Source organism: Cyprinodon tularosa, unplaced genomic scaffold (genome assembly GCF_016077235.1).
Source record: "Cyprinodon tularosa strain WSP-4 unplaced genomic scaffold, ASM1607723v1 ctg158, whole genome shotgun sequence".
Taxonomy (NCBI): Eukaryota; Metazoa; Chordata; class Actinopteri; order Cyprinodontiformes; family Cyprinodontidae; genus Cyprinodon; species Cyprinodon tularosa.
The window spans coordinates 767,414-911,592 of NW_024038416.1; the positions used below are offsets into that span (position 1 = coordinate 767,414).

The 144,179-nt window shown below is 38.1% G+C and overlaps 3 protein-coding genes across 12 annotated transcripts in view; 1 reads left to right on the forward strand and 2 right to left on the reverse strand.

Moving 5' to 3' along the window:
• The window catches only part of slc15a1a (solute carrier family 15 member 1a), a 9,014-nt gene extending 6,212 nt beyond the window's left edge, over positions 1 to 2,802 (reverse strand). Inside the window, exons 1-6 of the mRNA XM_038280185.1 lie at positions 2,645 to 2,802; positions 2,494 to 2,534; positions 2,034 to 2,121; positions 1,574 to 1,715; positions 1,167 to 1,286; positions 978 to 1,077 (exon numbers count right to left, since the gene is read on the reverse strand). Of these exons, the coding sequence (XP_038136113.1) occupies positions 978 to 1,077; positions 1,167 to 1,286; positions 1,574 to 1,715; positions 2,034 to 2,121; positions 2,494 to 2,534; positions 2,645 to 2,651 (498 nt within the window). The 5' untranslated portion in view covers positions 2,652 to 2,802. The remainder of the gene's footprint in view (positions 1 to 977; positions 1,078 to 1,166; positions 1,287 to 1,573; positions 1,716 to 2,033; positions 2,122 to 2,493; positions 2,535 to 2,644) is intronic.
• Positions 2,803 to 6,767: 3,965 nt separating this feature from the next.
• LOC119780259 (dedicator of cytokinesis protein 9-like) lies at positions 6,768 to 114,581 on the reverse strand. Of its 10 annotated transcripts, none has more exons than XM_038280240.1 (55): positions 114,202 to 114,581; positions 74,886 to 75,002; positions 66,991 to 67,080; positions 62,336 to 62,418; positions 61,588 to 61,657; positions 59,232 to 59,327; positions 57,585 to 57,719; positions 52,961 to 53,135; positions 51,322 to 51,374; positions 49,341 to 49,415; positions 49,109 to 49,249; positions 47,264 to 47,476; positions 47,063 to 47,185; positions 46,793 to 46,875; positions 45,025 to 45,147; positions 44,729 to 44,808; positions 44,426 to 44,613; positions 42,251 to 42,316; positions 42,084 to 42,176; positions 41,870 to 41,993; positions 37,696 to 37,811; positions 37,431 to 37,517; positions 37,244 to 37,318; positions 35,442 to 35,557; positions 35,211 to 35,280; positions 34,996 to 35,121; positions 34,829 to 34,900; positions 34,128 to 34,274; positions 33,955 to 34,038; positions 33,731 to 33,842; positions 32,048 to 32,226; positions 31,840 to 31,956; positions 30,106 to 30,217; positions 29,760 to 29,890; positions 26,118 to 26,232; positions 25,949 to 26,015; positions 25,809 to 25,856; positions 23,016 to 23,152; positions 20,738 to 20,853; positions 20,520 to 20,657; positions 20,253 to 20,435; positions 19,918 to 20,031; positions 19,247 to 19,462; positions 18,990 to 19,047; positions 18,773 to 18,879; positions 16,798 to 16,920; positions 16,607 to 16,720; positions 16,012 to 16,017; positions 14,149 to 14,178; positions 13,508 to 13,654; positions 12,984 to 13,194; positions 11,601 to 11,791; positions 11,410 to 11,510; positions 11,196 to 11,334; positions 6,768 to 7,836 (listed from the first exon to the last, which is right to left on the reverse strand). In XM_038280240.1, the coding sequence occupies exons 1-55, from the start codon at positions 114,319 to 114,321 to the stop codon at positions 7,711 to 7,713; spliced, it is 6,279 nt and encodes a 2,092-aa protein (XP_038136168.1). In that variant the 5' UTR covers positions 114,322 to 114,581; the 3' UTR covers positions 6,768 to 7,710. The 10 variants fall into 10 exon arrangements, with proteins under 10 accessions (XP_038136168.1, XP_038136159.1, XP_038136166.1 ...); XM_038280231.1 differs by lacking the exon at positions 114,202 to 114,581 and adding an exon at positions 84,625 to 84,877; XM_038280238.1 differs by lacking the exons at positions 23,016 to 23,152; positions 114,202 to 114,581 and adding exons at positions 22,724 to 22,767; positions 79,320 to 79,573.
• Positions 114,582 to 126,362: 11,781 nt separating this feature from the next.
• The window catches only part of LOC119780264 (FERM, ARHGEF and pleckstrin domain-containing protein 1-like), a 70,190-nt gene continuing 52,373 nt past the window's right edge, over positions 126,363 to 144,179 (forward strand). The window contains exons 1-2 of the mRNA XM_038280245.1: positions 126,363 to 126,622; positions 131,747 to 131,952. Coding sequence (XP_038136173.1) covers positions 131,773 to 131,952 — 180 coding nt within the window. The 5' untranslated portion in view covers positions 126,363 to 126,622; positions 131,747 to 131,772. The remainder of the gene's footprint in view (positions 126,623 to 131,746; positions 131,953 to 144,179) is intronic.

Consider the following 144,179-nt stretch of genomic DNA (forward strand, 5'->3'; position numbering starts at 1 on the left):
TGCACATTAAAGGTATAGTGGAGGATTTGCACAAATATTCAAAAATACCTGACCTCTCACCTTTAAAAAAATGCACATGCACAACCCTCAGACCATTTGGTAAGTGGAAATGGGGATGAGCACGTAGGACGGCTTTACATAAACATTTCACCAGAATGATTGACAATTAGGAGGACCACTTATTTTAATGATCCACCCGGAAAAAGAACATTCTCCACTATACCTTTAATAAAAAGAAAAAACAAAAAAAGTATAAAAAGAGCTTGAAAAATGTTGTGGTATGCTAAGGTTGCTGAACTATAACCTTAAACCCCCCTCTTAAAGAAAGGAGAAATGCACTTCATATTTTGATATTCAAAGCAAAGTCTGCATTTATATATGGGGTCCTCTAGGAGGGGCTGACAAATGATAGGTTTGTTTTCACATCTGAACCACTCTTCCTTCATGTCAAATGTGGTCATAACCCTTTCCTAGCTAGGCCAGAACAAAATGCATGACTTTTTACTAATCCTGCAGCACACAGACACTGACCAACCAGGGTTTTTGGTTTACCGGCAGGTTCAATAGTGGCTTCACATATTTTAAACTTTTAATGCTTGCAGCAATACGTGCTGGATTGGATACATCTCCTTGGTTTGCAGCTAACTATAGTTAGATGAGGTACAGATGTTTTTAAAGTAAGCAAATTGATCTAACTTTTAGGTATTTGCAGCAAATGACGCCTTTAATCAGTGTGGATTTTCTTCTATTTAGTTTGCCAGGGTCAAAGCTGACATAGTAAGCTCGCATTGCAGCATGATTCACAGCCAAAAAGAGTGTGAAGGATGACAACGCATGCAGATAAAACATGGGTTGGCTTGGAGGAATCATGAGCAATAAAGTCATTAAGATACTGGATGTTTAATATGCAAGCTGAAGATGAAAATCAAGCATATGTGACCTTAGATTAGAGGCTAAACTAATTGCTTTGTTCCAACCTGTTGATCTCCAAACTGGTCTCCACCAAAGGCAGCCACACATGGTTTGATGCCACCAGTTCCAAGAGCAATGAGCATGAGACCCACCATGGACAGCACACTGTATGAGGAAAAAGAACAAGTGCAGGAGAGGGCCGGTGTACTGACTAGAAACAAATATTTATCCATGTAGAAAAATGTGGAACCTACACATGAAAGGTCAGATTGTCTGGTGTCCCGTCTCTGTTTTTATCAGTGATGTCATGGATAGCGCTGACAGCCATGGCCACCTGGCCAACCGCGTAAACAATCGACAGGTAGATGATAGTCCTGGGAGATAAAGCATGCAGAATAGCCTAGCAAGTAATGAAACTTTACATGTGAAAGCATTTTACTTCTGCAGGTAGTCCTCCTTGGATCAAGTCACTGAAGTATTTTGATTTTATTTTTATTGCACCAAAGGCTAATGAATGCTCAAGGATTTAATCCCTCATGTATCTAATACAGCAGTGTAAAAGGCTACTAAAACAAAGTTGTGGAAATAGAGGGCCAGAATTTTAAATCATAGAGAAAAAGAGGAAAAGTATTGTTATACCTCAGATTGAAAACAAACTTACCTAAACTTTCCAAGCCAGGAGTCAGCCACAATGGCCCCAAAAATAGGGGTCAGGTAGCAGAAAGCCACAAAGGTGTGATAGATGGAAATGGCCAAGTCATCATTCCATTGAAAAAAGTACTTAAAGTACAACACCAGCACAGCTGTGGAAAGGCAACAACAGCTTTTTCTGCTGCACCATGATCAATTTATGAATCATTTACTACTGTATCATATAATTACAGGTTCAAAAAAGAACCAACCTGAACTGAGAGAAAGCTGTAGCTTGATTGAAAAACAAAAAATATAACTATATAGTATACACACTACGTACAAACTTGGGTTAGACCTTTATTTAAATCACAATAAAACGACTCCCTCCCAACAACCAATTCTTTTTGTTATCTTGATGTAGTCTGCTTATTAGAGTTTTGTTTTTTTCTTCTTCGAAGGGTTAACGTGTTGCTTGCCAGAGAACTCACCTCGCATTCCATAATAGGAGAACCTCTCACAGAACTCATTAACTATAATGAAAAAGATGCTGATTGGGTAGCCGAACACTTCTTTACTCTATTCAGGAAGTAGAAAGAACAAAAGAAAATACACCTTCAAGATATAGACGGACCAATCAGCACAAAGTTACTTTTAGAGAATATTCAACATTAAATCAGACATGAAAATGAGCAAATCAGAATTGTATGATTTACTGTATTTTTATTGCATTTTAATTGATGCATAAGTGCATAAAAAAAGTTGAAATATTTAAATAATTCTTTACTTTTGTACCAAATGTAAAAGTAGAGAAATAATTAAAAATCCCCCACAGTGATAATCAAACTCTGGGGTAATAATCCAGCATTCAAATTAGGATTTAAAATGAATTTTAGTCTTAAAAATGATCTGTTTTAAAGCTCAGTTTAAAAATAAAATGAACTTCTTTACCTTTCCTCTTCCCTTTTTTTCTTTTTTGGGACTGTCTTTGTCTGAAGGCAAAATAATCTTCCTTAGCAACAAAACAACTTTAATTCGACTTTTTTATTAAAGCATCTACATATTCTTGTAAATCATACAGAATATTGCTCTATAATCTCACCGGTCATGATGTCTGATTGAGGCTGCTGCCTGCTTTCTCTTGGCCCTTGCTAATCCTTTGCAGGTTGTTCCAGGAGCACCTGATCCTGTATCTTTCACACCTCACAGGTGGGAGTTGAAATGCTTTATGTTATATTGCTTATCTCTAACCCTTCCGCTGTCTTTTCCATTGCTCTGTTGCTTTTACAACAGGGTGGGAACGTGAGATGCAGCTGATAGATGGCATGATCATTCCATTAGACTTTGCAAGACAGTACTCCAAAATGTGGAAAGCAGATTAATGCAATTTTCATTTCAAAATGGTAATATAACTACATAAAAATCTTTAATTAGTAATCCATAATTTTCTGTTTTTCAGGTTAAACCAAGATGTGACCCATTGCTTATAACCACTCTTCAAAATAGAAAAGTTCAAATAAACAGATAAGTTCAGAAATGCATAAATCAGGATATGACAACAAAACAAAGGCAGTTTTTATAAAGTGACCCTTTATAAACAAAGATGGATATTAAAAAACTAAGCAGGGTGAAACAGAAAGCTCACTGCAGGGGACTGTGGCATTTTTGGGTCCCCAGTCCTCCATAAACAACCATTCATTTTTACAAATTTTCCTTAAAAAGATGCAGAAGTCGAATAAGCTCTTTTGCCATCTGTTTCAACAATGCAAAAAAAAGCTGAAAAAATAAAGGACACATTTAACTTCTAATGCAAGGGAAAGCCCAAAGTCACTCCAGATTTTTTACTTTTAACAACATAATTCTTCTGACTGGTAGTACTGTATGTCATGATCTCGGTGCTAATAACTGGTCTGATTACTCATTTCATTCACCCGCCAATCTCTGCCCAGTTCTCATTACCGTTCATCGGATCCACCTGCTTCAGCCTCTTTTTAACCAGCCTTCACACCAGTCATCAGTGCCAGATTATTGGAGCCTTCAATGAGAATTTTCCAGTGTTCCTGAGTTTTTCGGATTGCCAGATGCTGACCCGTTCTTCTTCTGGACCTGTTAGTCTGCCTGTTCCTGTTCTGATCAGTTTGCCTGACCTGTATTCGGACTCCTGCTGGATTTCTGCCCGTCTGTGTATGGAACATGGAACTGTTTACCGACACTGTCCTGGAATTCCCTTCGGCACCTCTTCAGACCTCTGATCTCCTGGCTCTGACTCCCAAGCATTTCTTTGACTTCGCGCTCTGGATTATCCTGCCTTCCTTTGTCTGCTCTGTTGTTATCTGCTGCTTGTTCTCCTCCTGCAGAGATTCCTGCCTTAGACAAGGACACTGTTCTCTGCAGTTCCATCTTAAATAAACATTTCGTGAAACCTAACTGTCTCTTTGCCTCGAAAACTGGGTCCTTTTGTTTTCCGAGCATGACACTGTAACATTTTGGTATCTGTGGATGGAGCTAAAGATTAGTAGCCTGGGTGCCAGTCCGAACTTAGTCCCGCCCACAAGGTTTGAGTTCGGGGAAGTTCGGTCTGGCTCTGCTCCATAGTAGCGCGAGTATTAAAGCCCACTGTCAGGCGATCCAATCAAATTGTCAGGGCGGGCTTTATACGATGATGGACAGATGATCAAGAGTAACGTTATCAACCACGTGACCAAAGCGCGCTAGGGTGACAACAATAATGGCTGCCGCTGGAGAGTTTGGGTGAGTAGATTCTGCTATTAGGTCTATTCTAGAAGATATCGACAGCAAATTAATTTTAAAAGAGGAACAGAGAAACGCGATCAAGTCTCATCTTCTTATTCTAGGCGTGAAACTGCACGCTTTGATTTTTGTGGACAACAACTATGCCTCGCTTAAGATACGTCACGCACTCCGTTGCTCTTATTGGTTGTAGGTCTATCCAATTGAGTGCAGAGGCATTTTTTTTCCTGGTTCGTTCAAAACACGCCCCATGCTGGACAGAAGAAGAAGAAGGTTGAGTTGGTCAGCTGGAGTTTGATTCTTTAGCTAGTCGCCGAAGAAAACAGATGCCAAGTCCTGTAGCCTACTCAAACGGCGAAATAATTTGGGGGTCCTCGTCGGAAGAAGGAGACGATGACAATGACACTGATCCGAGTCAAAAGCCAGTTTGTGGGATCAAGACGGCGGCTCAAGTTGTAGAGGATGAGGAAGAGCTAGAAAGTGAATCGGATATGGATAGTTGGATGCCAGTTGGTAGTTACCGGAGAAATGGAAAATCCAAAAGTAGTGAAGCGGGCAGAAATTGTGAGAATTCAGGAATCAAAAGAAACCTTGAAGACGAAAGCACAGATGAAGGAAGCAAGGGTGTACGTAAAAAAATCATGAAAGAAGAGGTGAAGATAATATTAAAATTCAGAAAGGAAGATGAAAATATTATTCTGAGCCCAGTAACAGTCTCTAAGGAGCTAAAAAAGAAAGTGGGGGAAGTTGAAATGGCTAAAACTCTGAGAGATGGAAACTTGCTAATCGTCTGTAAATCAGAAGAGCACAAAAGGAAAGCAATGAGTGTTGAAAGCATTGGAAAGAAAAGAGTGGAGAGTAAAAGAGTGTTGGGTGAAAAGAAAGATTCCCGAGGAGTTATTTACGGAATTCCGGTTAATGAAGATCTGGAGAGATTAAAGCATAACATCCATAATGTTGAGGTCATTGATATAAAGAGATTGCAGAAAACAGTGAACAATGAGAGAGTTGACAGCTTGTCTGTGCTTCTGAAATTTTCTACTCCAGAAGTCCCAGAGAGAGTTAAAGTGGGTTTCATGTGCTATCCAGTCAGGCCTTATGTTCTTCCTCCACTTCGGTGTTACAAGTGTCAGAGATATGGTCACATTGCTGCAGTGTGCAGGGGCAAACAGAGATGTTTTAAATGTGGTGGGGAGCACAAAATACAAGAATGTGGTGAAAATACTCAGGTTAAATGCTGTAATTGTGGTGGAGAGCACAGGGCAACATATGGAGGGTGTGAAGTTAGGAAGAAAGCAGTTGAGGTTCAAAAAGTGAAATCAACAAACAATCTAAGTTATGCTGAGGCGTTAAAGAAGGTTCAGGAAAGGCAAAAGGAAACTGTGAGTAACATTCAAGAACTAAGGCGAGAACCAGAGCAGCATGCCAGGGTTTATAACCCTGTTGACTTTGACAAACTTGTTTTGTTTGTGGCTTATGTTATTAACTGCACGGACCAGGTTAAACATAAAAATGAGAAAATCAAAATCATTGTTAAAGGAGCTGAAAAATTCTTGGGGATGAGGAATATGTCGTTGGATAAAGTTATACAAAAACTTGAGGCAGATGGCAATAGACCAAAGTAAGAGTGATATAAAAATTGATATGAGTAAAATTGAAGTTAAAAGTTTTTAAAAGAAAGATCCGAGAAGATTGGCAAAAACAGTGGGAAGAAGATTTAAAGGAAGATTACTTTTTCGTTATTTATTGGCTACAGGTTTAGTGAAAAGAATTTAGGTTTTTTCCCCTTTTTTATTTTTTATTTTTTGAGCATGTCTGTCTTGATCCACACTCATTACTGGTTGGTGGCGGTAATGCACCTCTTAATTGTTTGCCAACCGCCATAAAACAAGAAGAAGAAGAACACGCCCCATAATCACAGCTCTATGGAGCAGTATCAGACTCATATTCTGACTAGAATTGAGTCGGACTACGTCAGGCTAAAAGATTAGGGTAATGGCAAATATTGTCTTACATTTGGACAGGACAGAAGGACTAAAAGCTTAATGTTCAACAGAGCTGACTGTGCTGAAATAACTAGATGTTTGCTCATAGATGTCCAGATTTAGTGGGGATAAGACTCTGTTCATGCCAAGTTCACTGAAAAAACAAGATGCTGTTTTTTCATCTTCATCTTTCATCTTTTTCATTAACTGTAGCTCCAACTTAAACCCAGCACTTTTATCAGATGAGACAAAAAAAAAGCTTTACAAGAAGATGAAACAGTAATACTGTAAGTTTGGTATAAAATAAAGGAATATAAAGTAAAGTACCTGAAGGTCCTCTACGAAGTGTGGTGGAGGATCCAGGATGCTGTGGGCCTGTTTCTCTTCCAATGGTGCTTTAAAGCTTGTTAGAGCATAGTGCATAATGAAAAGCAGGAGTTTTGGAAAGGGGAATACATTATAGTACTTTAATAAATGAAGACGTGTGTGTGCATGTGGAAAGAAATGAGTGCTTTTATTTAAAAGATAAGCATTAGGGGATATCTCTGTATAACAGCAGAATGGTGACTTGAGTTAAATATTATAAACAAAATGCTCAAATATACGACATTTTCTTAAACAATAAAAGAGAATCATAAAACAGTATCAGCTTCATATTTTCTCCACAGTAGGCATAGTGCCCCCCCGACCCACACCTCATCGCTTTGGCAAAAAGGTGAATATATATATATATTTTTACAGTGTTTGATCTCGACACAGCAAGATGCTTTGCAAGTATTGCACATAGTATTTTTTTATGTACAACAATAAAAAAACTTGGAATACACTGTGTTTGCAATGGCTTTTAAATACATACATAAAAACTGCTGTTCAAGATAGATTTAATGCTAACATGATAAAGACTTATACTTAAAAAAACTAACAAAAAAGCCTTTTCTGAAAATGTAACTTCATGTCCAGAGAGATGAGCATGGATGTTTGCAGCATAAATTTGAATAAAAAAAACAAACCATTGGCTTATAAAAGTGTAATACTGTACATAAAAACACTAAACACAATATAAAAACAACAATGGGCTGTTAGAAGGGCGTGATGACATGCATGTATTAAAAATCCCAAAAGGAAGTCTTTACGGAAAACAGTGCTTAGTCTTTTTGTAGAAACAGGCGACATTATAAATCTCATTAAAAAAAAAATATATAAAAAAAATGCCTATAATGCAGGATTAAAATTTCTGCTGCAAAGCTACTTGTCTTGTTGGGCTCTGCTTTTTATATGGCCATCCAGAGAGTCTCAAACCATGGCTGACTGAGTGGAGCAGAAAACAAAGCAGGAAAGGAGAGTTATAGGTGATCCCAGCATCTTCTCTGTAAGCTGACCCATCCAATCTGGTTTCAGTGGTGTACACACTAGTCTCACAACCAGAAGCCGCTCATATCACTGAGGCCGAGTGCGGGATGCCCTGGATGGTGACAGAGGTCGGCGTTCCACTGATGGCGTTAAAGATGTGAAGAGAGTCTGGGAGGACACTCTTCATTCCGTCTTCAACGGGAGTAATCTGTGAGGCGACAATCAAATCAAAAAGAAAAGCTCATGATGAAGGCCGATATGGGCAAACCTTAGATAAAGGAAGAGGGAATCACCGTGTTGTTTGGTAGCGATCCTGTGGAGTGTAATGAAAATTCCCTAATGGAGGCCATATGCATTATTTTTGTTGATCTAAGAAACCTGGACTCTCATTCAAAATATACACACTTTTATCATTTAGATGTTAATAATAAAAAGGAGACTATATTGCTTTTGTCAGCTAATCTTCTCTTTACTGCTCTTCTTGTGTCTGTTTTTCTTAGCCTTATTGTAGCCACACCTGGTCTGGCTTTCTGTTCAGTCCTAAAGATGATCCACTTGCCAATGAATTTCACTGATTAAGTCCGCCACCCTATTATTACAACTGGCCAAATTTTTACTCTGATTTACTGTATTTGCTCCCCTTCACTCTAAGCTTGATTCGTTTACAGGTTTTTTTTCTTGTCAAAGTTCAGTATTAATCTCTTCTAGTGCTGCAAATTAAATTCCTCTCTCCATGAGTAATGGTGACACAATCCAGCTACTCATATTGGGTTAAAATATTACACCTCAGAAGTGCAGTAGGCAGCATGATAATGGTTTGTTTTGGCGCTAAAGAATCTTTCATTTTTCCTTACATTTGTTTCATAGCTCATTATTATGAAACCTATTTTAAGAATTTTCAGCTATTTTTGTTCACAAAAAAAAATTCTGGGAAGCTGTTTCTATTACAACGTTTACCTGTTGCTGTTCTCAAGTGTGAGTCTTCCCCCTACCTAATGCAATGCAAAGTTTTCTGTTGTATTTGATCAGATTTAGTTAGAGTGACAGAGCAGCAGCAATCCCATAACAAGCTGAAAAGATTCAGTTCATTTACCTTTGCTCCCCAAGGCTGCACACTGTCAGGAAGAAGAACTCAGGCTGAGTTCTTCATTTATTTTCAAAGCAGACTGTAGTGCACGGGGTGAAATTGATTTACCTGCTCAGAAAGAAGGATGCTGGGACTAAAACCTTGTAATTATACCTTTTTTTTTTTGCTTCTTATTTGAAATAAGCATAGCAAGAATGAACAGATTGAGCTTGATCTTGAGCTGAGAGTGCCAACGGATTTGAGCCAAAAAGGGTACATCTGACCTGCTCCACAGGAACCTATTATTGTTCTTCAAGGGCCCAGAATGCCAAGATGAAAAATCCTGTTTGATCATTTGCTGTAAAATCTTTATTTTTTTTTTACTTAAAACAGTTGAATAATTCGCACAGCTTTAACTTTAAACTAGCCATCTTTTCACTGTTAAAGGAGAAGTCCGGTCATATTCAGAACTTAAACTTCTAAAAGCACTGTAAATGTTAAATTATTACATACTGCTCAATAAATGACAAGTGTTTTTAATCAAGAGTAATTTTCATTTGAATGTGCTTTACTGGAGACATCGATGTTTGTTAAAGAACACTACTGCCAACTACCGGTTTGTGATATCACAGTGCGGTATCGGCTGTTGAGCAAGTCCCAGTGCTGTATCTGGTGTTTGTCACAACACACTATTATCCAAGTCATCTTGAAAACATTCTTCCAAATGTTGGCTACATATTACGTGATTTTTCTCTGGCCAGAAGGTTGATGGCTAATCCTCCCTCTTCAAGTTGGCAATCCAACATCGAAACCGTCCGTGGAGGATCATGAATCGGAAAGGTGACGGAACAAATGTTTTTTCACTTTTATCCGATATATTACAACATCAAACTGCCATGCACGTGGGCATTGTCAGTTTAACTATAGCTCACACGAATTTCAATGGTGAAGTCCTCTCGAAATCTTAAATAATTGTTGTTGATTGCAAATGTGTCGAGTAGTTCCCATTGACTTTGCTTGCAAAAGGTGGAGAATGGCCTTCGACTAATCAAACAGTGACATCACTGCCGAAAAATGTCAGGAACGACACAAAATGGCGGTTCCCGGACTTGGTGATCTCAACAAAAATTATTGTTTTGATTATTTTTTTTTTTTTTTTACTGATTAACACTAAATTCATTAAATCACTGCAAACGTATTAGTTTTAGGTATAAATAATGATCCACTGATCATTCCTTGCTGACCAGACTTCTCCTTTAATCCTACACTGCAAGTCTGAGGTTTGTGACGTTTCACGGACAGTTTTAAAATTAAATAAAGGAGCAATTATGTAGTCATGGTGAAATTATTCTAATCCATTAACATGTTATCTAAACTGTAACTTTTTAGGAACAGTAGATTACAGGCTATGTTAAAAAAAACAACTGAATATATTAGTTAAAAAGTCAACTGTGTAATAACTCTGTAATAACAGCTACTGCTGCTCACACAGGATGCAGCATTTCCTCTCTGCTCATTGCTGTAGATAGGCACCAGCACCCCTCGCGACCCGAGTAGGAAAAAGCGTGTCAGAAAATGGATGGATGGACTTTTCTTGTACTTTCTCATATTACACTCCTTTCTAAATGTATTAAAATCAGCTTAACATGTTACAGAATTAAGCTACAACATTTGTATTGGTGCATTTAAGATAAAACAAATTTGAAGCACACATATTCAAATGCATATGTACACAAAAACACATACTGCATGCATCCAAACATTCTGGACACGCATGCAAGAACATACATTGCAAGCCAAAATAAAAGAAGCCAAATGGTAACTCTTGGTCTAGCTAGCTTAGAGAGCATTAGGAGATTGAGCAGGGTTTAAATTTGGACTCTTGGTAGAATATTCTGGCTCTTGTCTCACAGGTTTAGGATAGAAAGCCAGAAAAGAAAATTAGTACCTAATAAACTTTTCAGGGACGAAGAATAAGGTTAATAAAGAAACAGTTTATAATGAAAACAATTGCTCCTGACAGCTCAAATGTTAGAAAAGAAATAATGTAACTGCACAGCTAAAGTGCACCTCATGTTTATGAATATTCATGTCAGGCTGATTTCCCATTTACTGCAGACATGCAAAGATAAAGCAGTTTATGATCTGATAACTGAGTCTTTGGGTCAAGTGTTGAAACCTTAGTTTTGTATAACTGAATAAGAGTCATGACTTTTACCAGCTTAACCCTTTCAATTCCAATTGTGTTTGTCGAGCTAGACCAACAATTACCAACTCCATCAGTTGCATACTGTTGCCACTTGCATTACCATCATATCTGCTCATGTCAGCACAAAGAAAAAAATACAGAGAATGTTATCAGAGAGTGTTTTATCCCTCTATAAAACATTAGAAATAACCTCTGAGTGCTTTTCTTTTAACAAACCGTTTCAACGAGAGATTAAAGGTGTTACGTTATTACAACAACTCCAGTTGGAAAAAAAAAAAAAGCTGCAGCTTACCTGCTCGTGCATGATGATGGACAGCTCTCTGGTCAGGTCTCTGTAGTTTGCCTTCATCTCGTCGTGGTATTCTTGCTGGTCCTCTTTGATCAGTCGCTCATTAATGCCCAAACCGTGGCCACAGGCCTCCACAAAATGCCTGCTTACAAAAACATGGTAAGCATGTGTTGAGGAGGGATTATGTGCAGCCAGGTGCAAGACCTTCACATCTCACCTGAAGACCTCTTTCAGCTGCTTGACCTTGTTATCTGGATACTTCTTGGCACTAGAGTCGTCTAGAAAAGCTCGGGCGTATGCAAGTGGTCCCGCATTTACCTGTGGTAGAGGGTGTTATTTTTTTATTTTAGTATACTATTCTTTTTTGCAGGTGTTTATTTGTGTTGAGACAAGATCCAAAGTAGAAACCTGGACACTGATGCTGCCCTGCAGTTTGAGCTGCAGGCGGATCATGTCCACGTCGCTGGAGGAGCACAGCTGGTTGATCTCTGCTACTTTTTTGCTCATTTCGTCGATGGCCACCTCTATTGGGCTCAGATCGGTGTGGTGTTGGTACATCACAGCAATACGCTTCTTCACGTAGGGAAAACAGTGTGTTGCTGCAGGAGCCGAAAAACAGAGAAGTGAAAAGCTTGCAATATATTCAACACTTTTGTCACTTTTACGGTTCAGCATCCACCTGCATGTGGACTGCACATCAAATGAAAGCTCCCACATATTGCAGATAAGAAGATAAAACTGAACTTTTGTATCGTTTGAACCATAAAGCAATAATTGGGATTAGGAAATGTACATGTTAAACAGCTGACATGTCCAAAAGCTAATCAAGATCTTCTACTGATAAACAGGAACATTTTGCTGACTTATGCAAGGAGTGACCGACTGATGGGAAATCTGCTGTGTGTGTTAATGATAGATTTTGTGGCTCAGGAATAGGAAGGCTTTATTAGACTATGTTTTTCTTTAAGAAAATAATTATGTCAGGATAAATTGTGTTTAGTAATTCCAGATTTAGAAGTAGAAGGAGAAGGAATTTTAAATGTGTGGCATGCTGTTGGGTTCTGGCACTAAGGGCCTGATCTTCAGAAGGCTTATTTGCCTTAAAATGGGTGCAGACGTTGTTTGTAGCCAGAGAATAGAATTTTAATGTAGGTGCAAAGTGATTGCCGTTTGCAATTCAGCAGACATCGTGTGCAAACCCTTCTTTGAACCTTTGCCTTTATCAATAAGCAGATCATATTCTAATGACCAAACCACGCAAATTAATTGTGGTAGAATATGCAAATGTACAAAGCGATTTTCGGAATCACAAATGCAACCGTCGCTGCATTTTCAACACCTTTTTAGTGCCTCTAAAAGTCAGGTGCAAACTGACATACAAAGATATCTTTACACAATTAAACCAAATCACAAAAAAGGGTGAAAATGCTCATCTCTTTGCAACAGGGATTATTTTTCCTCCCTCGATTTAATAAAATATTACTCTGCACAAAGTGTACTTATTTTAGACAATAAGGTGCATTAAAAATATTATTTTGTATCATCATCAAACATTTTAAACACATATTTAGGCCACAATGTTCTTTTTTTCGTTTTCCAGGTATCATCTTCATTCCATCATGTGCTTCTTTGTTTTGGTCAGTCACTTAAAATCCCCAAAAAATACATTCTCTGATATAATTTCTTAAATTTTACTCTCTCAGAAGGTATCCATTAATGAATGAAATAGTTTTGTTTAACAAAGGAATAACAATTACAGCAATACTTGGATGTAAAAAAAAAGCAGTTTACTGGTAAGTATAGTCCTGCGTTTGCACTGCTCCTCCACGCCGCCTTGCTTTTTGCCAGAGATTGTAAAAGGCATCTCAAATACAAATCGGCGGATGTTGTGGCTCCTTTCAAACTCAGTCTTCCTGTCGGCCAGCTCTTTCTCGTCAAGGTACGGAGTCACATGGGTGACCTGGATATACGCGTACTTGGAGTCCAGGTCTTTTGGGTTGATCTGTAGAGGAAACAAAAATAATAATAACTAGTGCGACACTGATCAAACAGCCAACAATTAATGCTGGATTTCTTTTATTGAATGCATCAATAAATGCATCCGAAAGAAAAACACACTTTTTCTCTTGTAAAGGCATCAAGAAGCAGCAGGTTATGTGATGCATTTTTTTAAAATGTTTGGTGAAAAGAAAAATAAAAGAGGTGAAGAACTTGCTTTGTTGCATCAGCTGATACAATCCCGTAACTTTTTCATCTCCTGATAATTGGATCCCTGTTAGAAGTTAAAACTAGATCAATAATTTCCAGAATCTCACCCGCCCAGAGTCCTGAATCATCTTTACATTCTCCTGTCCAAACTTCTCAGAATACAGCTTCAGGAGCCTCTGGGAGATCTCAGACAGCGGTGTGAACTTCGGTTCTTTGTAGATGTACTCCTTACCATCTTCATCTTCAAAGAAGCCCTAAAAAAGATCAAATACCCCTAGAAGTCAGTTTCAATAAGCACAACATTAGAGTAACCCACTTAAAAAGATTGAAGCACATCAAACCAAATATAAATAGTGAATGGGAGGCATTCTGACACTGGTGGGGAGTCTTCCTAAATACACATCCTAGAGTCTAAGCTCCCAGAACAGCAACTAGAGAAAAACACTAGTGTTAGTTTATTGGTTTTATATCTAATATGGATGCTCAGACTACCAGCTATTTGATTTGTTATATATTTTGTCTACATAATCTAAAGTCCTGTAAAATGAGGGGTGAAGCCATGCGTTTACACAGCGAGAGCTAAACCCAGCGATTAGCCTTTTAAAAGGAATTTCCTACTCTGATTGGGACACAGGAGGAGTTAAGGGGCTTAAGCACCACACATTAAACCACACTGCAGACTGCATTAGTGAAAGAGCACAACACTGAAGCAGCCTTAAAACACACTGCAGCTGTCATATGAATTTACCTCAGCTTCTGAGTCAGTAAACTGGTACTGCTACAGGAGTGTAAATGACACAAAATATTAAAATCATTACAATTTATCTTAAACACATCATATGAGGTTGTCCTACTAGAATAACCCATCAGATTTATTATGTATTAGGGAACACAGGATGGAGTCAGACACAAGTAGAAAATACCACTAAAAGTTATCAATAGTCAGTAATAAAAGCTATCAAATCAAACATGGAGGAAAAGCAGACACACTGACATGAGTGCTTATGTGAATGAATGCCATGCAACACGTTCTGTGCCTACATAACCATCTCATTTAGTTAGCCTTTTTTCTGGTAAAAAGAGAATCTATTCAAGAATAATTCTAATATCATAGTTTCATTTTATTTTCTAAAGTTATTGTGGCACTAGCAGCCTTTTTTGACATTAGACAGGAGAGGAAAGGTTGGAGAGGGAGGTGTAAGACATACAGCAATGGTGGGATTTGAACCCAGGACTCAATCGATGGATCACGCACTCCATCCCTGCTATCCCCCACCGGCATTACTACATTTTTCTTTCTTTTTATAAGGAACAGAGCTAAATTTGAGCTTCAACTGCAATTTCTGCCAGGAAAATTGTATCATTATTGCAAAGTAATGCTGGGAAAAAGACACCAATATTCATTTTGGCCAGTTGGATTGATTCTAACTGCTTTGATTGCCTCCTTTATTCTGCAGAATAGGGGCTGTTATGCTTAAATAAACTTTAAGGGTTGGGAGCCTGACAGTGAAGAGTCAAACCCCAAATCGTTTTCTCTTTAAAGTTTTAAACTAAGCTACCATGGTTGTGTTTAGAGACTTTCAACACATACTACAGTGACATTTCTGAGAGTTTGAAATGTATTTTTTTTTGCCTTATTCATATTGAGAGCAAAGAAGAAATTACAAAATATGCAAAATTATTTTTAGTAAGTCCTGATGTTATTTTCCACTGTTAACTAAAATGGGCTTAAATGATTGTTAATATTAAATATATTTTAATAAAGTAAATAAAAGAATATTTTTAAAGTTTTACTTCTTATTATATCTAATTTATATTAAATAAAGGTTATTATTCATTTATTATTATTATTAAGTTCTTAACAAACCTCTTAGTAAAATATTTTATTTAGGGTTATTATTTAAGGGTTAGAATTATGCTAACACTGAGCCTGGTTCTGCTGGAGGTTTCTTCCTGTTAAAAGGGAGTTTTCCTCTCCACTGTCGCTACAAGCATGCTTAGTGTGAGGGATTGCCTTCGAATGAATAAGTCAATGTAATCAGCTGTTTTTCCTTAAATAGAAAACTTTTATTCAATCAGACTGTATGGTCTGGTTGAATTGTCTCTGTAAAGAGCATTGAGATGACATGTGTTCTGAATTGGCGGCATATAAATAAACTGAATTGAATTGAAATTAAATTTTAACCCAGTTATATATATTAGCTTGTTGATGAATGCATCAGAAATTGCTAAGAAAAGAAATGAGGATGCTCTGGTAGAGTCTTGACTGAATTTTTTTACCTTTTAATTGAATCCTTTGAACTTTTATAAAACTGCAAATATTAAAGCATATTTCAACTGAATAAGAAAGATACATTTATGCTGGGCTAAGGTTGAATCAGCTTCCAATCTCCCAAAAAATGTATTTTTATTTAGATTAACCTTTCGACAGAAAGAAACCAACAAGCAAACTGTAAAAATGATGTAAAGAAACAGAGCAGTAAATGAAAACTACACAGAAGAGTTTTATTTGAAGCATCAAGCAGTGTTCGACAAGTGCAAATGGATTAAAGCAGCACAAACAGGACAGACTCAGACTGTCTGACGAAAGAAGGACTCCTGTATGACTTACCGCTGCCTTCAAAGAGGACAGAAAAAGCAGAGAAGTTGGGTCAGTAAAGGCCTCCCTCACGCTTTAAAAAATATTCAGCATCATGCTGACTTGCGCTCTCTAGTGAGGTTTTAAAGGAAAGGTCCGGTCATATTCAGAATTCAAACTTCTGAAAGTACTTTAAATATGAAATTATTACATACTGTTCAATAAATGATAAATGTTTTTAATTAAGAGTAATTTTCATTTGAATGTGCTTGACAGGAAACATCCATGTTTGTCAAAGAACACTACTGCCACCTACTGGTTTGTGACGTCACAGTGTGGTATAGGCTGTTGAGCAAGTCCCAGTGCTGTATCTGGTATTTGTCACAATTATCCAAGTCATCTCGAAAAAAAATTCTGGCGGGTCCCCTACTTGGTGATCGAAGCGAAAATGATTGTTTTTATTTTTTACTGATTAATGCTAGGTATTAGTTTTAGGTATACGTAATGATCCATTGATTATTCCTTGCTGACCGGACTTTTCCTTTAATGATTTAAAGTCAGACTTCCATGCAATATTTTTGTTTTGTTTTGAACAGTACCCCACATGTTAATTAAAAATTGAACTTACCTGGCCAAAGAAAGCCACTCTGAAGTACGTCCCCAGCAGCCGCTTTCCTGTATGCATCACCTCCGTCACTTTGCTGTATGCTCGATGCAAAGTGTCATACAGGTGGGCTAGTTTCTGTACAAAGTCAAACAGCAGAGCTATAGAACATGCTGGAGGTCAGTTCAAATGAATAAGGAGAAAGGAAAGTATACCTCAAAGTCCCTGCGCTTCTCATAAATAGGTATAATGAGTTTATAGATGTCTGAGATGAGCTCATAGCGCTCTGCTTTCCACAGGCCGTCTGCACACTCCTCCAAAAGCTCCATTAAAACATCCTGAGTGGACAACAAATGGAGAAAATAATGCATGAAGGAGAGCTTGGGAAAACAACTCTACAGTATCCTTCCTTAAGAAATAGAATAGGAAAACATTTAACTGACACATTTACCTAAACATTTGGTTTTTAAGAAGAATATTCAGGCTTTGTCTGTCTCCTACTTTGGTAATTAGACAAACAAACCCTGAAATCTCCAGACTTGGAGTAGATAAACTAAAAGCAGGTGAGTTTATCTAACAGCTAAAAACTGAACAGGTTAGAAGATCCCTACAAAATGATAATATCATAAGGTTAAGGGGAAAAAATCTCAGAAACACTAAAATCTCAGAGGAAAATGTCCCCAAATTATTGTCTTAGATGCGAAAAAACATTTTGCGTGTTTTTAATGACATTTGTGGGTCATTGTTATTTTGGCAAACATACAGTTTTATCCCTGTTTGTTGTAGCTCTAACTAGTAGGATCAATACAACAGAAATGGCCACTCTGTTTTGAATGAGATTTATTAATACTTTAACAAATATGAAATTAGACTGAAAGATAAAAAAAATATATATATATATATATATTTAAAAAGAAGGGTTGTTAATTATTTTTTTCAGTAAACAAAACTAAGTATGACAACTGTAAAAAAGGAGTCATTAAAAATACCATTAATAAGATAGAAATAAGACTTAAATATTATGTCAATGTTATTAACAGAGACAGGTTTAAGTGTAGATTACAGGGTTTATACAGGGATGAGTAACTCTAATTGAATGCTTTTTAATGCTCTTAGAAATAATTTTAACGCCATCAAAAAGTACCCGTCGACAGGCGGCAGCCATGTCCCAAATTCCTCGTTTTCCAGCCATATTTGTTGAAATTTGCATTTTCCCCCATTTTATAGATTTTTCTCCAACTCGAGTTACTTTTCAGAAAATACGGCTTTATGATCAACCGGAAGCAGTTCTGTGCAAATATAGAACGATATAATATATCTGACGAAATTGTTTTTATATACTTTTTTTTTTAAACAAAGCATTTTAGCCACAATAATCACATTTAATTAATTTTAATGCCAAATAGGGCCTTAATTAAAAAAATAATAATTTAATGACTTTTAATGACCTGCAGAAACCCTGGATTACGTCTTTATTTAGGGTTTCCATCATGTTTCAGAAGATTTATTTATTTGGTTTTACATAAAAAGGCATCTATATTTGTGTTTAATGGAGATTAGAACCTTTATGGGACAAAAGTTAAAATTAAAATGAAGAAAGGGGAAATATTTTCTTGTGGTCTAGGATCTCATCTTAGCCTAAAATCGGCTGCTATTTGTGAATCAAACAGTGCAACTGTGGAGCAAACTTAAGTTTGATCCTGCTAATCATGACTAATCTGTGATTTAATGTGTTCCAACGACAGTTGAATTGACGTGTAAACTAGTGTTGCACCGATTTGTTGGTATTTGCGAGTACCAACAAATAGGGCACCGATACCATTTTGAGAGCCAAAAGTTTATTCAACTATTGTCACCCATTTCAGGTGGGCAATAAAAAGGTCTACTGGATTCTTTTTCCTGCTTCACAAAGGTAGTCAGCAGCTTTACAAGCCAGGATGGCAATTATGTTACATCCAAGTAGTATGCAGTTCTTCCTAAATACAGGCACACATCAATTTCAAACAGATGGTATCGGTATTGACCAATACTGCACAGCCAGGTATCGGGGAAAAAGAAAAAAAAAATGGCATCGGCGCAACACTACTGTAAAACAAATTTAACCGTCATTCGTTTGTGTAGGTAATTTAGACTTTTTTAAAACTTCCTCTCAGCTTTACAGTCCTGGTGGGGTAAGAGCAATAGGTTTACCTCATTAAAATGTACATCTTGCATCCCGACGTCCTCCATCATTGCTGCTTCTTCATCAATGTTTGGAGTTACAACTCGGAAAGCTGAACAGCCCTGCTTGAACATTCCTGCGTGAAATGGGATAATGCTTTGAGTAAAAGCTTTCTGATGACTAATAAAAAAAAAAAAAAAGATGAACTTGGAAATAAAAGGTTTCCATTAGAAAAGAGGGAAATACCTTTTCTCCGGAGGTATTCTGCTACCAGGGCTGCAACGTGAACATAACACATGGCCGCCTGGGAACAAAAAAAAAAAAAAAAAAGAATTACAATCAGAGTCACAAAAGCTAAATGACAACCATTTATCCAAAAAAGTCAGCAGTCTAAGAGCTAAGCACAAATCAACAAAAGAAATGCAAAAATATTGGTCTAATACATGCTAATTTATCCATTAAACTAAAATAATCAGACTAGAGTCTAACGTCTAACCCCTGACCTCTGACAGGTCTCCATTCTTCACATGGATTCGCGCCATGCTATCTAGCCAGGTCTTTCTCAGCTCAGGTGTGCTGGCGTACGACTTGGCGAGGCTGTACTGCAGGTCCACCAGCATTTCCGGATCTCTCTCATGCTCCTTCATCTGAGCGGTAGCCATCAAAACCGTCCTGATGCGTTTGGTAAGGTCCTTCACATCTGATGGAAAAGCTGTGTGCTGTTGATATGGATGGAGTTCAGCCAAATCAGTGTTTATAGACTGGTTTCAATCAACAAACTGCATCATAAAAACTGAGAAGCACTGCAGAATTGGCAGAGATAAATAGGTGGAGAAGTTTCAAACAAGGTCTGAAACTTCAAATTTCTCAGAAAGAGCTGTCTGAAGGAGTGTGGAATGACCACAAACCTTTCCAGTTACATAATAGTTAAGGTTTTTGGCCTCATCAGCACCTATGACACATGGTGGAGGCAGCATCATGGCATGGGGATGCTGAATACATGCACCACATTTACAGTATGCAGAAATTTAATTATTTACAATCTTGATCCACACATAATTTTCTTTCCACACTGCTATTTAAGATTGTGGTGTCAAAGCTGTAGGGTTATGAAGGACCTTTATATTGAACAATAAGAATTAATGCTATTTCTATTTGTTAGGAAGCTCCCCACCTTGATAGTTCTATCACTGTTGGCACAATTGTTGATAATTGACAGAGAGTGTTGGAAGCGGGTGCTTCCAATACCGATCACATCAGCTATCAGCTGACTGACAGCAATCACCACCTAAAGCAAAAAAGAAAAAACATGGTTTGGAGAGCAGAGCTTTACAGAACATAGAGTTATCCGAAAATATCACAGAAAACTAAACATTTCAACCTTTCCTTAGCTGGAGTAAAAAAAATGTAAATGCTGCTGTAAAAAACTTTATATTTGAGCCTGTTTTGCAAGCATTAAGGTCATGTTTATCACTCTGATAATTAATCTCTGCCGCAAAGCCATCTCACCTGCAGGTGTGTCCTGACAAAGGACTTGCGACCCGTGTAGTCAAAGTTGCTCTTCATGAGAAAATAGAGCAGGTGGGCCGCGTCGTTGCGTATAGAGCTCAGCTTGGAATTGCAGCATTTCAGCACCTCATAACAGAAGGCCGCACACATATCTGCCCGCCCTTCAAAAAACGTGCAAGGGAACTAAAGAAGGGATGAAATACCAGTTTAGTTCTTTGTTAAAATTGATATAATATCTTTGAACACTGCACCAAATGTTCTTCAGACCTTGTAGATAAAAGTGCGCAGTGACGTGAAGACCTGCCTCAGGGCTGTTTCCGACTGATTGATGCGCAGGAAGCAGAGATGGACTTCAAACACCTTCTTCATCAGAGGACTGTGACCGTGATCAGAGCATAGCTGCGTCTGTGAGGAAACAAGGTAATTCTGTAATTCTGATGAGCAGATAATTCATCTCGGCACCCAACAGGAGTTAGATCTGATACCTTGAAACTCATGATGAAGATGCTGAGAGTGTCCAGTACTGTTAAACACACTTCAGTGGCAATGTTGGCCTCCAGAATCGACTGATTCAACACATCAGCATCAGAGTGACTGTAGGCTGAAAGGATATCAGATAATGCTGTAGCTCTTTCATGCTCATCATGTAAAACACATCATGAAAAGCAATTAACATCACATGGAGTCATATCTCTATGTTAACGCAAAGCTGCTGCTAAAATGATGGAAGTATTATTCAATAATTTTAAACATCAAAAGTTTCATTCCAAGCTGAAGCTAAAAATAGTTTAGTCAGATTACTGGTGATAAATTAGTGAGAGCACCAACCTCTGTTGGTATTATATCCTATTGACTTGTGTTTCAGACATTAGTTCATGATTTTGATCATGTTATCAAAACATGGAGAAGCCAAGCTGCTTAAAAAACAGGAATTAGCTTTTTGTTGGCTTCAAACTCAAGCTCTTATAAAACCAAGGCATAGTTAAGGTGATATGCAGCAGGAACTCCAATAATGCCTGTTGATGCATATTCCACATAGGGCTGGGTGATATAAAGAAAATCTAATATATCGATATGTTTGGGCTATATTGCGATAAACGATATATATCACGATATGTTTAAATTACCTGAAAAAAAATGGACTGCATAAACTTGCACTGATATACTCATTCAAATTTTTGGTTTCAAATTTAAAACATTTTATTTTTACCAGCTCAAAGCTTTTAACAAATGATACTGCGACATTATGTCTTTTGGTGCCAGTTTTAGACCTTTAACAAGATCCCAGAAACCAAACAGGAAACAGCAAAAACATGCAATACTGAATAAAATGCAAAATAAAAAGGGGCTATTTTGCGCATAATAAAATAAATGCAGGAGGAAAAAAAGAAATTGACCTCAAATTACAAAAACAAAAGTTAAAAAAATTAGAGCATTATCAGAACATTTCAAAACTATTTGCACTGATCTTTACGTGCTGGGAATTTTAAAGAAGCACAAAAAGTAGTAAAATTGAGAACATTGCCAGGTTTAGAAAACGCCTGCAAACCTCTGAACAAGACTACATCACATCACAGGTAGTAGAGCATCTAAAGAACATTTAAATAACGTACGTCTTGAACGTCTTACAAATTACTGCCTTTTGTTCAACATCTTTGACGTGAAATCCTAACAACTGCCATATATTGCTTAACTTAAACACCTGCTGTCACCATATTTCCTTTGCAAATTGCTTTAGTTTGTGTGCGTGTCGCAAATAAAATAATCCAGTTTGGAGGATGAGTTCATGATGCATTAAAAGTATGTGGGAAAAATAAAACTCTTAGCGGAAAGGATGCAGACAGCTTAATGTCGTCATGCGAATTTGTACTCGATGGTGGAAATAGTCATTTTAACTTTCGTGCGTGGTAAAACTCTAGATACATTGAGTATATTCGATATATCGCCGACCCCTAGTACCACACATGCTTTGAATCACATTGGACGCAATTTGCTGCCATCTACTGACCAAGGTTTAGTCCAAATATGGCTAAATATGCTAATTTGCAAACTAAAAATCTAACTTAATAGAGTTGTATCCAAACTTTCTTAACCAGAGGGGCCTGACCCCAAAGAAGGTTTCTGTGCTACCCTTAAAAAGAGCTCCTCCCCTCTTTATTTGTTCATTAGAACGAAATGTAAGTAGGTAAAGGGTGAAATGGTACAAACTAAGCGTAAAAATTAGCAATTTTTTTTTTTTTTTGCTGATAACCAAGAAGTACTTTTTCAATCATTGCCCAGTTTGGAATGAAACTCTTCCCAATTTACATGGGTTTCTTTCCAAAATGAAATAAAGTCAAGAGCAGATGAACGTTGCAGACGATGAGATGACTTTGAGAGCTAATCTTAAAGTTAAAGTAGGCATGCTTTATTGCATTTTAAATCAAAACAAAATGGTCGACAAACATCCTCGCAACCTGTCACATTCTTACCATGTTCTACAGATATTCCAAGTAAACTTGAAATCTTTCTTACACTGAAAACACAAAGAAAGTTTATTAAAAGATGCCTTTTCATTAAAAAATAAGCACCTGGCTTTGCTCAAATTAACAAAAATCTGCCTCTACCCAGCTCTAATAGACTTTACGGATGTTATCCTGAAAAGATTTTCATCCGATTAGGTTTAAACAGAAGATGATGAGGAAGATGATGGGAAGTATGAGTGAAAGGGGGAGCTCAGACTACATGAGGTGAGAATGGTCCTGAATGGTTGATGGCACTTACTGTAATTAAAAGTGTATGAGTTATCCAAGCTGCTGAGCTGCTGTAAGCGGGCATGCATCATTCCCGCCCTGTTACGAGACACAGGCAAAGTCTGAGACTTCCGCTCATGTGCTACGTGTCCTGCCCCATCCTGGTTCCTGATGAGGAAACAGGATATATTAGACAGGGCTAGAGTTAGTGGACCAGCTCAAGATTATTTTTTCCTTTTTTCCCCCTTTACACATTTGAGAGGTTCCGGCAGTGCTCAAATATGCCAGGAAGCAGGTCTTATATTTTTAAGTCAAAATTGTAAACATTTGTGCATGTTTAACATTCAGCCTAGAGTGAAACTTGACACAGCTGCAGCATGAACACCGCAGGTTAAAGCTTAAGCCATGCATGAAAAAAAAATAAATAAATAAAAAGCATAAAGATAGTGAGATGGAAAACCAAAACTTTTACAGCACTGCAACATCTCTTTGAGAAAATTTCATGCACTCAATTTGAAAAAAGTTATTTCCACCTTTAGCCTTTAGCTTACCCAAAGCAGGAGAGGGCAGGAGCCGGCTTATTTATCAGTAAGTTAAACTTGCCAGCATTTGAGTGAATAGAGATAGAAACAGTAATGGGAGGTTAGAGAGAGTGGAGGCCTCTGGGAATGGAGGCCAAAGCTCCCAAATATGAAGAAAAGGAATTAATGGGTGTTAAGAAACATGTGAGCTTTTCACAAACATAATCATCACATTTTAATCCAATCTCTAACCTAGAAAATCAGATACAGCTTATATCATTTCATAATAGGCATGATTCTCTTATTTAATGACTTGTTAAAGCTATATTATCACTTTTGAATCATTATGCATGCACTATGGGAGGACTGTTCTGTACTGTTTCTCTATAGTGTGAAAATATGATCACGCTAAGAATCTTCATTCTATTATGAGAAATAAAATTGAAATAGATTCATTTTCTAAAAAAACACAAAACTAATTTCACTGCTGGAATTCTTAGTAGTGTTGGACTGATACCGATACCAGTATCGGGTGGGGCTCCAATTCAGCACTAAAACGGTGGTATTGGTATCGGTGAGTACCAACAAATAGGGCACCAATACCATTTTGAGAGCCAAAACTTTTTTTCAACTAATGTCACCCATTCCAGGTAGGCAATAAAAAGTATTCTCTGATCTTTGCATCTCCTCCAGAGTTAGTACAGGCTTCTGCCCGATACAAATGCATGCCATACTTTTTTGTTATATTTAAATTTTTTGTAAAAGTTTGAAGGATTCTGTATCTTTTTTTCCTGATTAGCAATTATAAAAAGCAAAAAAATAGGGCATTGAAAGCATAGTACAATCGTCCTACTGCCTCCTAGACTAACTCAATACCGATACCGATACAAGTATCGGGCGGGGCCCCGATCAAGCAATAAAATGGTGCTATCAGTATTGGCGAGTACCAACAAATAGGGCACCGATACCATTTTGAGAGCCAAAAGTTTATTCAACTATTGTCACCCATTCCAGGTAGGCAATAAAAAGTTCTCCTGGATTCACTTTGTATTAGTCTTTTTCCTGCTTCACAAAGGTAGGCAGCAGCTTGACAAAGCCATGATGGCAATTATTTTACATCCAAGTAGTATGTAGTTCTTCCTATATACAAACGCATGTGTTAAAGGAATGATTGTGCAGCTATTGTGTGCTGTTAATCAATATGTTTCAATGTTTTATTCAATTAGTTTCCTTATGGGCATGTTTTTAACTGTATCCTAATTTTCCCAGACAGTATCGGCATTGCTTTCGTCGCAATAACATGAAATCACGGCTCTAATATCTTATTAAATATCTTTATCATCACTGTATCAGAGTAAATAACATAACATTTTTTAGGATAATTACAATCTTTACTATTCCATTTCTGTAGTTGTAATTTAGCAGGCTGCATCTTTGCAGCCATCAATAAGATCCTAATGTATTTCTGTATTGATATTTCACTCATGGTGGAATTTGTGGATGTCATTTAAACTAGTACGTTTCCTGTCACTGACTTCACTTCGAAGCTTACTGATGTTAAGCAGGCTTTACCAATTAAGAAACTGTTCTGACCTTTGGGATCTTTGTGCAGTTAGAGCACCCAATTTAGTCCAAGGTTTAACTTCTTAAACAAACCACTATTCTCTGACAAAAGAGGATTTTCAGGAAAATAAAAGCCTGCTATAATCTAGAAGCTGCTTGAACACTGTTGGGACCAAGCAACCTTTAAAACTGCAGTTACCCTCCCTGACAAGGCAAGTACCCACTGGAGAAATATTCATAGTGAGAAGAGACTAATTCAGATACTTGGTCTACATATGAAGATTATATGTTTTAGATTTTCAATGAAACTAAGGAGCTCTACACCAAGGAAATGATCTAAAAATCCACAATCCAACAGATTTTAGTATACATAAAGCAGGCTTAGGAATCTGGACCAGCCCTGACAAACATGGCTGAAAACTTGTGGACTACGCTAACAGTTCAGTTCCATCACAGGAAACCAACCCATTTCAATTAGCTGTAACATTTTTCATTTATCCAGCCAGAATTCTGCTAGAACCTGTTTCCCTTCATACCTCTAAGTGGCATCTCTCCAAATATTAGTAGGAATGTGTTTTGAATGAATTAAAACTTGGGGCCCAGAATCACCGAAGCTCTTTCCAAAAACAAGCTCTTAATTAGTGCGGCTGACATTTTATTCTGTTTTTTTGTTGATGCACATAAATCATTTTCTGTAAGGGTGGCAGGAATGAAAAAGCCATAAAAGTCTGCAACATTACCTTGCAATATATCTTTTCCCCATATATCTGAACTGATGGAGGCATACTCTGAAGAAAGGGAGAAAGCAATCCATCATCACACACTTTTATTAGCATTTTTAACATAAACTTGGGTTAAAACCAATAAAAAAGCATCTCACTCTATTAAAATAAAGAAGTCCATCAGTTCAGCAGGTGAACTTTTGTTCCAGTATGTGAACAGAGCATCTGAAGTAGAGAAAAAAAAAATAGAGAGCTTGTTTGTTTATTCATTTAACAGCACAGGAGATTGTTTATTGCTTAAATCACAAAGTTATGTGGAGTGTTTACCTTCAGACATGCTTTTAAGAAGATGTAGGAAACACATGAGGAGGCTTTTGATCTCTGCCTGGTCCAGTTTATCGCATCTCACCAGGGAGCTTCCCAGGGCCGAGGCAGATTGGTTCTAAAGAGAAAACAAAAATATTGTTATATATCGACAGACAAATGAATCCTTTTCAAAGACATGGCAATTTCTCCTTTAAATCTAACAAGAAAAGCGGAAGGTTCTTCTGTATAGTTCCGTCTAAAATAGACCTCTGATCCATATTGGTTATATCGAGGAAGGAGCAGTTGGGGGAAATTAGTGAGTGGTCTGCACAGGTCCATTCTCCCCACTGTGTTCTAATCACACAACCCAATTATTTGTTGGATTGTATGTTAAAGTTGTTTCATTGTTAAGCTTGTGGCCTTTAAACAAGGCATAATCAGTGCAAGTTGTAATGTGCATTTCATTATTTTTTGAATAGAATCTGAACTAAATTTTTTCTTCTCTTTATGATATGTTTATCTTCCTAAACCACCTGGAATCCTTTTTAATATGCTGTGGAAAACACCAAAAAAAATATTTTCATGTTTTTAATTGGCATCAAGAAAGCCTTAAAATTAGGACATTTGACCATAGGTTGACTGAAAACAAAACAAAACCCATTACAATATGGAGAAAGAAAAACAAGAAAGTCTCTAGAATGCTTGTAATCATGTTAGTTAAGCTGGCTGAGGCTATTGCACATGCTTGAAACCTCTGGCTCAGTAATTCTTGACAGATTTTCTTTGGTTAAGCCTCATATTTGGTCCTAATCTGACAAAGGTGAAGTCCAGTCTAAGCAGGCAAAGTTGGGGAAATGAGACTGGAACGGTTTTGGACCATTAACCCAATTGAACTGAGCCACATCAGACTAATTTGGTTAATAAAAAAATGTCTGTTTCACCATTTCTTTTCAGTCATGAAATTAATCGCAACATTTGAATCTGATTTATAAAGTGAGTACTGTAAAAATACTGTAGGATATATGCCCTCACTGGCAGGGATAAAGCAGTCTGCAGAGATAGTCCTGTTTACCAAGATGTTGCATGCTTCTCTGGAAAATATGTCTTAAAATAAAAAGCATTTCTCCCAGTTAAGTTGGAAAGTAGAGAAAAAAAAAAACAGAACCACTGTAGTTAAATACAGCCGTACCACAGACACGATTGGGAAATAAGCCACATGTGTTCTATTGCCAGTGTTCAGTCTAGACTATAAAACTGAAGGTGGGTGACTTCATGGATGCCATGATGCAATTGCAGCAGTTTTTTAAAAAGGGTAATTTTAGGTCAGATAACATTTAGGTTTTAATGGTCCTCAAAAGTAAATGAGGCTTTCTGTTTTTCCATTTAGCATGCTTCTGGTCAGTATTTTGGCGCCCCCTACTGGTTTAATGAAGGGAACCATTTTGCTTAAATGTGATTTCTCCAACAAACACACAAAATAAGCAGAAAGCACAGACAAAACAAAAGTGCATTCTGTTTGCTGTAAGAAGCTCCATCTCAGTATAAGTTTCTATCAACCGTGAGATTTACACTTCCTGCAACACCTCTATGGCTTTCAGTACATTTACTTGGAAACCACTGAATAACCCGATTACAGTACCTTCCAAAATATATTCCTACCAACTCAACCCTCAGCTCAGTCTTGAGTCTTTTGTACCCTCTGAACAGATTTATTTAAAAGGCTGACCTGTCTTTAACTCAAACAACATTCCCATCAACATAACAAGAACTGAAGACAAGTATCCCCACATCCTTTTTTCCTGATTAGCAATTATCAAAAGCAAACAAATTTGGCTTGTGAAAGCATAGTAAAATCCTTATACTGCCTCCTAGACTAACTCAAATCAGCTCTCCAAGCAACCATGGCAGTTGACTAACAAAGCAGGCGAAAAATGGATGCTGAACTTCTCACTACTGTTCTGAGGGTTAATTTCATCTCTCAGGAGCTTCTGCAGCAGTGCTGTTGTTGTGGATATCATATTTATAGTCCCCACACTGCAGAAATTGGAATCTGTCCTTAAAGGTCAAGCAAACCCTTTTGCACAGGGACAGATAAAACATTTCAACAGTGTTGGGCACGTTACTTTGAAAAAGTAATTAGTTATAGTTACTTCTCCCAAAAAGTAACTGAGTTACTAACTGAGTTACTCCACAATAAAAGTAACTAGTTACTAATAAAAGTAACTATTGCGTTACTTTTGCGTTTCTCGCCCCGTAATCCTCACCACCCAGCACCCACCTTCTCGCCGTGTGTTTCCAATGCCAAAGACAAGAACCTGCAGAGAGTTTTGCATTTATTGCAACTCACCATAAATGACATCAGGGGGGAACGCGATGTGATGTTTTTTTTAACAGGGCATTCAGATCTGGTGAGAATATCAAATTAATAACTGGAGATGTCTAATTCTGAAATCCTGTGTGTTTGGGTTGTTATAGATACTGCAACATCTATCTATCCATCTATCTATCTAGATGTATACTCTGTGTGTGACATAATATATGGATCTCCATCCCTGCCACAAAGGCCATCAAATAATGTTTAAAATAAAAAATACAGTAGGATGAAAATGCAGAGTATCCATCCATCCATCCATCCATCCATCCATCCATCCATCCATCCATCCATCCATCCATCCATCCATCCATCCATCCATCCATCCATCCATCCATCCATCCATCCATCCATCCATCCATCCATCCATCCATCCAGATTTCTCCCCTTCTCCATATAGGCTATCATTTGATCGTTCATGCTCTCCATAGTTCTCCTGTGGCGCGAGCACAGGGCGACTGTTGCACGCCTTTAGCGAGCATGCGCGTTTCCTGGTGCTTGCGCGGTGAATCGTGCCGCCTGCACTGTGTGGAGATGCAGGGGAAACCATATCTGATGGGGAAACGCAGCTCGACGTAACACCGGTATTTCCATCTGGAAAACGCTGTTTTGCTGCTGGAGTCATCCTCACTCTCCATCTCTCTGTGTGTGCTGTACGTTAACACCCGCCAGCGGAAACACCCACCTACCCAACTGACAGACGGAATCTCACTATACATCAGCCATTCTCCCCTCTCTCATAACAAGGCGCGCACGAGTCCTATCATGAAAAAAGGTTCATTGTGTGACCTGAGTAACGCGCAGTAATGGGGTGTCTGCAATGGTAACTGCGTTATAGTTACAGTCAAAGTAATTAGTTCGATTACTCGTTACTAAAACAAGGTAACGCCGTTAGTAACGCCGTTACTTTCAACGCCGTTAGTCCCATCACTGCATTTCAATAAACCAAAAATGACCTGCCACTTATCTGACTAAGTACCCAGGTAAAACAACACTTGGATCTGAAGAGGCCATGGCGCCGCGCTATGACGTAGGAAAGACAGAGGACGCAGCCGGAGGATGCAGCCACTGGATTTGAACACAGCCACTGTGTCTCAGTCTCCACAGAGGGAAGCAGGTCACTGAAAAATTGTTTCCATACAAACCTCTGGACAGATAATAAAGGCAGGATGTTGAGCTTAGAGTTTAAGACTTCTGTTATAACCTGGGAAATCTATGGACCCGCAGTAAAGAAGAACAATGGAATGAGTACAGGATGCCACAGAGAGGTTACATTAGATCATATAGGCTACCTTGTCAAGAGAATTGGCTTTCTCATGGTTCCTCTCAGGCAGGCTGTTTGCTGAGTCAGTGCTGATGAGGGACCCGCGAGAGTCAGCATGGCGGACAGAGTTCACATTAGGGGTGGACGCATGAGGGGAAGCTGAAAACAAAGGGGGGGGGGGAAGAGAGATTTATGAGGATTCACAAAATAAGATTCTTAATTTTTTTTTTATCTCCAATCTTAGCAATATACTTTTTTTTTAGTTTCACTAACTTTCTGGATATTTGCATACTGAAACACTTAACTTCATTAATAGGTATTAGCTTAAGTCCCTTAAAATTGTTATATATATTTTATTTTCATTTCTAACTCACTGGTGCCTGAGATAGCTCCAAAAACATCTTTGTGCAAACTGGTATCCAGAAATGTGCTGGACCTAGGAGGCGTCATCAAGGCGTTGGTCAGGAGTGGATCCTCTCGTCCATTCTGGGTAAAAATTAGAAAAAAGAAATATAAAAATATATAAAAGGTATTAGCTGTCATTTTTTTTATGTTAAACCCAGAGGTTTTTTTTTGGGAGTGGGTCAGTGATTTGGGACCTAAAAAAAATAAAAAATAAAAATCGGAGGAACTGTATAACCCATTTAAAATGTTCATTATTATGTCATCTATCAAAAAGTTATAGACTTATTTTTTTTTTTTATAAGCAATTCTAAAGAAATGTGTTTATGTCAATTGGGAAATATGTTTCTACTCTGGAAGAGGTGCAAAAGACCCCATTCTGAAACACACCTAAAAACAAATCAGTGATAATTATTTTAAACGCTTGTAACAGATTTAAATCCTTTGGGGACGTCTATATATTTACAGCTGCCTGACTAACATGTATTTAGTCGTATAATTCAGTGAAGCATCACACTGACATTCTTGGTCAGGCAGCGCATAGACAGGACTGATAGAGCAACCCAGCACCTTCATTACCTGCTTATTTTTCTCTTTTATTCCTATAATTAGAACAATCATTCTTCTCTTCCTGCACTATTAAAGCTTAAAGGGGCCAACTATGATGCAGGCAAGGGCGTAGCTTTGATTTCAACTTTGGCAGGGACACTGTTGGTCTGATGTCATTAGTCTTATGCAAAAATATGTATGCTCATTTTTTTTAATGCTTGACGTCAAAATCAGGGTTTATTATGTTTAAAGAGAAAAGCAGCATTTCTTGCTATATTTATACAAATTGTATAAGCGCTACGCACACTAGATATTGTTTATCAATGACCGAAGCTTAACTGGCTCTGACGAATGAGGAATTAGGACTTTTTCCCCACTTTGAAAAGATTTGCATTTGAATTACCAGGGACTAAGACAGTAGGTAAATCTGTGCCTATTTAACAGAATATAAATATGTCTGCTATATGTGGATTTATACTTTCTTTTATTTTGAAGATATAGAATTGTGCATAGGTAAACAGAGGTTAAAACCCACTCTTATCTTTTAAATTTTCTCTTTGCATCATGAAACAAAGCGAAATAATAGATTCAAAGGACGCCAAATAAATGTATTGTACTTACATGAGCACTGGAAATAGAAGAGGAACTGACACTGAGCATTTAATATATTAACTTCACTCTAAAAGTTATACATCTAGGCTGTAGTTACTCTGTTTAACCCATTTCAAGTATTGTATTTAGGGCTGAAAAAATTAATTGTATTAATCGATTATTGAAATAATGTCAACAAATTTAGTAATTGATTAATCGTTAACTGGAGTATAGAGACTCTAAGAGATGTCTTTAGCTCACAGAGTGACACACTTAGAGCAGTAATTAATACCAAAATTGTAAAAAAATATATATATAAACCTTTAGCATTTTAGATAAAAGAATGTTTTCGTCTGTCAATATTCTCAATCCAGAACTCCTCTACTGCTGCAATAACGCTGAATTGTAGGTCGGTCCAAAATTTTGGTAGGGACATGTCCCTATGGTCCCTATGCAAACCTACGCCCATGGATGCAGGGCCGTGTTATAATTTAATGTTTGTTGTAGATGTGTTTTGGTTAGATGTGTGTCAGTACTCAAAAGAAGCCACTAGGTGGTGCTCTCACATTGTTGCAGTGGTTGATTGGGAATGGGGAGACTTCTTTCACATTAAGCCTGTTGACATTCTCCTGAAGAAGACCGAACAGTGGAAAGTACAAGGTGGCCAGTCTAGCCTGTTGGCTCTAAAGACAAAACAAAACAAATATTTAATAGGATCACCACACAGACGAGCCAGAATATAAGAGTTAGGTAAGATGAGTGCAACCAGCTTACTTTGGAGGAATAGCGATCATCAAAAGTGTGTTTAATCATCAGGCTCTTCAGGACCTGGATGGCGACCTGCCGGATCTCCCTGAACTCCTGCAGAGCTGCACTGACCTCCCGCAGCAGAAGCCCGACCAGGAAGTGGTTCCTACAGAAGTCCTCAGTCAAAGAGTATTCCATCTGTAGATCTATGGGGCAGAAAGTGGTCAGTGAGGAGGTTGTTAAAGATTGGAGCCAGCAGGAAACTGAGCTTACAGAGGCACATGAGGCTACGATCAATCCCAGACAGAGAGAGAACATTTGATTCGATGTAAATTTGATCAGAACCTTGCATCTAGAGAGCACCCTGGAAGAAAACTGATTCTCATTAAACAAAAGCAGACTGGAAGACGAGCGCTGATGATCAGATTCGACTTACCCACTGTGTTTCAGATCAACAGTGTTGAGAAAAAAAAAATGATTCAAATTCAGGACAGAGTTCATATGTGCCCAAACAACGCTGAAGATGATTGCAGCAATTTGTAATCAAACAGAAGTTCCCCTGCACTCTTTTTTTTTTTTTACTTCTGCCTCAGCCTTTTTTAAAACCGGCATTTCATTTATGCAAGTCTTAAAAAGTCACCAGAATCCTTCTTTGATGAATGATCACATTCTAAATCTGCTCATTTTGAGTCGACAACCACCTACCTACTTGAGTATCATCAGACTCCTCTGTATCATCTGAGGACAATACAGATAAATGAGGCAAACAAACAAGAAAGAGAAAGTCCTGTAAGAAATGCTGATGACAGATGTATTTCAAATAGTTTTCATTTTATTATTTACAGTGTACCTGTCCAGATTATTTTGCTTTATACGCCTCTTATCATTTAACAAGCAGAAACTTCAAGATACATCAGTTGAACAAGACAGGATTATAATAAGTAAAACACAATTGAAGGGGATGAACAAAAATAAAAAACTTGCCAGCTGTTTATTTAAATAAGGAAAAACTAATAGTTAAACCCCTGGGTGGATATTTCGTAGACAAGAGCCTCTGACTGCAATTACATGTGGTGCAAGTGTTCTATGGATTATCTCTGCCAGTTTTCCACATTTCCAGACATTTTCACCCAGTTTTCTTTGTAAAATAGTTAGTCTCAGTCTGACTGGATTAAGAGAATCCGGTTTAACTTTAGGTCTCCGCTTAAACTGGGCTGTTCAAAAATAAGGATTGATCTAGGTTATTTTCTTGCAGCTTTGGTTAGGCCTAGGATTGCCCTCTTACATATAGATGAACCAATGCTCCAGTCAACCTCCGATAAGTTTCTTTTCTCTCCAAGTTTTCTGTATTTATCTCTACTTACCTCCATGCCTTGCTGAGGGCGTGCTGTGTAAGCGATGATGTGCAGAGCTACCTTTATACAACACATAGGATTTGCTTAAAGTTGAAACAGCTCCAGTTTCAGACTTAAGAGGCCAAAGCAAATTTTTCCACATTTTCCTGCAGTAAAATGTTTTCTGGTAACTGATAAATTAATTTGCTGTGGTTTCCTTTTCACTATTTTTCACTCTTTTGCTTTAGTCACAGAAAATCCCAAAAGTTTATTGTTGAGGCATTTGGTTGTGGAGTGACAAAATATGGAAATAATAGTGCTGTAAAAACATTTAAAAGGCACCAGGCCTGAAAGTTGATTTGAACTCTTTTCTCACCTTGAAACCTCAGTATCCTCCCTTTTCCAAATGGCATGGGCAGGTTTAAGGGCACATAGTGTTCGTGATTGCACACAACGCGCAAAAACTCAAACTTGAACTCAAACAGCGTCTGAAAAAAATAAAAAAATAAAATCAGCTTAATGCAGAACAGCTACACAGAAACAGGACAGATCTTTGGCTACAGGTTGTTTCTGTGAAAGAGTTTATCTGTAATAAAACACCTTTGGGTCTCCAGGCATGAAGCAGTGGATGTAGTTGTTTATCTGCTTGAACACAAAACCTCGGTCCATCAGGTTGAAGCAGCGCTGCAAAATCAGACAAAAATAATTATGAAATTATTCCAACACAAGGAGGACACAGCGGACAAGAACAACATTTCTGTTCCTAAGTGGACCTTTATGAAGACGGCCAGGCTGTGGTTTGCATTGCGTGCAGCATCCAGGTTGTCTTTGTACTTCTGAGTGATGTGTGGCATAATCATGTTGACCAAGGTTTCCACAGTGTGGTGGAAAGATGCTGAAAAACGCTGATTCCTCGACAACTAGAGAGCACAAAAAATTGCTTTACTACTTACACAACATACAGTTTTAGTTACAATGATCATGTGAAATTGCAGCAATAATAAAAAACAAAAAAGTAATAAATGGAAGTGCATTCTCCCTCACTGTATGCATATGGACCCATGAGATATGTGGTGTAACAGAAAACCATTTCCTGCTTCTCTACTTTATTTTCCCACCTGGTTTAAAGCCAGTTAAACCATTATTTTGATTTGTTAAATAGTGAGGATTTTTATTGTTGGAGATTAAACTTATTTGACCAGTTAAACACCACACTATTATGAAAACTACCATCTTATAAGCTCTTAGACACGGTTTAATCCAAATCAATATAAGGTTATACTGTTCTTTATCAGAACTAGGTTCCCTGCATGTTTAGTTTTGTTCTGTTTTTTCTAATCATATATATTGTGCCTCTTCTCAAGGTAAAGTATAACAATTAAACTGCATTGCTGTAATGGTATATCACATAACATGCTGTTAATCTGCACTATAGGAAATGAATCATTGGCAAAAACAGCCGAGTGAAACTCACCCTCACTTTGCAGCTTTCAATCAAGTACTGAGCCATGGATTTGACTAATGCTTCAAAGAAATACCATGAATACTGTAGGAGGAGAAAAAAAACAGATCAGAAACATCACAGAAATTTAAAAACATCTCAACTCTTACTTTACGGAGGGGATATTAAGGGGCATCTACCTTTAGCAGCTTGTTACTGGTCAGGAAGTCGGTGGAAGGCTTCAGGATCACAGTCATGGCTTTGGCCAACTCCTCATGTACTGTTTGGGTTGTCAAGGATGTGTGTGGCTCAGTCCTAAATACAAACTGGATCAGACACATTCACAGACAAAATGTCAGTTCCTGTGGCGCATAAATGAGATCTAGTTTTTCTAAGACATCAGGTGGGATTTCACCTTCACATAAGAGCGAAGGTAGTGTTCCAAGCCTTCCTCGTGGCACTGCGCTACAACGTGAATCATGACTCTATAAGGCAAATAGGCAAAAGGGGAATTATATCATGAGTTTTTCCAACAATAACTTGCAAAAAAAGTGCTAAGTAGGTTAATAATACCTCTGTAATAATACCAACAGGATTATCAATAAGATGTATTGAAATTGAATAAAAACATTAAAGAGACACCTGCCTTGTAACATTTACTGCTACGTCCTCCTGTGTGGCACTAGTCAGGACTCTAAACAGCTGATTGAGGATAGTTGGCAGGAACTTTATCATCACATGACTCTCCATGGCATGCAAACTCTGCAGGTAAAAAGCAAAGGAATTGAATTACAACATGTACTGTACTACATGAATGCCTCAAAGATTTAACTATAAAGATATCTTGAGCAGACATGCACTGGAAACCCAGGCGGTGGTCAGGATCAGACCATTTTTAGCAGTTCATTACTGGTTATCACCAAAACTCTAATATCTGATTAGTTTTTAAAATGCTTAGCAACAACATGCTTCTCTGTGTGGATTTTTGCAACTGAAGAAAGAACTGTTTGCTATAAAAAAATCTAAAGAGAAAATAACAAATTTAAAGCAAAGTACCGCATATTTTTTAAATAAAATCGAGAAGTGTCTTTGTTCAATCTGGCTGTGAAAAAGCAAGAGAGAGCAAGACTTTCTGCAGATACCAGGAAGGAGGAAAGTATTACAACAGAGTTTAATTTTAAACACGAATAAACTAACATCTAGATTATTTTGAAGGTAATAAATCCACACCTAATGCCGTCTCAAGGTATTTAAAGGACAAACATATATCTTTATATCCATCAATTTATAGTCAAATGGGTACAATCATACATACAGACTGAAAGTTCTAATTTTGTTTCTAGTAAATCATATTCAGTCAATTGTAGTTTATAATGCAAATAATATGCTTACCATTTGCATTGGATCATTGACTTGACTGAAAAAGTCTTCTGAACAAACTCTATTAGTTAATTAAGAGATGCAAAGTAGTTCAGAATGTCACTATATATTTTTTGTAAATGGTTTAAAATGGTATGGTGTTGTTTACTAATGGCCAAAGATCCCTGATCATCACATCTCTATACCTGAGGAGCTGGATTTGATCAATAATAACCGAGGAAGTTAGTGAAACTGTGTTGATGACTCACACCTAAGCCTTGGAATAAAAGGTCAGAAATTGGTGCTTCTATCCCTGCCTGCAGGAAGCTAACATAAGCCTGCCAAGTCATTTGGAAAACTGCCACCAAATACAGCTGACCTGCTGATGGGGCCTCTGGCTATTGTTCATGTTTATAGTTTACATAAAAACCGAGGAAACGTACTGCACCAGATGCTGTTTTCCTGGTAAATGTTCATCTGGGATCAGCAAGCTGATCAGCATAGACTGATAGTCACTTATGAAAAAATAAAATCTAGAAGTCTACCTGGTTTTCAGTTTGTTAGTAGAGTCTACAATTTGCAAACTTCTGAAAGAGAAACCAGCCCACAGAATCACAGATCCTTAATGGTTACCAATAGGTAAGAAAAGTTTTTTTTTTTTTTTTTACACAAATTGGTTTTCACTCAAGCCACAACCACCTGCGGTGTGTGTTGCTAAAAATATATCTTTTTTTCCTCATCTGACTGAAGCCCATTAAAAAAATAAAATAAAAAACTGAAGTTGCCCAAAGAAAAGTGCAATAGACTGTGGGCTAGGGGTAATATGCGAATATTTACTGAAAAAACATAAGTATTTGGAAAATGCTGTGAGACTTTGGGGCTTGCAGACTTTGTTAATTTTAGTCACAATGGATATAAATTGTAAGGTAATAGGTACACAGGTAATAACGATTAATAATAATTACCTATCTATAGTGTGGACAGGCTTCTAAATAGAATCACAATCATCCCTGAACAGGAAACAGCTCATATGTTTGTCACTGTTTGGTTTTTAGAACCCAAGTATACACTTCATCAAATTTCAGTTACCTTCAGGTATTTGACCAGTTCTGCTGCTGATGAAATACTCTGACAGTGATGAAAGAAATTGTGTAAATGTTGATCCTGAAATACACAAAAAAAGCATAGTTAAAAAAATAAAAAATAAAAAATCGAAGGGTGATATTCAGTTGAAAAATAATTGATTTCACTTCTCTGAGGTTGGTATATGACAAACCTGAGTGTACACAGTGGACACTAGGTGTGTGGACACTTTAAATAAGGGCTTCCCTCCATCAACCCATTTGACCTCAGGACTCACATGCTGTGAAGGCAAGAATGGCAATGACAGATATATTATTGTCAAAGTTGAAACAATGACATTAATATGTAAATAATAGATTTAAGGGACAGGGGAAAAAATACACATGCAGAAAGTATTCTTTCTAGGTAGAAACCACAGTTAGGGGTGGCAGTGTTAAAGACTGTGAGGATTGCTCTACCTTGCTGGCGCCCTGACAGCTGAGATACCCAGCAGGGAGGTTGGCCGCCACAGGGATGTGATTTTCATTCATCATCACCCGGCCATCCTTTAACAAGGGGAGCCAGGCGAAACCCACTGAGGGAAAATATAGAGTAGAATATCATGAGCCTGATAGAGGTTGCCAGTAACAACAGCAACACTGACAGACTTAAAGGCTGAATCGCATTTCAGCCCTTTCCTCAACTAATCTGCAGACTGGATTTATGAGTAGAGAAAAGGGTCATACCAGCTGGTTGTTTCCTCTACAAATATAAACCGTCTTTTAATGGTATCCATAGCATTTGTACTTTTCCACTTTTAGTAAAAGTTCAGGGTTTAATATTTGAATATTAACCCTGGAGAACCCAAGAACCCTTTTTTTGTTTGGAAAATTTTGAAATACACATTAAATGACCAGTATAAGTCCACTGAACACCAAAATATCCACTTTTTCAAGTTTAACCCTTTATTGCCAAATTTAGGATTTGTGCCAAATTTGACCCTTCGGGCTTTAGACGTATCATTTCAAAGAATTACAATAACAAACACTGTCTATGTAAACTATTTTATATTTAGGGAAAAATCAAATAAACACACAGCTACACTTAAACATTTTTTTATGTCTTTTTTTTATGTTAGAACTGGATTTCAAATATACAAACACTTTGGCCAATGGAAACCAGAACACAAGGCCAAAATTACGACATCAACACCATGTGTCCTACCTTGTGAAAAAATCTGTTCTACTACACTAGACATTGTGGTAATCTTTGAAACAATTTCTTTTTTTGTTTATGCAGAGAGGAACTGCACATTTTTCACAGTGCATTTCAGTTTTGAGGTCCTTGCACACAGCACATCGACGGCGATGGTCCTCCTTGACAGGCCAATGGGCAGTTTGGTCGAAACGAACATCTGCACTCTGATAAACTCGAACAAATCTTGGTGGTGGGGAGGAGGTGCCAGGAGTCGTTGGCCTTCCCCGCCTTCTTGCTGTTCCAACTTCAACCAAGCCTTGAGCAACCAAACCCTGAAACTTGCGAAGTTTGAGCACTTTTGATCCAGTAATTCCTTTTGCCTCACAATCACGTTGGTAAAGAAGCCATGCATTGATCACTGCAACAGACATGAAATGCCAGAAAAGTATCATATACCAGCGACGGGTCCTGATGGAGAATTTACAGCGTGCAAGATGTGCATCCAGCGTGTCAACTCCTCCCATAGAAGCGTTGTACTCCTTGACGATGTTTGGCTGATCAATGTTGGTGTATTCTTTTTTGGACTTGTCCCAGCGCCGAGCTTTTCCCAAAGGCTCTGGTCCAGCATATGTTGACATCAAAGTTACAGTTTTCGTGTCTTGCCATTTCAAACAAACAGTGTTGGTGTTGGACTCGATTCGATAATCATAGGATCCACGGCCATTTTTAGACAGATCTTTGTCTGTCATCAGATTGCAACTCGGCATGCGATTTTTTCGCACAGTTCCTGTGTAGTAAATGCCCTTTGTCAATAAACTATCAATGAGAGGCATTGAAGTGAAGAAATTGTCTGCGAAAATCAGAAAATGTACTTTCTCTGGAAGTGATTCACATAGCTTCAACACAATGTCTCCACCAACTCCCAACCGACTCTTCCCTTTTTGTTCATTGCATCCACCTTTTCCCTGATATATGTCAAAGTCATGCAGGAGGCCAGTGACACAGCAGCGCGCCCACACTTTAAATCCCCATGGATGTGGCTTCCCTTTTATGTACTGCCTTATACCACCAAATTTCCCTTTGTAAGGCACCATCATCTCATCAATGGACTGTCTTTGGAGAGGTGTTATGGTCAGGCACTGTCTCTGAAATGAATCCAAAAATGGTCTTAGTTTCCAAAGTCTATCCTTTTTTTCTTCTTCACTGGCTGTTTCGTTGTCTACAAAGTGCATGACAGAAAGTAGCAGATTGAATCGGTTACGACTCATTACATCTGCCACAGGCCCATAACGAACTTCACTTTCCCAGTACTGACGTACTCCAGACATTTGAACTAATCCCATCCTGAAATACATTCCTAGAACTTGTTCTATCTCTTTTACTGAAGTGTCTACACATTTCCCATGCTTTTGAACACTGTATTGATTGGTATGCTCAACAATATTTTGCAACATATCACGGTTAACAAAGCGTTGAAAGTAAACCAGCGGCGTGTCTGTCATGGCATCCTGGGCATCCTGGTACGTCTCAACTTGTTCAACTTGAAAGTTCACATCAGGCAACTCAAAGTTTGTCTTTCTCCACCTGTAAGTTTTTGTGATACGTTTTGGCTCCATCTGTGGCTTAGCAGTCTTGGCAAATGCCACATCTTCATCACTTGAGGAGTCATTGTACGAGTCACTGTCTTGGGGAGATTCACCACCATCACTTTCATGTGGTTGAAACAATTCATCAGAATCGCTATTGCTGTCCAATTCAGGGCCAAAGTCACTATCATCAGCTAGAAGTTGCTCTAACACTTGTGCAACTGTAAACTTTTTTTGATGCTTTTGCTGTCCTTTAACGGGAGCAGTCATTCTCCCTGAAAAGATATAAGAATTTACCTTATTAGTCTCTGGCCCTGCACTACTAAGTTAACATTGTTATATTGTTATATATATTGTTATATTAACATTCATTATATTATATGAATGAATTTATTTGAAAACTTTAGCCAAATACTGGACTGAAATCGTTCTCCATCTGCAAAATCAGTCAAAGAACCAAAGGGTCAATTTTAACCCCACATTTTTTAACCCATACACCCAGAGGGTCATTTTTGGCACATCGTTTTTTAAGCTAGCACAGAGTTGTTAATTTATCTATAAAAAACATAAAATGTAGTTCTGGGCTTTCTTCAAGTTAACATTTAACAGAGTAACAAAAAATCAGCAATTCTACCAACCTTTAGTTTGCTGAAAAGTGAACTTTGTTTAGGTAGGTTTTTAGCTCAACAAAGCAGCATGTGGTCAGCCTTCTTGTCACCTCCATATTGGCTTATGTCAGGTCAATATTTATCCACTATGTGTCTCTATGCAGGGGTCAGAAGGGGCACTATGGGATTTTGGAGTCAAATTGAGAATTTTTTAAAATGTTTGTTCATTTTGGGCAGCATCAATTAACAGGGGTCAAATCTGACCCCGTGGGTTCTCCAGGGTTAAGGGAAATACAAATAAGTACTGAAATTGCTTGAAAATTGTCTCTATATGCTGGTCCAGGAGAAGCAAATCCTGCAGGTCACTAATTGATTCAATCTACAATCTACAACTCAGAGATGGGTTGTGAATAGCACTGGGCAATTAATTTTATTTGCAGTATAATTATAATTTTGTTAAACATAAATTTAAAATCCCAGAGGGACCCAGATTTGATGACATAACATTTAATCAGAGGAACAAACTGAGATTTCTCAATCCAGCCCTTCTGGTGGCAGCAATACTCTAGAAGAGGGTTTGCCAGCACAAAGAAAGGAAGAGTTGGAGCATGCACATAGATCCATGCATGCCAGTAGAAGAAAATTCCTTTACAACAGTAATAGGAAAGTCCAGCAACCTCTGGACTGCAAACAATTTATGTTTCATTCTAAAGTAGAATTAGATTTTAAGATATTATCTCAGGCTTAATTTATTTTTACTGAAAAATCATTACATTTCTACCATGTGAAAATGGTAATAGTATGACCAATATTATATATAAGGCAATCAAAACCCCTATTGGAACCTTGGGGGAGCTACAGAGATCCACTGTTCTGCTATTAGTGGTGCACTTCATATGGGCTTTTTAAAAAAAAAAGGTACGCTAATGATGAAAGATCCCTTCTGAACAGATCAAATATATCAAGGAAAGAACATTTGTGAGATGAGGTGATTAACTGAACATTTAGACCAGCATGTTAAACCCCAGATGTGGCAGAAAAACCATTATCTCCAGGGTGAAATATGGGAGTGGGTGTATCATGAAACCCTGCATGGTGGTACAGTGTTTGGTACCGTTTCCCTGCAGCAAGAAGGGTTTAGGCCCTTGCAGCATGGTCTTTGTACATGTTCACTTAGCATGTAAATGTATGCATGCACGATAGTCTAGTTTTTATTCTACTTATCAGTTGGGCAATAATTTGACATAAAATTTGTGCTTCACCTTGTGATTCAACCACGTCTTTCTTCTTGGTGCTGGCCTTGCTGTTGCTGTCACAGCTCACGTGGTAGAAGGTGAACAGCAGATGATGTTTCTCATGGAGCTGTGTTGGCAACTCGATTTTAAACTGATTCAAAAGAGAATGAGTTGAAAACGGTCATGTCGTTATCCTTTGGCTTTAATGTTAAATTAAATGTGTTTTCATGAGCTTTATTACTTCATCGTAGAATTCCGGGTTGTGCTGGTGATGTAATACTGAGGTAAAGGCATTTTTGGTAAACAAGGGTCCTCCAGGCCGCCCATAGATACACTATGAAAGGAAGAAAAGGAGGCTTTAGTTCATGCAAATTGCAAAAACTGTCTTCTAGAGATTCAGTGTAGTACCTTAAGAGAAACAGCATCTTCGTCGTCTGAGTCCCTGAACTCAATGCAGACGGCTATATTTCTAGCCTGAAGACAGAGACAGTTAGCCAGTTAGCAACACTGAGAGAGAAAAACTATCAACTCTAAATCCAAAGAAAAGATTTCATGAAAAAAAACAACCAGATGTTGGTAAAAAATCTGTGACTAAAACAACTAAAACTTTTACATATCAGCTCAGCTTCTTAGAGGAACGTAAAGCCTATAAGCCCATGTCGTCTGTGGGTATTGCCCTGTATTTCTTCTTAAACTGTCAATTGTTTTTATGATTTTTTTGAGTGTCTTTATCCTTGTTACAAGTATGTTTCATCTGTATGTATATATACAGTTGTGTTCGAAATAATAGCAGTGCCTCAACAGCAGCAAGAAAATCACTTGTTTTATTAACATTTCAAACTCTATACCCCAGATAAGTTTCTGGGGGGTAAAATAAAGGTATAGAAAACCAACAAACCCAACAGGACAGCCATGCATACTGTGGATTCTGTGAAATTGAATGATTAACTGAAAAGGGTGTGTTCAAAAAAATAGCAGTGGTGAGTTCAATTAGAGAGGGCATCAATTAGGGAGGGTATTCTGGGAAAAAAGGGTGTTAACAGGTGATCCGTATTTAAGGATCAAGACAACTGGCATGCTGGCTGTGCATTTGTCCTGAAAAAACAAGGAAAATGGGTCGTTCAAGACACTGTTCTGAAGATGAGCGTTTCCTAATAAAAAAATTGATTAAAGAAGGGAAAACATACAAAGAGGTGCAGAAAATCATTGGCTGTTCAGCTAAAATGATCTCAAATGCCCTGAAATGGGAGCAAAAAACTGAAAAACGAGGAAGAAAAAGAAAGACAACCCCTCGAATGGACAGAAGAATAGCCAAACTGGCGAAGACTCAGCCAATGATGGGATCCAAGAGGATCAAGCAAGACCTTCAGTTGACAGTGAGTACTGTGACAATCAGAAGACGTCTTACTGAGGTTAACCTTCCAGCAAGAAGCCCCCGCAAAGTCCCACTGCTGAGAAAAAGACATGTGCAGAAGCGTTTACAATTTGCCAAAGAGCACATTGACTGGCCTGAAAAGAAATGGCATAATATCTTGTGGACAGATGAAAGCAAGATTGTTCTTTTTGGGTCTAAGGGTCACAGGCAGTATGTCAGACGCCCTGCAAACACAGAATTCAAGCCACAGTACTCACTGAAGACCATTAAGCATGGTGGTGCAAGCATCATGATATGGGGATGTTTTTTATACTATGGTGTTGGTCCGATTCACCGCATACAAGGGATCATGGATCAGTTCCAGTACATCAGGATCCTGGAAGAGGTCATGCTGCCATATGCTGAGGAGGAAATGCCTTTGAGGTGGACCTTTCAACAGGATAATGATCCCAAACACACCAGCAAGCGAGCAAAAGCATGGTTCCAGATGAACAAGATTCAACTGATGGAGTGGCCAGCACAATCCCCGGACCTTAATCCCATTGAAAACTTGTGGGCTGACATAAAAAGTGCAGTGCATGAGGCAAAACCAAGAAACGCTGAGGAATTGTGGAATACAGTGCAATTATCCTGGGCTGCAATACCTGTGGAACGATGCCAGAAGTTGGTTGACTCCATGCACCACAGATGTGAAGCAGTCATCAGAAACCGTGGTTTTGCAACAAAATATTAGTTTAGGATACTCAGCTAGGTTCACTTATCAAGAATTTCTTTGTTTGTACAGTACATTTTTGAGTTTCCAAGGAAAGATGGCAACACTGCTATTCTTTTGAACATGCCATTTCTTACTTTATTTGAAATATTATTATTATTATTTAAGTTTTGATGACTTTGTGCAATTGTTTTGCTTTGGAATAGAATGTACTGTGTCCCCAATGTATCTGTGTTCATTAAAGTACAATTTCTTTGAAGAATTTTGACATTTACTCATTTTTCTAAAGGCACTGCTATTATTTCGAACACAACTGTATATATATTTCTTGTTACATGTACCGTGTGCTTCTCCTTGTACCTGCTGCCCCTATCATACAGGACTATGGATGAAAACTGAGCTGAATCCAAGTGTATTTACAGCTCCTGCAGTTCATCAATACATGCTGTCCCTTTCAAATAAATAAATAAATTAAGGAGCAGTGTGACGGTGCTACCTTTGCAAACGACTTCTGGCTGTCATATTTCAAGTGCTTTGGGTAGACATAGAGGTGATTGTTGTAGATGGTGAAAGGCTGAGAACATTTGGCGATGCACGGGACAAACTCCTCCACTTCGAAAAAGACGCTGCCCCTCTCACTGATGTCAAACTGCTTCACAGGAATGTAGGATGAGGTAACGCAATCTAGACGCAGGAGCATGACAAATAAGACAAGATGAATAGAGTGTAGGCAGTGGGGCATATTATGCTCTCAGGAAAAGCAGCTTTCATTTCTTCTGTTAGACCCTGAGGAGCTTACTCGTTAAGTCAGGGGCAACACTGTCAATGGTAACGTCGAGATTTCCAAGGATTACAGGCAGCTTGGCCATCTTCTCTGGTCTGAGAAAAGAAAAATAAGCTAAAGTTGAGGATTTGTTAGACTAAATATGAAGCAGACAGTTCGTCTAGAGAGGGTGCAGGAGTATGCTAGCAGAGGTGAGATTTTCCTAAGACAGAGCAATATTTTTTGCATGTGGAGATATTTTCCATCCAGCACATCTGCAAGATTACTTAGAGCTTCTAATAACAGAGCATGCTCAGAGAGACTTAACTCACTTTCTGAAATCTGCCAGCAGTTTAAGCATGTCGTCATTGGACAGCTTGTTGCTATCCTGTCTGAAAAGAGGTGAGAAGCGAGCACTTTTATCAAGTGTCCCGGATGCATCTTTAAACAAGGGTCTGAGAAAAGAAAAAAGAATACAGCACAGTCAGAAAATACAGCTCATCTCCTGCAAAAACCCAATACAGCTCATCTCCTGCAAAAACCCAATTCCTGTTCCTTATCTAATCCATTTCCATTTCTCAAATAAAAAGGAGTGATGTAATTGATCTATACAGTATGTTGATGCTTTGTGATTCTAAACATGCTATGATGCCTAAAAAGACAAACATATCACATGTTTGTTAACACAAAGAAACAAATGAGCACAAATCAATAAGACCAGAAGGGAAAAAAATCCCATTTTCATGTGAACAACACATACAATACATTGTCAAACTAGTTAGGAAAATATTACTGATAGAAACCCTGAAAACCAACCTGGTATTTAATATGAAACTCATTTCTAATCACCCAGGTGCTTATTATAATAAAGTGAGTATTATTGGTCATGTGCATCAGGTTACATGTTTGCAATCAAAGATCAATAGCTGGTAATTAGGATTCCTGTGTAATCAACATCTTCCTGCAAAAATAAATCTGTAATAAAATGTTTTACTCTTCCTTCCTCAAAGTCATAAACATTATTTAGAATTAAAAAGGGAAAAATGAACAACAACAAAAAAGATTAATCTGAAGAAAAGTATCCCTAGAGCATGATGCTGCCACCACCATGTGTTACAGTGTTATTTTGGTAATGTGTAATTTCCAAAATCTACCCTTTTAGGATTGGTCCAGAGGGAGATTTTATTTAGAAAAACTTTCTCTTTTTAGCAATGCGGCTACCGGATCTGGAACCCATGATGAATGGAGGGCTTTTTTTTTTTTTACAAGTTAAACACAACCAGAACTTGACACACACATCCACACCCGTGTTTTCAGGACATATGGGGACATTTCATTGACTTGCATTAATTTTATATGGCCAAACCCAAACCCTTACCCTAACAATTATGAACATATACCTAACCCTAACTCTAAGCCCAACTCACAGGACATGACTTTACCATATGGGGACCGGTTGAATGTCCCCATATGTACCTGTAAGTCCCCAAATATAGGATATTTTACAAAATACATCCACATTGTAGGTAAAACACACACACACACACACACACACACACACACACACACACACACACACACACACACACACACACACACACACACACACACACACACACACACACACAAAAAACATTCTGCAGCTTTTTCAGTGCTTCTGTTGGCTTCTTGTGAACCCAATTTCTGACCTTAGTACTTTATTTTTTTCAACAGTTTTACTCAATTTAGAAAAATCTAATTAACATTGACTGAACATTGGTCTTGACCCAAAAATGGGGCATCAACATAGCAATATTGCTGGATTATAGCTGTTTTTGCAGTATTTGTTTTTTTTTTCATTTTCTCTAACATTTGATTTTTTTGCAGCTGAATTTGATCTAGATATTTTCCTCATTTCAGTTTATTATGGTCATTCTGACGGAGGAATAACAAACTTTGAGATTCACTATATATTAAAGGAAAAAAATATGATAGTAAAGTTCACATTTCGAACTGCACAACTCTTACTGATCTGGATATTCTAGGTGAGGAACAGGGCTCTAAAGAAAAGATTTATCCTGAAAACTGTTGAAATCTAAAAGAAGAAGAAGAAGAATATACCTTGCTGCCCAGGCGAAGGGCATCCTGTACTGACCCAGTCGACTACACACCAGCTTGGCATTTTTCAAGACCTTCTGTGCCATCTAGTGGAAAACAGAAACACTGGAATACATGATGTACTGAGACAGAAACAGAACTGGGCATGTTGATGGTCTAAACCAGTAGCCTAGTTTTTAATCCTGTTCGTCAGTGACCACACAGGAATGATGGTGGATGCATGGGTTTAAAGGAACAGGAGAATTTATGTGGAGACCAGGGACGGCTTCTTACCTTAGTGGAGTCTGAACTCTTCATGTAGGGCTCGGCGCAGTGGTTGATTCCCCCCTGAAGCACTTTTTCAATGCGAGCCACCAGGAATATATCTGGATGAGGGCATGTCACAGAAAACACTCCCTAGAAAGCATCATTCAAAATGTCAGATGCACACAGGTCCTGTCAGTTCCAGTAGCCATATTTGAACTTCTTCCTGACCTGTTTGGGATACAGCAAAGCTGCTTCTGGAACGCCGTGGATCAAAGGTTGTCCATCGGATCGTGATTCGCCTCCTCCATTTACATACTGACTGGTGCTACTGGAAACCATACCCCTGACGGACTGGTGGTTTAAATCGACCTGGAAGTCAGAGGAGATTTTCTTGCCGTTCTGGATGTCGAACAGCGACATGGTGACATAGAAAGGCTCCACCTGCAAACAGAGACAGTCTGAGGTGATGATGATGTTCAATGAGAACTAACAGTTCTACACTAGCAGCCTTTCAAAATGGCCCTACCCAGTCAAATGCCAGCCGAATGGCAGCCCACTTCCCTGCAACTCCTAGCAGAATCCCCTCTAACTTCCAACCACTTGAGTGACACCCTCCTTCTCCTGGGAGGGCATATTTTTTTTACTCTACCCCACCCTCTAACTGAATTACAGGGAAAATGCCCTTCTCTTTAGATCTTAAATTCCACAAATCATGTCAGAAAGAATATTTAAGTACAAAGATTGATGTTTAAAAAGGAATTGTAGGGGACCAGCCAAGGGCCCATCAAGGAAACTGGGGAAAAATTTTAAAGGACTACTACTGTATAAAGTTAAAACTTTTTTTTTTTTTGCACATTTTGTTACTTAAGGCTTTAACAGCCTGGTCTACCAAACGGTTGATCATTTTCATAGGAAAATGCAGGCTGGAGTTGGACATGGGCGGTAAAGGGCTAATCACGTCAAATTATGATTTGTTTATGGGAATAAACATGTTTCATGGTGTTAACAGTTATGCTGATCTCGTTCTTTTTCCAGAAATTTGATTGGGCAGAGATCAGAGAGATTTTTAAAGCCTATAACTTGATTCCCTAACTCGACCCTGCCTGAAGCTTTTGTCACAACTTTCTCCATAATCTGTCTAAAGTGCCCTTGGTCTTTTATATAAGTGTTGTAACAAGGCAAAACAGAAAAAAAAAGTTTAAGGGGTTGTGAATGCCTGCATAAATAAAAACAACACACCCAGTCACTTAGTTTAACCAAAGCTGCAGACAACACCAGTAAAAAATACAGACTTCTAAACAACATTAATACTTTCTTCAAAAAAAGAGCTTTAAAGTGCTAATTTGAAATTTTTCTTGCATGGTTTAATTGAGTAGTGTAGAAATGTAGATCACATTAATCTGATGTCCATTTATTTGACAATCAAGTTTAGTAAATTAGACTTCAGCTTATAATTTAGTACCTGGCATCTGTTCCTTTTTCAGATAAAGTCAATTTGTAATGTTTTGCAAATGGTAGGGCCTTTTACAACAGAGATATTTTCCAATACCTGTTCAGCCAACTTGTTTTACAATTCTTTCATCTCCTTATTTATAAGTTTGATTTTAGTTTATTCACAGTCTAGTTCAATCGTATGAAACATGTTATGAACATATTTTAAAATGAATGTTTTAAAGCAGTTATATAGACTCTTTAAAAAAATACTACTGTACTAAAACTTATAGTAGCTCACTTAGTTTGGTGTTGTAGTGTTTGTTATGAAAATTATTTTTAGTGAGCCATGGCATCAAACCAGGCTAAGTTCTTGTTATGTAAAAGCTAGATACTGGATGAGTCTTTAATAACACATAAACATTTAACCCTGTTTGTGGAGGGAGAAGATGTCAAAAGTTTAATAGATTGTTGTTTCCAGGAGGGACAGCAGGACATCAGAGTTCATTTTAAAGGTTAATCGCCATTCCTGAGCAAACAGCCTGGTTGCTATCTCAACAGCAGTTCTTCATTAGTCAGAGTGCTGATGAAGCATATACTATATGCCCAGAGGTTGATCTTTAGGTAAAGATGAAGCCTTACGTTTGTGGTGGGCCCCTCCTCGTTCTCTGCTATGCAGCTTTGCAGGTTAAATGAGAGGTCGTTGCAGTTTACCAGAACCCGCTTGCCAAACTTCTCCTCAAACTGTTTAACATCCGGCTCTATTCCTGAGAAGTCCAGTCTCTGCAGACAGCGCATTGGAAGGTTGGATCTTTTGTGTTGAAATCACAGTTGTTCATGTGTGAACCTCGTTTAGGGGGTAGCGATGAGCTACCTGCGTGTCCGGATCCACTGTGAACAGCTTCAGTCTCGTTTCATTCTTCATTCTTGACTCTGCATCTCTCGTGCTCTATAATGAAGAAAAAAAAAAGAAAATGCTGCATGAACCGAAGCAAAAAAAGTCACAATTACACTAATAGCTGATTTCATATTTAGGACATTTTGCTCATATTAGCAGCCAGCTAGAAGTAAAGCTTCACATATAACAGATGACATGACGCTCAGTGGTCGGACAAAAGAGGTGCCAACATTCATTTCAGGTGCAATCTGTCACCTCTGTTCCACTTTTCACCCATTTCTACTAATAAAAACATATGTTCTTTCAATTATTAGTGCAATAACAGCATCAAACCTTTTCAATCTGCAGGACTTCGGTCTTCTTTACCAAAAAAGGTTTAAAACTCATCAACTGATCCAAAAATGCTCCTTTTTTGAAAATCTTTTTATCAAACCTCTTATGTGCCAATTTATGCCTTTATGTTCAGAAAAATCACCCAGTTTAAAAAGGTTAATGATGCCATGCAGTCTGTAGAGGTTCCCAGAGCTTTTAGAGGAGAACCAGACCTATTGAATTTTTTTAATCTATTATTTCTTTTAAGATATTTATTCTTTGTATCACTCCAGAAGCATGGGTGTTTTTTTTTTACAGAAATACTCTCAATTTAAGTCTAATACATACTCTGCTAAACCTGCATTCCGTCTGAACAGCATATGCTGTCAGATAAGCATAAGATTAGTTTTTATATAAGCTGAATGAATTCTGAGTCACAATATTTTTCTATGATGTTAAACATGAAAACAAAATTTAACCAGATTTTAATTCTCGAACACACATTTTTTACTCTTTAAGTAACTGCTTTTAAATTAATATTGACTAATATGGTTTTAGCTATAGAGGCTTCTTCTTTCAACATCCCGGAAACTTCAATCATGTCTGGCTGTTTCTACACCCAAGAAATAACAGTAGAATTAAAGCTGATTTTCTTTTTTAAAAGTTTAAATAAATGTGTTTTTGCTGGTCTGTATACTGCTACTAAAATTCAATGTGGGAATAATTCTCTGTTGGCATTTGCACGCATGCGTATTAGAACAATATATGCCAATCTGGGCGCATATGCTCTTCTGACAGAACAACAGTTCTTCCTTTCCAGGGCATTTCATACGTTACAGGAACCCTTCATAGATCCCTCGTATTGCAGAAATGTTCTGCCTAGAAACTGTGGGAAACCAGGGCTGAGCCTTAAGTCAGCATGTTTTTTTTGACAATCTAAACAGAATCTCTTTCTTGTTACATGTCTGAAAATCATTATAGAAATACTGTGGTAAAAGGGACCTTTGAAGACATCCCAATAGTTTTGCATCATAACTCTGTTGAATTTTAAAATATCCAGGCCAGAATGAATTTTCAGTTGCCTTTTATCAACTTATATAAGATAGCAAAGGTTTTGGATCATGATGAGCATTTATTTCGCTTTGGTCAGTTTTAGGTTTGTGATGAAAGGACAGGAAAGGCTTTTAGATAGCATCTACCTTAAACTGCACTACTGTGCACTTTGTTTAACAGAGATGGGCTTTTGGGTCATTAATCATACATAAGGAAAACTGGGAGCAATGAATAAAAAGTTACCAGTTAACAGAAACCTGGCTTGGCTTAAAAAAAGAAAGAAAAAAAAGACTTAAAAAAAGTTTTAGTAACATATATTTCCTAAGGAGTACCTCAGCAAACTCCCCAACTCAAATTTAAGATTTCATTTTTCAATATTTTTCAGATTAACATAAAGCCACTTTGGTAAAATATGAATTTAATTAAAGCTTTTTTACATATCTTTATGTTGAGTCTGAGTCAATGTTTAGGGTGCTATAGGTTTGTCAGACCTACAATCCTTCAACCAAAATTGAAAACATACTTTTGTGGCAAAGGAGTTCCTCCGCCTTTGTTTTTATTCTCCCCCAAAAAATACAAAAGTAGGACCTACCTGAAAGCTATCCAGGCTGCCAGAAGAACTGTCGGACTTTCCAAGATCATCATCTATAAGAAAATACAAAATCACAATGGACGCCGAAAAAAAGAAAAGATGACAAAACACATCCCCTATAATCGTTTCCTGACATGTTTAGGTTTGGTAAACAGCAATTCAGCTGTGGTCGGCTTTAGCTGGGATTGAAAGGGAGACACCAGAGTTCTTAGAAGAATATTTCAACAAAGCTCCCAGATATATTTCTACCTAAATGGCCCCACTCCCCTTTCTCTGATGCACAGCATAATTAATAAAAGCAGAGGAGTTAAAAAGATTAGTGGAGCATTTTACAGGGAGTCGGCTGCTTTCCCTCTCCTACAAAGCTGAGCCTCCTAAGAGGCGGGAGGTGAGTATTAAAAGCCTGGGTGGTCTGCTATTACATCTAAAACATCATTATACATTACAGAGGCCAGAGGGGAAGAGAGCAGATGTATTCCAGGACTTATGGAAGCTGCTCATAAAAAATCATTATCATTAAGCTTCCCTGAAAGAAATCTAATAATGGCAACAGTTGGACAACATAATTAGCTTCGCTACATAAAAATGAATAAATAACAACCCAGGAACTAAAGGCTGGTTAATACAAAGATAAAGACGTCAGGATCAACTTGGGTAAAGGGTTACGCAACACTGTGTGGGTCACACGGGGAGAATTCAAACGCAGACAAACGTCAAGCAATGTTGCCAAATTTTAAATCTGTGCAAAGCTTGAAGGTGTAAACATTATAAATGTGCTTAACACACCCCCTAAAAAGGTAATCATTTAAAATATTCCAAAAAATAAATAAAATATAGAGCAGATAGATAAAAAACGACCATAAAACCACATAGTTTATCAGCTTAAAGCCAGAAAAATGGTTTTAGGAGAGGAATTAAAACAGAAAATAGGGCAGCCTGGCTGATAGGTGGAGGTAAATCGTTCCATAGTTTTGGTGCGATGGTAGAAAAATCCTGGACACCTCTCTGACCGTCTTTTGAGCTACTACGATAGTAAAATCTGATCTACCAACCATAGGGAGTAAAAAGTCTGACAGATACTCTCAGGGAAGACCATCAAGGCATTTAATATGAAATAAAACTAAACTAATCCGGATACAGAATGAATTTCGGCTAAAGTAGGAGCAGTGTGCTCTCGGTTTTGCAAGCAGATGAAAGACGAGCAGCAGCATTAGGAGCAACTGTAGTCGGGCCACTTAGTTGCCTAAACCCTGCAGTAATTTAAACAGGTTGTAATAAAAGCATGAATTAAAATCTAAATTCTACTTTGCCAGCTGTCTCCGTTAGAGTTAGAGGTTTAATCTGCAGACTGGGGTTCAAATTTGTTCAATCTCGGACCCAAAGACTGCTGCAGATATGGAGGTGCTTCAAATCTCTTCATCTCACCTCAGATGTTAATGTATTCACTTTTTCTAAGAAACGGACTGAAACAGATTTTCTAAAAGTAAAACGCTCACATTATTCCCATATTTTTTTGACCACCGTGTTATCACACAAACTGGTTTTCATTCTTTAAACAATGACTGTTTTCATTTTAAATATTCGCCCTCGTCCCAAAGTTGGACAGAAAATTACACAAAGAAAAAAATAATACACACACCATCATGAATGTCTCCATTCCTCTTCTCCTGCATGGCGATTTCAAAGCTGCTGTGGAGGATTTTGTTAAGCATGTTGATCCAGTCCTCCATCTCTGCTTCACTTTCCGCAGCCAAAAGGTAGGTGCTCTTATCCTGCATCTTTAGCTCGAAAGCAAATCTCCGAACTTTGTTGTTCTGCAGAGAAGATGGAATGAAAACAAGGACAAGGTTCTCCTAAGTAATATTATCCAGCACAGATAACAGGGAACCTGAATTGCTGGGTAGGTGGAATGTTTTATTTCCAGTTCCAGTCCAAACATTAAACTACCACGCAGCCAGCAAAAGGCAGATGTTTAATTTTATGATTGAAACCATGGATTGGTTCTTTTCAATACCTCCATCCTCCTCACTGCTCCCTCTTTGCTGTTTAAGCTCACAGATAAATACATCTACGAAATGATCACACAGCAAGTTGGACCAAAAACTTCTCTATATAAATAAACAACAGTTGACTCTTGCTTTGAAAGGAATATAGGCCATAAAATCAAAAATAAGCTAAAGCTGAGGAACTAGGGAGCAGCAGAGACCTTCTACAGCTGCAGAAAACCAAAGAATACCTGCAGCCAAAATATGACCTCAATCAGCCACAAGAAGTGATGTCACTGACCCATTTTGAGCTTTTGCAGTTCTCCATTTCAGCCGATTGAGAACGAATTGGGATCAAAGCAGCTGCAGTTTGTTGGTAACAGTCTGCAGAGGTCTGATATTTATAATAGATTTAAATAAACTAAAGAGGAGTATGCAAAGGATTGTGGAAAGCTGATTCATTATTTTGCAGCTTGCAATTTGTTACTCTGTGTTTTTTTTCCCCTTCCCTTGCCTGAAAAGTCAAAACAACAGATTGGGAGGAACAGCCAATGTAAATAATGAGGGGCTGTTCTGGACAAAAATAAAACTAGGATGATAAGAAAAGGCTGAATCATAACCATCCCCGTAGGTTAAAAAAAGACTGAATTGACAAAAACACAAAACCACACAAATGATTCTGTCCAAGTCTGTGTTTTAAGAAGAAAAAAAGAGAATAAAACGTTCAGACAGATTGTATTGTGGAACTATTTAAATTTCTGAGCTCATAGTGAGTCTGAAGTAATCGTAAACCGCATTTTAGGACAGATCCAACGTGCTGTTGAGCAAACGCCTGCTTCCCTACCCTCCCAAAGTGCAGGAGCTGCTTGAACTACGGCATGAAGTCATCTCACGTGCTATTCCAGCTGCAACATAAACATCTGCAGGTCTACTTATAGAGCAAGTTATTAGGAAACGGCTTTGGGCCACTGCCTAATGACGTGCGATTTCACAGTTTACTTGGAAAAGAACACAAGAAAGTCTGAACCATGTCCAAAAGATTCAGTTCTAATAATCATTGCGTGATAAGACAGCATATTTAATGGGATTGAGAAATGGTGGAGTAAAATAAAACCATAATGACAAACATTTTATTCATTATGTCAGTGAAATACCCATCTTTTTTCAACAAGGTATGGCTTCTTTATCAAATAAACATGTTGCTCAATATACTTTACTCTTTAGAAAGAAAAATCTAGTTAAGATGTGTAATGTGTTTTTGCTTTCAGTAAACATGTCTGCGTCATGTCTGCTATCAGTGTTTAGGGTTAAAGTTATAGCCTAGGTGTCTTCAATAGAGATGGACTACAGTACTGTTCAAAAATCTAAATAAAAAATCTATATAATAATGAAAAACATGAAAAGATGCGATTCTCACAAAAACAAATACGGAGACAGCTATTCAATGTTAAAGAAAGTCTGTCATTTATGTAGTCTTCCCAAACTTATCAAAATGTAGCTTTGAACTTTTAAATTCTTAATTAAACTGTGCTAGTTCCCTCCGCATGTGAAAACGTGATGCCAGGACTTGCTTGTAATCTGTATCAGAGACTACTTAAAGGAATAGTACACCCAAAACATGATTAGCCTTCATTTTCTACTCACCCCCATGCTGAACAACACTCTGGAGTACTTTTTTGATATCTCAAATGTATCTGGAGATCTGGGAGGCTTCTTGCTGTCTGCTGACATTCAAATAATGGAGGTCTATGGTGCCCGAGGCAGAAAGGTCCATAAAAGTCCACAAAAAACGTGTCAATATTCCTCCATACTGCTCGTCCAATGTATTCCAAGTGTCCTGAGTGGGTAGCATCCAGAATTTACTTGAAACGAAGTCATTTAGAATGTTTTTAGAGCATAAACAGTAGTGTATAGGATTTCCTGAAAGCGCGATCATGCGCGATCACGAAGCTACGGAAGCCGGCAGACCAAACCAGCGCATTCAGCTCGGCAAAGAACTCATGCTCTTCCTCAACACTGAAGTCCTCAGACATTTTTCTTTCGTTGTTTCTTTCTTTGCACAGGTAAACAGCACATTTCTTCTTCTACGCTTGCATTATTGGCAGAGTATACGCTGAATGCGCACTTTCATCTGGCTTGGTCTGCCGGCTTCCGTAGCGTCGTGATTGCGCAGGTGCGCGCTTTCAGGAAATCCTATACACTACTGTTTATGCTCTAAAAACATTCTAAATGACTTTGTTTCGAGTAAATTCTGGATGCTACCCACTCAGGACACTTGGAATACATTGGACGAGCAGTATGGAGGAATATTGACACGTTTTTTGTGGACTTTTATGGACCTTTCTGTCTCGGGCAACATAGACCTACATTATTTGAATGTCAGCAGACAGCAAGAAGCCTCCCAGATCTCCAGATGCATTTGAGTTATCAAAAAAGTACTCCAGAGTGTTGTTCAGCATGGGGGTGAGTAGAAAATGAAGGCTAATCATGTTTTGGGTGTACTATTCCTTTAAAGTTCCTTTGATCTACCAGTAACTTTCCACTGGGCATAATCTGGATGCATGCAGACCTTTCCTCTTTGGGAAGCCCCTTTACAGTCAATACTAATCTCTGTCTGCAATGGAGACTTTGCTGCCCACAGGTTGTCAGGCCACCCTGCGCAGAGTCAAACTTTACTGGAGGTCATAATACAGTAGGCTACTAGAAGCATCAACATTCAAGTGTGGGTGTAATTATATTTGAACTCAGTGTGGTTGATCCATCTTTAGATGATCTAATTCCATGCTGATCCACATATAACACATAATGGTCTTTCACTCAGTGTTAAAGACTCCTGAGACAAGCTGCCACCACAACACTGAACCCCAGTGATTTCCCTACTGCCACTTTGTGCTTGCTGGCAATTGCCAGACCCCAATACACATCGCCCTGTACTAGATACACTGTAGGAGATAAATAAGGTTTTTGTGGTTTCTCCATTCCGTCGGTACGTATATGTGCTTTATGCACAAGTCTCAGCTCCACAGTGATTGCAGGGTGGAACTCTGGGAGTGGTACATACTGTATGTGTGCAAATTCAACTGCATCTAGTTTGTGTTTTGGGCCTGCAGCATGGCGTGGGGTGAGTCTCAGTGGGAAACTTTCTGTTGATCGCATCAAGCTCCTTATAAGTCAACACAATGCTTGATCCGTCCAAAAAGCTGCACTGTCTGATGTATCTTGGTTCCAGTAAAAACAAAAGCAAAGTAAGCACCATGTCCCCTCTTTCTTATGCTGTCAAACAGAATAATAAATGCTCTTTAAACTAGTGCAAACTGCTGGCAGCGAGTCATAAGTTGTAAATTCCCTTTGGCTTTGTGTATTGTGGCAATTTCGACTAGGATCTCTTAATCTGCCACAATATACAGAAAGGGGGGTCTCTCCAAGACCCAGCAGAAATCATTCAGGTTCTGGCTGATTTCTACAGCCCTCTCTCAGAGGGACGAGGATAGACTGAAGAGAAAAGAGGAAGTTGGAGGAATTTTAAACCTTTGAGCTCCTACTTATTTTTCTCTTTTTTACCTTTAATCTTCAGATCAGATTTTTAAACCTAAGTTGCTGATGGTTTAGAGATACTAAATATAAAAAAATATATAGTTTTTATTGACATAAGGAAAGGGGAGGATAAAGGCTTCATAAGTCAAACAGATAAAAGTTGAAGCTTATAATTACCACAGTCAAGCTTCCCTACTGTATATGATTTTATCTTAACCATCCAGCTGACCACCTGATAGGTGAAATTAGAATATTTCCATCAACTGTGATGATGGACTCCTGATATGGCACACATGGAGCGTTTTCCATCAAACAATCAGATGGAGCACGCAGCATTGATTGGGAGGCCAAAGGAAAGTGCTCGGAAGTGAGACCTCAGCATTCACCTTGCCTCAGTGGCTGAGCATCAGCAGAAAAACACAACCTATGGGAGGGAAGAGCTCAGGTTTCATGGAGATGCAGAGAATATTCTTCAGCAGTTGTCAACAGCTTCTCTGGACAGTTTTTATCTGCTGTAGTTTCCAATTTAAACTAACCAAGCCATATACTCAAGATTGCATTGTGGAAACTTCCAGAGCGGTTGCCTGTATTGTCAGGATTTTAAATCCCCCATAAGGAAGTAGGCTTCGTCACTAGCAAACACGGCGCCAACATGGATATCCTGTTTGTTAAAACATTCAAACGGTCAACCCTCAACAATCAGGGCCTCCGTGACAGAGATGACCTAAAGAATTCACAGTGTACCTGAACTACTCCCATGCAGGAATCCAGGAAAATGGTTCCTTTGGGCTCCTTGGAGATCTTTTCATCCTTGTAGAAGTTCAAATTATACGAACCATCCCCCAGCTGGGTAAGGTGGAAATACCTCCTCTTGAATGACTGTAATGATGAAAGGAAACAAAATTCAGATCGTGATTACTGGAGAAGCAGAAGTAGCATTTTGTTCATATGTAATGTCTGTACAATTGTGCTTGAACATGTACATACCCTTCCATTAAGATAGAAAAAAATCAGATGCCTGTGAAATGAATTTAACTGGCTAAAGTAATAATAAAATAAATACAAATAATAACAAAAATGGAAATCCTGACATTGATTTTGAATATACATTTTTCTGATTATTTCACCCTTCAGCAGAGAGTTAGAATAGGATCCTGAGGTTTTAACTTTGCATGTCATTTTTACCATTTTAACTTCATGTATGGATTTTTTTTATTTTCAGCTCCATTAAGCTAATAAGGGGAGTGGTGGCCTAGTGGTTACAGCATTGCACTTGGTTCCCAGAGATTCTGAGTTCAAGTCGCACACACTCCCACTGACTGCCACTCTGGGTCCCTGAGCAAGACCCTTAACCCCAGACTGCTCCATGGGTGCAGCCTACTGCTCTCCAAGGGGATGGGTTAAATGTAGCAAATTAATATATCCATTGTGGGACAATTAAGGGATTTACATAATTTATAGAACCAAATTTTCCTGCAAATATAGCTGCAAGTGAATAGCTGTGCACATCTATTCACCAGGTCTTTGCAAAATAGCTCTATCTCAGTCAGATCAAACGTTTATCTGCTTCACATTTAAAGTATGGGCACTAAAATTCACAGTAGGATTATGTTTCAGAGTGGAGATGATTTTTTTTTAGGGTGATGCATTTTGTTATCTTGCTCTCACACTCTAAACCTATTATATTTTTTGACAAAACAGGTCATATTTTGACCAGAGCTCCTTCCATATAATCGCCGTGTCCTCTATGTGACATCTGATACAAATCCACACTATGTTTGCCAATGTTTATTATACTCGTTTATAAAAAAAAAAGAAACCAGCAATCATTTAATTAATTAAAATCCCAAATTAAATGTGAAAAAGCTAAATCCTATAAAAACATAGACCGAAACCTACAAGCATGCAAACACTCTTTAGCTAAACTTACCACATAACCTAACCTGAAGGATTTTAGATTGCAGAGGTAAAGCTAGGAGATCATCAATACATGCAGGGATGGGACATGCAGAAACAGAGAGCTCCTGGCTATTATTCAGATGCAGGGACTCATCCCTGCGTGGCAACAATGCTGAACACTGTGACGCCTGTTTGCTTTCTCTTGATCCTCTAATTCCTTAAAATAGAGAACCTGTCAGGCACTATCATTATGTAAATAAATCCTGGATAAAACTGAATAGAACGAATCAGTGCAGTGATGAACTGTCATGTTAATCGCTGGCAAAATAATGACAGAAATAGTGAAAACATTCCATAATGATTAGAGGAAGAAAATCTACCCGAGAAACAAAAAAAGAATGCGGTGAAGTTCCCACATCTGGATAGTTTTACCCAACATTTTTTTTGTTTTGTTTCTAAAAAGTTGTTTAAAAGAATTGGTTGTTATCTCACCCTCATGGTGACACTGATGGCACTGTTCATGTTCCCTTTGTAGAGCCAGCCATGTTTGGAAAGGCCCCCCTTCTGGGATCCTAAGGAGGCCGTGTCCTACAAGAGATAAAGAAAAATTAGGACGGTTTAGAAATTCTGCATTTTAGAAAAGCAATACATTGAAATAAGACATAGATTTATTTAAGAGCTGGAGAAAGATTGAGGGTCAGACACATTAAAAATTACAGTCAATAATTGGTGGTCCTGGTTTGTCCGAAAGCTTTCATCTGATGCTTTGAAACAACACAGATCCTGGTGCTATGGAGAGCCCTTTGAGGCCAACCAGCATGCACAAGAACATAAAACATATACAGACCCTAAAACCAAATAAACCTCTTAATCCTAAGAAAAGATTCAAACAAATTATGGTCATTTCACTTTCCAACCCTGTCATGTTGTGAGATAAAATAAATGCAATTGCATATGACCGGAGAACAAAGATACTGTGAGCCGCTTCGCTTCCTTCATCTGCTAAAATAAACCAATTAGGAGAGCAATGACAGAAGATCTGCCCTGGTTTATATCAGCTCTGCTTCATCTGCTCTTAGAAACTCTTTGGTTTAAAGGGTTCCAGAACAGAAAAACATTTTTAACAATCTTTTAGAATGAGAAGAGATAATGATCTTTCAAGATGGTGTTTTGTCTGATCAGAAGTCAGTTATTTCTATTTTTTCTGTCTAGTAAAACAAAAGGGGATTTTTTAAAAGTGCCGTCTGTCTCCTTATGGTTTCAGTCTGGAGGAGTGAAGTGCGTTGAAAAGCAGCTGGGAAGGTTCACAATCCATTCATTCTCATCTGTGTCTACACAGTCGTCACAAGTCCAGACCAGTGAGGGAGAAAATCGACAGCCTTTAACCACAAAGACAGAGACAGAGGACAGTCGAGACATTAAGCCAAATTGAGGACACAGGAGTCTGGGAAAAAAAATGTATATATGGTGGATAAAAAAAAGTCTAAGCAACCCTTGTTAAAATGGCAGGATTTTGGGATGTAAAAAGAATTAGAATAAATCATTGCAGAACTTTATCCACTTTAATTTAACATACAATCCGTAAAAACAGTATAAAAAAAAAGGGAATAATATATACGACCTTAAAGGAATTAAACTGTACAGCTGACTGAAAAATAACCTTACATGCCACTTAGTTCCCTGTTGGAGGCACAGTTTAGGATTTTAGAGGAGGGTCACGTTATCATTGTAACACATTGTAATTAGTGTTTGACCTTGTAGCATTTCAGATAATGTTTCAACGACAGCTTTGGACATTCACTGCAAATTTTGACTGTTTTTGAAGGGATTCATCAGCCTTCTTGTTGCCGACTTATGAAAGCCCTTCCAAAAATAACAATAATACTCATTTTATCTTTGCAGGACCACACGTCCACTCTGTTACTAGTAAATGAGCTGAGGCTGAAGAGAGCAGAATGTTGGAGCTCTGAAATCTCCCATTGAAAATGTTTTTAAACTTATGTTTGCCCATTAGCAACATTAAAGAGAGGTTGGAATAACACAATCTAATCTGCACAGGAGGAATTTAATGGGGGTTCTTTTATGTGAAATTACAAACATTAATCACCTCTCTGGAAATTGGGTAGAGAAAAGAGGAAATTTTAACGTACAGTATAGTCTGAATTTTTGTGTCTTTGACATACTGACCCTAGCCTTTCAGAGTCTATAAAATTTTTTTTTTTTACTTTTTTAAGGTTGCCATTTGTGTATAACATAATGAACACAACAGCATCACAGCCAGTTGTTAAAATAGAAACATGTCAGATTCATATAAAACCAGCATAAAGACTGAAATACCCTACTTTCTTCCAAAGGTTCTGTTATGTTTAATGTTATACATTTTATTTTGTGGTTTTGTACTTTACATTATCACTATCATGTATCTTGGTTTAATCCCTGCATGTAAACTATGAACAGATTATATGTAAAAAGTTGGATATTTAGCTGCTTCCATTCATTGTTACATTTACAAGCTCCACTCAAATGAAATTCAGGAAAACTAAAGTAATCACATTGAGATTCTATATTAAATCTTCATCCTATGAGATCTATACACACTGATATCCCCATTTTCATCTCGGTCGGCCATTGCTTGATGCACTGATGCCAGTGTTCACTACTTTGTCTTTACTCTTTCACAGCTTCTAACTTGCAGCTGCCTCACGTTGAATATTTTAAGTACTTTTAAAAAATGTGTCTCCTCTGTAAAGAAAAAAAAAAAAAAAAAAAAAAAGGACTTCCCTGGAATACAAACCTTAGTATACCAAACAGGAAAAGTTGTAAAAAATAGTGTAATAGATAATCTAACCTCCTCTTTATCAACATCTTCATCCACTTCAAACACATGCACTGCCAGTTTGTCCGGCCGTGGCACTTTGCTGTAAAAAAAAAAAAGAAAGGAAATCTGACCATCAATTTTGGAAGTTTATAAAACATATTTCTGCACTCTTATTCTTTGATTTACTTTAATAAACAATGTGAAGTCTTCTCAAGAGTGTTGAGAGTTAAACATAGTAAAATGGAAATTCCAGGACTATAAAAGTGCAGCATTTACAGTAAGAGTTCAAGGAAACTGAGAAATGAAAAGGTGCCAAATCCAAATGCCAGACTTTTAACAGGCGATCCGTGTCAAGCAGCATTGTTTTAATTTCCCTCAGACTGAGTGAAGCAACAAAACATTTGGCAACAATTGCATTGGGTTGGACATCGTCAGCTAAACACAATAACAGTAAAACAGATATTCTTCAGGGAAGAGACTTCAGCTGATGACACAATCACTTGACAATGAGGGTGGTTTCCAAATTTTAAAAACGATGTGGTGCTCTGTTAAAAAAAAAAAAAGGAAATGCTCACTTCCACAGAAAGGAACATACGTGTGCTGCGTCTTTCCCTGTTATTAGGGCACGGCAACATTTTGCGGGAAACAAATAAGCTGACAGCTTTGGCCTCTGTGTTTTCAGAGTACATGTTAATACTCGCCTTTCATACCAATGTCCTTACACAGGATAAAGACACTCTACTCACGGAAGAGAGGACCATTTAAACTGCTGCCTTACTTTGGAAGCTGTCGAAAATCACCAGAGTAGTCCTCGTACTTGTAGTTGACAACATACCAGTCAGACTTGTAGGTCTTGATGCACTGCAGAGACAGAGAATTATTAGAAGAAAGCTCAGTGGGGATTAGGACCAGCGTACCCCATAAAAGATACAAAAGGCAGCTTTGTGGGAAGAAATCTGCTGTGCTTCACAATGCAATTTGTTGACTAATGTTCTCCATAAACCTTAAAAGAACAGCTGGATTTATTACACATATATCAACCCTGTCCACTATAAAGATTCCTAAATATACAGTTTATTTAGCACTACAGTAATTGAGCAAAAACAAATGGGGTTAAATATATCAACACCTTTCAGATAAAAAGAAATAGACAGTATTTACATTTTGTCTTTTAGAACTACCCCATTTTTCTTAATCCCATAAAGCCCCCAATAAAATACATTGAAAATACATTTTAAGGCTGTTTACTGAGAGGTGGTAAAACGTTTTGAAGAGGTGTGAATTGTTGGCAAAATTGCACCAGTGATAGCAGAAGCAATTTTACAACTTGGATGGAATATTTTGTTGGTTAACCTAATTTTAAGGGACATGTATTAATCCTGTAAGGAGGATTATTGCATGTCCCTATTTGAACTTAAGTCCTAGTTGTTAGAGGAGTGCGCTTGTGTTCTAAGAAGGTTGCAAGTACCCGGTTCGATCCCCACAGCCTCCGCTTTGGGTTCCTGAGCAAAACCCTTAACCCCACACTGCTCCCCTGGCGCCCCACAGTGGCAGCCCACTGCTCCCCAAGGGAATGAGTTAAATCCAGTGGTGAATTTTTATCCAGTGTCATATCAAAAAAGTTTAATTATAAAAGAACATGTAAATTAATCACAGTCAATGTTATCATTGCAATATTCAACAGATTTATCACCTTTATTTGTTTTGTGATACTATGGAGACTAGTAAATGAAGTAAATTTAATCTCGGAGAAACAGAAGTGCAAAGGATTCTCTAGGCGAATTAAATAGATAACATTCAGACATCGCTGAAGTTTACCAACAGAACTAAAGCAATAAAAAAAATAAGACTTCCAATGAGCATCTTAAGTACTACAAGAGATGCAACAATGTCTAGCAAAACCACGCACTTTGACATTGATTTTCTGACCACAGGTGATATGTGGCCTATTGATCTCCGACTGCAGTTTGGGAGGTGAAACCAAAGCAGATAAGAGATGTAAGAAGAAATAAGACCAAGCATCAAGAGTAAGGAATCTATTTTAAAAACAGATTCTCTAAAGGTCTTCAAGGTTCAACTTAAAGCTGAAAGGCATTTAATATACCTATATGATTTTTCATTTAGACCAACATAAATTATGAAATTGTACCTAATAATGTTAAAGAATAGTTGCTAACCTTAATGATCACTTTCATTTTCTTGAATCTGACTCAAAGGCCTTTACAACAAGTCTATCTTTATGGCCTTCCTTCAGAGGACAGTAAACTTCATCTTAGTTATTCATAACCAGCTTTGCCAAACTATTATAACCCTTTTCAATTTTTTACCAGTTGCAACAATAAGGAAGGTGTTATAGTATAAAGGGTCAAAATTTTGACAAGAATGTTTAGATTAGAGGTATTCAAATCATCCAATCGGCTTTAAATGCAGAATACAACAAGAATGGCTGATTGTCTGGAGATAAATACCCTTTTAAAAGGCTTTCTTCATCATGGGGTTTAAACCATTTTCAAATGATAATCAATCACATTTTTTAAAAAGTGCACTGAGGAAGCAGTGAATAAATGAACATGCAGATTTCGGACATAGCCAAATCTTGCTTATTCATAGAATTTTTACCAACTCTGGACCCAGGTAGCTGCAACTTAGAGATAATAAATAAAAGCAACACCTCCTTAAGCAAGTGTTTCGAACACCTAAAGAAAATAGCCTGGTTAAAAACATGCTGAATAGAAGGATCTATACAGACAATGTGGATTTTAACCGAAGGACCTCCATTGTCTGAGACAACTGTTTTTTAAAAATATATTTATGAAGCATTTATCCATGTCATAAAAAAAAAACATTCACTAGCTGCCGTGAAACTGAACATGGACAAGTGAACATGCATTATTGATAAAGGAAAGATCACAGACTTTAAACGACAATCCTCTCTGCTGCTGCTTCGTCATCACAAGATGCGACAAATGCTACTTCGTTTACTGGCTAAATAAAATTGTAAATGAGCTACTTAATTGGTGTACCTTTATAATTGTAGTACCCATGCTTGAATACCTTTAAAAAGAAGGTATATCTACTATGGATGCACGATATTGGGATTTTGGCCGATATCCGATATGCCGATATTTTAAAACTCATGTAGCCGATAACCGATATCGATACTGATGTTAAAGCTGGACAAAAATAAGTAGTCATTGAAAATAGCAGTTTTGTTATCCATTTCTGACACTTAAAACAATATACTCAAATATATTTTCATATGCTGATATCAAATAGATTTTTAAAAACGCGGTATTGATCTATTTTACTTTCAAAATCTCGTGAAATTTCATCGTTCTGTTACAAACTGTCGTGATATTTTGCAAATTCTTGTGAGATTTTGTTAGTAAAATAGATCGGTACCGCGTCAATATATCAACATATAAAAATATGGCAAAATTTCGTGAATTTTCGGGGGATTTCGTAGCATAACAATGACATATAGCAATATTTCATTAGTAAAAGAGATTGATATGGTGTTTTTAAATGGCAATATATCAGCATATGAAGATATTGTGATATTTTAATGTATCAATATTTTTTCCCTCGTCTTTAGAAGTTTTTAAGTCTGTAAAAAAGAAGTTTTTGAGGAAGAAGAAGAAGCAGTATTTCATTTTTTTTTTTAGACTTTAGAAACTCGAAAGCTGATCAAATATCCGGTTAAATATCGGTGGGGTGGCCGATGTCCGATATTCAGTTTTAAGGCCGATACCGATAGGGGGCCGATTATATCGTGCATCCCTAATATCTACTACAGATTAAGACTTTAGTTATGTTTTTATCTAACAGGATTTAGTAGCCCTGAAGTAATTTGCAAGGGATCTTTTTTTGTGTTATCTGACCTAAGATCCAATGCTCTAAAATTTGAAAGTAGAGTTGCTAAAATGATTCTAACTTAATGAAACCTTAACATGAACTTTTCCCTTGAAATTGCTTAAAAAAAAAATCTAAAGAACCTCAACCCAACATTCTTCAGAAAAGAAGTGCGTGGTGACTCCACCTCGATCTGACCGTGCCTCGGCAGGGAGTGGATCCCTATTTACTTGGAAAGTGGACATCTGTTCATTGTTAGAGCCAGTGATAGGAGCAGCTCAACAGTATCTGTTTAGCAGAAATACACAAGGTTTACAAGAAGGGCCCCTGCTGGGAGAGGAAACCTAACCTGAACAGGAGGCGGAGAAGAACCAGAGAAGCTCTTAATCACTGCAGCTGTCTGAGTGATATCACACAACACTCGCGCTGCGTCATGGTATCTTTATGACTTCAGAATCACTGATATGTGACCTGGAGGATGGACTGTCAGCAGGCAGCTGCTGTATGGCTCTGTAACACGGTAGACGCAGTGCAACTGACAGCATTGAGCCCAGGTCAAATATTAGCATGTTCAACGAAACACGTGGCATCCATGTTTTGTATAAAGTATTTGGTAAAGTCCTCCATAAAAACGCAAATATTTGAAGCAAAAAAGATTTTGATTTGTTAATCAAGAGATCCAATTAAATTTAGCCCTTCATGTTATTAAAAGAGATTCTACACACAAAAGAAAACACTTTTTTTTAAGAATATGGCAGCTTACCATGAATCATTGGTCGATCAATAACATCGATTACCTTTATATAAACTAAAAATAGAAGCATTAACTGATAGGAAAAGAATAATACAGTTACCAAACTGATGCTGGTGTTTGTCAAAAAGAGTGCTTAAATGTCCGTGGTTTTATTTATATGTTGATGAACTGAGAACCAGTTATACTGGAAGATTAAAAGGTCCTCAATGTATGGAGATGACCTGGTAATTTTATATCTTAATGGTTTACAGCAGCTTCTTATTGTAATATATGAATCAAACCTGGTTAAGAATACGATATAAAACACAACGCTATTAACAGTTAATATTTTAATATGTAGAACCTTAAAGGATAAATAGAAGCTTTAAACTACCCAACAACACTATTAAGGTCTGTAAGGGTTAAAATACTCCATTTTTTATTTTAATCAAACTGTTCAGTTGTGGTGGAAGATGTTTGCTGTAGGTTAAGCATGCAGCACACTGCTATGCCTCTCCAAGGCAATCCTATAGAAGATCTTGCATGTGGTAGTTAAAAGTTAAAATATGTAGCTGTCACGAATACATAGTTGTCACTGTCATAAAAGTTGTGACAATTCTGCATTATATCCAGATTGTGAGGAGTGATTCAGATGTGTGTTTCTGCAGTTGTTCAAATCCCTGTGAAGAAAGTTAATGTTCAACTTAATGGATCGTTGCACAGCAGAGCAAACAGTCTTATTCTAGCACTTCCAATCCTACTGGGAGTTTATTTCTATTTATTCTGTTTGCAGATAAAACTGGTTGACATCTCCTTTCATTGCCTTATATTGTCTGAAATCAGTTTACCTCTTGAACGAAAAGACTCTGAGCCTCCCTCTCTGCATCTTCAGGCACAGTGGGGTACAGGGTTCTTACTTGGCGCCTCAAAGTTGAGATCTGAGAGAAAACAAGAATAATAGAGTCATAATGGGAGAATTACAGCGGACAACCAAATTTAGCAAATACTGCAACACTGAAAGTGAAACAAAATGATCTGGATTCAAATATTGTCGTGGTTTTGGTATAAGTTCAACATCTGAGTAATAAAACAAATAAGAAGCAACAGAGACATGGTTGATGTCACTTATTAACTTTTTGTCCATGGCCACAGACACCTTATCTGATTGAAGTACAGTTTTCAGGATGAGTTGAGACTTTGAAAGAAGAGGCCCAACAGATGTTTTGACAAAATGGCCATATGATTTTACATTTAACAAAACATTAAATCCAAACATTTTATATTAAAAATCCCTAAACAGTGAATGCAACTTCCACTGCAAAAAGGAAACCTGAAATAAATGGAAATTACATCCTATTTGGAATGATGGAATGATATTCAATATAGCAAAAAAAGTAAGAGAAAAATATTACAATGCCTTCTTTGACTCCTACATACCGGTAAGTAAAAACCTCTAATTATCTGCATTTAAAGGTGATGGACAGGTCATTTAGAAATACACTATATTGCCAAAAGTATTTGCTCACCCATCCAAATAATTGGAATCAGGTGTTCCAATCACTTCCATGGCCACAGGTGTATAAATTCAAGCACCTAGGCATGCAGACTGTTTTTACAAACATTTGTGAAAGAATGGGTCGCTCTCAGGAGCTCAGTGAATTCCAGCGTGGAACTGTGATAGGATGCCACCTGTGCAACAAATCCAGTCGTGAAATTTCCTCGCTCCTAAATATTCCACAGTCAACTGTCAGCTGTATTATAAGAAAATGGAAGTGTTTGGGAACGACAGCAACTCAGCCACGAAGTGGTAGGCCACGTAAACTGACGGAGCGGGGTCAGCGGATGCTGACGCGCATAGTGCGAAGAGGTCGCCAACTTTCTGCAGAGTCAATCACTACAGACCTCCAAACTTCATGTGGCCTTCAGATTAGCTCAAGAACAGTGCGCAGAGAGCTTCATGGAATGGGTTTCCATGGTCGAGCAGCTGCATCCAAGCCATACATCACCAAGTGCAATGCAAAGCGTCGGATGCGGTGGTGTAAAGCACGCCGCCACTGGACTCTAGAGCAGTGGAGACGCGTTCTCTGGAGTGACGAATCGCGCTTCTCCATCTGGCAATCTGATGGACGGGTCTGGGTTTGGCGGTTGCCAGGAGAACGGTACTTGTCTGACTGCATTGTGCCAAGTGTAAAGTTTGGTGGAGGGGGGATTATGGTGTGGGGTTGTTTTTCAGGAGCTGGGCTTGGCCCCTTAGTTCCAGTGAAAGGAACTCTGAATGCTTCAGCATACCAAGACATTTTGGACAATTCCATGCTCCCAACTTTGTGGGAACAGTTTGGAGCTGGCCCCTTCCTCTTCCAACATGACTGTGCACCAGTGCACAAAGCAAGGTCCATAAAGACATGGATGACAGAGTCTGGTGTGGATGAACTTGACTGGCCTGCACAGAGTCCTGACCTCAACCCGATAGAACACCTTTGGGATGAATTAGAGCGGAGACTGAGAGCCAGGCCTTCTCGTCCAACATCAGTGTGCGACCTCACAAATGCGCTTCTGGAAGAATGGTCAAAAATTCCCATAAACACACTCCTAAACCTTGTGGACAGCCTTCCCAGAAGAGTTGAAGCTGTTCTAGCTGCAAAGGGTGGACCGACGTCATATTGAACCCTATGGATTAGGAACGGGATGTCACTTAAGCTCATATGTGAGTCAAGGCAGGTGAGCAAATACTTTTGGCAATATAGTGTATGTCGCTAGCTCTTATTAGTAAACCTTATAATCCCACTTCCTGCCTAATAGGAGGGTTTCCTGTGCAGAAGATTATAATCTTTACAATGTAGGAAGCAGAAATAAACAAGCATATAGGTAAGAGGTTAACAGGAAGCATTAAATGAGTTGCAAGTCTCAGTTTTCTGCGTCTGAGTGAGCACGGTAAATAGATGTGCCTCACCGACACAATAACACTTATTGTAAACATAAAAGCCTAATTGTCCTCTGCTGAAAATAAGATTTTGTACCCATGGTAAAAGTAGAAATGTTGCAACTCCAGATCAAGCCAACAGGTGGCAGTATGTTTTTCGATGTGCAACAATATTCGTAAACACATTAATCCAAAACAGGGGACAAAGTAAGCATTCTACGGTGAAATACTTTATTCGATTTAAAGCAGTTTGCACCACAAGTGAGTTATATACAATCTGCAATTGTCATTGTTTATTTATCTGTCCATGGTGGGTTCCAAACTAGTCAGCGCATGCATGCATATTGATTTCAAGCAATTTCAGCCATACTGCACATGAGCCCTGGTTTGCCCAAAGAAAAATATTTAATTTTTTCTGTTTGCATAACAACCTAGACTAGACGTTATAAAACCACTCTTGAAATTGGTTTTAGAAGAGTAGAAACAAACCTTAACTTGAACTAACACATACTTTTGAAATACTTATGTAAATAAAAAATAAATTAGGCTCTTTTTTTTTGCCTTATTACAGAAGCCGAGAGCAAAAAAAAACCTTCTCAATATTAATGTTTTAAACAGAGTAGAGTAATAAGTAATAATTTTAATATTGAAAAAAATATTCAATTTAAATTTCCCAACAAAAAGACATTCCACACAAGATAACTGTGCTTTACATATCATGAAAAATAATTAACAAAGGTAACAGAAAAACAGAAAAGGGATTAAAATGAAGAAGAAAATTACTTACAATAAATAAATTCCACATCGTGGAGTGTTATACAGAATCAGAATCAGAAATACTTTAATAATCCCAGAGGGAAATTACTTTTGTTACACGCTCTAGTTACAGTTTTACATGATATATATACACATCCAACTATACAATATAATAAAGATAAAAAATAAGAATAAAAAGAGATAAAATTTATATACACATATAGCTCTTCTGTATATATATCTGTACGTATATCTATGTATATGTAAAAACTAAATCCAAATAAAGTGAAAAGTCCAATTAAAGTGAATAAATCCAAGTAAAGTGATACGTGGCGTGCAAAAATAGTGCATAAATGTTCTAGTTCTATACAGGCCTAGAACTCATCATTTAGACCAAAGCTGTGAAAATTAAAAACCTTCCAGTTATAACATTTAAGGGGAATCGATCATGTGAATGCACTGTCAGTCTGCTGTAGATGAACAGCTTGCAAATGTAAAGGTTTTTTTAAGTTTTCCACTTGGTTGTTTTGTCTGTATGTTATTGCTAAATGTTGATGTAATTTTAATCTGAAAGATTGTGCAATCCACAGATGTAAAACAAATACTGTAATTCATTGCTGCAAAATTATCTAAACAGAGAAAAGTAGTGCAGTTTGTTGACATGAAGCCACTGGGGGAGCTAGGATGTGCAACAATATTCCACAAGAACAGCTTTTGTTACTGCCCAGCTGGCTTTTAGGGTGATACTAAAGAAGTTTTACCTTAATGATCTTTGCAAAGTGCCAACAGTCAGATGGCTCCTTAATTTGTTTTTCATTTCCAAAAATTCAAAAGCCTCCATTCAAAAGCTTAGACTTCCTTCTTTCAGGATCTGTAAAATAACTCAAAGCAGCCCCGAACAGACCTATCACAAATGTAAAAAAAAACAACAGTGCACAACAGAAGACCAACATAGACACGAGGATTGTACAAGCATTGTTGCATAAAAACAGCACTAGATGCTTGATCATATACAGTGGGGAACACAGTACTGAGCTAAAAAGGCTTTCTAAGGACTAAATCAGAAGAATAGCTCTATCAGGCAGTTTCTCTAAATTCATCAATGCTTTAATCAGGAAGCCAGAAGTTTCTCTACATGATTTCAGCAGTTTAATATCCTTCTTAAAACACAAAGTGATTACAGTCCTGCCAGAACAAGAGCCTAGGCCAGTAGAAACAGATGTTAACTTCAATCCCTGCATGTTTTTCTTTCCTCAGTCAGAATCACCTGTCAGACTGACGACACAGTGCTTGTCACACTGGCATGTTATCTCCCCAACAGAAGGCTGAGCAGACAAGCTCAAAGCTTTATTGCTCCTTTACACTCAACCATACTCTTATAACGCCACTATTGCAGTAACAAAAAATTGGTATCTAACCAATTCTTAAAGTGAGCTTAAATGAACAATTTATAGAAGGATAATTTATGGATGGTTTCATTAAAAACTAAATTTGCATCAGATTTGTAATGTTTATTTAGCCTTTGACAATGAACTAGGCAGACAATGTAGCAAATAAATAAACAGAGTATTCTGTATTTTATAAAAAAATGTTTAAATTATTGCAGTTGTAACATAGAATTTACACTGTTCATGACTTAGAGTGAAGAGCAGCATGACGTTGAACAGAAATCTGCATTTTGGACACTTCTAAACCAGATAAACAAATAATGTCCAATAAATAACCTGATATTTTTTTCTTGTTTTTGTTGGGAAGGTATAGCCTACAGTAAATAATGATCACTTCAAACTCTTACAGCTTCTTAACCTGAGGTATGTTTTGCAAAATGTTAGTCTTCCTGAAGAGTAACACAAAGACATTCTCTATAAAATCATGTGCGCAGCAGGAATCCAGAATGACCCGAGGACATACTGTACATCTCATTGTTGCTCTTAGGGAAGAACATCCATTTCCTGAGGTACAACAACTGGGCCAGAATTTCCATTTTGGATTTTCCATCTCATCTGCAGCAGCGTGGAACCTGTGAGAGTTGGAGTCGGGCATGGTGCGGCTCGAGATAACGTTTGCTCTCACACAACATAATGGACAGCATGAGCCAATTAAACAGATGGCCCCTGGCCCCGTAACACACTACAGCGCAGAGATATAAACAAAAGGAAAACTCCACCCAGTACTCACAACACCGTGCTCTCTGGGCTAACGAAAACAGTTCAAATGCACCACAAACGAATCAAGTTGTTAGGTCAACAATAGTTTTATAGTTCATAATATATTTTACTGGAAAAATATCATAAAGGAACACATCCTTTCTAGACACCTTTCCATATTACATTATTATACTTAGCAAGATCCTGATTGATAACAGTGCAGCAGAGCCGCAATGTAAACAAAAACCTTCTAATCTACACACATACAGTAAATTGTTACAGTTTAAACATACATTTTCATCAATAATACCTCAGAGCCAGATGTATTAGTCAATTTAGCCATGGAATGATATGGTGCTATATTGAAACGCTACGATATTTCTCATCAAAATTAGCTGTGTGTCATGAAACCTAATATTGCTGCTGTCAACATGTGATTTCATTTGTTGAAGTCAGGTCGAGCTGTTATTATGAGCCATGGACATGACTGTAATTGCTTTAAGGTTAACACCCTGGATCTATGGAGCTGATGTGTTAAGAGATTTGGCTAAACTGCTCATTACAAAAGCACCAAAGAAGCACTGACAGGTTTGAAAATCAGGCATCCTGGATACTAAGTAGGAAACCCCTCATTGCTGACAAACAAATAATAATAATAATTAGAGCTTTTTTAATCTTGCAATGGAGAAACAAACTTTCTGCATTTAACCCATCCCCTTGAGGAGCGATGGGCCGCCACTGTTTGTGCCCAGGGAACAGTGTGGGGGTTAAAGGTCTTGCTCAGGGACCAAGCCAAGACTTGACTGGAGGTAATCATCTATAGTTAAAAATTTTAATTACATACACTGAACAAATATAAGCTTGATTAAAACCACATTCAACCGATGTAAGATGTTTATCATACATATGAAAACACAAAAAGGACCATGCTTATTTAATCCTTTGGGATTAAATAAGCATACAACCACAAAGTATATATAATCTGTTTTCAGATATACACTATATTGCCAAAAGTATTTGCTCACCCATCCAAATTATTGGAATCAGGTGTTCCAATCACTTCCATGGCCACAGGTGTATAAATTCAAGCACCTAGGCATGCAGACTGTTTTTACAAACATTTGTGAAAGAATGGGTCGCTCTCAGGAGCTCAGTGAATCCCAGCGTGGAACTGTGATAGGATGCCACCTGTGCAACAAATCCAGTCGTGAAATTTCCTCGCTCCTAAATATTCCACAGTCAACTGTCAGCTGTATTATAAGAAAATGGAAGTGTTTGGGAACGACAGCAACTCAGCCACGAAGTGGTAGGCCACGTAAACTGACGGAGCGGGGTCAGCGGATGCTGACGCGCATAGTGCGAAGAGGTCGCCAACTTTCTGCAGAGTCAATCACTACAGACCTCCAAACTTCATGTGGCCTTCAGATTAGCTCAAGAACAGTGCGCAGAGAGCTTCATGGAATGGGTTTCCATGGTCGAGCAGCTGCATCCAAGCCATACATCACCAAGTGCAATGCAAAGCGTCGGATGCGGTGGTGTAAAGCACGCCGCCACTGGACTCTAGAGCAGTGGAGACGCGTTCTCTGGAGTGACGAATCGCGCTTCTCCATCTGGCAATCTGATGGACGGGTCTGGGTTTGGCGGTTGCCAGGAGAACGGTACTTGTCTGACTGCATTGTGCCAAGTGTAAAGTTTGGTGGAGGGGGGATTATGGTGTGGGGTTGTTTTTCAGGAGCTGGGCTTGGCCCCTTAGTTCCAGTGAAAGGAACTCTGAATGCTTCAGCATACCAAGACATTTTGGACAATTCCATGCTCCCAACTTTGTGGGAACAGTTTGGAGCTGGCCCCTTCCTCTTCCAACATGACTGTGCACCAGTGCACAAAGCAAGGTCCATAAAGACATGGATGACAGAGTCTGGTGTGGATGAACTTGACTGGCCTGCACAGAGTCCTGACCTCAACCCGATAGAACACCTTTGGGATGAATTAGAGCGGAGACTGAGAGCCAGGCCTTCTCGTCCAACATCAGTGTGCGACCTCACAAATGCGCTTCTGGAAGAATGGTCAAAAATTCCCATAAACACACTCCTAAACCTTGTGGACAGCCTTCCCAGAAGAGTTGAAGCTGTTCTAGCTGCAAAGGGTGGACCGACGTCATATTGAACCCTATGGATTAGGAACGGGATGTCACTTAAGCTCATATGTGAGTCAAGGCAGGTGAGCAAATACTTTTGGCAATATAGTGTATTTAGATCCTGAGTTGAAATGCTGCTTCTGATTTAAATTGTTCAACAGACAACTTCAAAGTACCTGCAACAAACTGGACCCCTATAGCCTCCACTTGAGCAGCAGAATGTACATGGATACCCAATTGATACGCAAAATGTTTCTATGGCATTAGAAACACCGCAATTTCCTGGTGGATGTAAGCAAACTGGAACTAAAATGTAGTAACTATATTTTTGCCTTAGTGCTGAAAAAGAATACAATGAGAATGTACATTTGGCCAAATACATGAGTTAATGGGTCTTCTTTGGAGGTCAAACTGGGGATGCCTTAGCTGCTATTTAATTCAGTTAAAATTTGAAATCTTAAAGCATATTTGTAACTATATCTGTTTTTTTTATACGAGATGAGATATTTTCTCAGCTACTGGATAAACTTTAATCAATTTTGTCTTAAAATATGCAAAACTTGGGTCTTTTAAACCTGGACTAAATTACAGTAGCAAAATGTATTCTTTAAATCATTATACGGCATTCATTCATGGTCCTCTTTTTTTCACTTGTTAAAGTTTTAGGTCCTGTTAAAATCTGAAATCTAAAAATTCTTTACATATAATTTTCCAACAATGTACCGCATTTTTTTTTTCTTTCTACCCAGAGTCAGCTCAGATGTAATAATCAAACATGAATCCCACCTCAAAGTCTTCCAGGGGGAACTGCAGCATGTCTCGGAGAACATCGCTGAGGATCTGTGTCTTTCTCTGCACCAGCACATTTTCATAATCCAGTGGCTCGATCACTTTGGGTTTAACCTGGAAAACACAATCAATGGAACACTTTGAAAACCTTCAGTAATGAGATGACAAAGATTAATGACCTACATTTGAGACCTCTAGCTGACATCAACAATGATTACACAAGTTATTAACCCACAATGTCCACATAACAGATTGAGGAGTATTTCATGTGTCACCTTGTGGTAACTGGATGCTGCTGAATATGACCATGTGTAAAAAATAAAACTGTTCAACAGTAAAAATATCTCAATAGCTTCAGAGCAGTTTCACATGAAGAAAGCCTCCAACAAGCTTCCCAACATGTGGCACAGTAGTAACAGAAAAATAAAAGGAAATTTTATGTTATTCAGTAGCCTTTTATTTAGAAAATTTAAAGAAATCTCCTTATCCATCCACCCATTTTCCTTATCCCTGCTGGGGTTCCAAGGTGTGCTGGGTTCTATCTTCAGCTGTCTACCACACACACGCACACCTACGGAGAATTTAGAGAATCCAGTTGACCCAACAGTCGTGTTTTTGGACTGTGGGAGGAACCCTGAGTACCCAATGAGAACCAGTGCATGCACAGGGAGATCATGCAAATTCCATCCAGAAAGACCCCGGCCCGGGCTGCAAGGCAGCAGCGCTACCCACTGGTCCACTATGCAGCCTCAAATCTCCTTATCAACCATCCGAATGAAATAAAAAAAAAGCATTTCAACCGAGCCTCTAAAATATCACTGAAGCAGAAATGTTTGCTGTTCATTGTGTGCAGGTTTAACTACTATTTCAGACATTTAATTCATCATACAAAAAAAACTTTTCTGAATTCCAGCTAATCATTTTTGAACAACAATAAAGTGTAATTATAACTCTATTAGCAATATTAATATATATACTCATTCTTTTCAGGAAGAAAAATAGAAATGTGTTCCCACCTTATATTGTCAAACTTCTCCCACTTCTAGTTAAAAATAATTTCATTATGAAGTGATGTCAATGTCTTATAAAGTTTATGTTATTAACATGTTATTAAAATCAGTCTTTATAAAACAGGTTTCAATTCTTAACAATAAACAATGTCCAAGCTGAGTTATACTGTAAATACAAAGAAAAGAATGACAACATGATGCTTTTATTTTGAAGAGCCAGAAGTGTCTTTTAAATTTAGAAGTTCTGTTTATTTTGTCCTGAAACGACCCAAAGTCATTTATTACACTTTTGAGACGGATATTATTACTGTAGAGCTTGAGCTAATATTAACAGATTATTATTAAGCACTAAGAGCTCAAGGTCCATAAACAGTAATACATCATCCTTTAGGTGAACTTTAGTAAGTGGCCTATTTTCTTAGTTGCATTCAATTCAATCCAAGTTTTGGCTAATTCATTCATCAGACAACATGAGATTAAGATTGTTCACAAGGCCTGAGGGTCTGAGTCAAGTCTAGAGTCTTTGTGGCCAAAGTGCAACTCGTCTTCCCTTCTCTTTCTTGTGGGATGGATGATTTATCTTCCAGACATGTCAGTCATGACTACAAATGTGCGGAAAAAAGCAACACCTACTGTGCAACTGGGAGAGGCTTGATGATCTCATAGAAACAATCACTAAAGCTCAGCTTCCACAACCACATTTGATGCAGTTATTTCCCACAAAACATATGAAGCTTCTCTGATTTTTGTGACAACTGTAGATCAGAAAATGTAGCCACACATTTAGCAGAGGGTTATAAATAAACAATAAATCTACAGATTTAAATAAAAAAAAATACTACATCAGACACTTGAAAGCTCTAAAATTCCAGAGGTGATTAGATAGACGATGAGCTTTCAACACTGGCGGCTGATTGGTTGGGATGATAAAACCTAAGAGCTCAAGGAGGCAGCAAAGTGAAAAATGAACAATGACACTTCAGCACACTTCAGGGCAGAGTGACAGCACGGATCACTCATCGCCTCCACATCTGGAACTGATAACCTCTTGCATGACCTCAGAGGAAGAGTCATGGATATCGACAGCATTGAAAAAAAGTGACAGAGCTGACAGAACAGGCACGGTCTGCAATCAGGAGGAACCAGAACAGCCACAATACCTCCGGGTCTCCTATACAAAGCAACTGTCTTTTTACCGTCCAGCATGGATCACGCACAATCTATTCAGATAGTGCAACACCTGAAAAAGTTGGTAGGAATGCAGCCCTAAAATGCACTGAGTTTCACATTGTTTCTCCTTTTAAGAAGGTTTTTTGCAGTTACGCAACAACATGGGGAGAAGGTGACCTGATGGATACTGAGATTTCTGCGTGTAAAACCGGTAACTCGTGTATCTAAAAGATAAGGTGTTGCCTGATCTGTGTCTCACCTATAAATCCCCCATAAGTCTACTGACACAATCAGACAAGGTGTTCTGGGTACAGCAGCTACACAATACCTTGCTTTCTAAACCAAGCAAATGTTTAGGAAAAAAGCCTGACTAATACCACAGAATCAGGGATTTTACTAACACCATATACAAGGTATTTTTATGGCAGGCCTATCTAAAAAGGAAAAGGAATGAAGTATCAACAAGTCTACACATTCCACACCCTGACACCAAGACAAACTATGAGAGCGATAAGCCACTGAACCTTAGTCTGCAGGACTTAAAAACCCAACACCAAGTGTCTCTAAAAGTGAAAGATTTGACACCGTAATAGTTACAATAACCTCTTCCTATCAGTGATTCATACCTGAAGCTGCTCTGTTTTGCTTTTTGTTTTGCTCATTCTGGGTTGAACCACAAATTCTTTTCTCAGTGGATCTAAGTGGTCAACTCAGCACTGAGTAAGACAATGGACATGCATTTGAAGGAGCTTTGTCATCTCTCAACCAAAAGACCTGACCATCATGAGTAGAATAGTTTCAACTTCCTGGCATTCATTTAAACAAACAGAGTATTTCGGGGGTAGATACCATATGGTTGCAGCAGAAAATACCCCCCAAAATGTTGCAGCTTTTGTGTTTCAACACATTGGAGTACAGAACAAAGTATTAAAGAAAAAGGTTTTCTAATGTTTTAACCAAAATCTTTGTGGTGTTTCACAGGGATTTGATGATAGCCGTAACACAAAGTAAGGCATTACCATGAAGTAAAAGGAAAGTAATATACTTCTGTGCACTTGTTTTTCATATGAAGTTAAAAGTAATTTTATTTTACCTATCCAATAATTAAAACATTTCTTTAAGCACTGTTAAATCCATCTCCCGAAAAAGAAACTACGGCACACCTGCAACCTGCAAATACATGGCTGTCCACCTGCCTATGCATGAAGGCAACAAACAAGGCATTATGCAAAGTAGCATCCAAGAGAGGCCCATGGTAACTCTGAAAGACCTGCAGAGGGAAATGTGCACTTTGCAAATCTTGCTTTTCTGGAAAAGTAGGGAGAGGGAAACTAATGTTGAAAGAAGCTAATGACAAGGCGAGGTTGCCACAAGCTATCTGGAGGGGGATATCAAACACTGGGCATCAGTGTTTGATATCCCCCTGAATACCCTACTTCTAGCAGGACAAAACCCCTAAAAGTGCAGCCTAAATCAGAATAGAAAAGTCTAGATCAGAGCACATTAATATGCTTTATTGACCTATTTAAATCCAGACTAAAAGCCAACTACAATTAGACAAATTGACTGTAACAGACATTCTTTATATGACTGAACAGTTTGACCAGAAATATGGAGAAAAAAAAAAAACATCAGGTGGTTTTCAAAATTTGCACTCTTAACTGGGTCAAGAAGATTAAAAAGGAGGGGGGAAAATATATCAAACTCTCCTCCATTTGCTCCCAACATCCAGCAGCTGTTTATCTGAAGCTCCTACTCCTCCCATCACTTACAGCCTGAAACAATGGTGCTGTGTAGTGCCTCTCCACTGGCCGATACAATCAGCCAAGAACTGCTCAAATGACTCTGCGGAGCCCAAATCACTGCACACCTTCATCTCTGGGAGGGAAATTATCACTGTCATCATCTTTGACTTTTGAGCCAAATAAAATCTTTTACAGCCCAATGCAATCTATAAAAATAAACACAGAGCTTCCTTCTATGCGGGTAGTAAAGTGTTGGTGAAAGTTCAGCATATCAGTGAGCTGGTGCTAGCGTTGCAAATTTTAAATGTGACTTGGCAACATTGTGGGTAATGAGAAAGATCGAAAGAATGAGATGCTCACATGACACCTGCCTTATAACTGTTGTTATATCTTACTAGCATTGCATATAGAGAAGAGTTAAGCTGATAAATTAAAGCAAATACTCAGTATACATGTGATATATATCTCTCTCTCTCTATATATATATATATATATGCATAACTTACCACCACCTGTGGCACTGAATCTACTTCCACTTCAGCAGGATTCTTGTATTGCTGTGGGCTCTCAATGACCAGCTCCTTCTTTGGAGCTTTACCAGTTTTTCCTTGCATTGTCAACAGCTCTGATGAGAAATTCCTGTCTTAAATACGCAAAAAAGCGTCTCTGTGAACATATCATTAAAGAAAACAAATCCCTTTTTGTGTCAAGAAAAAAAGTTTGTAGTTCCTCACAGACTGGAGCTCCAGCTCAGCTGAGAGAAGTCTGACTGGAGGCAGTGGACTCACACCCAGCCTGAGGAGACGGCCCCTCCTACACTCATGTGTGCAGCCAGAGGGAGTTAAACACCCTCTCACCCACATAGATATACATACATCTGTCCATAAACAGTTCACCTGCATTTTTACCGAAAAACAAAAGAAAATCCCCAAGTATTACAGCCTGATCATTCAGAGAGTGCCATCAGGAGAAACAAACCAGAAGAAAATGGGACTTTTAGGTTTATTATATCCCCAATCATAGAAATCAACAAATGAAATTTACAGCCTTTTAATACTAAGAACCAAGGGCTGTGGCATTATTAATCCCTTAACATTTTACCCTTGCTCTGCTTCCACTCGGTCATAATAAAAGAAGATAATAGGTCTGAAAGTGGGTCCACCTTCAGGTCCCATTGCTTGTTGATGCAACTGCTCAAGGGGCATTCCAACACAAGTAGCCCCCGTCTAGCCAAGTGAGTAGTGGGCCTGACTTACAGATTCCTCCAGTGGGCCACTGCAGGGGAGGATGTTATCTTTTCACGCCCAAGTTGAGCTTAAAGCAACGGTGGGGGCAAGCTGCTCCACCTTCCCACTGTTATATGCTCCAAAAAGGCCCCAAAGATTCTTTGATGAATAAAAAGGGTATACACTCAAAAGTGCAAACACTTCTTTTTAATAGGTACTAATGCTCTCTCACCATGATCTATCATTTAGTGAATGGAGATAATTTAGATCATTCTAGCTTAAGGGGAAGTTTTTTCTGATTTCATGTCACAGTGAGAAAAAATATATATTTTATTATGTTTATTCAAATATTTGGTTTCATCTGTAAGTGATTTGTTCTTTAATGGCAACTTGCTCTACCCTTTTGTCTGAGGAAAGGAACTGAAGGTAATAAATATAAGCGTAATCAAACTGATTTTCCAGTGCACTTCCTCTCATTCATACCAATTGTTGAGCTAATGAGAGACTAAGACGTCAGTTCGGACTTATGCAACTCATTGGCTTACTCAACAGGGTGTCTAATCCTTTAGGAGTTTTTTTTTGTGTGTTTTCCTGCAATGTGGAGTATTCCTTGGCTTTGGTTTCATTATAACTGGTTGGTTTTTGTGACAAAAACAGGGAGGAGATGCAGATAAATTGTAATCCATGAAGCCACATCATGTGCAATAACTGAATGAGTCTGTAACACACGTTTACCATCGTATTACCACAGTATATTTATTACAGTAAAGATATTACCGCATAACTGCAAGGATGTTTAAACCGTAGATATAAAATCGGCTAATTTTGAACTTCTTCTGGTTTATTTTTGTGCTTAATTAATTCGAAAAATTGAATAACAAAATGCTTAAACTTGTGTATTAGCAAGATATTATCCACAGGGATCAAACTGTGGGATGGGAGTATAGCTGACCTTTTGGGTTACATAACAGGACCTTAGAGCCAGAGCAAAACAGGGTGTAATGTGGAATGTAAGTAAACACACCATCCCACTGTACGCTGCCCCAAGACACACCATCCTCTAGCCTGTTTACAACTTCATCTTCCACACTTTACTGACTCATGAATAAAAAGTAGCTTTTAACTTATGATCCTTTACATTTATACTTTATGTAAACGTGAATTTTTGTGGGACTACGCCAGGTGTTATTGCAAGTAACTTGTGTATTTTATGAAATAATCTTGAATATTTCTGTTTACTATGCATGGAGCCAATCACTGCGACCAAGATTTGGAAAGTGTGCAGATTTACAACAACAAAAAGTTTCCACCATACCTTTTCTACAGTTAAATGTTGTCAGAGATTGAACCTTAGGGGGAAAAAAAGTTTTTCTCTGGTTCTGTGCTACTTATTGATGAAGAAAACTAACCAACACCAGAGTTAAGCAACTAACCTGAGCAGAAAGGCTGAGAGAAGCACATGTAATAGCTTGTTGTGCACATACTGTTACACCACAAAGATGATTCACTGTAAAAAAAAAAATAGGATGTTTGTACATTAAGCCCTTCTACTAAATTCAGCAGATGTTTTTTCTATATTATAAAAAGAAATGTGGTGTACCATAACTTTTATGCCGTGCATATTTGACAAATATGCAAACGTAATAAAATTGTTTAACAATGCACTGACAAAAGCTACAGCCAGCCCAAAACTTCTCCACTCTTCCTTTATGTAACATGACTTTTTACCGCTAATCTCCACAAGCATTTGGTCACCGAGATTCATATAATGCATGAGTATAAAACAGCAGTGAGAATTTCCTTCTCACTGGACAAAAATAATGTACACATTCAGACTGCAAATGCATGCCACATGACATTCAAGAGCCCACCAGATATCAAGGATGCAGATGCTGCAATTCTTATTATGACTACAATGACATGCATTGTGCAGCTATTTAGATGTAGTTATATTTCTTCGTTTCCAGCTTTTCTGTTAATTGACAAAGGTACTTGAATACCATGAGAGTCCTATTATCAAAAAGGCAATGTGAAACTAAAACCATGAAAGCAGCTCACACAATAATTTCAAATGTGTTTAAAAAATAGTCATAGTTATTTAAAGCCACAAGAAACTGAAAGCAAGATCTTTCACATAGTTTTTTTTTATGTATGCTAAAACACTGTGAAAGGTGTTAAATGATGAGAACATTACAGAGCGTCAAGAAACTATTTCAATTTTTTATGCACACCTGTTCTGAATAGTATAATAACATTGGGAATATGAGGGTGAAGTTCAGCCTTCCGATGTGTCAGGACTTGTTATAATACTCTTGCCATGACATCACTTGTCTGTTTTATACTTATTTAAGTCCTGGCGGAATTTAGGGAATAAAATTTCAATCCTATATGAGTTTCCCAGTCAGATAAAATGATTAGATATTAGTGTAATTTTCAAAACATCTGACATACTTGGGTGAGATAAGAGAAATTTATTTTAGGTTTGGCGTCAGATAAAAAAATGTCATTATTGTGTCATTGCTGTAATACTTACAAGCAGTTATGCAGTGACAGCATGTCGGGTAAAAATTTAGCTTTAAAGCTCTGGAAGTTTTTCAATAAGGCAGTAAAACGAAACTATAAATAGGCACCCTGGGTGAAGTAGAACTCTAAAAGGTTGCATTCTGAATAGTGGGACACATAGTGTTGGTGGAGTATGTAATATACAAAAATGTTCTTGCACAGTCTACAGTATTTGGAAAAAAACACAAAGAAGCCTGAATTTAAAATTTGATTTTAATTTTCAAATTATCTGGATTTCTTAATCAGACCAAATTCATACCAGTTTAGACAAAACATCCACCAATGTGCTCGTCTCTATTTTAAATGAAAGATTGAAGATAATCTATTTGAGTCGGGAAAGGGGGTTTTCTTTAAAGTACATCTCTGCCCAGACAAGGATCTTGCTTAACACCAAGATTCCCCTTAATTATTATATGCAGGCAGTGAAAAACTAAAAAATGCCACACGTTCAGAGATATCATGGAAGCTGGATATTTACAAAGAGATATGAACTCCGACTGTAATACAATATAAACAGGAAACTCTAGTGGAGGGCAAACAGCATCTAATCTGTAATCTGTAAATGTTTTCTGCTTGATGTCATGCAAACCTAGCCTGTAATCTTATCGCCTCACCAAGAATCATGTAAACTTGTTCTCATTTGGCATCTCATATTTTAAAGTACATTCCTCATGAGTACATTATAGTTCTTCAATTAAAAATACAGTCATTACGGGTAGATTATGTTTATGAGAAAGATCTCATAGCTTCTGAAGTAATGTCTATGCTCCATATTACAGCATCCAGAGACAGAACAACTGGGTTTAAAAAAAGAATTGACAATACAAGTTTTTATTCTGATAAATGCAAAGAGAGAACAAATATTTTTCCGCAATATTATCTATGATTTAGTCAAGTAATAGTTGTTTTCTAAATTTCTTTTGATGTTGCTTGCAGCAGATTCTCAGCACACATTCAGCTATCGACGCCAAAGGCTGTAAATACTGATAGAGGATTAACTCCTGCTTTCTGGACGATAAGATCCTCGCTGGTCCAAAGGAAGCCATCGTGTCCTTGACCCAATTCCCTGCCATCATCCAGGCTACTGACATTCAGCACTCTACATTCAATCCGATGAGGACCCGATGAGAACAAGACATCGCCACGCACGCAAACACGCACTATCATTTTAAGTCAACACAAACAAGAGGGGAAAGACAAGCTGGTACGGAGCAGCAGAAGCCCCGCCGCCAAGCCTGCCGGCTTCAGGATGAAGAGCAGTGATTGATTTCCAGCAGACACAGAGCTTACTGTCCCCCCCCTCTCAACCTCTCTACTTCTATCCCAGCCTTCAAGTGGCTTTAACTCATGCAGCGCTTAACAGGAGGCAACGCTCAACCATCTTACTGCCCTACTTTTCACACACTTCACTACTGAATGCTTACTCACATGGAAACCAGAATGTTGCAGCCATAACTCTGCAAAATGTGATAGCATAAGTGCTTGGAAATATGCAATCTTATAAGCATTTTCTGCTTTTGCTTCAGCATAGATAGCAAAAAAAAAAAAAAAACACTGAACTCAGCATTGGTGTACTTTTTACTCCCATCCAGGGTTTTGTTCTGTAAAACCCTAAAATATGTTGCTTCATCATAAATGTTGTCTTGTTGTACTTATGTCCACAAAACCTTGCTGTATCAATTAAGTATATGATACTATTTTATGAAAAAAGCTAAATGCTTTTAATGAGTTGCTTTCAAATCATGAACTCAAATTGTCTTTTTTTTCAGTACTACTTTGTTGACTTAAGCAGCAGACATTTTATGATAGTCGTTTTCAAATGTTTTTTTTGTTTGTTTTTCACCTTTTTCATTTAATTCAACAGTTCTAATACATTGGATGGGATTTTTCTGGAAAAAAAAATGCTTCTACTTCAACCATACGTCAACATATGTGTGATATTTTAATTTAAGTCATTTTATTTATGCATTAAAAACTGAGTTTTGATAGTTAAGAAATGCAACTATTTCCAGTGAAGACACACCTTTAGTATTCTAGGTGTTGGTATGATGCGCGACTCTCTCCGACTCAGCGCCCTCTCAGCCTCAGATGGCCCTGGAGGCTCAGCAGCTTCCTTGCAGATGTAGCCGCTGCAGTTCCTTTCCAAGACAGTTCGTAGCCCGTCAAAAACGACAGCGCTGGTGGTGCACCCCATTCCTCCACATCCAAGTTGGCATCATTCAGGAGAGCCCGCTGGTGAGCCAGTTTCCCTCATCTCCCCCTGCTGCACGCTGGTCCATGATGCAGAGTTTTGCTTTTGTTTTTATAAAGGAGGGAAGCCAGTTTCCGGGCAGATGAGTCCAAAAGGATTAAAATTTATGCACTCAGAAAACGGAGGAGTCCCTTTAGGCTGTAATTGTGAGCTGCCCCAGTGTGTGCATGAAGGAATACCTCAGTCAGCAGATGAGATACAGAGAGTGAGTGAGGCAGAGCACAGAGAGTGAGGGATGATGGGGGGAGAGAAGGATGCTGTGAGAGCTCCAATGCTGCACAGTCTAATGCTGAGCTCCGCCGCAGTGTGTGTGCGTGCATCTGTCTCACTCAGTGAGACGCTTCCTTGCTCACTACTGTATTTTACATTTCTTTCCTCTTCTTTAATATTTGTAATTTAGAGCTGATGTATTCATTCCATATTTTCCATATAAAGCTCGAATAATTTGAGTAAAGTGTGAGTAATTGTTAGATATACGATTTAGACCGTATTGCAATGGTTCATATCCAGAGGGAACGTCTGATCCACGGTCAGGCAAACAGCAATATGGCTGAATGCTTATTTAGTTCAAGCTGGGGGAGAAACGCAGTGCAACAAAAAAAGAATCATAATGAATCACATACATTTATAATGCTTCATTCTGCAACCAACATTTTAAAAGCATACATTTTTTTATTAGATCAGACAAAAAAATAAGTACAAAACTAAGGGCTCTGAAACTAAGTTCTGGTAGATATCCAGCTCAATCTTAACAGAAATCTGTGTTTCCAAAACAAGACCAGGACATGGGAGGATTTTAAGCTTGCAGGCCAAGACATCAAACAGGGGGTTATTTTTTTTTTTGCAAAGGATTAGCTGCACTTGATCAAAACTGCCTGTTCTGCCAAGCACACAGATATAAGGAGTGGAACAGCAAAACAGAATCATGAGGTTTTGGAAAACCCCAAGATATAATTCACTTGTAAGAACGACCTTTCAGTGAAAAGCCTGTGGACTGTTAATGAGGAATCCAAAAAAATGTTAATCCGCGAAGCTGAAGGAAGCTGGTCAGAGTTAAAAAGAGACATTTCAGATGTGCCACTGAGTGCTTCAGCAGTAACAGCAAGGCTTAAAAAATGACAGAAAGTTTCTTTATTATTTCTATTTCTTTTTTCTGTCCACTATCTGAACTTGCCATTTAAATGTTAGCTTTCATTTCAGTGCAAAAAAAAATTGCTAACAATGCTACCAATGCTAATCAGTCCAAAATGTGTTCAGCTTCTCCAATTTAACTGAGCTTTAAAGTGCAATGTCTCTTAAATCCTTACTTCCCACATTAAAGATTTATAATCTACAATTACATGCTACAGTGAAATTATCTAGAAATTGCATGCTACAATTACAGTAAGCATTACTACCTGACCAAAAATTGTTATTTGCAAAGAAATTGGTGACTTCAAAGAACATCAGCTATTGATTTTTCATTTTATTTCTTATTTGATTTTATTTCTGACAGTCATATTTCTTTCCCAGATGTTTTTCTCAATTTCTTTCTTTTTTTTTGTTCTTTTTCATAATCTATAACCATCTGTGTGTCTGTATTGCCCATTTTCCTTGCTGCGGAATATTATGTTAAAAGCTGTGTGATGCAACTTGTCTGTTGCACATATATGCTCATTAAAAATCAACCACTACTCAAAACAAATTATGAAGTAATTTGTGCATCCTCCACCCTCTTACAAGCCTGAAGCAAAGTTATAGTAGCAAACATTTGGTAGACCTCCTGTGAGACATAAGGTGCTAATTTTGTTAAAAGCTTGTCCCCAAAAAATATATCACAGTTGAGCTGGATATCTAATTCTGTATACAGCATTGATAAATATATAGAGAGGAGAAAGAGATTTCTTGCCAGCTTTTCAGAGTGTGCTTCAGAACGTGTTCTCATATAACTCCAAATCTATCTGTAACAGTCAGTTTGCCAAAATGCATTCAAATATTAATCAAAATAAACTACAAATTACCTTTAGTATTATTTATTTTTTTTTTTAACAACCTTTTGCCTTCAAAATTCACAAAAAAAACCCCAAAAGAAATACATTTTCAACACCACTGTAAATTAATTAGAAATGCCTAGGATACGTAGGAGTTCATTAAATATCAAATTACTATTTTTAAAAAATGGATATTACAAGTAAGTGGGGACTTTATTATTTTAATGCAACATATCTTCCGTCTTTATGGAAATGTAAGGTAGACAAAGTAGTTTAATGGTAGTAAAAGTATTACAGGAAAAAGCATATAATTCTAAAATGTATATCTGCTTACAATTTAAAACCATAAACTGGATCAGGACATATTTTCTATTAAGTTATTCTATAAAAGGGTTTGCGCTTCTAATGATCTAGCCAAGCAGAAAGTAGCTCATGACATCCTGGAAATGGGGTCATGTTCATCATGGTTTGTTTTTCCCCCGACTTTTCCTTCCTTCTTCTGCACACAGACCCTCAATCATCTCCTAACAGAAAGCAACAACTGTCCCAAAAGAAATGAAAAGAAAGGGATTTTCAGCAACAAAACAATTCAAATATTTTACTATTATATATTTTTTTTTTATTAAAATATCTGTGATATTAACACATACATGCAATTTCATCCAAACAAATCATGATTCACAGCGAGTCCTCATCTGGAGAGAGCACTGGGAGCGCATGATGTTGTGCTAAATGTGAGCATGATTCCCCTCATGCTGCTGCTGTGTTAATATTTCAGCACTGCTTGACACAGTGAACTACATATGAAAGCAGGAGGCTGCGAACTGCAGAGGAGAGCTGCTGAGTCTGTGAATGAACAAGCATTCAGCAAAACTCACAGGGGGAAATGAGGGACCTTGATTGTTTAAAGAAAACACATCTTTGATTTAAGCTCATCCCTTCTTTCAAAGTGCAAATCCAGCCTCTTTCCTCTTGTCATTTTAAAACTGATTTGAAGGGTTTACATAGAACAACAAGAAGTAATCTGCTATGAAGCTGAAAAGTCGTAAATCTCCCTTTTGGAAACTGCATAGGCAAACAGAGATTTTTCTTGTTTAATTTAAAAACGATGTACAAAGAAATGAGTCCAAACTACTTGCTAGTGCTGAGCAACATCATGGGTATGAGAAAGACATTTTGTCTGACCACAAGTAAACGTTTAAAGTGACACAGCTGGCAATCATAAATAATCCCGCTCAGGGGCACAGAATTAACATATGCTTGTAAGAACGTGCCTGCAACAATATGTGAGCGTTCAGTGTCTTCATGGGATACTCCCATTCCATTTTCTGCAAAAATAAAACAAAAGCATTCAAATACAAGCCATCATTTTGTTGTTTTCTAGAGGAATAAACTGGGTTACACCCCCATCAAAAAAAAAAAAACAAAATGGTAACATCAGGTTCCATGATTATGGGCTCGTTATGAAGTATTTTCAAGGCCATTTGACTGCTCTTACTTTCACATAGTTATCTAGCCTAACCCATCTCCTGAAACCATGGTAAGATTGAAAGGGATCAAAGGAAGCGATTCTAGCACAACTTCACCATATTTCACAGAGGGTCAAAGATCTGGTGAAATGAAGATTGTAGCAATGCTTAAATCACCAGGAAACTTTGTTAACTGACAAACACGTTCAGGCCAGTTGACTTTATTAAGTCCAATATAGGAATTGTGACTTTTAAAACAACTGCCATCATGCCAAGGTCTGGCTGTACAACCAAGTCAATCTCAAAAGCAGACCGTAAAGTGCTACAAAAAAAAAAAAGTCTCCAACTACTCTAAATATATCATTAAACCTACTGACGGCTTTTGCTACAGTTTAAATGAAAATGTAAGCGGACAATCAAAGAAAGACTGTTCAAGTTAAATTGTCACATGGTGTGTACAATAAGGGAAGTTTTGGGGGTGCTTTGCCACAGCAGGGCTTAACATGGCCAGCAAAGAAACAGTGTATCAGAGAACAAAGGACAAAAATGTGAGACCATCCATCCATCTTCTGACACGCTTTATCCCAAGTGGGGTCATGAGGGGTGCTGGTGCCTATCTCCAGCTGTCTACAGGCGAGAGGCGGGGTACACCCTGGACATGTCGCCAGTCCATTGCAGGGCAACACAGAGACAGACAGGACATACAACCATTCACACACACACCTAAGGAGAATTTAGAGAGGCCACTTAACCTGAAACCAGGCTCACACCGACTCCGGTCTTACCGTTGCGGTGCGGTGGGTGCGGCGCCGCAGTGATTCCAAGTCATTAAAAAGACGTAAACCTCTCTCACCGGCTGCTGAGCTGTCCGGCTGCGGTTACCGAGACACTCCGGCGCTGCAGAAAATTCCGCAAGAAAGCTATCCTTGCGGCGTGCCGGAGCCCTCCGCAACAAGCTCTCGCAAAAATCCTTTATTTGGGCCGTGTTATCGCGTGAAGTTACGTGAACTCAAGTGAACTTCTGTTAAATCTCCTGACCTGTTGCCGGAGCCGCAGAGCCGCACCGCACCGTAGTCAAAAGGGCGGTGTGAGAGGGGGTGTGCGGGAGTTGCGGTCTCCGTCGGCTCGGTAACCGCACCGGAGCCAGTGTGAGCAAGGGGTAACAGTCATGTTTTTGGACTGTGGGAGGAATACCTGGAGTACCTGGAGAGAACCCACGCATGCTCAAGGAGAACAAGCAAACTCCATGCAGAAAGACCCAGGGCCGGGGAATCGAACCTGAAACCTTCTTGCTACAAGGCAGCAGTACTACCCACTGTGCCACTGAGCAGCCCACAAAAATAAAAATAAAAACGTGAAACCATTTTAAAAAAACAAAACCAAAACCCATTCTAGCCAAGACAAAACTCTATAAAAATAAAACATAAAACCGATAAGAAGCAGATTGCTCCAGTTATTTAATTTAAGGGAAGTTAAAGTAGATATCAGGTTATGGGATATCTAAAATGTAGAATTTTCGTAATGTTACGGATCATACAGAGAACCTGATGAGCCAACCAAAGATTGGCGCTGCCATTAGACAGTTTATAAATAGCAGGGGATATGATCGACTTAACAAGAGATGTAGACTGAAAAGGCTGGTGGCAGACTTCAAAAGGTGGATGATGGCTAAACAGGCTGGTGGTAGGCTGGAGAGGCTGGGGATTGGCTTAAAAAGGCAAATGATGTCTGAACAGGTTGAACAGATTGGTGGTAGGCTAAACAGGTTGGTGGTAGGCTAAACAGATTGGTGGTAGGCTAAACAGGGTAGTGGAGGGCTAAAGAGGTTGGTGGTAGGCTGAAACAGGTTGGTGGTAGTCTGAACAGGTTGGTGGAGGGCTGAACAGGCTGGTGGAGGGCTGAACAGGCTGGTGGTAGGCTGAACAGACTGGGGATTGACTTGAAAAGACGGATGATATTTCAACAGGCTGGTGGCAGTTAATGAGTTGGTCACAGGAAGAGAAAGTCCAGGTCATGATCAGAGTTAGAAGCAAATGAGGACCCCACGAGGGCAAGATGAGTACAATCTGCTCCCTTTATTTATCAGAAGCAGAGCAGAGAGTGGCAACCTGCCAGCCCAAAAACAACCACAAATGAGGCAGGCTGTTTGATGTAATATAGTAATTTAATTAGTTAAACCAGACTAAATTTTAGATGTTTATTGAAATAATTCAGATATAAATAAAAAGGATAAGACAATATTAAGTCATCATTTTTCCACAGGACTGTATTTTGCAGTAATTTACTTTTTTAATAGAGAGGCACATTTTTAGTGATTGTTCAAAGGACAGAGATGAACAATTTCCCAAAATGGATGTTACTGTAATGGACTGGCGACCTGTCCAGGGTGTACCCCGCCTCTCGCCCATTGACTGCTGAAGATAGTCACCAGCACCCCTCGTGACCCCACTCGGGACAAGCGTGTAAGAAAATGGATGGATGGATGGATGTTACTGTAACATTAAAATGCTAACTGCAGGTGTTGTGTGAACAGTCAACATGCCTTTGGTTGTCATCTTGGGTTTTACAATAACCAAATATTTAATTTTGTCATTTGTAAATCACTCAGCTTTAGTATAAATTTCTTATTTTTTTTCTCTAGCACTTGTGTAAAGCAGCTCTATTCAGCCGAGTGTGACACACGCTGCCTGACTGTAATCAATACTCAACCTGATTGAATACCCTTAAGTGCACTTTCACACTTGGTGGACATCTTTGCTGTTCATATTTAGTGGCTTAAACTTTCTGCAAGTGCTTGGACTGTAATTTATTATGTAATTTTAAATGAGAAACTTTCCAATTGCAGAGTAACAATTTAGGAGTAGAACTGATGCAAAAAGTACACATACTTAAATGGTGAGGTGGGCAAGCTCTACTGTGCTAAATTACAGGCAGAGTTTTCCACAAAGCTAGATTTTAAATCCCTGTATAGGAAGGTCTGAAAGAAACAGATTACAGACTTTTCTTCTGACTTAATGGACAAATCATCATATACAATTTCAGCTTTCAAGTCATATATGAAGTGAAGGGTTTTGCACCCAGCATTATCTCTTTTATGCAACATGTGGCTACAATATTAAAACAGTGAATTACTGATCTGCACAATATTAAAAGGAAATATTTATATATATTGAAACACTATATTTACTGTAATCAAACTCAAATAAGACAAGCATATATTTTTGTGCAAAATGTTTGCACGAGCGATGTTTTTCATCTTTGTTAAGAGATTCAGTATTATTTGGGGTGTTTTTGAAGTTTTATTCAAATCCAACTTATTGTAAACAGACTAGCCCCTATTTCTCTCCTCTAGTTGAACCTTAATGGTGGTCACATCTGCACCATGTTGGAGTCTCAAATGGCCAGTAGGAACTAAAACAACTATTTTAGGCTGTGTATAGCAGCAAAGCACTGGGTGGAGCAGAGAGAGAGATCAAAGCTGCTAAAAGGAGTCAAGTTGAGCTTCCTGTTTCACACTAAGGAGTGGACACAAAAAAGACAGAAATATCCCTGTCTGTCTCCAAGTAGGCAAAGGGGAGTTTAGATTGAGCTGCCATCTCATCTAAAGAGCCTCTTTAGAGTGAAGGTCAAGTCTACAGCCGGTCCTGTTCTCACGCAGTTTCTAAAGGGAGATATTTGTGTTTTTGCTTTTCTGTCCAGAGAGAGAGAACCCTTAGAGGTGGACTGCAGAAACATCACCCACAAAACCAGCAGGATGGTTGATCAAAGAGAGAAGGTTACCAGCTGGAACCCTCTAGGGAATGCTAAAGGGAAGTGGCTGTTTCCTGCTGATGTGCGAGTCAATCATGTCATTACAAAGCCCCCTCTCTCTGCCCACTATCATAAAAAAATAAAAAATATCAGGAAAATATTGTGGAAACTAAAACAGGCCTTATCTAAATTCAGAATCAAAGGTAAAACAAGTTCAGTTTTATCTGTGAAGCTTCAAACCAGGGGTAATATTAACCCATTTGGGCTTTCACAAAGACATTTAGGAGGAAAAACTCACATCAGCTCCCAGAGTTTTTTTGTTGTGGGTACAGCCCTGCAGCTACACATGTGGGTGGGCTGCAAAGATAGGCTTGGAATGTCAACAAAACCAAGACATCCCGCATGTTTTACATGGAAAGTAAAGGGCCATGAAAAGTATTAACCTACTTATTAGAGCAAAACTCTTTATTTATCTTGTTTCCCTCTAATTGTTTCTCCTTAATCATCGAGCAAATCAGAACATTACAATAAAAAAAAATTAATATATATAGTACAATGTTTACACAGTAATTCCATTTATCAAGGGGGTCAGACCTATATATTGGGGGGGAAAAAAAACACTTAAACAGAACCTTTCTCATAGCATGAAATAGACTACAAGATGCCCAAAATCAACACAACTTTCCCAAATCAGTATGGAAAGGCTTACAAATGTACAGCTAAGACTCAGTGGCTCCAACGAACCACAAGTATCCAAACAAAAGGAACTTAAACAAAGATGAACCATTCTAGGAGTGACAGCACCACCAAAGTAACTAAGAATGTACCGACCAATCATCCAGGAGGTTACTTGTTAAACCTTGCAAAAATTCACTTGCTCGAGGTAAGGTAACGTAATTGGGTTCAACAATATGACAGAAGCTGGGCAAAACTGTGATGCTGAAGAGGAACATGTTAAAATGTATGCCCATTTCCATCTGTTATTAGCCTAAGAGCAGGCTAATAACGGTTGGGATGGTCTGAGGATGCTTTGATGCTTCAGGAACTAGATGACTTGGCTTCACTGATTAAATCTAAATTATTATCAATCAATTAGATCAAATAAATCATTAATTCCTCTTTTTTCTTTAGTATGCCATCAGTGACTTTAACCTTAAGTGCACTTGTTATGATGCATAACAATTTACCAAAGCAAACCTACAAGTCCCCATCTGAATGACGTTCAGATGGGTGCAGGTGCCTAATCAATGCCCAGACTTACAACTTACTGTATGAAGATGGTGCAAGTGACCTTAAACAAGCCATTAATGCCTGAAAACACATAAATAAGGCTACATGGAGAACAAGTTTCCAAAGGAGACAATGCATGAAATCTATTTCTTGTTATCATAAACAAGAAATAAACCAGAGAATTCTGCAACAGAGGAAACCCTTACTTCTCCTGTATACAGGGTACTGTATATTTTATAGCTTCTAATATAAATCAAGCAGCATGACACCTAATATTAACTGTTACTTCTAGTAATAATTCAAGACTGTTTACTTTTACCGCTACTAGGAAAAATTCCAAGTTCACACACAGGTTGCTCCTACCCTTCCCAAAACAAACACAACACAGCCACATCCCCTTCCTTTCAAGATAGTTTATTTATCCCCGGAGAAGAAAATGGCCAATCTTCCTGAGTGGCAGCTCTTCCTTTACTTTGTAGTGGAGCTACCAGGCGTGGAATGAGCACACGCTGCAACTAACACACACACACACACACACACACACACACACACACACACACACACACACACACACACACACACACACACACACACACACACACACACACACACACACACACACACACACACACACACACACTAAAATGTTTAAATATACCCAACGGTGCCAAACAGCTTGGAAAGCTTAAAAACAAACGGATGCATGTTGGCTGGATTTATTGTTTAATATATGGTTCCGATCCAGCAGAGCGGCTTTTCAGATTTTACTGCAAGGAATCAGAAATCAAAACATACAATAATCACATCATAAATCAGTGCATCCAAAATATGAATATGTAAATCTGCAATAATCCTTACAAGAGTCTTTTTTTACAACCAGGAAGTGTCTGATTGAATATAAAAATTTGTGCACTGAGACAAACACAGTTAGAGAACCTAGAAAAGACAAAGACTTAGGTAAAAGATGGAAAAACCTCTAAGCATCGGCATCGTGTTACTGCCACCCACAGGCAAAATATGTTATTACAAAACAAATGATTTCTACAACTTCATTTTTAAACTATGTTGTAAAATAGACTGCACATGTTTGGACATACAGACGGACACCCACCCACACACACACACACACACACACACACACACCCACCCTGGGACCAGAAATCAAAAGTTATCGTTACATCTGCCCAAAGTGCAGGATTCATGAGGATGCAGCAGCTAAACGACAAAATACATTTTTGGATTAACCTAATCTTGTCTCTGTGCGGACTGGCCCTTAATGACTACTTTGTTGTGACCATATTTGTAAAAAGATTTGAGGTGGGGGCTGTAATTTTGCTCAGGCTCTAACATGCAGGGTGGAAACAGAGCTTACTGCAGCTTAAACAAGCCTCCACTGGCCTGGCATGAGGCCATCACAGGGAGGAAAAGCTGCACTCTGTCACACCTGCTGATCCAGCACTGAGCCTTATGTTGCCTGGAGATGCAACAAAATTCCTGGTGTTACTGACTTCAGAATTCAACCTAAAAAAGAATTGGTTATTAAACTAAATACAATGAACTGCATGTGTTCTCATGGGTTGAATATTCTGCATAAAAGACCCAGATTACAGATTAATTTGCAGCTTTATATTGCCCTTCACAAAACATCCTCATTATAAACACATGCAAATAAACATTAAATATCCGTCTTTCTATGTGTTAAAGACTTCAGGATGTTGACCAGTCTTCATGCTTGGGGTAATGTGAGAGTTTGTTAAGGATCGGCTAATCTCTGATGGCTCTTTGTTTGTAATCAGTGAAAATCCTCTTGACCCCTGCCTCGGTAAGTGCTGGTCACAATCAGGGGAAGTGTACAGTATGGAAGAGGAGATTGGGGATGTCCGTGCACCTGAACCACTTCAGATGTGATGTATATAGCTGCTGCACAAAATCATAAAGCATTGAAGGCCTCATTGGCAAATCAGTAAATAACACATGGTGGAAAACTTTCTAAGCTTAATCACAAGATAAATAAAAAAAAATCAAAGTCAGATATTAGTGATGTAACAATCCAATCAATCCACATCGATAAAATGACTAACAATTCAATCCCATTAATACAAACCCAGGACATTAATCCACATAGTCATCTTTGAGAAACACCTTTATTTGAAATTAATAAGACACAAGACTGCAGTCCATAAGTCACCAACCATTAATATTATTATTATTACTAGTAGTATTATTATTATTGCTTTTAATATGTTTTTAAGATTTGATGCCTGTAAAAACTTTAAAAAATGTCCAAAAAATTATTTGTGAGTTTATATCAATGAAAATAGCTTATATTCCATTATTTCAATAGAAAACTGGTGAACTGAACAGAAATTGTACTGTTACAGGCTATGTAATATGAGCATTCAGCGTATTATTATCCAAACAAATCAATATAATAATGTATCCTGATAAAGCTTATTGACACCCCTATTCATTTGTTACATGTTAAGATGCCCATTATCGCTTTGATTCTCTCAGTAGTGCTCAGTCCAATCATGGCTGCAGGGCACAACAGGCTGTCTGTTTTTTCTGTGGCGCTTGACTAAAGCTATACCCCAGAAGCCCACACCCTTCCTGAGAAAGCATACTGTGGGAAATGGGATTGTTCTTGGAAAGTTTGACAAAGATTTTCGACCAAATGTTTTGTCTCGGAGCCTGAATTTGTGGAACATTCACAGCAAATCAGACAGAGATCTCAGTTTCTACAGCAGATTATTTAATTTTGTGAAGCTTAGCTTGCCCTTTGAACCAATTTAAGGAGTGGAGCTGCTACTATAGCCACTAAGACGGATTTGACATTTTTTAAAGGATTAGGCCATTCACTGAAAGCGTGAAAACTGATAAAAGCTGCAAGACATTGTTAGCTAAATGACTCTTTAAGCTGAAAGCCGCTTGGTTATAATAAAAAACAATTGATTTTATAGGCAGAATTCAGCAATGGTTTTAACATAACACTCTGCTATTGAAAGATGGAGTAAAAAAGGCTGTGCAGGCTTACACCAAGTCAGGGACACTGAGCCGTTTATCTACACGCCACCCAATCCTGCACATTCAGATTACCGCTTCTAGGGCTACTTTGTTTTCCCTCATTGCAAACAAGTGTGATTGGAGCCTCCAGCTGTACATCCCAGTGGATGATCCTCCATAAACACAGCACAGCAGACACTGTGGAAACACACGGCCAACATGCTGCACAACCCCACTTCCTGATGCAAAGCCCATGAAAATAAACACTGGGCAAAAAACACACACCCAGCTGTTTTCTTTCTCTGTATGCCAAATATGGAGCTTGGACAGAAAACTTAAGCAGATGATACAATGATGCTACAATGATAGCAAGTGTTCACTATTTACTACTTCCACAACAACAGATCAAACTTATTGGGAAAAATATACAAGCAGAATTCACAGATTTTTGAGGCACCACCTTAAGCAAAAAAAGAAAACAAAAGCCGAAAAAACAACAACAACCCTTGTTAATTAGATATCAATCCTCATCTTCAGACTATATAAACTCAGACTAAACTAAACTACTCTTTAAAAGGTATAGATTCAAGAGGTTTTGCTTCCACTTTTAGACCTCTTCGCCTTTTTGGACACATGAAATTACCTTATATTGATCTTTCATGGGAAAACTGTGTTAATCTGAAATGTCTTGTAGGGTTTAGAACTTATTTGTATAATGTAAGTTTTGATGTGCACTTTGGTTTTCTCCTCTGCCTCCCTTCTCTCAAGTACCTCAAGGCTATAATCTTGAACTAGTTGAACTATTTTAACTCTATTATTCTTGAAAAGATTGTTTGGATACAGCCAGACAGCCAGAAAAGCCTGGGAACCATAATAGAGCCTTGAGGTGCTCCCTTTTTTTGTTAAGAATGTAAAAGCGCCATATTTTCTTTCAAGCCAAATTATTCTCCGGTTCTCTATTTTCAGGAAACATTATGTATCTGCATATGTTTAAGTTAAATCAAAACAACTCACTTTCTCAAACTGACACATCCTGCTAAGCTTGGAAAACCAAGAGAAGGTTAAAGAGGCTTTACCACCGATTCATTATGAAAACTTACAATAAACAAATTTAATTTAAAAAGTTCCTCAATCAATCAAGAGAGTATATGATGATGATGATCATCAATATTTTCAATGAAACAATTCATGGGATTAATCGTGATTAATCTGTTAGTGAAATAATCGTCAACTAATTCGATTAATTGTTAACTGGAGCCTTTAGCTGACAGTGTCCCAATTTAAGCAGCAATTATGCCAAAATAAAAAAAAATCTAAAAATTTTAAAATTTTGCATTTAAAATTAAAAAATATTTTTTATCTGTCAATATTCTCTATCCAGAAGTTCTCAAGTAGAAAAATTTTTGTTTCACCTGGTTTAATTTCGCAAAAAGTTTTCTTTAAGGAATCCTTCTCCATCTGTTTATTAATGAATTAATCAAAAATATTATCAACAGATTAATCCATTTGCAAAATAATTGTTAGTTGGATCCCTAATTATTGTTACACATTTAAAAAGGTTTTATGTTTTTACATTTGTGATGTCTTGAAACATATCCCTTTACCATTTTTCAGAACAGAATAGAATAAAGAAATTCATACCCCACCTCTCAACCTATAATTGCCTGAGATACGACGCACCGATCATAATTCTGAGAACAAGCAGGTACACTGTAAAAAATAGATTGATGGATGAAAAAAGGGTCAGTTTTTCCTTTTCTACTAATAAATAGGAAGCAATTTTCTCATTTAGCAGCTTGTTAAAATTGTGTATCTGAAGTCCTGACAGAGTGCAGCAATAATAATGTGATTAATGTGATTTAGCAAACTGAATCAAGCAAATAAAAGAACAACAAAAAGGATGTTTACCCTTACTTTGATGCTTAATATGTGAAGATGAAATGATAAAAACTGTGTTAAACATTTAAGAAGCTGATCTACATCATCATTTCCCCTGTTCCTCCAGTCTTTAGAAGCTTGGTTCATATGAAAATCAGAAGGTAAGATGCAAAACCTGCCAGGAAAGTTCCCCTGTGCCTTCTCCACTCCCTTGAAAATAAAAATAAACAATAACACATTCTTCTCCTTTCCCCTTGCCAACATTTTGTTAGAGAGTAAAGAATTTCAGCTATGTAACCAGGCTGCTAAGAAAATCCACCACCAACTAGCTGCAAACACTGAGCACAAAGTATTAACTGAAAGTTAGGGCTCATTTTAACAAAACTGCCAGCAGGCAGAAAGAAGAAATAAATCAGTGGTGAAACGTGAACTTCACAAGATCACTAAACAGCCCACCGCCACTTTTGGGTGGAGTCACATAAGTAGCAGGTACTGTCAAAGATATCCAAGGGGAAGATAACCTTATCAGTAGCAGCTTCTGCTTTCATGTTTACAACAGAAGAACACAAATGGTAATTCCCCACATAGTTCTCTGAAACATCCAGCTCCACCTATAAATAAATGCATCATAACCAAAGGAAAACATTCTATTTTTTATCTTTTCAAGATGTAAAAAGTACATTTGTAAATAAATATGTGCAATTAACATGTTTTATGAATCTAAAACGTGGATAAATTTGAATAAGTCTCGCCCCTCTCTGTAAAAACACAACTAACAGCTGATATGGTTGTGCTGCATGGAATGAATGAAAGGTCATTGACATGGTGAAGCAATGTTAGCATGGCAAGATGAGAGACATAATGCGGATTAACCCTGTGAGTTAGAAGCTTGCTTGACACGTAATCTAAACAAGTCAAAGACAAAGCAAGTGATCCAAAACAGGTGAAAGAAGAAACCAACAATTAAGTTTTTTCCCATAATTATAGGTAATTATATTCTTAGGTTTGTCAGGAGGAGGATTACTGGCTTTGCATGATGACAATGAATCAAATGGTGCTGTGTAAATAAAGCTTCAACTGCTTTGAGGTCTTCAGTATAGTTAGAAGGGTTGCAGCATCAAACTATACCAATCAGGTACATTTAAGGATTTTTTTTTTCTTCTTTGCAACAAAATGATGTTCGCAAATTATGCTTGAGATGCCACAAAACCAAAACATGAACTTTTTTGCACAGCTCTGTTGCTTCATAAAAGGTAAATAGATGACTGCATTGTTTCATCATAATCCAAAGTGTGTTTTGGCTCTAAAAAAAGAAAACATCCGTTGCTGTGCAGCCAAGAAAAAAAAAAAAGAGAACTCTGTATAAAAAGATAAGTAGATGTTATGATTACTTCTCTATGCCAGTAGATGGAACGTTTTAGAAGTGTTGTACATTTTCATACTTCGTCACCTTTTTGTATTTCTTCTATTGCGTCATAGGTCACATTAATTGTTTGAATATATTAGAAATATTATGCCTTATGACTTTCAGACACCATACATTAGAAGTATTGTAAAGAAATTCACATAAGCCCGTCAAAAAAAACTAAAAAATCCTATCCATAACATATAATTATGTAAAAATGTTAATTTCTCACTACCAGTGTTAGGCACGTTACTTTGAAAAAGTAATTAGTTATAGTTACTAGTTACTTCTCCCAAAAAGAAACTGAGTTACTAACTGAGTTAGTCCACAATAAAAGTAACTAGTTACTAGTAAAAGTAACTATTGCATTACTTTTTGGGACCGGTCAGATAGCGTTTCCCCCTTCTTTACATGAGGGGAACGCTATCTGATGCGGTGTAAATATCATCATGCTGCATTACCTCTACTCATGGGTGTGAAGTTTTTTAACAGTGTGTTCAGTGGTGTCGGCAATGGTAACTGCGTTATAGTTACAGTCAAAGTAATTAGTTAGATTACTCGTTACTAAAAAAAGGTTACTTTCAACGTTACTCTGATCACTGCCCACTACTCTTTGCAGATAGTCTTTGTGCCCTGATGAAAATTCAAATGTGGCTGAAAACTGAATGCTTTACGATGCTGAAACAGGTAGATAATTGGGCCCAATTTAGGATTAATTTGACAACAAGTTTCCAAAAAAAGACAGACATTTGTAGTTTTAATTTTGATACATGCATTTCATACCCTTCTTTTTTTTAATCATCTCCTCTGAGACATGTGTGTCAGTTTTGCTGTTTTTTACTGTAAAGCACTTTGGTCCCTGGGGAATATTAAAGTGCTTTATAAATATAGTTGGAATAGATTGGAACAAGTTGACCCTGAGCATGGAGTAAAAAAAAATGCCCAGACTGATAGAAAAGAAAAACCTAATATACTCTATCCTATAGAATTTGCTTTCTTCCTCCCAATATACTCAATCTAAATAAGCTACAAAATATCTTCATAAATTACAGGACTTCTTTCACAAAATCAGCTCACTGTTTCACGTTTAGATACAAACAATATGTGATTTTCACATACTGTTGCAAAATAAATAAAAAAAACAGACTGACAGCAGCTTCACAGAGTTTAATTGATCAAATAGTTCTGGGGGGAACCAATTGAACTGTGTTGATTCGAAGTTACCAGTTATTTTGAATTAAAACAACATTGACAATTACTTCCAAAAAGAAAATATTTGTGTGCAACCAATGTCCACTAGTGAAATAAGTAGATCCAAAAAGGTTTATTTTCCAGTGGGGGCATAACTGTGGTACAAGAGTAAAAATGTAAGCCTCCTTGTTAACTGACAACAAGTATCTTGTAAAAATATAATAGAAATATCTTGTATTGTCCCACTGTGGGGAAAGGGAAGAGAACACTGGATTAATTAGTTGTATTAGTTCAAATTTAAAAATGTCATTTTTTCTAATAGGAATGCCCTGTGTAAAGCGTTTCACTGTGTTTTTGAATGAATCATTCATAGATGGACTTGCTGCTGTGCTTTCAATAACTGTCCTAAAGTTGTCCCAAAGTGAATTTGAGCTTAAAGAAAAACAATGGCCTTAAGTCTGCTTCAGGATCTTCTGCTAGGGAGCAGAGTTGATGATTCCTTTGATTATGGTAATTCGCCCTGGTCCTAAACAGCAAAAGCAACCAAGACGATCAAACTACAACATACTTCTAACTGTATACAGCACTGTAGTTAAAGCTATTCTAAAAGAGCAGGGATCTTCACGAAACTCATTCAGTACTCATTAAAATAACAACTTCCATTGGTTGAACAATAATGAGAAGGTTAAGAGAGCTGTCCAACATCCTACCCTCAAATCTCTTCCGTCTTAGTGAGACCCTGTTCCCACAATTATATGTTAGAACCTATATATAGAAAGCAAAAGCCCCTTTTAAAAAATACTTAGGATCTCTTTCTGGACATATTCATGTCAAATAGCATGGATGTGACGTTGGCACTTTGCAGTCAGTGCTTTTCAGAGCTTAATCTGATTATCTTAATCTGTAGGCTGGTGCACGTGAACATGCAGGGCAACAATTTTGCCCTTGTGGCTTTCGGCTTGACTTGTTTCTCCTTCTGGCTAGGCCTCTCATAAACTTAATGCATCACTGATGGCCAGCATAGCGGCTTCCACCTACATTGGATATATTTCCCTCCATTCATTCAGTCTTGTGTGGGCTGATCCATGTTAAGTAGTGCTTGTAATGCTACAATTCATATGACTGTCAGCATTAACAGCAGGCTATGGCTTTAACTCCCTCACAACATTCTGGTAAAAATAAGGTTTAAATAATGTGTCCTAGAATTAGCTCTGAAATAAACTCTGATTCAAAAGAAAGATAACAGACACTGGTTTACAAAAAGATTCATAATGGAAAAGTTACACAACAGTGGGAAATGCAAGCTGCAGTCGTTCCATTCAGTCAAATGTAGGTTCCTTATTAGATTAGACCAAATGATGCCAGAGCTTTATCAGTTTATACAGGCTGGGAAACTGGATTAACACCATAATGATCAGAGGGGAAAAAAACAGGTCCAAAGGACTGGGGACTCAGAATGTTTTCATCATTTGCAATAAAGTGCATGTCCTGCCTGATAAACCACTAAGGTTCAGTTATCTAAAAATGTAAGCAATAATATGCAGCTATCACAGAGCTGCAGCAGAATGTGGGTTTCCACACTAAGAAGTCAAAGGAAGTTAGAGAAGATAAAGCTATAAATACACAAATCACTTTTCACAGAGGGAAAACTAAAACTGTAAAGGAGCATTACAGCTTTTATCATGGGTGGTTCGACAAAGAGAGAGACTGCAGGAGAAGAATACTTAATAGATCAGAGACACATTAAGGGGTAGCCATCTTAACCACAGTGCATAACCATTTATCGGGGATCTTTTATGTAGTACAAATCTAAATTAGGGGGTCTGGGAGGCCTTTCATAAATCATTGTCTCATTTGATTCGGACAACTATTGCCAATTTTTTGATAGTCTATGCAGAAAAAGAGATAAAAGCTGATTGATCTTCCTACCTGGGGTAAACCACTTCCCAAAAAGTGTGTTTCTGATCAAAAAGTTTCATGTATAGGTAAATGAATAGAATAGAAATTCCCTTTATTGTCCCACAATGGGTAAATTCTGGAATTACAGCAGCAAAAAGATTATAGAAAACATTGGTCACACAAATGTGGACCTTAGAAAAATGTATAAGAATAACATAATAGTGAAAAGTTAAAAGATAAACAATAAAATACTGTACTGTAAGGTGTTTTAACAATATAACACTGTGCACCTGGAGAATAAATAACCAATATACAGCATTTTTACATTAATGGATATTTGAAAATAGCAGCAACATCAGATATGTGCAAAATGACAGCAGCATGTTATTTAACTGATTAAAATAGAAACTGCAAAATCACCATGAAGGTAACAACCTACTGAGGTTGTTGGGAAGAGTGGTGGTTATAGAGTCTTACAGCTGCTGGGAGGAAGGATCTGTGATAACGCTCCCTGGTGCATTTAGGGAGCAGCAGTCTGTCACAGAAGGAGCTCTCCAGTTCTGCAACAGCTTCATGCATGAGGTGAAAGACATTATCCAACAGCGATGTTAATTTAGTTAGGATCCTTCTGTTTCCCACCTCCTGCACTGACTGTAAATAGCTAAAATATCATAGTTTAGCGAAACATAGCTATATTATTATATAGTGTTACATTGGTGACTCTGGTCAAAAATGTCATACATGTACTTAGTAAGATCACTGTAGATGCTTCCTACTCCCAAATCATTTGTAGATCACCAGAGGTGCATCTTCTGAATCTTATTCAATGATCTATTCAATAGATCAATTTATCAAAATTTAGTCTGGGTTGCCCCTGCTGCTTAGGGACAGGTGTTTCCTCCTTGTGGAACTTGCCCAGGAGATACAGTATCTTTCACGCATTATCAAGACATGAAGATACTTTATTGCATTCACCTAAGCAAAGTCTTAAAGGGACTTCAACTTAAAGAAATCGATTTAATCTCAGCTCATACTTAAAACACATCTATATATAAACATTGTAATACCGGTCCTACATTCTTAAAGAAATGTAAAGACTCAAATACATGTCTGTTCTTTTATAGAGCTGTGATAAAACATTTATTTAGCATGCATGAGACATTTAAAGTTGTGAGCTCTTTTTTAAAATTTTTATTTAGGCCTAAACAATAAGGCTATAGATCGTTAACATGTGTAAATGTATATAGAGGTGCTTTTAGAAGCATACAATGAAATAAAGGGTCCTGAAATGACCATAAATCTATTTGTTATATTCTTTTATTTAGTTTATGTAGTACTATGTTTATCGTTTTAGTGTAGTCCACTGTGGTAGCCAGTAACTTCCTGAAAAAAAAGTTAGTATCTGTTTTTGTCATCCCCTAAGGAGAATATAGGAACATTTCAAACAAATTCTGATCAGGATTTCATGCATCAGGGGGTTAGAGCTGCTCCCTTAGAGTGTGAATGCCAGTCCATCCCACCTACAGCTAATTCACAATATTGTGGCTTTATTGCTCACTGGTACTGAAACCCATTGGCTTCTCACTGGATGATTGTGTTAATCGTGTTTCTAAATGTGGAACCCTCCTCATATATTACTACAGTAAAATAACATTTCTTTGTATCCCATAGAACTCTCAGGTACATTTTTTCTACATGTCATAACATAAAAAGTATAAAAAGAAATTATGGACATTTTGATGCTTCTATTTTCTATTTTTTGTTTTTGATCATTATTTCTATTACGTATGACCTTTGAATGAGGCATCAAGCAAAAAAAGGCTTTTTAAAGGGGCATTAAAGAGAACATGGAAACTTATAAAGTAAGGAGGGGTTGATACGACCTGACGAGGTGACAAAAAAAAACATCCCTGAGGTCTCTCATACACGTGCTAAAAGGAAAAAACCCACAGATCCCACTTCTCTGCAGAGCCCCGCTCTCTGTTATGGTAACCTCTTCTGTTCTCCAAAACAGCTCCGCGCTATTAGGCAGAACAGCAACAGACACAGTGGGAGGTTTATAACTCGGGCCCTGTCCAACACTTATGTTTGGTCCCAATAAAGGAACGGTAAAATGTCTATCTAGGAAAAGACAGGCCTCTGACCCCACACCCATCAGAAGATGAGGAACAGGAAGTTAGTGGTACTTCCTGCACCACTAGAATTAAAAGACAGTAAAAATCCAGCGTTGTAATGGTAACAACTATATGTCCTGCCTGGTGGAAAAAAAGGGCTATTCATTTTTTGTATAAAAAAAAAAAATAAGAATCAAGCGTATTACAGATTACACAGATACTTACAAAGGTTAAAAGATTCCTTCTTTACAAAATTCCTGTCAAAGGATGTTAAAATAATCTCATAAGTGGACTAAAACTCATATCCTGGCTTTCATTCCTGTCTCATATGAAAAAATAGACACCAAACTCGACATTTATTTAAACTACAGGTGGTCGTTATCCAGGGCATACAATCAGTTTTCCTTTACTCTGGAACAGAATCTGTCTGTCTGGCTGCTATGATCACTGGAATTGGCTTTGCTGCCGCAGAACAAACTGTGCCCTCTGCGGTTCAGACAAAGGAGATTCTTGAGGTTTTTCATATCATATCATATCATAACCCCATATTAAATTGACCATTAATACCAAGGTTTCTAGACATGGTTTTAACAGATTTAAACTGAAACCAGCGGACAAAGTAGCGTGCCCAAATCATACCATTTTCACCATTTTAGCTTTGTTGAAAGTATTACAAACAGACAGGTGCCAAAGATTTATTTACTCATTAGCATGCGTGCAGCAAACTAAAAAAGGCAATTTCTGTAGAAAGTGCAGAATGAAAGAACTGCAACAGTCAAGTAAAAAGAAGAAACTGTAGGGGATAAATTATAATGACCAAAAATGATGGTGTTTTTCTTTTTTGATGAAATATTTTTCAACTGCAAAAAAAATGAGCAGAGAGTCAAGTTAATTTAAAGGTAACCGATTAAAACTTAAAATGCTTCATAAGAGCATCTCTAATCTATCACATTTATTTAGTTGTGGAAACAAAATGAATAACGCTTGTAATCAAGTAGTTTATAATGCTATAATACAGCTTTCTTAGTTCTAACTACACTTTTAAATGGAGAGAATACGGGGGTCGATGGTGACAATGTCAGCTACAGAAGGGTTGGGTTTAAAGCTAAATCAGGTTAAATGTGTGCATGAAGGTCAATGTGTCGCTGTGTTACAGCAAAGCTTATTCACACAGAACAAACACTGAAAGTTCAGCTGAGTTTTGTGAAATCTATTATCAGATCTTCATGGGTGCATTGGCTACTAACGTAGTCTCATGTATTATTAACCAATCTGCACTCCTGTCTAAGCCCCCCATTGAGTACCTTCTAAAAAGGACAGCAACAAATGCAGCTTAAGCACACTTTCTCCTAGACACACTCAGTGCTTTACAAACAGGCAGACAAAGCTGGGAATAAGCAGGGATGTGAAGCTGCTTAGGTCTCACACACTCGGGTATAATCTTCTGATGGACCAGTCCTGTGGCCTACAGTATGCAACAACCAGAGTCTGCTCTAAAACACATTAAACAGGAGGGAGATCTCCTTTTATATTTTAATTGACAATTATATATAACTAGTATTTTCTATTTTTGTACAGACTGAACTGCCTAACATCAAGTTTCTACATTGCTACGTAACACAAAAGGAACAAATGGCTTACGAGATTTATAGGATACGACCAAAACCCCAAAAGAGTAAACAGTTCTGGGATGTTTGGGGGAATTTCATATCTTAGGAACGTTTAAACATTTAAAAAGGAATACAAAGAAAAAAACAAAAAAATCAAGCCTACAGATGGTTACAATTAAAAGGAAGGAATATGGTATAACTTAATCAATTAAACAACCAGCGTGTGGACAAAAAATTTTAAGTGTTCAGTTTGACTGGCTACACAACTTATTCAAATAAGTGGACAAAAGGAAACAAAAGTATGAGATAAGTCAAGAAATTTCAAATGAGGGTCACTTGTCTTTTAATCAACACAGCTTTAAAAATAAAGTCAGATGAAGGATGAGATGATTTTACAGCAAAACCTAGAAAGCCAGAAGGAATTACAGAAAAAAATGGGTTTAACAGTTTTAATTCAAGAGCTTTCCAACTCTCTTCATCTTAAGGGCCTTAGACACAGAGGCTGGTGAAAGAGTTAGCATTATCAGCTGCAGTAAACAAAAATACAAATGACAAAAAAGATTACGGATCAAATATCTGCCATTGTTTTAGGTTGTATATAATTTCTTGTCTAGAAACTAGGGAATTATTTAATGACTCCTCTGCCTCATGATCCTGTTAGGATGGATGAATGAGTTTTATTTTGTAATAAGTAGAAAGATTTCTCCTTAATGAATTATCAATAATCCATTGTACTTTTATGTTCAAAGGTGAGTTTAACCTATAAAAGTTGTTTTTTTCTTTTTCAAAACAATTCAATCCAATTGTACTCAACCTCTAACATGATTATGGAAGAGAATAATGAAATAAAAAATCCCCCAAACTTATTAGCAATGAATGAACAGTATAAATTAAGTGAACAATGGCATTAATCAAAAGAAGTGCTACTCTTTTTGCATCCCAGGACTTAGGTGGTGCAAAAATACAAATATTAACAGAAAACTTTGTTGAGACAGGAACAGAGTACAGATAATTGCTTTCTTATATAACAGGGACAAAAATAGAAGAAATGAGCCAGAGCTTTTTAGGCATCATTATTGGAACTCTATTTTTAAACTTAATGCATTTTAATATGACTCATCTGTAAGTTTTAGTAAGTATACAAGACGAAAAATCCGCAAACCTCCCATAATAATAAAAAAAATAATATTTCCAATGCTTTGCTTGGGTTTTTTTTTTTTAACCATGAATTAGACCTCATTTAAAAAAACATGAACAACAATCAAGCTGTCTCCTATGCTTTCAGAGAATATAAAAGTTATGCAAGTTGTAAGGACTAACAGCTAATTGCATCACTCTCACCCATAATGACACCCATGTGGTGTAAAGCTCCCTCTGCTCAGCCAAAGAGCAGTAAAACTGGGGGATTAGGGTATTACTATTAGCCAGGGAGGCAGTTGGAACTATTGATGACTATTACGTAAAAGCCTCTCTGGTTGTTTCATTCACTTCACGCATGAAACAACTTTTTTAAACTGGTCATGATACATATCAGTCAATGGTAATAGAGATGCTTTATAAGCTGCTGCAGAAATAATTTTGTATAGTCATCACTGGACGCTCATCTCTTTAAAGTGACCAAAGTACCACTATGATGAAAAAACAAACAACAAACTGACTCCAACCTGATAGGAGCCATAATTGTGCTAATAGAGCGCTTAGCATGATGGTCGGTTTAGAAGTAGAGGGAAGGTGCAGCTGAGTGCTCTAGTCTGTTTCACGTCTATCACCTCTCCACTCCTGACAATAAACAATAAGGTTCTGACCCGTATGTGTCTTCACAATAATGAACAAACTGTTAGGATTAGGGCCAAATGCACTGCTGCTAGGAGACAACCAGATCTGAAAGATATTTTGTCTATGTTAAAGTTTGCGCAACATGTTTCAAGCTGAAACATCATGGCAGCCTAAAGCCGAACAAACACAATCGCTCCTTTATGAGCATAAAACAGATCTTTCCAGTCTTGCTGTGGCATTCACAAGTTTCATGAAGGAATACATTACAAGCTGTGTGGAAGCAGCTTTGTGTGAAGTTGCATTCTTTGTCAAGCTAAGAAGTTGCAGCAAATACTCAAACTCTATGACAAATTCACCACAAGAAAATACATTTACCAGAATGGGGCTTTTAATTCAGACACCATATATCATTTATTTTGCTTTGGAAAAATACTCATACACTTAGAAATGATGCACATTTTTTTTAAGTTAGAATCATTGTTCTAGGCCAGGCCTCAGAGGTCAAAGCCATGACATTTTTTAAAAGTGTTCTCATGTTCTGTCGGTTCTATTTAAATATAACAGATTTCTTACATATTTCACAGACAATATCCTCACCTAGCATAAGCCAGATTAATACATGTTTTCGTATTTAATTTGGAATTCTACAGAGTATCCATCTGGAAAGCCTCATGTAGAAAGTGTTTGAAAACTGAGGGACGTTTAGCACAATTCTTCAAGCTGATAGAGTACGTGCCTCCCATGTCGGGTTTTTAGCCAATCATAGCAGCAGTAGCAGCAGAGACATATCACATTCGAGATTTGTTTCAAAAACGTAACTGATAAATCAAACTCTTACCAAATCCGGCTGGGAGGACTGCACAAACATCTCTCCACCTACAAAGATTAAAGTTTAATCCCTTTTCTCATTTTTAAAAAGAAATACTGTAGAGGGTATTCCAACTACTTCAGACTTCTGCCTCTGGCTGATGCTTTGACTTCATACACGTCACTGCATTTAATTGATGCAAAACATTTATGTATCGAGCGCTAACAAATCCTTTTCTGGCAAAATGTATATTTGGGAGTTTGTGAATTCACAAATCTTGTGACAATTCATCTTGCTTTCAAGGTAACTGCTTTTAAAGCCTGCTTAGACTGTTTGTGCCCCTTTATTTAGATCCACCACAATTCACTAAATAAAAAAGTAAACAAACGGTATCATAAACACCAAGGGACACAGCAGTCAGGTCAGGGCGAAAGCTGCAGAGAAGTTCAACCATCATTGGTTAGATTATGAAATGGGGCTGAGTAATGCATTTTTATCAATATGTCCCAATGTCAATAGCAATAGAAAGTAAACGTTTCTTCATAATTCCACTGAAACACCACTGATCCAGAACAACATGGTATTCTTGGGAATATAGGCAGAGGGAAGGATTTAGCCTTTCAACCTCTTATAATCATCTAAGCAAGGCTAGAGCTGACCTGTCTTTAAATGACTAAAGGTTACATTTTAATAGGGTAAAGGTTACAATTTAAATTCAGGATTTTTCCCTCTAGTTCTAATTTCAAATAGGTAAAAAAAAAATGATAAACAATTAACAATATCGACTGATAAAAGAAGCTTTTATTGTGATATTTTTTTTTAGCATTATTGCACAGCACTATCATGAAATAATATCTAAAATGTTTGAATATCAAAACATCCTCCACAAATGGAAAAGGATTTAACATTTGAAAACCTACAAAGACATGTCTGTCCAACTAAACTGAAATGATGGTGAAGGAGACCATTAAATAAAGGAACAACCAACAGACTCCTGACAACTGTAAAGGAGCTGCAGGGATCCAAAGCAAAAATAATTACACATCTGCTCTATAAAGGCGGCCTTTACAGCAGAATGATGAGAAGAAAGCCAGAAGAAATTCATTCTGCAACACCAGGAGGTAAGAATGCAAAAACATGGTAATTTAACAAAAACATGTAACATTCTTTCTTACATGTGAGATGCTATGTTTGCCAACAATCTATCATTTGGCATCACTCTAAACAAATAATCACCAATATGAAATATGTCTGCAGCTGCATCGTCCTGAGGGACAGGAAAGCTTGTCAGAACTGAAGGGATGGTGGGCAGAGCTAAATACAGGTAAATCCTGAAAATAAACACCCTGTCAGAATCAGCAAAAGCCTTAAAGGAGAAGTTCGGTTTTTTACACTTTAAGCCCATTTTCTGTAGTGTCCAGGATGAAATCGAATGATCAACACCAAAAGTTTGACAATTGCTCCTGTCTCTGCTATTTGGCTCATGCAGAATCACCCCCTGGCTGCTTTAGAATGGCTTTCATAGAGCATGTCCGATAATGTCCTTAAAACAACCTTAAACGTTCTTTTTTTAAAATATGCTACTCACCGTGTCGTCAGCGCTGTTCAATGACGTTCCAAAAAAAGTTTCGTGAAGAAAAAACGTTCCTGTAGTGTTTTATTTAGCATTTTGTAAATCCCATTGAGTTCTGTAGGAATAGTCAATATTCCGCTGCCACCGGAAACGGAAATGGGGCCTGTTTACACAGTTGTAGTCTTTTCGCTTCACTCTGTGTACTCCGACGTCGAGAATCAATAATCCACCTTTCGTATTCCATTTTCAGAGTTTTTTAAAGTGTTTAACAGAGACGTTAGCACCTCGAAATCGGAGTACACAGAGTGAAGCGAAAAGACTACAACTGTGTAAACAGGCCCCATTTCCGTTTCCGGTGGCAGGGGAATATTGACTATTCCAACAGAACTCAATGGGATTTAAAAAATGCTAAATAAAACACTACAGGAACGTTTTTTCTTTACGAAACTTTTTTTGGAACGTCATTGAACAGCGCTGACGACCCGGTGAGTAGCATATTTTAAAAAAAGAACGTTTAAGGTTGTTTTAAGGACATTATCGGACATGCTCTATGCAAGCCATTCTAAAGCAGCCAGGGGGTCATTCTAAATGAGCCAAAAAGCAGAGACAGGAGCAATTGTCAAACTTTTGGTGTCGATCATTCGATTTCATCCTGGACACTACAGAAAATGGGCTTAAAGTGTAAAAAACCGAACTTCTCCTTTAAGGCTTGACTGAAGGTTCACCTTACAGAGGCATAGAGCCAGAGCTGCAATAAAACAGTTTAGATCAAAGCATATTTTTGTGCCAGAATCATAAAGATCTAAATCCTATTAGGAATCTGCAGCAAGACTAAAAATACTATGTCTACAGATGCTCTTCATCCACTCTGATGGAGACTGGGCTACTCTGCAAAAAAAGGAATATGCTGAAACTGTCTAATGTAAAATGTGATTCTAGTAAGTATTGCAGTTGGATTTAAATTAACCTTCAGGTTTCTATTTTCCAAAACTTTTAAAAAAATGCATGCAACATTTTCCATCCAGTTTGCAATTATGAGCTCATTTCGGTCCTTACATAAAGTTCTAATCAAATATTTCTCAATTGTAGCATGAAAAATCTTATGTGGTCTGACGACTTTCTTAGAATAAATAAGTAGTGGCCCACTTTCAAGTATCTCCTTGTGCGGTTATTCTTACTATAATAAAAACTCATGTGTTTCTGCTCACACAGCCACGTCTCTACAAGTTGCTCCAGGCCTCCTAAGGCATTTAGATTTCCCAACATGCATTCTTGCATCTAGCATCAATCTCCTCCCTTAGGCTTCCCTGGCTGCGCACCAGAGTGAGAATGAATAAATAATATGAAGGTGTGGTTGGATGTCTGGGATCCTGACTCAGGATTCCATTTCCCTGACAAGAGAGCTTGGACGGTGTCTGTTTCGAGTTGCCTGGCAACTTTTTCCAGGAAGGCAGGAACAATCAGGTACAAAGGAGCACTGACCACCCCTTGCACACACTCGGATACAACAAAAGGGGTCAACTCCATTCTTCCTCCGGGTAAAAATGAAACCCTAACGGAGGAGGTGTGCCGCTGGTTGCCCAGATGTTGCAAGTCAGAATGACAGTTAAATTGCTCATTTATCAGCAGTACTCAGTAACATTATACAAGACACTGAAGCCTAAGGGCTATATCTGTGAACAGGTATTATTCATCTCAGAGCATCCAAGTAAAAAGGGGTGCCCCCCCTGACATCATGGTTTCAGATATGCACTTATTCTATAGCAGAGATTTAGATAAGATGCAAATTTATGTAAGCTGTTAAAAACTGCACAAACAGCCAGCAAAAGGCTCAGTTAACCTCTTGAATTTGAAACATATTTGCTGACAATGAAAATATGATATTTAAATAAAATGACAAACAGAAATGTCCCACTGTTTATTTACAAATTCCTTTTACTTTTAGCACAGTCAATTAAAGTGATTGGGCGGAGCTAAAACTGTTCCAGGCAGTCTGTTCTGAAACCAGCTTCCAAATCAGTATACAGTGTTTAACATACAGGAGCTTGTACTCAGGCTGGATGGAAACTAATGCATTTAACCTTAGATGAAAAGTCCAATGAATCCAAAGTATATCAGCTAAAGCAGTAAAATGGCAAGATAGGTGACAATGGATTTCAAGGGAATTCAATGCAACTTTCACTGGTGTTAGACATAAAAGCATGACATAGTAAACAAATATATTTTTGTTTGTTTGTTTCAGGTGAGTTAGATCTTCTATCAGACAAAGTAAATAATAGAATGATTGCTCCACTGATCAGCAGTGCTGTTACCAAGATTTGCACAAGCTGTCTCTCCCACTGGCTGTTGATTGCCAATATTAATACCATGTGTTAATGTGATAGAGCCAAAGCCTATCATATCCGCCTGCTGCAAAGAAGCTTTCAACCCCAAATGTTCCTTACTTTACAGCAATTGTTCAAAAATATTTGAGAAAAGTGGATCCCATGGAATTTAAATAGTGTCAGCCTTAAACTCTTTTGCCGGGGTTGTGCATTAATTTGTGTGGAGTCACGTTTAAGTCACTTTGTTGCCTTCAATTCCAAGATTTTCTACAAAGTGTCTTGACCACACTGATTCACAGCACATATTTCACCCAAAATGAGGCAAAGTTCACTAAATAGTGTAGGAAAACCTGTATCCGTTTCATTCAGAAATGTGATGGACCCTGTAAGCATTTCATTTTTATTTTTTTATGGTGCTTTGAAGCACAGGAGATACTACCATCCATCCATCCATTTTCTAGCACGCTTATCCCAAGTGGGGTCACGAGGGGTGCTGGTGCCTATCTCCAGCAGTCAATGGGCGAGAGGCGGGGTCCACCCTGGACAGCATTGCCAGTCCATCGCAGGGCAACACAGAGACAAACAGGACAAACAACCATTCACACACACACTCACACCTAAGGGGACTGTAGAGAAGCCAATTAACCTAACAGTCATGTTTTTGGACTGTGGGAGGAAGCTGGAGTACCCAAAGAGAACCAACACATGCTCAGGGAGAACATACAAACTCCATGCAGAAAGACCCTGGGCCGGGAATCGAACCAGAACATTCGTGCTGCAAGGCAGCAGTGCTACCCACTGCATCCCTGAGCAGCCCTATATATTAATAATATACTGAAAAATACATATAATTACAAAAGGAAACAACCTTTTAGCTTTGATCCACTATAATAATATAATAATTTATTAAATGTTTATATATTTTATGTCTTTATTTCATTTATTAATTTCAATATGTAATATATTTATAATTATTTAAAGCCTTTTCACTTATTTGTGCTTTAAACTTTCTAAAATACAACAAGCAGCTTGGATTCCTTCAGAATTGTGAGTCACCAAACCTTTTGCTTCATTTTAGTTTTTTTTTTTTTTATCCCTTTCTCTGGCTCAGTAATTGTCACTTATCCCCTCCAAATCAAGCTCTGCAGCTCCCTGCTGTGTTCAGGTCTGGTTCACTTACTCTGTAGCATTTTTCCATGACAGCTCTTTGGTAACTCCCACCCAGCTGATCTAAGCCGACCGCTTGGTTTTGTTAAATCTGTGCGTAAAAGTCAGATCCGCAGATTCACAGCCTACACTTTATCCAAGCACCATGAGAAGGAGGGAGGGGGGTGAAGGTGTGTACTTACGACCAGCACAGACGTCCTCACCACCTCGGAGACACTCTGCCTGAGTTCAGCCGCGGTGCCTGGTTTACTCAGACCCCGTGTAAATTTCCTGGTCTCCGGGTGCGCTGGGGTGGCCATCATTACGCACCGCTTAACACCAACAACCCATCCAATCCACGCGTGACGATCATCGACGTTCAAAGGAAAGCCATCCTCGGTTTATCCGGGTCGATCCCCTCCTCCTACTCTCAGCTACAAGCGCGCACCAGCAGTTTAAAGTTGGCTCATACTGATGTGGAGTTCCCGCCCTCTGAATCAGTTTACCTCATAAACAAACCCAAAGTTTCCCATAGTTTGCTCCTTCAGCTCTGCCTTCCGCTGCCAATAGGCTTTCATTGGCCGTCCTGCGTGCTGCTCCTTACCATGCAGCACTCCGCCCCTCCACCGGGTTAAAATGCCTGCCCACTGCTGGATGGGAAAGGGGCTGTCAGTCCTGGACTTTGGACTGCAGGCTGCAACAGGTGAACGTTTGAATAGTCGGGTCAATATTTTCTTTATCACGAAAAAGTCAAGAGCAAAACAATCTGTTTGCATTCAGACATTCATATTAACAGTGTGATACACTGCTGTAGGAACATATAGAAGAGGATTAGGGCCACTGGAAAAAAATAAAAAAGGTAAACAGATTTTGTTTTTGTTTTTTTTAGTTTAATATGGGGAAAAAAGTCAAAATTCTGGGATAAAATCCTCATAAAAATTCAGTGAGATCTATAGAAGAGGATTAGGGCCACTGGGAAAAAAATAAAAAAAGTTAACTGATTTTTCAATTTTATTTCAGTATGAGATAAATTCAAAATTTTGACTTTTTTCTCAGAATTCTGACTTTAATCTTAAAATTCTGCCTGAATTTTGACAGCTAACAAATCATGTTAGCATCAAGCCGTAGCCATGTCTGTTTTAGAAACTATACCAGCTCTCTTGTTTTAATCACCTTCTGCTCTTCTATTAATGAAATCACCGGGGATCCCTCAAGCACGTAAAAAGTTGCTTAATTCTGTCATTTTCCACAATTGTGTTACTGGCCCTCCCAAACAACTTACACCTTTGTCAGAGAAGCTGGGTGCTCCCACATCTCTTCCTTCATGGTGCCCATCTACATTAAGATCCAAAATTCCAAGAAAAAAGTTAGAATTCCGAGATTAAAGTCAGAATTCTGACAAAAAAAGTCAGAATTCTCAAAATTAAAGTCAGAATTGTGAAAAAAACAAAAACAACATAATTCTGAGTTTTTTCTCATTTTATACTGAAATAAAACGTAAAAATCAGTTAACTTTTTTCCCCAGTGGCCCTAATCCTCTTCCGTAGAGATCAACTTAAAGTATCAAAAAATACAGAATTGCACAATGATGCCTTTCCAAAAACAAAACTCTTCATGACTTTGATGGAGGCAAAGACTTGTACAATGCTGTTTTAACTACCGGTAATAGGAAAATTAAAGTACAATAGCCACCCTTCGACCCATAGAGGGTCAAACTAAAACATTTTAAGCCAGCTGCTGCAAATTTAAACTGGTTTTTAAAAAATGCACTGACTCATAAATACAGGACCATTAACACCCAGTGTATACAGTTTATTTAAAAAAAAAAAGTTAATTTGAGACTAAGTTACTAAAAAAAAAAAAAAATTCCAGGTTATAACCTCCCAGGGAGTCAGAATTATCAGTTGTTTAGGAACCCCACACTGCTTCGTTTACATTCATTTTTCACAGCTATGGCTTACTGGTAATTGAAAACCAAAATGTATTTTCTAAGAAATGTTTAATATTTAATATGACAAGTGTAAAATTTGGAGTTGAGAATCCACAGAAAAGTATATTTTCATATGGCAAGCAGTTCTTGGTAGGCCTTACTTGTAGCCCATGTCCTCCATACAATGAGTCTTTGTGTGGACGCTCTTAAACCTCTGACTCCATTCAGAGCCATCATCCAGTAAGTCCCCTCCCAAACAGCTGAATGGATTTTGCTTCACAATCTAAGATGTGAAAACCCTGTTGTTTGCACTTGTTTGTGCTGCCTTCATCCCTGCCACTCCGCTTTTCATGAATATGTTTGGCAACAGCAGCCAGCTTTCAGAGCATGCTTACACAGCATTGACCTTTTTGGACTTGTAAAGTGTCAGTCACCTACTGCTGGACAAATGTCAAGAAAGCAGCCATTCAAATTACTGTGTAGGCTACAAAATAGCATTTCTTTGGCCTAATAGGTATATGTTTTGTTAATTTTACATAGGAAGGATATGGGCAGAGTTGCAACAGGATTTTCAGGATCTACAAACTGTCAGGATCTAAGTTTGTTCGAGTGTCCATCACCAGACCGGATCTGCAAATTATCAAAAAACTCAGCTGCCAAAAACTAACCATACTTTTAAGAAGTAGCTGACTGCCAAAATAACAGACAGTTGCTAAACTGACTGATCTGAACAGCCAACATAAAAAAGTGTGAAGCCAAAGTAAAAACCTACCGACACTAAAAACACTAAGCTTTAGCTATGGAAACAAGAAGAAGAAAGAAACCAGCAACTCATCATTCAGTTTTGTTTTTTTTAAGTACTGAACATGAAGAGATTTGGAAGTTCACAAAAAAAATCTGAACTTTGCAAAAAAGGAAAGAATCCTCTTTAGAGATGGCTTCAAAGTCAACAGGGAGGCTCTTGCAACATCGTCGCTAGAGACGGAGTACACATGAGCAGCCCTGTAGAAACATCTATAGTAGAGTTGTTGAATGCTTGGCAGCACAAATGAACCAGCTGCTGACAGATGGGAACCACCCTAAATGGCTAACTGAAGGGTGCACAATCCTGATCCTGAAGGATCCCTCAAAGGGTTCAGTCCCATCCAACTGTCGGCCAATAACCTGCCTCTCCACAATGTGGAAGCTACATCCCAATGCCACACACTTGGATCATTGAATGCTTGGAGCCATACAACATCAACATTTTGCTCTACATAACTGCAGGGTGTCAGATGCTGGTGGGGAAAGATTACATGGAGCGCCATAACCAAGTGGCTGGAATAGTGTACAGGAACATCTGTGCAGAGTATGGGCTGGAAACCCCAAGGTTAAAGTGGGAAGCACCTCCAAAGGTGGTAGAGAATGACCAAGACAAGTCCTGTGGGACTCCCAGATACAGACGGGCCAAATGGTAATGGAAAACCAACCAGACATTGTGGTTGACAAAGCAATACCAAGTGACGGCAACATAAGGATAAAGGAACATGAGAAACTAGAGAACAACCAGGGGCTCAGAGAAGAGCTGGAGAAAACCTGGAAGGTCAAGGCATCAGCGGTGCCCCCGGTCATTGGGGCACTCGGCGCAGTAGCCCCCAAACTGATAAACAGCATTGCTCTTCCACTTTCCATATGAACTACCACCGGCAAAACTCCACATCTCTCATGCTGTGGTTCACTGTTACCCCAGTGGGCTCCCTACGATCTCCCTCTCCGGTTCCTTAGCTCCAAAGGGGGAACAGCTGGCCCCATCGATCCAGTTTTGGTTCTCTTTCTGCTGACATTCTCACTCTGATTTCCCACTGCTCTTGTCTGAGCTCCAAAGCACCGTCTCACCTTCCGTCTTTTCTCCGGAAGAATCTGGTGAACCCAGGGACTCCAACACCAACGGCTTTGTTGTGTTTTCAAAAGTAAAAAAAAAAAAAACTGTGAGTCGCTCCATAGAATTATATCTGAGAAATTATCCCTGTCCCTTTGCCAGCAAGTTGGCATCTGAAATCCCTTGTTTATAAGAGCTGGATTCCTTCCCCTACCCCTTGTTTTATCCACTCTCCCTACCTGCATAGAGGAATTGGGACAACACTGCCCTGACAGGAATGCATTAGGGGTAGGGTTAATAAGCAAGGCTAGGGGGTGTATTGGGATTGGCCCTAAATACAATGAGAGGCATAGATTAGGAATAATTATGCTACATTTGATTATTTTGCGATGGCAGTAACAGGTAATCATTCACACAGGAAAATTAGATGACATGTCACATGAACTTACAATATTTATTCAGAGATTACTTAAATAGTGTTAACCTGTAATATATTTAGCTAAACTATTTATACAACCTGAGCTTCTCAGTCTTGGAACCCAACATTTTTCTGATAGACCAGCATTGCCCCCTGCTGTTTGCAGATTGTCACTTTTCAAACCCAACTTGTAGAATGAACACCAGTCTTTTAGGATTTCAGTGTGGTGTTTTAATGCCCAATAATGTCCATTTAAAATTTAAATGTACAAAAATCAAGCGGAATCTTATGGCAACATTTATAATTGTCTGCTTTTTAAAGCAAACCTGTGGGGCTATCAGCTAGCTCTTGGACATCTATTCCCAGAACTATATCGGCAAAACAGGACACACACACACTACACACAAAAAGAAATGTTCTCACTAACTGTCTGCAGAGAAAAGTTACTTTTTACCCTGGGAGGAATGCTTGTCTCTGAAACCTTATGAAGTATCTGGTTTTTCTGGGTGCTGTTTTCTTGTAAATTTTAATGTGTATCCAGTATTTTTAGACGCATCTAGCTCCTTCTGTTTTAATGTTTTAAGACACTTTTAATGCAATGGGGACCATATTGTTAAAGTTTCTCAGGTTGCTAAAGTAGTGGCACACGTATACCACAGGTTCCTCAGTGGAATTAGGTGTCTATATAATCTCATTGGTCAATGTAACTTTACTGGAGAACTCCTCTTCCATCAACATGTCTTACTCAACGTCCTCAGGACAGATTTCCGGTTTAACCCGTAGAACGATTGCAAATTCCATTGAAATCATACTGATCAAACTCACACTGATGGTTTCCTCTGGAATTTCAGTTTTCACAACAATCCTATGTCTCATTTATTTTGAAAGATGTGATTTTGTCCTTATACACTTCATATGTTCATGCTATTGTATTATATCATTCAAATTTAAATTAGAAATCAATCACCAATTATACAAAAATCAGAGCAATGTTAAACTTTATTAATTATTTTATAAGTTTTAAAATATTGTTTGTATTTGATATTTAGCTAATTAAAATGCATCTTGATTTTATTAAACTACAAAATACAAGTTCCTCAGTTAAAGGGGCTTAAAGTGATTATTGTTCAATTTTAATGTGAAGCTAGTGCTAAGATCCATTAGGTCCCGCGAAATATATGTTCGTAGGATAAACACAATTAAATGTTGCGCTCCTTTGTTCCTGAAAGTGAGGTTTAACAGTCTTTACAGGTCATTGCTTCCCTTTTTCTTTCATTTAAATTATCAATTTTTTCAAAAATAATGCAGCCACAGGAACATCAAGAGTGGTGTAGAAAAAATAAGGTATAAAATATATGTTAGTCAGAGTTTTGAAGGTTCCAAAATGTATTAAAATATTTACCTGTAGCAAAAATGCCAATTACAACACAGAAGGATTCTATACCAGTAGGAACAGCAGTTGAAGTCACTTGAAACAGAGCTTAGGTGTATTAATGCTATCCATGTCTTAAATGTAAACTTAAAAAAAAAAAATTATGTACACTGAAAAAATAATGCTACCACTTTTGGCATTTACTAAATCACATTTAGTTACTTTAACACAACTGTTTTATGTCCTACCCTGCTAACATGAAACAATTGTGTTAAATTAACTAAATAAGAAACGGTTGCATTATTTTTTTTTTTCAGTGTACTAATCCTTTTTGTACCTACAGATTTTGCTTTAGTTGGATACCTAAGGTGACGACGGACATTTATGCTTTTAAGTGTAGTCTTTCTCTGTTGAGTAAATGTGGCTGTACAAAATGTCCAAAATCTAGAGCTATTTTAATGGTGTTTCTGAGCTGATCTGCAGGAAATTTTGCCTTGAGGAGGGACAACTCTTGCAACCTCCTCAACCCCCCCACCCTTCAAAAGAGTTGCTGCTGAGATAATAGCTGCTTGTTGAAAGCATTAATGAAGTAGGGCTAGCAAGGGCTGCTTTGTGCTGGTGTATCACAAACACAATATACATTGAAATTTGAGCTTGTAGTGTATGAAAACTCCATCATCCATCCGTTCCTCTGTTTGTCCATCCATCCATCAACCCCCCTATGCACTCTATGTTTTAAAGATTTATCGTACAGGGGTCAGTTATGTTATTTAACCCCCTTTGGGAGAAATATGGATTAATTAACTCTCACTTCTTCAGATACGTGCAGACCAGACACTTTGTAAGAACCCACCTTTGCAATTTTTAAAGTGAAGCACAAGATAATTCAGATCAGTGCAGAGATTGTGCAGAGAATGCACAATTTAAAGCAGTTGAATCTCCAGGTCTTACAAAAACTTAGACAAGTTTTTTTTTCCAGAAACACCAGCAGTGTTTTGAAAAACCATAATTTCACGACCATAAGGCGCACCGTACTAAAAGGCGCAGTCTCAGTTATGTGTGCCTTTTCTGTATTTAACACACACATAAGGCGCACCGGACTATAGGGTGCGTTTTTTTATATACAGGTACATGTCCTCTCAGGTGGATTTTCCAACTTAAAAACATTAAAACTACTTTATTCCCACTGATCACAGCAAATAAAGCTGCAAGGTGTATTTATTACAAAGTATTATTCAAACCTGGGAGCTGGCCATGAGAGACACATTGCTGATGACACAGGGCTGTGATTACTCCTCTGCAGAGATAGCAAAGTACTCACTTTCCGTACTTGAGTAAAAGTACAGATCCTTGTGTTAAAAAATACTCTGGTAAAAGTGGAAGTACTGATTAAACTTCTTTACTCAAGTAAAAGTAACAAAGTACAGGCTTGTAAATTTACTTAAAGTATAAAAGTAAAAGTAGAAACCACTTTTTTCATGCCGTTGCCTACATTTTAAATGGATGTCTGCCAATAGGACTAGATCTCCGTTGTGTTCATTTTCAATCATCGTCCATACTACTGTGCTAACGCCACGGCCACTAAGCTGCAATGATTTTCCGCGAATGAATACCGCCGAATCTGTCGATTCATCTTGTAGTGGTGCGTCAAATGCAACGTAGATTCCCATCCAATTAGACTGAATTTGGTATTGTTGACGTGAAAAATAATAACGGTAACTCCATTGAAATGATTCAAAACTAAAGTAACGAGCCAATTTTTTAAAATGTAAGGAGTAGAAAGTACAGATATTTGTGTAAAATGTAAGGAGTAGAAGTAAAAAGTCGCCATAAAAATAAGTAGTAAAGTAAAAATATCAGAAAAATCTACTTTAGTACAGTAACAAAGTATTTGTACTTCGTTACTTCCCATCCCTGCTCCTCTGATACATGCTCTGTTCGAAAACCTAGGACAACCTAAGACCGGATTCGAAGGCCGATTACGTCATAGCGCGGCGCCGAGGTCTGGTCGGATTCCAAGAGTCCTCATTATGTGGCCTTACAATGCGTCCTTTTTGCCTGATTTGAAGGACGGGTCTGATGTATCCTCTGTATTCTTGGATATCCCAGGATTCATTGCGAGACCAAGCAAGCCGTGATCAGAGGAAAGATTACTTGGCGCCGACCAGTGGTGAAAATTGGAAGTTCAGTTTAATATAATACAAGTAATTTAATAGTTCCGACTGAGATTAATAAAAAATAGTTGTTTTAATGGTTATAGAGCCAGATATGTGCCGGTAATGTTTGGTTTATCTAAAGGTTTTAATCTGTTACTGTGTAAATGGGTTTGGCTGTAATTTAAGGACAGATTCTAATATATTTGCAGGGGGGGGCTATACATCTGATAGGATTTTTATCTTTTTATTGCTGTTTTGCACAATATGCTTAACTTCATATTTTTTGTTGTTGAATATTAGAGATTTTGCAGATATATTTTTTATAAATACATTGTTTAGATGTACTTATATCTTTCTACCCCTTTAATAGAATAGAATAGAAAATCCTTTTATTGTCCCACAATTGGCAAATTTACAGCAGCAGAAAGATTATTGAAAATGGTCACAAATGGGGACCTTAGAAAAATGTATAAGAATAACAATAGGGAAGAGTTAAAATATAAACAATAAAATACTAGAAAGTGTTTCAACAATACAAAACTGGGGAATAAATAACCAATATGCAGCTATGGACATTTTTACAGTAATGGATATTTGAAAATAGCAGCAACATCAGAGATGTGCAGAATGACAGCAGCAGGTTATTTAACTGACTAAGGTTTCTATCATTACATTTGATTTTATTTGTTCCTGCTCCCGGTGGTTGGAAATCTTTATTCCACTCTGGATTCTTGTGAGTGTAGTCTTTGTTCACTTCACAATAACAAAGAAATAAACAGTTTTGAAAACTTCTGTATTCATTCTTTTCCTGCTTTGTGTGTCAACGTTTACGGCTGCTAAGCAACAGAGCAACGGCGGTAAAACCCGCTGAAGGGTAGACCTGGTCGAATTCACAGCCAAAACTCTTCCGTTCTCCTTATTTTCAAGGACTTCGAAGGATCCAGTCTAGGTAGACCGCGTCCTTGGAGGACACGTCCTAGGTTTTCGAACAGAGCCACAGTTTATTGACGCATAAATAAACTTGAAACCTGCCGACAGAATATATTCGCTTTTATTATCCTGCGGTTTAGATTATTTAGATGAAAAACACCTGCCAGCCACCGCGGTGAACCGCGAGGAGGCGACCCTAGGCTGCTGTTGAAGGAATTCCTGCTGTCGGCGCACCGCTGGTATGTGGGGGTCTGGGCGCCTCCGACAGAAATAGTATAGGCAGGATAATAATCTGGATGAACTGACTGCAATGATTAAGTTTTCAGGTGGACTTTCTCACTTAAAAAGATTTAGATGAAAAAACAGCTGCCACGGTGAACCCGGAGGCGCCGCGGCCCAGAGACTGCTGTTGAATTAAGTTTTCAGGTAGAAAAATAGAGCGGGAGCAAAACTGAGTATGATTGTGCTTTATTCATGTATTTATTACAAAGTATTAATCGAACCCATCAAAGTCATCATCCTCTGTTTCTGAATTAAACAGCAGCGCTAAATCAGACATGCCAGGCACTTCCCCCTTCTTCTTCGCTGTCAGAGTCACTTTCCGTGCCGGGCGGCTCCTCGGAAATTATGCCGGCTTTTGCGAAAGCTCGAACAACAGTGCCAGCAAACACGTTAGTCCAAGCATCTACAATCCATCCGCAAACGGTGGCGTAACTTGCCCGGCGCTGCCTTCCACTTTTTCTGTCCATTTGCGTGGCAGCCAAGCACAACAGTAAACGACGCCTTTTCATACCCCGTTGTGTGTATCGCTACAGTACTGGTCCCCTTCGTCTCCACCGTGTGATTCACTGGGATGTCGAAAGTAAGCGGCACCTCGTCCATGTTGGTGATGTGGCCTGGCTGGATGACTTTGTCAGCGATGTGTTGGCTGCAGAAGGAGTGGAAGCTCGCCAGCTTTTCATTATAATCCACCGGACGTCGCTGAGCAACTGTAGTCCTGGTCCGGATGGAAAAATTGCACCGTTTCATAAAACGGAAGCACCACGATGGACCTCCTTGAAAATTTTCAATTTTCATTTCTTCCGCCAGCTTTACTGCTTTTAGTCGAACAGTGACCGTTGAAACGCTGGCCCCACTCGTTCTTTGCTCCACGATCCACCGCTCGAGTCTTTCTTCCAACCCGGGCCACCTCGCCTTATGTCCGCGGAAACTCAGCTGCGTCTTCTTCACCTGTCGGAGTTCGTTTTCCAGCTTCCTCCACTTGCGAACCATCGATTCATTTATATTGAATTCTCTCGCAGCTGCTCGATTTCCATGTTCCTCTGCGTAGCTGATAGCCTGCAGTTTAAACTGGGCTTCATAGGCGTGTCTCTTTGCCATTTCCAGGGTTGTTAAGACAACAATGTTCTGCATAAAGCACATACCTGTTCTTTTATATACAAGCCACGCCCACACTTCCCCCTTTAACGTTCTCATATACTCATGGTGGTCTCAACAACGTCCGCAGATAGGGCGCACCGCACCATAGGGCCCACCCCACATTTTGAGGGGGAAAAAAAAGACGTTTATATGCGCCTTATAGTCGTGAAAATACGGTAATCAGGCAGATTTGCTATATAACTGTTATGTGTTTGTCAAAGCTGCAGGAATTTTAGAGTGCACTAATTTCCTTTTCTCAAACGTTTGTAAAACCAGACTCGGACTGGATGTGCTTCCTGGTTACACTCGGTGTCTCAGAACAACCAGTTACTAAGAAAAGTAAGCTTCTTTTGTACCTTAGACTTCTCTGTACAAAGAAGCTGATATTGTTGCTCTGGAAAAAGAAGGACATTCTAACTGGCATGGATGCTAACCTGCTTCTAGAGAGGATTTGGTATATCTTCAATTAGATCTTTCTGAATGAAGAGATACCCTACTTCATAGAACCACTGTGAGGTTGTGGTTAGGGGGGGAGGCAGAGATGGTATTTACTTTTTTTTTTAAATAACACCCTTATATTGGCTTTGATTTTGCAGTGTATAGAAAAAAAGGTCATTCTTCCATCTACAGTTTTGTACTAATATAGTGAGGCCTTTCAATTAAAAACAATATTTGAAGGAGGGTAATGGATGGATCTGCTCAAGGAAGACAGTCTAAAGTTCTCCCATGATGCTATTTCTTGTAAGCCCTGGACTGCTGATAGACCTGCGGATTGAATTGTTGATAACGAAAAGCCAGCTGCTGCAAGGAGGGGAAATGCAATTACAAAAACAGGAAGAACAAGAGATTCAGCAAGAAGATGCAAAACAAGAACAAGGACAACAAATGCTAAACAACCGAAACACACCCTAAACATAAAAATAACATTGATAAACGAGACAAAGCTTTTATGGACATGCGAAATGAAAACAGACTTGTCAGCTAACTTGCAGTATAAAGAGCCATCATCGAACAAGCTAAACCTGCAGAAAGAGATGCAAATTATCCCTGAGTGTTTTGCCCTTACATGTCTGCTTACCTGGCCACAACCTGTTCATGAGTGTAGGGTTAACAGCTACACAGACACTGAGACAAATACATATATATATCAAACTATATATTCTCAGTGGCAGCTTTATACAGTATATAGTGATAAGAGTTGATGGCAGATTATACATAGAATTTGTTGGATTGCATTCTAAAGGTAAGCTCAACATGTATTTCTTTTTTCCAAAATTGCATCTTTTATAATCTAAATCAGAATTCAGATCAAGTTTATTGCCAAGTAGGTTTGACTTGGTTTTGATTGTGCAGACAAAAAAAAAAAAAAAAAAAAAAAAAAAATATATATATATATATATATATATATATATAGTTAATTACACAAAATCAGAACGAATATTAATATAATATACTCATCTAAGATATTTTGGTTTGTCTTGCCTAATAAAGATGGGATATAATGATGCAAACATGTGTTTTGATTAGTGTTAGAAACATGTCTAGTGTTATGAGTGATATATTTCTTTCTTGATTTTACCTGTTTTTCCTTCTCAGACGCTGTGCAGGGTCAAAATTATTTAAATTAATGGAGCTGGAAATATATGCTTCAAAAACTATATGTTTATTATTGTTGTTTAAGCTATTTGTACATAAATAAATTAAGTAATAATATTTGGTTCCGCTCAATTTATGTATATACTGTAGTGCCCATTCTCCAGCACGTGTGAACAGTTAAATCAGATCATAAAATAGGAATGATAAAAAGTAGCGTATTGCAACTAGTCATTGACTTTGACAAGACTTTGCAGGGACGCTCCTCCTGGATGAGCATGTCAACAATGATATTCACATTATGTCAAATTGCATTCTACATGCAATTAGGAATTAATACATTATGCAATCAAATAAATTACTTTCACTTACATTAAGGCTCCTCTGATAGATTTCTAATACTGAATTCTAAGATTAAAGTCAGAATTCTAAGAAAAAAGTCAGAATTCTGAGATTAAAGTCAGAATTCTAAGAAAAAAGTCATAATTCTGAGATTAAAGACAGAATTCTGACTTTTTCCCCCATATTAAGCTGAAATAATATTTAAAAATCAGTTAACTTTTTCAGTTAATTTGAGATGGATCTGCGTCTGACGCTTGCTATATCAGCAGAGTCCATCAGATGGTGCTGTTGCTCCTTCTCTGCTCCTCAGAGTTCCTGGCGCTTGTCAGAAGGTGGAGGTGCTGCGCCCCCTTCATTGTCTAAGCAGGAACCAAGAGGAGAAGATCCTGCTTGCCTGTGTAATCCCTTCTCTCCGCGGCTCACGCGCTCAGCCGGCCGTCATGGCGACCGCAGGGAGGCTCTACTGCGGGGTGAACCGCGTCTAGAAACTCCCCTGGGATTCTGATATTCTTCCCTTGTGCCCGGACGTAGATGTAACACCTTCATCTGAGCTGCGGGAATACTTTGGCTTGGACAAGCCTGTATTACCAGAGAGGAGGAGAAGGGGTAAGGACCATGCAGCGCAAGTCTTCCCGTCACTGTTGCTCTGTTTAAAGGAAGTAATTGAACTTGTTTGGGAGTATCTTTTCCCTCATCCACTGGTCTTTTTAAAAGGACTGTCCTCTCTGTCCTGCGGTGTGGATTGCATTGCAATATTCCTCTGTAGATGCAGCAATCGCTTATAGGGTTCCTCTCCATGATTTGACTGGTGACATTTAAATGATCAATACCCCATCAGGAAGTGTGCAAATGTGATCTGCCTGCTTAGTTTCCACAGTCTATCCAGGTGAGTGTATTAATGTCACATGTGCTGTAGCTGCTGTTAATAATACCCTGGGGATTACTGCAGCCTCTGCTCTGTTAACCCACATTACAGTCAGGGTGTCAAGTCTGTGAGAGGTGAGTCAGAGGAGTCTCTCTTATCTTTTTTTTTTTTTTTTTTTTTCAAGAAATTGCATCATGCATTTGTCCAGCTGGCTTAAAATCCTTTTGCCCAATTTCCACACAGTGCCATTATTATTATTAAGGGAACTTCAACAGATCCAGCCACACCCACATATTAGGATCTGTTGCAGAGCACAAGAGGAAATTGAGCCTTTTTTTGTGGTTTTTGTTATGCAGCTTCTTTCAGGTGGAGAAGTGGCTTTATCAAGCTGCAGCCTCTGGCCATTCAGCTGTCACTAAAGGTTTCCAGCTGTGCACTGGAGGGGCCCCTTGCACATAGTGGAGCCACTGTTATAAAACCCAGCTCAGCATTACACCTATGTGGGGAATTTTTAGCTAACTTGTTGAAATGCAGGGAGGTTTCCCCTGTCTCTCTCCTATCATACACTGAGTGACTTGTGTCTTAGTGCCAGTTGCACAAGTGGTGGCTATTCAGTGTGTTTGTTTGGACCTGAGTTATTGGCACTGAGACTGAACACAGAACTCCTGACCAGTTGATTTGTGAGCGTCTTTGAGAGGGGCTGCATGTGTTGGCTAAAGTAATCACTGTCTGCTCTTGGCCTGGCCTCTATTTCACATTTACTTTCTAGGGAAGGTCTGTGCTCATGTGCCATGGTTGTGCAGGTCACCCAATATGTAGAGACAAACTCAAAGCCTCTGCCTAAAATCAAGACAATAGCTATCGGGTTCAGGTGTAACAAATGAGCAAGTTTAGATTAAAGTATGTTTTCTTTCCTAAATAATTTCCAAAATGGCTTTCAGAGCTTGCTCATTGCAGACTTCACTGGAAAACGGCAATGTTTGCTAACACTGGTCTGTGATGACTGAACAAAACAGGTGCAAACGATACAACATTCTCCAATGAAACGGATTTTCTATTCTACCCATTTGAACTCCTTAACTGAAACAATAGTTTTTAGGAATATTTTTAATGATCTCATTTTATATTCAGGACATTTTAACATCACAGAAAAGAGAAAATTTTCCATAATTAGTGAGAATACAAATGGAAACAGGTCAGTGACACTACCAAGACTTGGACCAAAAACTACTCAACTCAAAAGCTCCATCCGTGGCATAGTCTGCCGAACCCACAGTGAAACAAGATGGTGGCAGCACCATTCATTTTCTAAAATTGTGCCATTCAATCCCCAAATATGTTTGTGTTGAAAACCATTCCTTATAAAAAGCTTGACTGAATATAAATATGCATCTAAATGAACTAAGAATGTCTTCAGTGGAAGAAATAGTCTTTGAATGATTTAGCCAATGATCAAAAATCTGAATGACCCAAAGGTCACTTTATGGTACAAAATGCTGATAGAGTCCTAACAAGATCTAATATTAGTTTGAATGTGCTTCTTATTCACCTTTTCATTTTTTATCCACCCATGTCAGATGTTTGTCTTTCCAAGTTGAATTGTACAGGATTTATAGCAAATTTAGGACCACAGAATGAAACACCTATTAAAGGGTTGTTTATAGTTTTTGACCCCTAAATTAGCAACACGTGGTATGAGAAATGGAGAGCTTCTAAATTTATGTACCTATCAAATGTAGGAAATGCAGAAAATATTGTATCTGGTAGGGAAAAATTGGTAAAGGTTGCTTAAGTTATAGTGCCTACAACAGCTATCCATTGAGGTAGTCAAACTAGCCCAAAAACCTACATTGTAACATTTTACTACTAAAAATAAAACTACTATATTATTAATTACATTAATAATAAAGCTACTACAGAATCTGTCGCAATCTTTTAAAAACACCTGTTTTAAGCTAGTATTCACAAACTAACTTCTTTTTGTACCTCTGGTAATACCATCATCCCCAAATTGGTACCAATTTTAAGTTCTGCATTCATGGTGCTTTTTAAAGTTAAGTGTTTTGTGAAATCTTGCAAAGGAGGGAATCCTTTAACACCAATCTCTTTTATTGTTATTGTACACTGAAAAAATGGAGAAATGAAAATGCGCACAAATGACAATGGACAAAGGTGGGTAGAATACCTAAAAATATTACTGAAGAAAGAGTAGCACTACTTCAATATTTTTCGCTGAAGTAAATGTAAAAAAGTATTTGGTAAAAGGGCTACTTGAGTACTGAGTAAAACAATGCACACAGACAGACTTTATGTGCAAAATTTGGTATTTTACAGACTCAAGTGCATAAAAAGTACAAATAAATTTCATGAATATAAAATAACAAATGCATGTGGAAGAAAACCTTTCATCAAATAATATTTTTTCTACATAAAACTTAGAAAACCAATCCTTATAATGAGAACTGTATATGTTTTAGGACAGGGTTAAGAAATTCCACTGATAATATCTTCCGTTTACTGTATGTTTACCTTATCTAGGAATCATTCAAGTTACTCACACAGGACAGAATAGTCAGAGATTTTACTCAAGTAGGATAAGTGATGCTTACCAATAGTGTAAACTCAATAAATGTAACTAAGTAAATATAACTAATTATTACCCAGCTCTGGTAATGGATACAAAATTTCCCCTATAAGTAGTACTGACAGGCTATCTATAACTGGACAGAACTTAGTATTTCACTATCTGCCACTATTCCCATGGCTGGTTTTCTTCACATACTCTTTTTCCATAACCCGCAGCAGTCGCTCACCTCTGCAACGGCTGAACAGCTGCCCACTATTCGCTGTGCTTCGTTTGTCTCACTTGGTGAGGTTTCAGGATGACATTAGGCTACTGGAATGTCAGATGAAATAATGTTTCTGAGCCATGCATGGATTTGGCTCTGGATGAATGCATGATTCTTGCATCTCATTTGTCATCTCAGGACAAAAGTGGAGTTTATCATTGACTATTTTCAGAGTTAGTTTAGAATCCTTTCGTGTTTAACCCATCTCCCATAAGGAGAATGAGCAGCTTGAGGGGAGCAATCCAGGAGTCAGGACACAAGCTCTGCACTCAACACTCCCCCAAAATGAATTCCTTTAAAGGGACATGGGGGAGTGTTGGCCTTGAGGGTTAGCTCTGAGAAGGTTGCAAGCAGGTCGGACTGGTAATCTGTGATACCGGGCATTTTTCTGGTGGGCCGGTCCTGAATTCAGAGTGCGAGGGCCAGCCCTCCTTAAATAATAGCGGCCCCAACACTTACTCTCCAGCCGAAGCACCTACCTTTGACAGTAAATTACTCAAGAAGCTAAAGAAGTAATACTATGTTAACTACCATCTAAAGGCTAACGTTTCCCATCTTCATGCATTGTTGCCAGGTTGGGATGTTTCTCAATCTGGCAGTTTAGGATGGTCGTCTATGGGTAAAAAAATTTTTTCTTTAGATTTATGGCCTAAAAGATCAATAGACATTGTTTCAAATTTGGCGAAATTTCGTATATCCCAGCGGTTTATGAAAATTTTTTGGGCTGGAAAATGTGAGTCAGTGACATCTGGCAAAGCTGCTGATGTGGTGTGTGTGGACGTTATGCAGCAGCAGTCACTGTGGCGTCCGTATTAATAACCAAAACTAGTAAAATCGCATTGTAGAAGTCTTGGTGATGGTTGTCGTGTGATGCTTGAAGATAGATCGGTTAATCCACAATGTGTGTTTGTATTGTGTTTCACATTAGGATGCACGCGTGGGCCGGTGTAGGTGGAAAAATGCCAGGGCCAAAAATCGTTCCCAGTCCGAGCCTGGTTGAAAGTAGCCGGTTCTATTCCCACAGCCTCTTCTCTGGGTTCCTGAGCAAAGACCCTTAACCCCACACTGCTCCCTGGGTGCCGCACAATGGCAGCCCACTGCTCCCCAAGGGGATGGGTTAAATGCAGAGAGTTCATTTCGTTGTCCTGTTCTTATGATGGTGTATAAAACGCTGGGAGAAAAAAAATGAAAAAGCAGCTAGCTAAGGGGAGTGGTTATTATGAAAAACATTGTGTTTAAAGCAGTCAGTTGGCTGTTTCCGCTGAACCTCCCTTTAGCTCCAAAATGTGTTCAAGCTGAAGGTTTTTCACCCTTTTCTTTGAGTTGGTGGATTGGGTTGTGGGTTTACAGGCCAAAGATGGAAACTCTGACATCGTTTTCCAGATACGTCTGGTGAATTCCTTGGCATTTTTAGGTCAGATGGTTTAATTGTCCCTCCAGTAAGATCTAGGAAGGCACTAAGCCATTCCCATAAAGGGAGATTTTGATCTGAAATTACTCGAGGTCCAAACAACAGAATAATTGATCGTTTTGACATCTGCTTTTGACATACATTACGTATCTGCTCTTATTACTCTACATCCACTGCTCTCTTAGTTCCCCATTCCCAGCTACATATTTAGATGTTTGACATGTCACCATTGAGACCTGATAAAACTGGCATGTCTGATTTTGGCCGTGTCTTGCTCCTATGGTTTTCCTAATCGATTTGACGTTGAACAGACCCTTTTGGTATTACCCTCTTGCTCTGTGATTCATTTGTCAGATTAAATTAAGATTGATTAATGCTTTGAAATGAGAAAATGCTGGAATAACTTTTTTTCATGCTGTAAATGAGACTCCCACAGGCAACGATTAGGAGCCATTAGTGCTGAGTGTAAATATAGCATGTAGCAGGAAGGTTTCCTCTGGTTGATAATGATTCCTTCTTTTAATTAGAACCTACGCTATTAATACTGTGAACAACAGAGGGTTTGAGTGCTAGCTGACTGCCTCTGTTTTTCTGCTTTAACACAGGTTTTCAGTGAATATCCTAGAGCGCCATGGCAGAGCCAGATCAAGAGACCATCTCCTCTGGAGCAGGTCAGCGTCTTGGAGCCCCCGAGACTCTTGGCATCAGCACTTTGGACCCCGGCCACAGGCCCCCGGCGATGCCCCCTGGAAGACGTGTCACTGTCAGGGTCCGTATGTTGGATGACACAGAAGAGCTTTTCGACGTCTCGGTGAGTTGCTTTTTTTTCTCCTTCCTAATGGCAGCGCTATTACAGGAATCAGACTTCTCGTTACTGCAGTGTTTCCATTTTCATCTTGGCTGCAGCAGACTGGTAACAGGTTGGCATGGCAACTGAAAGTTGCATGCATGAATAAAGGGATCCTTTCAGAGTAATGTCAGATCTCTGGTTTATTATGGTCTAGTTTGCTGCTTTCCAATCATCCAACCGGTTTTAGTTTTGTCTTTTTTTCTGTCCTGACAGTCTTTGGGAAAAATAATGGTTTAGTTTTTACTACACAAGGGTGTGAGACATTTGCTATATAATGTCATGTTGTCTTAGCCATCAAGTGAAAACAGACAGGTGCATGTGAAAAACAGGAATGTTTCTTTTGCAGTAAAAAAAAAGCCACTGTTTTCATTCTATTCAGTCAGTCAGGATTTAAAGGATTTACTCGTCTCACTGTGGTTTAAATATAGACACAATGGAATAAGCTTGTTGCACTGAATAAGTAAAAGTCAAATACAAATTAGATACTTTTGGAGAACGAATGCTTTCTTCAGACTGGTAATACCTTACATGGAAATGTGTTTAATTATGTTACCTGAACGGGGAGACATAAAACAACCCGGATCCATTATTCACCACAGTTTGGAGATAAATGGTTGAACTGTAAGTGCTTTAAGTAATTCTCTACTCAAGATTAATCCACAACTAAGAATTTTTTACTGCTCTTTGTGTAAAATGTTCTACTTGGTACAAAGCACAGCTTACAGGGCAGAGATGGACATTGGTTTAAGCCAGTTAGTGAAAATTGAGAATAAAGTAAATGTGATTTTTATCAACTGCTGGTTACAGTATCTGCAGCTGTGTGAGGAAATGCTGACATTTAAAACTATGTACTGTCCTTATTTGATTATTTATTGTTGAGAAACTAAATGGTGCTGTCTTTGTGCTCTGATGAGGGTCTTTCTGAGCAAAGGAGGAAAAAAAATCTTCTCACTCAGAAGCAAAATGATAAAAGCTAAAATTTCTGTTTAGTTGGATTATCTTACATTTTTAATCTGTAAAAAGCGACATCCTGACATTTAAAGCAGAGCCACTTCGAATTTTGGCTTTAGTAAATAAGAGTAGATCTGCACCATATTTAGAAACGGGGTCTAGTATTACCTGCAGCTGACTCTTTGTCATTTAGGGCCGGATTTATCAAGATCCAATTTTGCGTGCAGTAATTTGCGCTCGCAAACTGGAATTTTGCACGAGGGGCTGAACCATGGTTTGCGGGTGATTTAACAAGAGCGATTGCGTAGGCCTAACTGGTGGCAGGTGCAAAACTGTTGGAGACGCCCTATTTAAATGATGGTTTTGCGCGTTTGGTGGTTTGCGGCATGACGAGTTTGGACAGCAGAAAGCGCAAAAGGAAATTCGACCCCATGGAAATGGAAGTGTTGGTGGATGAAGCCAACAAACATTTAAGTGAGCTACAGCAAAAAATTGTGACTGTCACACAGAGGAACGATATATGTGAACAAATCTGTAATAAAGAAAACGCTGTTGGTGAACTTGCGAACAGTGGATGAAGTATAAAGAAGATACCAGGATATTAGAAGGCGAACCAAAGAAAAACTGGCATATAACAAAACATCTGCGAACAAAACAGGACGGGGCACAGTAGATGAGATGCCTCTGACCAGCATTGAGGAACAAGTACAGCTGACGCTCTGTGAGGAGCAAATCACTGGAATTGCAGCTCCAAAATGGCAATGCTGGATATACGATATGTTTTGATGATCGTTTCCTCGTTCATTCCAAAAATATTCACACGGAGTGAAAAAATGCGTTCTCTGCGTCTCCTTGCTTCATTTCCATGTCTCCTTGCGACAATAACCGCTGCCATGTGTGCGCAATTACGCATACAGACCATTTGCACCTTCTTTTGAAACGTGTTAAATATAGAGTCAGATAGCGTTAGCAAAATTGCTTTCAGGTTTGATAAATCACTTTGCGAGTGCTAAATTAATATATTTACATGTTCTCCTCCCACAAGACGCACTTTTGCGTGTAAACGCCCCATATTGCATATTCATTGCAGAAAAAGTACTAAATGGATAAGAGGCGCTATTTAGCACATTTTAAAGACCAAATCCTTTTAGCACGCTGTTGATAGATCAGTTTGTACATTTTTTAGCGTGCGCAGTGAAATAGCTCACGTTTTAATACACGCAAACCTTTGATAGATCCGGCCCTTTGTGCCTTGCTAACTAACATATGTGTCAGATATGGACATGTACTACAGCAAGACTCAATCTAACTGGCTGAATATCTTGGCCATAAGGAGTGTGAATCCATGACAGTTTGAAATAAACAAAGAGCATTAAAACAGAAGAGTTGTTTTTTTGTTTTTTTAAATAAACGCTGCACATTCAGATTTCTGCACAAAATTAATGCTTGTATGATCATTTATTTCTATTGACCTCATTTAGCAATCTGAAGGACGGATTTGTCTATGAGATATCCTGCTCTTTTATATGAGTATTTTATTTAGTAGTTATTTTTTATCTGTAAAGATTGGTGAGGAGGTAAAGATTGCTACTTTTTGTAGATTTATGTGTTCAGTTGTGCAAAATAAAAGGATGGAGGTTTTGGTATTTGGATTTGATGGTGGAAGTAATAAAATACATGTGCTCTAGTCTCATCCCTGGAAATGATTAACAGGTGGCTCAGTTTCACCCAGCATTCTTGCATGCTATGGAAGGCTGCTTTCAGATCTTGATCAGAAAGCTGCTCTGTGTGCCTTGGTGCTGCTGATGAGGAGTTAGAGACTTGGCCATACAGCTGCTGGCCTTCAGGTGCTTTCCCTGCATACATTTCCTGTATGCTTTACTAGAAACCTATTTGGATCCAAAACTAGGACTCTAAATATGAAATCCTTTTTAAAGGCTTTCGTCTGCACAGAGAAGTTGGATCTTTAAAGATGCTTTGATCTGGATGCAACATCTGGAATCTTTCAGCTATCAAATGTTTAAACAGGTTCTGTCACATTTCCTTTCTTACAAACACCTTGCTAATGATATACCTTTAAAGTGACATCTCATTCTGCAATGAGGTAAAGCAGGTTAGGACAGCATCATAAATCTATTCCTGTCCACTTTCAGTGGTTTAAATTAGTATGCAACCAAAGTATTGCAAGAAAAAAAATACAATTTAAACTTTTCTTTTTTGTGTGTGTGTCCTAGAATACATCTTTTTATTGCCAAAGTAAACTCTCACACTGAATGTGAACATGATTTTAAAAATTAAGTAGGCTTATTTTGCAGGAGAAGAAAAATCCTGAATGTTAAATGTTAATTGTCGTTTTCACTATAGCGCTGGATCGTCATCTAGTGGTTCGTCTGTTGTCAGTATTTTATTTTTACTAGACTACACTTGCTGCTTCCATGTGTGTATGTGGGAAACAGTTTCTGTGCTGATTGGGCTATAAACGTAAAATGGTACTGCTGAAAGATGAAATGGTATCATATTTTTCATATAATGCCACTTTGTTACAAAAAAAAAAAGAAAAAGGAAAAGTTCACTATTCGTTGCACCCAAACAAGCCTCCAATTGGCTTCAAAGAGAAAAAATCCCCCAGCATCCCAGATTGACCATAAACCTTACAGTGGGCATAGGAACCACTTTTCTTTGCACTTTTTCAATAAAAAGAAAACGTCAATGATTGAGTGATCTAACCAAAGCACATTGATCCATTAAAGCCTCAATGGCATTCCAGCACTGATTTTGGAGTGTGAGAGAGTATGCTATATCAAAATTGTTTCAATCTAATTAAAGGCTTTTTATACAGGATTCTTTGCCAGGGTTTTCAGTAATACGTGTATCTAATACTGTAAATTCAGAACACTTTATTCTAAAAACAGATGGATTTTTCTGCAGCTTTGAAAAAAAGTTTTACAGTCAAGTATTTTTATGTGACCATAGACAATGTTGCACCAGTAGAGCAAGGTATGCATTCTGTTGCCATTTCAGTAAGTAGCCTTTAAAAAGACACAGAGGGACTGTTGTCATGCAGATGAGTTGCGGTGATGGTGAATTTAAAAACTCAGGTTGGAGCGAAACCAGCTAAAGATGTGGCTCAGGAGAGGGTCACAAAAGAGCCCTGCTAACAGAATGCTTTATTCACGCTCAGTTTAACACACATTATGCCCTCCATCTCGAGCCGACACTCCAGATAACAATCTCATTGGGTTTACTAGGGTTTTTTTTCCCCTGGAGGTGAAGGTGGAGTGTATTTTCTGCAGACCATGGTTTAAGGTTGATAAATCAGAAAAGAAGCAGTTTTTCCAAACCGTTTTCTTCCACTCAAGTTTAATTCAAAACTACAGGTTTATTTTACATACATACATAGAGTACCTACTCACTGTAAAATATCCTCCTTAGTATCTCTGAAGAGTTTTGGTTGAACTTTTAGTTTTAGAAGCAAATGACTCTTAAAGATACAAAATACATAAATTAGTCTGTGCCAACTGTGAGCTCATTTAGACATTTATATTTTATTTTCACAGATGAACATGCTGTATTTTTCCAGATTTTTTTTTTTCTCAGATTCTTTTTCTCTTGAAACAAACAAAAAGCCTCACCTTGTTACTGATACCAAAGGCTTTAGTTGCTACCCGTCCGTGTAAGCCGGGTAGGTTTCCACCTCAGTGGGCTACGTATCAGATGGTTGGGAAACAAAAATGGGCCATTGAACCATCTTGTGGGTCACATACCATGCTGTGGCCTACTTAGCACTCTGGCTGTGAACATTAATTTGTTTTGATGCTGGCGTCTGGCACAAAATACCTGGACTTTTATTAGAATTTGGGCTGAATATTTAAAAAAGTAGACGTAAATCAGATTTAATTCTTGTAATGGTAGGTTTTGAGGGAATTGCAATTTATTTCTTTAATGATGCTTTTCTGTTGCTGGAAGGAATCCAGACTCCAGCTCTTAATCTATGTTCTTCTCCTGAGGCATATATCCCCCCCGACTGTGTCTGGGCTGATGTTAAGATGCTCATACACACTGCTGGAGAGTGATGGAAGTTGTCTGTGAAATGTTGCAGCATGGATTCAAAGGTTTAAAGGTGGGGGAGGGGTTGTAGAAGGCTGGGTGAAGAAAATAGTCATCCTCCTGTCATTTGATAAAGGAGACAGATGTTGGCAAAACTGTAACGCTGAGTCAATTTAATTTAGTTCATTTTGTTTATATATCATGGATTCATAAAACATTAGGTTAGGTTCAGATTCAGTCCCAATTTATTCCAGTGCATTCACATCGTAAGAATAGGATTAGGGTATCTAAATCTTGATTAGATCTTAATTGTAATTAGGGTTGTCAAAAGTATCGATACTCAAAAAAGTATTGATACTGAAACGTTGTATCCGGATACAATACTCGTTTTTAAAAGTATCGAGACAGTGCTAACACCAGTGGCACCGAAGCAGTCATTCATCTAAAGTACAGAATATGGGACAATGCACTTTCAGAACACTGTGTGATTGAATAATTCTGTGCACTTTTTAGTTTCAGACTTTTTTCTGTAACAGGTGCAGCTGCTGAGAATTATTTTTGTTTCTTAACTGGTTTGGCTAGTGTTATTGTTATGTGTGCAAAGCATAGCCAAGGAAGGAACACTTCATTTTAATTTTATACGTTTTTTATCAAGCTTGCTTAATATTGTGCACAGCGTACAACCTCAAAACATTGTTCTTATTGTTTATTGTATTTATTTATTGTATTTTATTTATTAATGAAAATATTTTTGTAGAATTTTGGAGTCTTTGTTTTTATCCTTGTGGTATCGAAAATGGTATTGAGTATCGAATATTTGCCTTAGTATCGGTATCGAGTTGAAAAGTTTAGTATCGTGACAACCCTAATTGTAATACAAAACAGTGAAATTCAGTTGATCACCTAATGATAGTTCTCTGTTCTTGCATCGAGGCATTTTGCATTGCAGCAGTTCCTCTTTCTAAACGAAGCATGAAAGGTAGGAACCTGCTGCAGAACTATTTCCAGTAAAGAGGGATGGCTAACCCATGAGTAACTTATTGGAAACAAAAGCAGTCAGAAATTTTAATTGCCTACTCAGGTAAAGGAGAAATCGAAACACTGGGCGAGGTGCACCTTCTATGGGAAGACATACAAAATAAATAACTGACGGTAATCAGTGATTTCATCCAGCTACACACAGTCCGATAATACCAGGTGAACTTCATATTGAAAGGAAAATAAATAAGTAAAGAAGACATAGTTAATATCAGCCAAGGTAAACAAATCACTTGGTAAGTATTAGCTTCCGTAGCAGAGAAAAGAGAGAAGTATACAATAAATACCAGCAATATTTCTGTAAGTTGCTGCATGCAAGAGAGAGGCATTGCCTCCTTATTTCACAGAATCACTAGACACATTGTAATAAAAAAACAACAACACAAAGAGAATACATGAGGCCAATGATACTGAAAGCTCTGTAAATTTTTTTCATCTGGGGCACACCATATCACTGTGACAGCAGTGACTGGTGCACTTTCCAGGGAGACCGAGTCGATCATTGTATTAGCTCATTTACTGTAGTTTTTTCTATTAAAGAGAGATGTGAAGCTAAATGCAGAATAATTGCACATTAATGGCAGCTACAGGTTTGTCAGTAACTAAGTTCCAATGAGACACAGCCAAACACAGCAGCGCTGGGTCAAGCATACTTTCTTTATAAGGTATAAACACTAGGAAGATATCTGTATGATTCATTATACTTGCTTTGAATGCTGTAATAGAAAACTGATTTTAGCAATACAGTGTTTAACCGTTAGGTATTCAGGCAATGTTCCTCTGGTGTTGCCCTGCAACTGCTACTCGTTTTCTCTAATTAGTTACTAAAGAAAGACGCCACTACAATTACACTCCTGTCAACTTCTCACCACCCAGCGCTTTACTCATTATCCTTACTGTGCTTCAACTTTATAAAACACTATTACACTGGCAAATATCAGACTTAATAGCAAATTCATCTCTGTGCATTTTTTTCTGTATTAGGGGAATTTCACCTGTGACGCTCTTATAAGACTGCAGAATAATGCTGTCACTTTCTAAGACATTGTGACTGTAAAGCCGGCAGCACATTTAGCTTAGCCTAAATATAAATGCAGAAAGTGAGTATTACCACTAGTTAATTTAATGGAAATGTTATCACCCCAGATTAGATTTTTATGCAAACATAAATGATCTCTAGAGGAGAAACCCTCAAAAGAGATGGAAGGCAAAAAGCAGACGGTAGGCTTGAAGCAAATTTTGCTGTGTTGCATTAATTGGCGGTAAAACTGAAACATAAATCAATAGCATTTAAAGCTTTAATAGATCTCTTTTAGAGTTTCTATCATGTACTATTCTCTCATTAGTATTAAAAGTGAGATTTAACAGCCATATTTTCATATATTTTTATTAGCATCCTTGTATCTAATCTGACCGATCCAGCAGCACAGGAAGAAAACAAGCTATTTTCGTTCACCATGTTAATGTTCCCCTTTGGGTTTGTAAACTGTGGCAAAAGGAGATATTAATTTTTATGACAGGTTTTTCCATTAGGGAAAGAAGCTGAGCATCCATTTTCTATATTAACATGCTGCTTTGCCTTACTTAATGGTTTATCGCTACCATTTCCAGTGCTTGTCACAGCCGAACAACCTGGAAAGTGGTTTAATAAGTTAACCAACGTATTTTAGCATGTGACCAGCTATATTTAACCAATTTGGTGATCCAGACATCAGATGCTACAGGGGATTTTTTTTTTTTTTTATAGATTGCCTCAAACCTCATGCTTTTTAGTCTGAAACATTTTGAGAATCCAGGAAAGCAGAAGCCACCCAGTCCAAATTGGGTAATGCCACAAAAGAAAATAACTGGCCCATTTAAAAAGGCTCACTATCATCCAGTCTGCTTTCAACAATTACTGCAGTAAGAAGCAGTTAGAGCAAATCTAGAGTACCTCATTGTCATCTAAATTATAACTGTAAAGTCTGGACTGGTTGAGTAAAAAAAAGGCCTTGCATTAGCTCACTCTTTTGCTACTTCTCTGTAGATAAGGTAATTTTTTTTGTAGGAAATTTCTATTCAATCATTACTTTATCGCCGCTATTATCTGACATCTTCCAAATCTTTGTGCATATTTGCTTGAAAGTTTTACCCTTTTAATGGACAGATTGATGGCTTTTATAGTTAGATGCACATAGTAGCAACAGTCAGCATAATTCTCTAAAATAAATCCCCTAATATGTTGAAGAATCTTGAATTCCACCACAATCAGCATGCATTTTATTTAAGCATGTTACATGCTTAACCTCTGAAAAGTTCTTTTGGACTGATGTTTCACCAGTATATATTTTCAATCTCTGCATGTAGGGAAGGCAAAGCCAAGAAGAAGAAAGGCATTCTGGTCTTGAAGCAGTCTGTGAAATCCTGTTTACTTCCGAGCTGCAGCATGGACATGCTGTGATTCTGTCACATCGCTTTAGAGAGGAAAGCAGACACAGGTCATAGATGAATGATTTGGTGCAATTTCTTTCTTGAGGAAGTGTAATAAGTTGTGCAGAATACAATTTTCATTCTTTAGGCGTGCTGGAAATTCAGAAGAATATGCGAGGCATTGCTTCCTTTTATAAACTCTCATTTCGTTTCTAACCACAATACCATCCCTTGTCATGAAGTAATGAGTCATGCATGAGTAATAGTTGCTTTAACTGAGATTAACCACGTTATGAACTCAGCCCTTTGCTTCTATATGTGGCTCTTTCATTTCTTTTTCATTTATGATTTTAATATTGCAGCTTTGAGAATTGACCAATACTGATGTTGTTACTCATTATGTTATAAAAGGCTTGTTCACGTCGTATTACTCAAGCAGAGAGCAATAGTCAAAAACATTAGAAATGAGAACAACTGACCACTTTATTATAAACCAAAGAGTTATCAGGTTTCAAGTTTCTATTACCCAGCTTATGTCGAAGATTTTAGGAGCAGGATTTTATTTTATTTTTTTAAGCTTGTATCAAACCCAATGTCTGAAATCCATTCTTTTAAATGTGTAAGAACTGTTCAAATGCATTTATAAGTTGGAAGAAAGAGTAAGAAATGACTTTTTGCACAAAGCTCTTCTTGTGTGTCCTGCTGTATTTGAATCATTTTTTAACTGTATTGGCAATATATCTTTACAAAGGCTTGAACCTAATGTCTGCATTATAGAAAGTGCTTTAAAGTGGTTTAATCTTTATTTATAGAATGTGTTTTATTCTATTTTATTGGACAACCTTGTACACAGTTCTGTTGTTACGCAAATGATACTTTGCTCTATTTACCTGTGAAATGCTCTGCTAACGTTAGAAACATACCTTCATGAGATTAAGCCCTGGATGTCGTGCATTTCTTTTTTTCATTATAGCCTTGGTTAAACAGAGTTAGCTCTATTTCGCCCCATAAAACCCACTAATTCATTTTTTGAACATTATTTGAAGGAGTGATCTTGTTGTTGGACGTTTCGTTAGTTATTTCCTAGATTGCTTGTTTTTATCATGTTCAGAAATGCCTAGAGAATAAAAAGATGTACAAATAAAGTCTAGATGTGGAGAACATTATATCCCACCCCCACCATCTGTGGGTGGGGGCAGATTTCTTTCACTCTGAGTTTTAAATGAAAGAAGCTGCAGTGTGAATGGCATATCTATTATGCTGTATCTCCAGAGTCACCAGCCTTTACAGCCTGTTGGGAGAGACAATCAGAGAGAAGCCTTGATCCACCGAGGAGACCGGGAAATACCGGCATCCAGACATCTGATTTATGTCACCGCTGTCGCCTCTGCTATCGTTTGTACATTAGTTCACTTTTGGGAGCCTGTAAATAGAAACCTTTTCTTACATCTCTTCCTAAATTCCTCTTTTCCCAGCGGGGTTGTTTCTCCGACTTTAATCAGTTGTAGTTCGGTCTAAGAAAGCTCATGCAGTTGCCTTTTGTGGCTTCCAGCCATGGTGAGAAATTATTTGTCGTTTATCATCACTTGTTTTTGTTGACTTGCAGCCACCATCACCACAACCCCTGAGCTATAGGAGTGAACCCTCCAGGGTTGGGGCTCAGATTATGTTCCTGTGAACATGCATCAACAGGAATTTCATCTATAAAGGAGTTTCTTTTTGAAAGGGCACATAAAACACATGATTGGGGATTTTTTTTTTTTTTTTGGTGGGGGCTTGCCATTCTCTAGACTTGGGTCTTCTTTTGATATCTGCTGTTGAGGAGTAAACTAGGGAGGGGGTTATTGATGTTAAGGTGCAGCACCAGCATGGGGTGTACAATGCTACAGATCATTTCAGACTGACATATGGAGGTGACACGCCCTTCTTTGCAGTGAAAGTATTTTTTTTGTGATGCATAGGATGTGGAGCATGGCATCAACTTTTTAGCTTGTTGCCGTTTACTGCTAAATTGACCTAGATTCTCTGAAAGTTTGCATTTTGTATGCTGTACAGGACATTGTGTTATCAAACCCTCAGTGCTTTCATAAATCATAAAACGTAAAGATATCTTCGCTGCTGCAGAAAAAGTGATGTGCAGTTTGATTTTATTTCAGTGAACAATACAGTAAAAGAACAGGCAATTTAAATGCCATAAAGGATTCCAGCACTGCTCTGTCTTCTTAAAATTCTCTTAAACGTTCCTCGTGTGAACTCTGAACCTTCAGGGGCTTGTCCCTCATGAGATGAAATTGAAATCTCACAGTGGGTGGGATGTGGTGTGGATCCGGAGGTCATTTTCCCATGCACATACATCATTCTTACAAATATCCTGAAATCGCTGGAATGAACAGAACTGACCTTTGCAGAATAGGAAACCACATGTGTTCTTTTAAGATCGAAGCAATATTGCATTAAAAAATTAGCATAGCTGGACCTAAGTGTTGTACTTGAGATGTGCATTATTTAAAATACATTTTTTAAGTGAGGTTTTTCTCTTGCTAGAAGGAGATCAAATAAGATGAAATTTCAACGGCATTTTTATTCTTACTTAACTAGCAAAAATAATATTTTATGCATTTATAGTATCTGTTTCAGGTAAAATATCTGTTAAATGATACATCTAGGCATGCTGATGCAACATTTCTTGACAATTGATGATTTACAGAGAAAATTAGGGAATTTTATCTACTTTTTTTCGTTTTTCTTCAGGGTTTTTCCTTTCTGCGTCACTACAGATGTGTCCACAGTAAATGTTTTGTTGTCCTCCTTCATTTTCTAAACGTCTCTACAGTAGCTCCTTCAGTCCTCTGAGGTTCGGGTCCTGCCACTTTTAAAAGCATCTTTTGTTCAACACACCTGAAACCAAAGGCTAAATTACCTCCTGCAGTGCACTCAAGTTGACTGAGTCCTTTTAATAACCTCATTATTTCAGTCAGGTGTGTTGAAGCAGAAGAGCATCGGGAAGATCAGAGGATTCCAGTGCAGGGAGGCAGTTAAGCAAACAAATCATGTTATTAATCTCAGTATCTCTACAATCAGATAACCCCATATGACCAACCTGCTTGATTGATAGTGTTTAAAACAACAGTGTTTGTGGATCTTCCTGGAATAACGAGCTGTTTCAGCAAGGGTTTCATAGTCTACTGCAAATATATAAAATCTTTCTGACCTCCCCTTTGTCAAGAAACTCAGAATGTTGGACCCAGAATTCAAGGCGAGACAGTCAGTAGGAAAGTTCAAAACGTTTATTAAAATAAAACAAAAACTGAAGTGGAGCTGTGGCTCGCGGACACTGCAGGCGGGGGGGCGGGGCACCACCCAATCTCAGACACTCTGGTTTAACAGTCCAGACCACGAATGTCCCCAGTGCTGCAGTCCCAGAGGTGATGCTGGAAGCCGATCCTGGTCAGGGATCCAGAACAGACAGGAACAGACGGAACAGGCAGAATCCAGATCAGGCAGGAACAGAAACAGGTGGAAGGATCCAGACTTCCAGGCATCCACAAGCTCCCAAGCGGGTTCAGAGTCTGACTGGGACCAGAAGCATGACTAGGTGGTCACGCACAGGAGCAGACAGGATCAGGTGCAGACAGGCAGGCTCAGTGGAAGAGGGTAGCCGAGACAGGACGTAGGAACCGGAACTTGAAGCAGGACTTTAAACTGGTCTCCTCCCTGGAGCCAGGCTTACTTTGATAAAAACT

Coding starts and splice junctions, on each gene's coding strand:
- LOC119780259 (XM_038280231.1), bottom strand. CDS start 84,795: ATGGGGTGCACCACCAGCGCTGTCGTTTTTGACGGGCTACGAACTGTC. Junction 53,136..57,584: donor CCTGCATGGGAGTAGTTCAG/GTACACTGTGAA, acceptor TCTTCTCTGCAG/AACAACAAAGTTCGGAGATT. Junction 20,032..20,252: donor TTGTCAGGACACACCTGCAG/GTGAGATGGCTT, acceptor TTTTTGCTTTAG/GTGGTGATTGCTGTCAGTCA.